Source organism: Gymnodraco acuticeps, unplaced genomic scaffold, assembly GCF_902827175.1.
Source record: "Gymnodraco acuticeps unplaced genomic scaffold, fGymAcu1.1, whole genome shotgun sequence".
NCBI lineage: Eukaryota > Metazoa > Chordata > Actinopteri > Perciformes > Bathydraconidae > Gymnodraco > Gymnodraco acuticeps.
In genome coordinates this window covers 3,029,376-3,137,655 of record NW_022990042.1, presented here as the reverse complement: position 1 = coordinate 3,137,655, position 108,280 = coordinate 3,029,376, and the positions used below count along the sequence as shown (strand labels likewise).

General features: G+C 40.8%; 4 protein-coding genes and 1 long non-coding RNA gene across 7 annotated transcripts; 3 read left to right on the top strand and 2 right to left on the bottom strand.

The window, feature by feature from the left end:
• Positions 1-1,117: 1,117 nt before the first annotated feature.
• LOC117545580 (TSC22 domain family protein 2-like) lies at positions 1,118-43,889 on the top strand. The gene is made up of 3 exons (XM_034215417.1): positions 1,118-3,445; positions 41,396-41,447; positions 41,703-43,889. Exons 1-3 carry the CDS (start codon positions 1,800-1,802, stop codon positions 42,042-42,044), a joined length of 2,040 nt encoding a protein of 679 aa, XP_034071308.1. The 5' UTR covers positions 1,118-1,799; the 3' UTR covers positions 42,045-43,889.
• A 983-nt stretch (positions 43,890-44,872) lies between these two features.
• Positions 44,873-52,996, bottom strand: LOC117545583 (UAP56-interacting factor-like). Of its 2 annotated transcripts, none has more exons than XM_034215421.1 (9): positions 52,791-52,996; positions 52,524-52,664; positions 51,950-52,113; positions 49,115-49,266; positions 47,973-48,048; positions 47,758-47,876; positions 47,543-47,617; positions 47,261-47,387; positions 44,873-45,490 (listed from the first exon to the last, which is right to left on the bottom strand). In XM_034215421.1, exons 1-9 carry the CDS (start codon positions 52,858-52,860, stop codon positions 45,389-45,391), a joined length of 1,026 nt encoding a protein of 341 aa, XP_034071312.1. In that variant the 5' UTR covers positions 52,861-52,996; the 3' UTR covers positions 44,873-45,388. The 2 variants fall into 2 exon arrangements, with proteins under 2 accessions (XP_034071312.1, XP_034071313.1); XM_034215422.1 differs by having other exon boundaries at positions 49,115-49,263.
• Positions 52,997-53,002: 6 nt separating this feature from the next.
• On the top strand, positions 53,003-63,020 carry LOC117545581 (deoxyribodipyrimidine photo-lyase-like). The gene is made up of 10 exons (XM_034215418.1): positions 53,003-53,247; positions 53,432-53,784; positions 53,863-54,011; positions 54,922-55,104; positions 55,324-55,482; positions 58,097-58,295; positions 59,107-59,259; positions 62,152-62,273; positions 62,358-62,517; positions 62,606-63,020. Exons 1-10 carry the CDS (start codon positions 53,225-53,227, stop codon positions 62,752-62,754), a joined length of 1,650 nt encoding a protein of 549 aa, XP_034071309.1. The 5' UTR covers positions 53,003-53,224; the 3' UTR covers positions 62,755-63,020.
• Positions 63,021-66,118: 3,098 nt separating this feature from the next.
• On the top strand, positions 66,119-75,400 carry LOC117545582 (deoxyribodipyrimidine photo-lyase-like). Of its 2 annotated transcripts, none has more exons than XM_034215420.1 (10): positions 66,119-66,424; positions 66,638-66,963; positions 67,055-67,203; positions 67,879-68,061; positions 68,304-68,462; positions 70,629-70,827; positions 71,800-71,952; positions 74,557-74,678; positions 74,764-74,923; positions 75,008-75,400. In XM_034215420.1, exons 1-10 carry the CDS (start codon positions 66,402-66,404, stop codon positions 75,154-75,156), a joined length of 1,623 nt encoding a protein of 540 aa, XP_034071311.1. In that variant the 5' UTR covers positions 66,119-66,401; the 3' UTR covers positions 75,157-75,400. The 2 variants fall into 2 exon arrangements, with proteins under 2 accessions (XP_034071311.1, XP_034071310.1); XM_034215419.1 differs by having other exon boundaries at positions 66,623-66,963.
• Positions 75,401-85,196: 9,796 nt separating this feature from the next.
• LOC117545453 lies at positions 85,197-86,836 on the bottom strand. The gene is made up of 3 exons (XR_004568839.1): positions 86,531-86,836; positions 86,276-86,394; positions 85,197-85,405 (listed from the first exon to the last, which is right to left on the bottom strand). It is a non-coding gene; the product is annotated as an uncharacterized LOC117545453 (long non-coding RNA).
• Between the last annotated feature and the right edge of the window lie 21,444 nt (positions 86,837-108,280).

Genomic DNA, 108,280 nt, shown 5'->3' with positions numbered 1-108,280 from the left:
TGGCACATTCACTGCAGTACAAATACCTAGAGAGAAGGTGATGCCTTCAAGCGCATTACCATAAAGTCAGATATTTATAGTTTCAAGGAAACTATTGATCACAGAAACAAGAGACGTGTGAAATGAAATGTGTTTTATCCAGTAGTATTCTGACGACTATGTGTCTTAAGAAAATATACCACAGCTCAGTGTTTTGCATTGGTGTTTATATAAATACATGCTTGATAAATCATTTTTAAAAGACAAGGGAAAGTTCTCAATATTATCAATTATTCACACGATTGCTCAGTCTTAATAAAAAATGAATTCCATTGCTCTTGTTATCACTTATTGCTATGACTAGCACATGGATTGAGCCATTCAATTGAAATGTAGTTCTCAAATATGATCAATTGAGGACAAAATTACCAGACTTTGTGAGCACCTTAAGGTAAATTATTGAATAAAAAAATAAATAATCTAAATTTGAGACCTTCATATCAGTCTATGGTTCTGCATATTTAAGATATCATTTCGAGTCAATTGATTGATTGATTGATTGAAAAGTTTATTAACAGCTTGTATATTGGGTACAGTACAGTACAGCTCAAAACATACAATTGTTAAAGGGATGCAGACCAGAGAAAGACTTTCGTCTTGTTTACATCAGGGTCCCCCATTTCCAATTCATCATGAGAATGACAATAAGATTGAAATAAAAGCGAGATTATTATCAGACAATTTGCCAACTTCTTCTTCTTTTTTATTTGAGAATGAAAAAAACTGCAAATACTTACATTAGAAGGCTATACAGACAGTATTTGGCGTTTTTCTTAAACAATATAATCAGTTAAGATATGAATGTCCCCGCTGTGGGACTAATAAAGGAATTTGGAATTCTGATTCATAATTGTTGGTGCGAACTGTTGCTGTGGGCCTGTCAATATGAGTAAAGACTACATAGGGGTTTGATGGGATAAAAACTTGCATCCTCTAACTTAGAAAATGTCACTTTCTCAATTGCCCTTCCTGAGTTATAGTATTTCGGACGGTTCATGAAGGCAGCATGAGGAGGGGATTCTCTAACGCCTCGTACGTCAACACCCTTACGTACACTACGTACCCACGATGCAGCGCGGCTGCCTACAACATAGCCATCTTGTCAGTGACTACGTGAGGGAGGTAACTGCAGACGCTGTTTGGACTCTCGTTTGTTTTAAAGCGTGAAACTGGAGGACGGTTTCTTCTCTCTAACGCCGCCAGCTTCACAGTAAGTGTCGCCACTGAATGACCTGAGGCTCGTGAGGTGAGTGGACTCAAAGGACTGCTTTCGGGAAGATGTCTCACAGACTTGTTCCGACGTAGGGGGAGTGTGCAGCAGCCAGTTGCTTGACTTGCTAGCTAGCTCAGTGAGTGGAGGGCTGCGGGCCCTCCTCAGCCTAAAGTAGGTCCTGCAGCTGGGCAACACACTCTGCGACAACGGCCGTCTCACAACGGGACCACCGGGACATTAGCAGGCCGGTCAGGACCGACAGGGAGCTGAGGAGCAATCATCCAACAGGCGGCTGGTATCACTGTCTAAAGACGCATTGCCTGACAACCCGACACGATAAGCGTTATGAGCCCATGAAACGCAACAGGAGACCGAGAGAGGAAGAGGGATGGCGTAAATTCATCTTGATTACAGTTAGCTAGGCTAAGTATTACACATGCAAGTGTGCTGTGGAATATGATCTAAGCTTTAAGAAGCTGCAACCAGCTCGTCCCTTTTTGACTAAGGATACACACAGCCATACGGCACTTGGAATCAGGCTGTCAATATGTCGAACATGCCGGCCAAGAAGAAGAGCTGCTTTCAGATAACCAGTGTGACTCAGGCCCAGGTTGCGGCTATAGGTGCCGCGGACGACACGGAGAGTCTGGACGACCCGGACGAGTCCCGGACGGAAGATGTGTCGTCAGAGATTTACGACATGTCACGGGCTGAGTACGAACCTGTTTGTGACAGGAGCTCATCTGAAGAAGCCTTGAATAATGTCGGAGAGCCAGAGGCAATCAGTGTTATTGCGCCATCACACATACCTCAAGCCGGTCAGTTGCCTGCGCTGTCAGGCAATGTAGCGGGGGAGTTTCGAAAGGTGGGAGTGTCGGCCTCCACTCAAGGTGGTCAGCAGCCCGCGGGGATCGGCGCTGCAGCTGGTGGAGCCCCCATCCCTCAGCCCGGGGCCTTGCAGCAACAGCCTGCCCCGGCAGCCAGTGTGTCGGTAAACACATCCCAACCTGCTGCAGTGACCAGTCCAGCCCCTCCTCCTACCACCTCCACCGTGAGCTGCACTTCTCGCTTTAGGGTCATTAAACTCGATCATGGTACTGGAGAACCTTTCAGAAGAGGCAGGTGGACATGTACAGAGTTTTATGAGAAGGACTCCGAGAGCTCTGCTGTTGGTAGGACTGCAGATAGCATTAGGCATGTCAACAACAGTGCAACAACACTGGACCCTGCTGCTGACAGAGACAGTGGGCTCGGGCATACAGGAGGATCTGTGGTTCCCCCCGCATCGCACTCAGGTCAGGGCTTGGGCTCGGTGGCGGATGCTTCTCTCTCATCCCGCATGCATTCAGTGGAGACGCAGCAGCAGCAACAACAACAAATCCAACATCAAAACTACAACGACGGGATGCATCCTTCAGCCCATCCCGTCGTTTACCCTGCCCAGCAGCATCCCATGGGCCACCACCTGACCGGCCAGTCTTCTGGACTGCCGCAGAACCCGACAGAGTTCTATCAGCAGCAACAGCCCCCTTCCATGCAGCCAGGGCCTCTGACTGGCCAGCCCGTCCCAGTGTCCAGCCTCTCTGGCGGGCCACAGCCCATGGGACAAGACTCGGTCCTACCTGCATCCTCCGCGGGGGCTTCTGTGCCAAGTCATGTGGGAGATGTAACAGGAGGGGGGTCTATAGCGAGCGGACAGCCAGGCCTCTTGCAGCAGCAGACTGGGGGAATTGGAGGCGTTGTACTGGTCAGTGGATCCACTCTGCAGCAGCAAGCTGTGAGTCAGTACACAGCCGCCGGACAGCCTCAACCCCACGGCCTCCACCCTGTCTCCTCCGGTGTACAAAACGTGCCTGCCATCGCAGCGAGCTCCAGTGTGCCCACCGCTGTGCCCAGTGCCCCCAGTGCAGCCATGCCAAATGTGACAAGCTCAAGTATGCCTCAAGGCCAGGTAGCCTACAGCAGGACTCAAGGAGCTCTAGGGATGCAGGGCCTCGGAGCAACTGGATTTGGACTTGTTGAGGGGGCTGGTGGGGTTCGAGGGAGGTTCGAGGGTCTTTTCAACACACAGTCTCCTGTTGTCTTTGGAAGGGAAGCGGCAAGGCCCCTCAATCCTGAGAGCCTGCAGCTCGCCACCCCGACTGTCAACAGCCTGTTTGGAATCCACATACCTGTCGACGGGGATGTGGACAGGTAATAGTCTCTACATCTAATATATTTAACAATATTACTAATTATAATTTCACCCTTTCTAGCACATCACCATTTCTGTGCAACATTATCCACATCAATGGATCAAATACAGTTATTTTAAGGCCTTACTGGCACTTTTCTTTGTGTACATTAGGAGAGAAGCATGCTGTAAGGGCATTAGCCACGATAAATACATTATATACTGATCGTACGTTATATAGAGACATGACCTTTATTCATTTTAGATCATCGACTATCGTACAGTATATGAACTATCAACTTATCATATGACATTTGGACTGACCTTGATCACTTTAGTGTAATGACTTATCGTATGATATTTATATGGACGCGTACACGGGTGTGTGTGTTGAAATAACAATACCACTAACATCAAAGGCCAACCGATATCAGAATAGAGCCCAAAAGTCATTTATTGTGTTGTAATTTATTTATTGGAATATTTTGATTCCAATGTCAGATAAGAAGTGAATTGCTCTTTTTAAAAGGTTATACCTATATCATTATAGCAGTGTTTAATGTCACCATTTCCAAATTGTTTAACAACATTATTCTGGCTATATGCTGGGATCACAAGGAGGTAGTGTTTGTCATGTAGTTTTTCAGATGAACAGGGTTTCGAAAATGCACACTAAATCTACATACAGATTAGAGCAGACATGATAGAGGTGTTAAATCCACATCTTTTATTACTCTAGGGATAATTAAGTTTGTATGTCGGATTGTAAGGGACAAACTACACGAGTTCACAGGAGCCTTTCTTTTTCTTAACGTCCATGGCATCCCCCTTTTTCCCTGCGTTTTAGCGCTTGTTAAAGATGGCACACATGAGCGGAAATGATACAGTGCTTGACAACTTTGTGGTTTCCATTTACAGTCTAACAGATATTATAGAGCCAGACAGGGTTACATAACTGTAGCCTTACATATTTTCTTCCCGTGGGTGGACAGTTTGTTGAACGGTGTTTTGAAGCGTATGCCTTGCACTTAAAGGACGTTTTATCCAAACTTTGACACCAACTTCAACACTTTATACCACAGGCTTTCAAAGTTTCAACCCTGCGCTACAAAATTCAAACAACTGTGCCCCTCTGCCATACAGATATGATATATGTTATGATATGGATTTCCTTCCCATTGTTATTCTTTGCCTGTCGTCGGGAGGTAATCGTACTCCAACTCAAGCTTTACAGCTGCAGTTTGCATTATACAGGGTTCGTACGGGTGCTTGAAATCCTTGAAAATGCTTGAAATTTGACGTGGTGGTTTCAAGGTTGGGAAAGTGCTTGAATTTTGGGAATGGTGCTTGAAATTGAGATAAAGTGCTTGAAAATGTAAATGCTTTACTTTTACAATAAGTTCGCTTTTTAGATTAAAAGAAAAGAATTGCTTCGCTTCTACATAAAACAGCTCCGCTGCACCTTCCCGCGCTATGCGCGCGACCTGCAAGTGTTTGTGTTACGTGTGACCTGGGCATTCTGATGAGAGTGATAGATGACTGTGTGCCAGGAGGTTGCCGTTTCAACGAGCGTTGGCTAGCAGAAGACAAATACAAGCCATGGCTAAGACGAGGGTCAAGCCCACGAGTAGCCTCCTGCAAAGTTTGCAAAAATAATGATGCGAGAGTCTGCGCTGACGAGCCACATGAAAGGTACGCCGTAGTAGAGCATTTTAGATTAGGCTAACGTTGCATGTTACGTTTGTTTAAGCTAACGTTAGCTAGCTGAATAGCAAACTCGATTGAGGGATGATAATAATAATTGCAGCGGACAATCATTTCAGAGGAGCGTACCTATGTTAATATGTGCGTTACAGTCGCCATCGTGTGGTGTTCAGAGGATGAAGCACTCACGGCATTTTGTGTTATAGTCACGAAATATAATCTATTGATTCGACACAGAGCGATTTTGAAAGCAATGTATTTCTACTGGTAGTATGTTTCGTGCCTAAACCAAATGTGACTTGCTCTATCGAAATCAGTTACATTGACCCGAAGACACATTTTCGTTTGTATTACTGGTCTGGGGGAAGCTCGCGAGTGTGTTTGTATTTTTGCGTTTGTGTACCGGGGAAACACTCACAAGAAACACCGGCTGTTGTTATGCCTGCTGTGACGTTAAGTTACTCAGTTCTCTGCTTGTAATTATGCCGAAGCTTCAAAGTTGTATTTATCATCTGAATTTGCCGAAACAAGTTTAATATTCTGAAAGCCAAGACTTTGTTTATTTGAAAACAGATGAAAACAAACTGTCTTTTATATAAAATTGAAGTATTATACAAGTAAAACTACATTTTGCTTTAATCCCATGTAATTGTAGAATGAACACAGTCTTCCTTTGAAGATGTATAAGTCAGGTGTCTTGAGTAGCATTACCTACAAATCATTGTACACATTTGTAAATATTATTTCCCACTTGTTTCCATTGTGAGGCTATTTTTATGCAGCTCTGCGTGATTTTGTGGCTACAATTCAGGCTAATACGCTACCAGAGGTGGAATAAGTACTCAGGTATTGTACTTGAGTAAAAGTACAAGTACTCAGATCTTGTAGTGAAATTATAAGTACTCAGATCTTGTACTTGAGTAAAAGTAGAAGTACCAGAGTGTAATACTCTGCCACAGTAAAAGTCCTGCATTCAAAATGTTCCTCAAGTAAAAGTAGAAAAGTATTCTCATCAAAATATAGTTAAAGACAGTAAAAGTAGTCGTTGTGCAGATGGGTCCATTTCAGAATAATATATATGATATGTTTTATAATGATTGATCATGAAAGTGTTCTTAAAGCTGGTAAAGGTGCAGCTAGTTTGAATGACTTTGTATACTGCAGGGTAGCTTGTGGATTTACTCCAGGTGGAACTAAAGTCTGATTCAACACTTGATAATATTTCCCATCATTCATCCACATCTGTGAAATAACTAAAGGGATTAAATTAGGGATGCACGATATTGGTTTTTTGAAACCGATACCGATAACTTCCTGCTTCTCAAGACCGATACCGATAACCGATAATAGCCGACTGAATCCTTTATCTTCGACGAGGGAGAAGGGCTGGTCGTCAAGCGCCATAATTTCTATGATGAAGTTGGAGATCGTTTTAGCCCTGGGGTCGTCTCTGGCAAACTTCTTGCCTTTTTCAAAAGCCTCGTCGATAGGTAAAAGCCCCGGTGCCTTTGCAGCTGGCTTTGGATTCGCCGCTAGTTTAGCAGCGCAGGCGTCTTCGTACGCTTTTAACACACCATCGTAGCGATGGCGATGTTTCAGGTGACTAATCAGGTTGGAAGTATTATAGCTCGTTGCCTTTTTCCCTCCTCGTGGAACTTCTGCATTGCATTTGTTAATACAAATAGCAAGCGAACTATCTAACTCTGAAACTTTGAAATAGTCCCATACTACCGGCGACATGTTTGTTTACTGTCCTGGCTTCACGGCCGCACACCATTTACGTCACAGCCAGGCATGAGTTAGGGAGCGCTGGATTTGTGAAAAACTCCCCTCTTCCTAAACCACTAATACCACAGTACTGGCAAAACGGGAGGAGCCGAGTGAAAAACAAGCGCCCCTCATCCCAATCCACCCACACCGCAGTATTTTTGTCTTTTTTTTTTACCCAAAAAATATATTGTATATTATCGGGGCTATTAATACTTTTATCGGGTTTATCGGGATGACGTCATAATTCCTAATATCGGACCGCAGTGCACCACTAGATTAAATACATGTAGTGGAGTAAAAGTACACCATTTACCTCTGACTTATGTTTACTGCCAACCTAAAAGTACCTCAAAAATAGCAATCAATAATGTATTGAAAATGTATTTGGCTGATTGTTTTATATTGGCTCAGACAGGTTATATAGGAGGCCTAGTCTACGTACAGATCACTAATTTTGAAATATTAAACTTAGTTTTCTTTAGGGATGCTCCGATCGATCGGTCACCGATCAAGATCGGCCGATACCCACTCTCTACCGATCAATCGGTGCTCTCTAAACATGCCGATCGCGAGAGCCGATCGCATGACGTAAAATACATGATACTTTTCTCTGTGTGCGGCAAAACAAGCTCGCCAAAATGGCTTCACCGGTCTGGCATTATTTTAAGGTGTCCGAAAAAGACAGTAAAATAGCGGAATGCAACGTGTGTGAAGCAGAAATCCTGCAGCTCCGCCCGCTGTGACGGACCGGTGAGCGGAGCAACACACACAAGAGTTAGATACTTAGCTATTGTATCTACCTCTGGAACAAGCTAAACTAGTCATTATAAATATATGTATTCTTCACTGTCGGGTCACTCATTACTGGATCAGTGAGCTGCATGAGATACTGACAGGCTGTCAGGAGAGGGAGAGAGAGAGGGAGAGGGAGAGAGGAAAAGAGAGCGCTTCCGCTCATTTCTCCCGTGTTATTATCCAAAGTGAATGTAAACTTGAATAATGTACATCATTTGAATGTAATAATTAAGTTGTTTGTGGAAGCTCCAGTGAATGAGCCCCATTAACTGAGTTTTAATAAACATCACTTTAAATGGAAGATTTAAAGTGATGTTTAAATCTTCCATTTAGGCCCAGCCCACTTGATCCGATCGGTATCGGCCGATACTGATTCGGGCGATCGGCCCCGAAATTGGCGATCGGAGCATCCCTAGTTTTCTTTTCTTTAATTTTTCATCCACGTGTAGAAGGCTATCACGAAAACACACATTTGGTTGTTTATGGCATAAAGAACATCTGATTTAATGTGAGGCAGGGAAATAATCATTTGAGTATGTGTATATAAATATGTAATTTACAACAGCTGTAAGATGCTTGAAAAGCTGGAAAATGCACCTTGAAAATGCTTGAAAAGTGTTTGAATTTGACTTTGGAAAAGGTGTAAGAACCCTGTACTTTGGCGTATTTAAACGGGCAGTAATGTTGCAGATGATTCATTCACAGTGTAACTACAAGTCGAGCCCTGTTTTTCTACCCTGTGTTTGTTTACATAATCGTAAATTGGCACTAAAAATAAGCAGCATTAACCATTGGCAGTTAATGTGTGCAATGCACCCATTGATTTATTGACATCTATCACTACACTTTATGGCAGGGGTGTCAAACTCAAGGCCCGGGGGCCACGTCCGGCACGTGACTTTATTTTCTGTGGCCCCACAAGAGCTTGCAAAGAATATAATAGGTTTATTATATGGTTCAATGCCGATTTACAGGAGCACGTTGCCCATAAACTACATGTCCCACAATGCATCTCAAATTGTACTTTTTCCCCCGAATTTGACTTTTATAAATTCAAAATATGCATTTTTTTCTCAAAATGTCACTTCCTTTTTTTCCCAGAATTTGGCTCTTCTTTTTAAATCAATTTGTGACATTCTCACTGAAAAGACTTGCAATTATTTACCCTAAACTTCTTCTTTCACATGTAGTTAATTATGAAGTTATTACCCTATCCGAAAATAATCCAATGCAGAGGCAATAATGTAATATATAATACATAATTTTATATATATTAAATATTTATATATGTATTTTTATATAGTCTTAAAGTTACAACCGGCCCTTTGAATGCAACCATAATTAGAGATGTCCCGATCCGATCACGTGATCGGGGATCGGAGCCGATCACGTGATTTAAAAAAGATCGGAATCGGGAGAAAAAAATCGGGGATCGGGAATTTTTGTTTTTTTTGTTTTGTTTTATAAAATATTTTTATTTTATTTAATGTTACAAAACAAAAATGACCATGTTCACGTCTTAAAGTCATCCTGAGGACTTAGTTTAAAATTACACAACATCATGTATGTGTTGCTTTCTTTGGGCTTGTTTTCATAGACCTGGTTGCTTATTTCTCTCAAATCTGGCAACAGAGTGGGAGCAGTGTCTAATAGTAGCAGGAGGCTACGTTCAGCTGGTGAGTCGGGACAGAGCAAATGTCAGGAGTTTGGAAGTATTATAAAATTGAAAGCGAAGGCCAGATGCAATGTTTGCAAGGCGGAGGTTCCGCGTGGTGGAAAGAACAGAGCTACGTTCAACACGACCAATCTAATACGCCACCTGAGAAACAAACACCAACAACTACACGACGAGTACACAGCGGCCACTCAGGTAACGGCACTGAAACAACCGACACTTTCAGAGACTTTTAAAAGGAAAGAGAAACTGCCCCAGAACAGTGAAAAGGCCAAAAAAAATAACAGCCAAGATACAGTAGCTGAATTCATCGCGTTGGATGACCAGCCGTTATCTGTTACCTTTTTTCTCTCTTAATGCATTGCATAAAGATCGGATCGGGAAAAATCGGTATCGGCAGATTGTCAAAATCAAATGATCGGAATCGGATCAGAAGCAAAAAAAGGTGATCGGGACATCCCTAACCATAATGTTAATGTGGCCCGCGATGAAATTGAGATTGACACCCCTGCTTTATGGGAAATTTAAATGAAAAAAAAAAAAGTGACTGAGTTTTCCTAGCCTGTATTATACAGCACATTGGCACCATTATAAGCAGGGGTGCACATAACTTGTTTGCCCTGGTTCTCAAAGGAGCACCTGGAGATGTTGCTTGGTGCTCATCCTTAAAATGAAATAAACCGTAACTTTTGAGGGGGTCTTGACTTTATTTGCCAGACACACGGCACTGAACACACATGCAGAGGTGAACACAGAACACACATGCAGAGGTGAACACAGAACACACATGCAGAGGTGAACACAAGACAACATTAGCACGACCAGTAATCCTACAAGCTGTCATCACTACCCTCCTGACTGTTCTCCTCACTGTCTTCCTCTCTGTCAGACATGGTAGCTGATGATGTAGGCCTACTTCTTTCTCTCTGGTTGAGTCTGCGATTAGCTGCTTGCATCCACAAGTCAACAGCTGGTTTTGGGTCGAAAGTCTCTGTTGTCATCTTAGACAAGTGGATGTAATCAAATAAGTATGTGAACATAACCAATAACCTACCATAGCCAATAACAAATGCAACTTATTTTATTTGTGTTGTTCATTCATATTTACCTTAACATTTATTTATTTATGCATTTTTTTTATCTCTAGTTTTAAAGGATATTTTTGGTTACTGTCCTATAGTATACATTGGAATGATTTCAAACCTGTTCATCCCAATAATTACAAAGGAGTGCCTTGGAAATATGTGTTTACATAAATTGTGACCAAATCGTTTGAACTTAGACTAAAGTGAACTATCTAAACACTCAGTGAGTCCTTACCTCACTGAGCTGTAGTATCAGCCTCTCAGTCTGACTGGAGAGAGCTCTCCCTCCACATTATTGTAGAAACATCTTCTTCTTATATCCGTTAGAGCAGCTAGCACCAGATTCTAATAACAGCGCCGGTACCGGGCAGTGCACCCTCCCTCGCTCACTCGCACTTTGGCTGTGAGCTGCGGGCGCCAGATAAGCCAACATCCCCCATTTTCATCACTTACAGCGCCCATCGTACAGGGCAAATGAAACGTGTAACCGGGGTGAAAAGCGTGTTACATTTAATTAATTATGAATATTGTTACATCAAGGCCGAAAATTAGGATGAGCCCCAACGGTCAAAAAAATGTTTTTCCCTCCCAGAGCTGCCAGCGCAGCGCCTCCACAGATCTGGCGCCCTAGGCGAACATCTATAACGCCAGTGCTACGGGCCGGCCCTGAGTTCATATGCAACTCGCAAATATCTTTCTCTCTTCTCTCTCCTCTCTCCTCTCTTTTCCCTTCTCTCTCTCCCTCTCTCTCTCTCTCTCAATGTTGGTGCGCAAATGCGCCTTTTTTCAAATGACCCGGTGCTCTTTATTTGGCGCGCAGGTGCGCATGCGCACCAGTTATGTGCAGCCCTGATTATAAGTATGCTGAATTAGCTGTTAGCAAATAATGTTTGCAATGCAACCAACCATAGATTTACAGATACCCATCACCAAATTTCTTTGGCACTTAAGACAACTTAAACATAATGATTTTAAGGCAAGTTTGGAGTCACGAGGCATCTTTCTCTTAAATGTCTCATAAGCTGATTTTTGTGCCATGGCGAGATAATCATATCATATTAAGTGTAAGTCATACTAAATGGAAAGTATGTTTGTCATGGCTGTGTCAAATCAAATCGAAACATTTTCTTTTTATATTTTTTTAGAAGACATGCACCTTGCTTGTCGTTTAGAAAGTAAGAGAGTTATGTTATGCATTAAAAGTCAAGTTATTCTTCTAAAATATTACAAATGAAAGATTGAAGCACTTCAGATCATTTAAACAATTACGAACTTTCAATATCTCTGTCTAATATCTTTGAAAATATACTTTGATGCCAGTGGTGCCATAAATAAATACATCGTTTAACTTTGTGACAATGCAGCTGTCTTCTGGCGGTGTGTTTTCGGAGCACCTATGTATTGGTTGTGAGGGGACCCAGCTCCCAGGCTGATAAGAGCGGGAGCCTCTTATGACAGCTAAGCCCTATCAGACAGGGAGCAGTAGTCTTTCCACTGTGCCCCTATTCTGCGGATAAGAGACCCGACAGTGGGGTGTGTCGACTAACTGTGGTCGTTGCGTCGTGGCCCTTTTTTCATTTTGCAACACATTGTGGCCTGAAGCACTGTATGTAATGTATAGGGCCTTTGGACTCCCCCTGTAACAGGCTGTGGGCATGTTGAACCAGTCACTCAGAGCCATAGCTGCTGTGTTTGTGTTCGGCCAGCAATGATGCGATATACCTCTCCACTGGGTGACTGACAGAAACCGGGCGACAGTTGCTCATGTACAGTTAAAGTGCTGAATGACATTCCTTTGCAGCAGCAACTGCGGTATGTTCAAAAGAAGTGGAGGAAGTTGCAGAGTGAAACGTGTTGTGCCTCACTTCACCAAGCATTTTAGATATGCTTGGTAGTCCACCACCATCCTTGAGCTCCTCCCCCAGATGGTTCTTTGTCTCTTGCTTAATTTCCAAAATGCCACTGCACCGAAAGATACATGTTGCATACTTCCCGCAGCTCCAACAGCCTGGAAAACCTCTTCTTCCACAATCAGGAAGATTATTGTCCCCATTTTCCCCGACCCTTTTTTGACTCTTTTAAAAAATGTGAATTTCTACTGTGCCGAAAGATATATGAATATTAGGGCTGCTCGATTATGGCAAATCATAATCTCGATTATTTGGGTCAATAATTGATATCACGATTATTAAAAACCATTATCCATTTACTTTGAAAGCATCCATTTATTGAAAAAAAATATGTGAACAGTATGTTTTGAACAGTTGATTACCCTGAACTTTAAGTATAATTCAACTGAAAAACCAATAAAAAAAAAAAAAACCTTTGATTTAGATTATGTTTTCATAATCGTTGCAAGCCAAAATCGTAATTGCGATTTAAAGTACGATTGAATTGAGCAGCCCTAATGAATATGCACAAAGCATGTTTTTAGCTATTCGCACAGCACCTCTTTTCTTCCACATTTAGGAGCACATTATTGTCCCCATTTTCCCTCTTGCTTGATTCTTTATATTTGTATTGCGCTGAAAGATACGTGTACAAGCACACAGTTTGGACTGCATGTTGCACAATTTTCACAACTAGCACAGCCTAGAAAACTTCTCATCTTCCACATTTAGTAGCAATGTTTTCTCCACTTTTCCTCCACCTTCCTTGCTTAAGTTTAAATGTTGTAATGGGCTGAAAGATACCGTTTTCACACTTTCCGCATCTCGACAAGCCTGGAAAACCTCTCTTCTTCTGCATTTAGGTGCACATTTTTGTCCCTAATTGCCTCCACCCTTTTTGTCTCTTGCTTATTTTTTTAATTTCCACTGCGCCTAAAGATATTTGTGCAGGCACACAGTTTTGACTGCATTTTGTACAATTTCTGCAGTTTGCACAGCCTGGAAAAGCTCCTTTCTTCCACATTTAGGAACAAATGTTTGTCCCTATCTTCCTCCACCCTGTAGTTTTCCCTGCATGTAATTAAAGCAGAATAGTGGAGATGTGTTCTACTTAATAAAGATGTTATTCTCATACTTAGAAAAGGAATGGCTCAGCTTTAATGTTGCCCAGATGGTTTCTACAACTGAAGGCGTAAAACAACACTCATGCACTGTCATATTGTCTTTGTTGCCCTCAGAGGAGTTGCTTCTATATTGCGGTATCATTTGCATATGCATCTGTAGTCTGTGTGGAATTGAACCCATGCTGGGGAGCTATGGTTTATTGTCCTCGCGTAATGGGGAGCTTATGTAAAAATGGAGTAAGGAGGTAGGAGAGGGGAGGGATGTAGGAGAGCCAAGATGAATTGAGAGACTGTGTCCGTGTGGCTGGATGAGGGGTGGGTCTGAAAAAGGGGATGGGTTGACTTGAGCTTGTGCATGGATCCATGTTGGGGGTCGGGGGCCTCTCACTAAGGAATTAGGGGGCATGAGTTTTTGGAAAATTCTCCGCAGGCCAACTCATTTTAGTTTCTGGTAGATGTAGAGCTGCAACGATTAGTCAACTATTCACCACTTATTTTGTTAATCCACTAATTATTCAAGTATTTTTCATGCAAGAATGTAACAAGATTCTAATTTGAGCCTCTTAAATATAGAGACTTCCTGCTTTTCCCTATTATATCAAATGAAAGTGCCATAAACCTGTCTTTCTTCTAATGAACAGTAGGGATTACTCCTGATTGCTGATTCTTGATGAATCTAAAGTGTTAATCTTTGTTTAAAGTCTTCTTTGATTGCGCAATGTTTATTTATTTTGTCCAATTTAGAGTAAAGAAAATGATAAAAACTGGGGTTGCGGTCGAATTGTCAGTTTAGCTTTGGAAGGTTCCTCAGTGGCAGCCATGATAAGAGCTGTTCGAATTCTCTAGATCAGGGGTTCCCAAACTTTGCCATGCCGAGGACCCCATATAGCAGGGATAGGCAAGTACGTTTGGCCTTGGGCCAATTTTTTGCTGAGTCGCAAGATGGTGGGCCAGAACATAATCAAAGCCTAATTCAAGGAATTGATTTTGGTAAGAGGGCGCAGCGCCCCTGTTCCCCGGTTCAGAAAAAACTCTGATATCGCTGATAAGCCTCCCCATCAACACTCTGATGCGCAGTCAGATCCGCTGATTGGTTCACTGATGATATAGGCGCCCAATCCAGAGCCTCTGGCTAGACCCGCCCAAAGGGAGGCTCGTCCTCTCCAGCCCCATTTCAGTCCCAAAGCCAGGGCTATTATCTGTATTTTAACAGACTTATCTTTTAAATTGAGGTGTAGCCTATTTATTGTTCTCTTCAAAGTTTATTTTTCTCTGAAATTGTAGGGAGGATGGTCCTCCCTTTCCTCAATGGACGAGCCTCCACTGAGTAAAGTAGAGTTATTAACTAGCAGTGTTATTTAACATACTTTTATTCTGATAAGTATTGTCAAGTTCTCTGGGTTTTTGGCATTTATTTGAGTGTTTGCCCACATTTGAGAGGCTTGAGGGACATCTGGAATCCTTTTTCCTTTTCTTTATTTCAACTTTTCAAGGACACATTAGGATTCTTTCAGGTTGAAAACCTTTAAAAAATACCAAAGGACAAAATAAATCAATTACAGCAGTTTTGCTTTGCAATTTCATATATTATAACCTAAATTAATCAGTAACCAAGTATTTTACTCAAACTCAATGTATTTAATAGTTAAATAAGTACTTTAATTGACCTGGTTCCCCACAACCACACATTTGCCATATGTGACCCGCTCTATCGAAATCAATCGGAAGTCGCAACGGCTCATTTCAAAATAAACGTGGATTTGCGTAAAAAAATAGTTTTTCGGGGTTCGGGTGTTTTGTTTGATTTTAAATAAACAAAGTCTTGGCTTTCAGAATATGACATTTTTATTTCCAAAATCACACGATAAATACATGTTTGAAGCTTGTAAAGGGAAGATGACAGCTCTCCCTCCACTCTGCTCTTCCACAGCGCCGCTTCCCCTCCCTCCGCTGACATTATGAATGTAAGCGGATATGTCGGGACTAGGGGTGCACCGAATGGGAAATTCTAGGCCGAAACCGATACCGAAAACAGTTGGCCGAAAACCGAATGCCGAAAGGCTGAAAATGATTAATAGAAATATATATATATATATATATATATATATATATATATATATTGTATACATTTTTTACCAATGTTGTTCAGCTACCTGATTATGGAAATAGACATGATTATGGCAAAACTTAACTTAAATAATAATCACTATTATGGGTCCATAAAACATTTATTCAGCACTTTTGAATGCATACAGTACATTTATATATGTCATGTATTATTGCTAAAAAACATTATATCGCAGTCTTAGTGTCGCCAACTCGTTTCTAATATGCAAAGACAACAAATGCGTCTATGATATATTTTCGATCAGACCAGATCTCTCCCCCGTCTGTGTGCGAGGGGGCGGGGCAGTTTACACACACGCAGCTGCTACATGCAGCGGAGCACACTGCGGAGATGGCGGAGAGAACGCGCTTCGAGGTGTGGTTAAACTTTACCCGTCTCGATGTGGAGAATACTTGTTACCATAAGTGCAATAAGAGTTTAGCATGTAAGCACGAGCAATTTGTCTAAACATTTAGCAAAAGTGCACCACATCCAGACGGAGGAATGTACCGGGTTCGACCGTCTTTCTAGCAGCTCTGTAGCCCCATCCACGAGTAACGTTTCCACGTCAGGTGTTATGTATGCTAGCAGCAACACACGGAGTTAACTACATTATACAAACATGGGTTAATGATTAAAGGAAACTGAGTTATTTAGTTTGTTAAAATTTCAGCTATTCTGTTTACAGTCTGTCATCAGATTATTTAATACGATTTGTTAAAGGCTCAGGGCAATCTCGATGACAAAGGTCAATGTTCCCCCCCCCTGTGAGCCAGCCGCGAGCATGGTCGCCGCGTCTTTATTACGTCATCACAACAACACGTTAGATTACCAACGTAAGCCTGTTCTGACATTCGGTGATATTTTTTCGGTGCATCAAAGGACACATAGATTGATAGATATGCAGTTATTAATAACATCTAAAAAAAAAAATTGTAACTTTAAAAAAAAAAAAAAATCCCCCTTTCCCTCAAACTTTGCGTGACCCCCCCTGGCGGCCCCCCGGGGGGTCGGGCCTCCACTTTGAAAAACACTGCTCTAGATCAGTGGTTCCCAAACAGTGTGCCGAGGCACACTGGTGTGCCATGAGGCAAGTCCGGGTGTGCCGTGGGATTTTGTGACAACCATACGTTATTATTGCAATATACAACTACACAAAAATAATTACTTTTTAATTTACTATATCAGTACTTTGTAGGTTTATATGTACGTAATCTGCGCGACTTGTACGTCCACATCTCCACGTGCAGTGCTGCATAAACATGGCTGAGTCAGCGATAACTTTCGAGGGGTGGAGGTATGCCCATTATTTTGAGTTCGTCCGAAGAATAGACAGGAATGTGACGGTGAGCTGCAAACTGTGTCCAGGCCAGAAGCTGTTATCCACTGCTGTAAACACCACGTGGTCAAACCTCAACAAACACCTGCAAAGAACACATGCTAAGGTGAAGCTAACGCACAGCTATTTGTTGTTTGTTTATATCACGTCGTCTGTTCTTCTTCTCTGTCTTCCGGTTGTTGCCTGTTTTGAATGACAAATACACACTACCGCCGCCTGCTGGTAAGGAAAGTTATTGCCACTCACGCATGTGCAGTTCGTACGTGCTCGGCGAGTAAAGTAACGAGTTACTTTATGTAGATATTAACGAAGTAGTGTAATATATTACTTTTTTTAAAGTAATATGTAATATATTACATTTTAGTAACGACCCCATCTCTGGAGTTGGCGTTCTCTACTCTGATTTACATGAAGAACAACAGGAGGTCACGGCTCTCTGTTGAACAGGACTTGCGAGTGGCCCTCTCCTCAGTGCCACCAAGGATTAAAAAATTCTGCGCGCCTCGACAGGCACATGTATCTCACTAATTTGTAAGTCGGCAAAAATATTTACAATAGCACATGTTTCAATGCTGATTGCTGAAATGTTACATTTATAATTTGTAGTTCAGGACCATGGACAATGCAGCTTCCTTACATTGACAGTTCTCTGTGCTGAATTTCTGCTGAGTTTCCTTTGCCTCATTTTCAATGTTGTGACCTGTCTGGTTTAAATGAGTGTGTTGCTGCTTTGATGAAGCCTAATTTGATAAAGTTTCAAATTAATTTCTGAAATATTTCGTTAATAAATATTTCATGAGTAATATAGTTGTCTTTGTCACATTTTATTTGGCATTAGTAAATAATTATGCACATTTACAGATATTTTACATGATATGAGTGATAACACGTGTTATAAGGGCTATTTTGTACAATAGGTGTGCCTTGAGATTTTTACTTGTCCTTTGGTGTGCCTTGGGCACAAAAAGTTTGGGAACCACTGCATTAGATGATAGGAAAGGAGCTTTTGAAACTTCCTTTATAACCTCTTTTAGCTTAGGAAACACTGGGCCTTCCTTTACGAAAGGACAGGAGAAAATGCTGCCCCACAATGCCTTGTGGCCACAACATTCAGCCGTTCACGGAAACAACCGATCATGACCGAGAAATGTGTATCATGAAAGTTACGGTGCCTATTAAGCTAATTTGAATTCTCCTATCCACTATTCCTTAACCCTGTGAGGTTTCACACAGAGTTCAAGGTATAGTGGATAGGGAAAGACAATAGGAGCGGATTTTTGGACAATTCGACTGCAACCTGGGTATGCTTTAGGGTGGCCAACCTTTAGATTGACAAGTTGCTACAAAGATGTTGCTTGCATTGATGTCTTACCACTTTTGCCCTTTCTCAGTGTTTTTTTTTAAGCTCATTGTAGTAAATTAGGACGTTTTGGTCCAACATTTGGTTTTACGTCAGCCTCTCATGCCGTTTCTTGTTTCAAAAGACAAAGACAGCCAAACTCGAGGCTACAAAACTGTAGTCCACAAACCTATGGGGGACTTTACAGTGACTACGTCCACTTCTTCATATTCCCTCTATGGTTGCTGCCCTAGGTGGGAGCATGGGTGTACGTGTGAGAGTGACACAGATAGACGACATGTACCACAGGGTCTTTCCCTCCCCTCTGTGACCTCTGCTTAACTGCTGTATCCTGTTTTCAGTCAAAGTCCCTCCACTGCTCTCCACCTTCCATTCATTTAATATTCCTCAGCTCTCTCCCACTTCCGCTCACAGGGGCTCTCTGGACCTATCATATGACATTTAGTGGGCACATTTTATCCTGAGTGCCTCAAAGAGGAAGAGGTACACTTTTTTATTTTTGTGTGTTTGACATCTTTGGCCTCAATAGATCTAACCACAGGTCTAGTGTACTTTTCTTTACAGCTTTGCATGTACTATCTGTAAAGGAGGCGTATAGTTACCTGTAACTGAACACTGGTGTTTACAAGCCACGACACTGGTATTGTTTTCACTCTGTGAGTCTGTGTGCTTGTCATCAGGTCAAAATGTGATACTGGAGACTCCTACTGTAGCAGGAACTAACAAAAGCGGAAGTGGTGGAGTACATTATTATAGATAATTCGCTTTGTTTCTTAATTTTTAAATCTCCAGATGTGTTGATTTTTGCAGCAGATTAAACAGCCTAACAATATATATACAAAAATATAATTTACACTTTCCATTCAAAGGTAAAGTACATTAAAATGTGGTACATTGATCATGTATCTTGTAGTCCGACCTGGAAGTTTGCATTGCAAGGGGTTCCCTGGACTAAAAGCAATGGGATTTCCCATATTGTAGTAAATAAACTATATGGCAAACGCACAGTGTAATTGCAATCGGCAGATGTAAAAAGCTAACATGATGCTATAATAAACAATATTATGGTCGCATGGCTGCGCATCAACACCGCTAAACTAAAGGCGGTCTCATGCCGGTGTGATGGCATTTTGTAACTTTAAGTCACTTGTTAGCAACCACTTTTTATGACACACACATAGAACAGTGGTTCCCAACCGGTGTGAGCACTGTCCAGGTGTGCCGTAGGATCTTTTTACGTTCCACATTTTTTTCTCACTTATTAAACTTCACTTCATATAAACTTTATTGTTTTACATGTACAATGGAGCTGATAAGCTAATAAAACATTGCTCCGATTTAGAAATATTAAATGCCGACTGCTTAAATTCTCATGACTTACATCAGCCGTCATTGTTTACGGCATGCAGAGCAGCTTTTTATCCTGTGAGAGTGCTGGAGGAGAGATTTGAGTCATATTTCCCTCCTATGAATGAAGACTTTGATTGGCTGCGGGATCCGTTTAATCCTCATTAATATCAGCCACTAGTTTAAACAGCAGAGCTCAGGATGAACTCGCAGAGCTATAGGACTGCTCCCTGAAACTGAAGCACGGTGAACTACTTCTGGATATCTTTTGGCTGCTTGTGGGACACCAGTATCCATCCCTCTCAGAGTGCTATCAATGTGCTTTTACCGTTTCCAACCTCCTACTTGTGCAAGCTGGCGGTTTACTCACTCGCATATGTCAAAAACAAGACCCGCCCCCGGCTGTCAGTGGAGCAGGACCTCCGCGTTGTGCTCTCCACTATCCCCCCACGCATAAAGAGACTCTGCTCCCAAAAGCGGGCACATGTGTCGCACTAACATGTGACTATCATAGTTTTATTTTAGTTTTGCTGTTTAAACTGATTAGTCTGTTCTAATTATTATTAATTTTAAGTTATCATAGGCCTACCTCTTTTGAAATCCAAATGTAAAATAATAACTCAGAAGGAGAGTCGTTTTTAGTCTGGTTCTTGTCATTATATGATGGATTATATGGTTTTTAGGATGACTTATATTTGATTATTTGTTCTATAAAATGTTCTATTAAATTAGATACACATTTGAAAACCAATTTTATGGTGTATTTATTGTTTGTAGTTTTCAGCTCTGAAGTGGTTTTTAAATCTACGAGAAGTTGGTGTGCCTTGGGGTCGAGAAATATTTTCAGGTGTGCCTTGGTAAAAGAAAGGTTGGGAACCACTGACATAGAAGCTTCAGACTGTAGAGTTGACTAATTACTGCATAATATACTTAACGTAGTTCAAATTGCAACAATTTCAAACATCAACTTCATTGTTTTTTCGGCTATGGAGTGACACAAATGTACTAGCCACTAGCATATTTAATGGTGCTAATGTTTATACCCTGTCTGCAGCAGTAATAAACCACACCACCTACAACAAATTAAATAAACATCACTCAAACTGTTTCAACAGTACCTGAACATCATCATCTTTTGTAAATAAGGCTTTGTTGAAGGAGACAATGTGGCAATAGTCATAATTAATCTTCTGTGTGTATTGATAGATGTTTCCATTGATCTCTGCCTTAGAGCCTTTTTCAAAAAGAAAGATGTATTGTTCTCGGGCCAACACTACTAGCCTGTCTGTCTGTAGGCTTTGCTTCAGTCATCACCTCCAACCCACCCCACCCCAGGTGTGGAGGCCCTCCATTGTTTATAATGGCTTGTTAAACTGGGGATGTGCTGTACTTTTCTGCAGATAAACACCACTGAGAATATGCTTATCTTGTTTTTGAGAAGGATAAGGCTACTTTAGAATATGGAGAATATCAAGACTCTGTCTGGTTTTTTACTAGCTGGGCAAAATCAATTTTAGTGGATTATAATCATTATTATACATAGTTATACATTATAACTTTTTTTCTTAAGAGATGAGCAGGAATGAGTTCCTAACCTTGAATTATAGTTAGCATTTCAGAACTTCCAGCCTCCCTCAAAGTCTATGGTTTTTGGAATGAGTTTTGGTTAGGTTCCAAAAGGTTATGTTGTTACTTCAAGATTTACACGTTTGGTTCAACATCATAAACAAATCTCATAAATACCCGACTGGTGAATATCTGAAGCTGTTATGTTTCTTAAAAGCGGTGATCAGTGTTTCCGCCAGACCAGGGCTGAGAGGGCGTCCACCCCGAGAGGGGGGGTGGGGTGCTTGAATTGTGACTTGGGGTGTCCCTTATACTATCTTTTTACGTTAGTGAGCCGGATCATTTGGCTTGGCTCTCATAAAGCGCCGGCTCCCAAACGGCTCTTCATGTTACCACAGTTTACCACGGAGCCTCAGTTTCACCGCTGCGAGGCTCTGGTGCTCGCAGCTCACGCGTGTGCTCCACTAGCACCGCTCATCGCGTCCAAATCGCGCCCAAATCGCAGAGGGATGTCCTTGTCCTTTTTCGTCATTTCAAGCGATTAAAAACTCTCGATCTTCTCTCGAATTATTAATATTTTTGGACACCCTCGGCTCGCGTTCAGGGCGTCCCGAGCTGAATAAGGGCGTCCCGAGCTGAATAAGGGCGTCCCGAGCTGAATAAGGGCGTCAAATGACGGAAAGACGCCCCCCTGGCGGAAACGCTGGCGGTGATTACTAACAAGTACCTAAATGAGACATCTACATTTCATCTTGTCTAACTTTAGCTTAGCGGTGTTGACCTGAGGTCATGCAAATGTCATGTAGTCCGTTTGTAAGCTTTTAAAGCGTCAGCCTTTTTTTTTTCTGGCGATTGCATTTACACTGGTCAAAATTATTTTAATACAAGGAGATTATCCTGCTGAACAAAACGTTGAAGTATTCCAAAATCAATCGAGAAATCCCATTGGCCTTTGGGACGCTGACTTCTGGGTCAGCCTGCAAACTAGGTAATAACTGCACTACTCTATATGCACAATATATTGTTGTTTTTTTCAACTCAAACACAGCGGGATAGACACGTACATGTGTTTAAATTAAATAGTCCAAATCTAACTGTCTTTTTATTGGTACCATTATTTTTAACTTAACTACACATTTTCTTCACATCCTCTAGCAATTTCTTTCTAGAATAATACAATTCTGTTTCCATTTCTCTTATTCGTCAACTTTTTCTGAATCAACAACTTCATATATATATATACTTTACAAATATGCAGTAGATGCATGCATGTAAATTGGTGAGTTCCCTTTAACCTGTTAAGCTCGAGCCTGTTTTTCAGGCCTCAGGCTCGAAAATGACATTCCCAGAACAATTGACTATCTTCCCTTCTAAAAGGGTTAAATTAATAATCTTTTTTCTCAAAGCAATGATAAACCTGTGAGTTGGATGTAGAAAAGTCAGAATCAATATAGATTTTTTTTTTTTATTTAAGGTAAATTCAGATTGAACATAGTAAAACATTTTAAATTATAGTGTCCGTCCAAAAAAAAAAACATTACTTATAGAGAAAACCACCCTTGAATGATGGTGACTAGATGAAAGACTAAAAGGAATCCAAACTATAACATATGAGTACCCTGTTACAAGATTGATGCAAAACAAGTGACATTTGACCTTTTTAGAGAGGTTTAGCACAAAAAACCCCACTTCTGGGGTCATTTGGGTGCATTTTCCATATCTTGGTCGATTTTGATGATTGACACCTCTTTTTAACCGTTAGAGCCAATGGAATCGAGGGGAAGTTCCTAAAATCCATCTAAAAATTACCCATTGGTGAATGAGTGATGCGTAGCCAGAATGCCCAAAACCGGAAGCTGTCATACACTCTCGTAGCAGCTAATATGACATTTCTGTTATTTACATAAATATGAGGATGGATTATCATTAATCATTTCAAGTGACACAGACATATTGGATTAACGCAGTAGTTCTCAAACTTTTTCTGCCATTCCCCACTTTGAACAGGTCGGCCTTTTCAAGCCCCACCTGTTCCTCATCGCTCCAATAAAATGGTAGGCCAAGCTTAAAATTGTCAAATGTATCGTTCTACAACCTTTTTTAGGATGAGAGCTACTTTAAAAAAATAAAACAAGTCGTGAGCTACTTTTACTCTTTTTTGTTTTTTTGCAGTGTATATATTTAGCACATTTAACATTATAGAGAACCACAGCGACGCGTCCTAAAACCCGGAAGTAAGTTAGCATTTTTACCACGTCCGGTTCCTTCGATAAAAAGCAATGCAATTTCTCCATAGGATTTAGGAAAATAGCTCCAGATAAGGTCTGTGGTTGAGACACATTGAAGAGACAGATCACGTTTTGTTCTACGACATTAAATACATCAGCAGTGACCCCGCTGGTGATTTTTGAAGAGTTTACGTGTCTGAAAAACGTTGGTTGTTAACAAGTGGCTGAATAGGACTATTCAGGCCGTTTGACTTCATTACACCGAACACGTAAAACACTCCTCTAAGTTTGTTTGCCCTGTTCTGCTTGAAAGCAAGTACATGTCTCCTGCAAACTGTTCAAACAAACACATCAACTTGTACCATTTACAATCTGTATGTTTGAATATGGATCTTAAGTTGGCGTGACGTTGAAGCAGCGACCCTGCTGTAGTTCCTTTATAGCATAACGTTAGCATTTTGCTTCTTGCGACTAGATTTATGCTTCGAAAATTATAACAGTAGGATAGACATGTGGATATTATCCGGCTGAACAAAACGTGATCCGTCTCTTAAATGTGTGTCAACTACAGACCTTATTTCCAGCTATTTTCCAAAATCCTATGGAGAAAATAAATTGCATTGCGTTTTTGACGAAGGAACCGGAAGGAGTTTACATCCGGGTTTTAGGACGCGTCACTGCGGTTCTCTATTATATGCTTACCTTTAACCTTTGTGTGCTGTTTGAGTCTGTGGGACCCGTTTTCAGTGTTTACTCAAATAAAATGTATTCAATTTAATTATTTTAACCTGCTTTATTTGGGGGTGGACCTCACATCCTCTAGGGGGGTCCGGGGGCATGCACCCCCGGGAAGATTTTTTAAATGTTGACGTTAAATGCACTTTGAGCCCACAATGAATTTATGGATACAGCTCTCAACACTCAGATGAAAGGGAGCTGTATACTTTTCAATAATCCAAACATCTTTAGAATATGATCACAACCAATAACAAATCATTTGAACTTGTTTATTCATATCTTATGTTACCTAGTTAGCATTCTTTATTTCTATTTATGCATATTTTACTAATCACTCTCCTTTTAAAATGTTTTTTTTTTACTCTCCTATAGTACACATTGGAATGATTTCTTACATTATTTTTTACATCTATATTAAATAGATAAAGGTGTGCTCTCCCTAGCTCTCTCTCTCTTTACTCTCCCTCTCTCTCACAGAGGCTGTGTGCTCCTCCGTGGTGATGACAGCTTGCGTTAAAAAATAATAATAAACATAGGCCTATTTGTAAAGTGGGGGGGACACAAATGGGATTTCGAAAAGCCTCACGGTTAAACTCCTTATGAAGTGGTGAGGTGCCGCTCCACATTGCTTTTCCTGTGTGTGTGTGTGTGTGTGTGTGTGTGTGTGTGTGTGTGTGTGTGGTGTGTGTGTGTGTGTGTGTGGTGTGTGTGTGTGTGTGTGTGTAGTGTGTGTGAATGTGGTGTGTGTGTGGGTGTGTGTGTGTGTGTGTGTGTGGGTGTGTGTGTGTTGTGTGTGTGTGTGTTGTGTTGTGTGTGTGTGTGTGTGTGTGTGTGTGTGTGTGTGTGTGTGGTGTGTGTGTGTGTGTGTGTGTGTGTGTGTGTGGTGTGTGTGTGTGTGTGTTGTGTGTGTGTGTGGTGTGTGTGTGTGTTGAGTGTGTGTGTGTGTGTGTGGTGTGTGTGTGTGTGTGTGTGTGTGTGTGTGTGTGTGTGTGTGTGTGGTGTGTGTGTGTGTGTGTGTGTGTGTGTGTGTGTGTGTGATCGGGCGCTTCGGGACTTTTCCCGGTGGGCCGCTGGCTCTCCCGTTCATCGCGTCCATTCGATATAACATCTCTGCGCCCCACCATTGGGACGCGCCCCACACTTTGAGAAACGCTGGATTAACCTATGGATTATATACCTATATCTTCAGCAGCGTTTTTATCGTTTTAATGCCATTGAACACAACTTTTGATCAAAACAACAGCTTCGGTAAGAATTTCTCCCGTGTTTGCTCCGTAATGCTAAGTGGTGTGATGTCTGGTTTTGCTTCCCATGTCACGAGTTCTGATCACTCAGTGATGATACTTATATGTCTGGAATCTGTGGAATCCCAGTTTGCTAATCGATATCTTGTTGGTGCAGATACGATATGATAAGGGTATTTTACCTTGAGTTCTGTGCTAATTGCGCTCAGGGCAAATTCAGAGCCTTTGTTATCACCCTTTTGTTTTGTTTAGCTAAACATGGTTAATATTGTCTGAAAGCTGAGTTTCTTCCCGTTATGTGAGTATGACACATTCATAGTTTATTAAATGTTAAGAAGCCCTCAGACGCTGTTTCTTGCAAGATGTTGCGTTTTGCCCCCGCCGGGCCATCGGGTTTAACTGGTTAATACATTTTGGTAATTCAATTATTCATTTTGGTGTAGTTTCTTTCACTTCCTTTCCTGGTTACCCATTTTCTATCTAGTGTTCTATTTAGGGGACTTATCAGCATCACGGTTTGCTTTTCAGTAAAAAGAAAGAAGAAAATCCTGCTTTTGACATTTTGTCTCTAGGAATAGTCCTGCTTGTAGCTTGACTGCATTCTGTACTAAATAAAAAGATGGTGTTTGACAGTTTCCATACTGATACTTCTCAGAAATACCTTGTTGGTTCCCAGTAAGAAGGGGATGTTTTTGGGGAGCTAAGGTTCCCTATCAAACAGTTGAACTAGGTTCCTGCATTGGTCATGGGGATAACATTCCTTGGTGTTCTGACACTTACCCATGCAAGTGGTATGTGAGCATCCCAACTCCTACCGTCCTTCGGTTGCCGTGCTGTAATTACACCGATGGTTCTGGGGCCTCCCTGCTCTCCATCTCCCTCGTCTACAACCCAAAACCTGTTGAAAGAAACTCCCATAGGGCAGATTGAATCTAAATAGGTTTGACCTACTTTTGCTCTGTGGCAGGAGGATGGATGGTGCTTAGAACCTGAAGCTCCATGAGCACCAACCATGACAACTCAATCGCCAAAAGAGCTGAGACTGAGTTTATTAGTCAAATGACAGAAGATTGATCTCTAACTATTTTTGATAATGGAGTCATGAAAATGTCCGACAATGATTTAAAATATGAAGATTTTGTGCCTCTCCTTCATTTTCTAAAATATTAAAACCAACATCTTTTGGGATTTGGACTGACAAGATATTTAAAGGCATCCCCAGACTTTTAGAAACTAAAAAATGTTTTCACTATTTTCGGACATTTTATAGAACCGACGGTGATTGATCAATCTGCAAATCAATCGACGATGAGTTTTAGTTGCAACCCTATTCCACCCTCCTTCTTTGCACCCCCTTACTGTTACTCTCTACCTGTCCGTCTTCTGCTCCCCCCGCCTTGACAGCCCTCTATCCTGTGCCCCAAAACACTAAAGCAACCATTTTGTGGAATTTGGTTAAATGGGACTCTGGAAGTAGCCCCAATACCAGCTACCCCACTGGCATTGCACCTTGATATATTTGTTTTCTGTATGCTTTATCTCACTCTTTGCGCTCTCTACATTTACACATGTATCTTCCTGACCTTTTACTTGCCCTTCCTTTTACAACAGACAAATCAATCAACCCCCCCCCCTTCACCATCTGCTCCTCACTTAAATGAACACTTTTAACCATTTATATATCCATTACTCACCATATATTATCTTGAACTAAAGGAATAATATATTTTTCCCACATTCCTCTAACATGAAATAATATTCAAAAAAGTGATGGGATGAAACCCTCTTTAATGGTCATACATGCAGAGCACACAGCACACACAGTGAAATGTGTGCTCTGCTTTTAACCCATCTAGTGCAGCTATTGCACAGTGCCCAGGGAGCAATTGGAGTGGTGGGGGGGGGGGTAGTCTGGTGCCTTGCTCAAGGGCACCACGGCAGGGCCCAGGAGGTGAACTGGGACCTCTTCAAGCACACTCCATATTTAGGTTTGTTCGGTGACTTGAACCGGCGACCCTATGGCTCCCAGTCCCTACCCCTAATGACTGAGCCACTGAAATTCGGCATAAATGCAGGTACATTGGGGGCCATGTTACACAACAAATGTGCTGTATAACCGAAGTCTTTTGTATGCTCAGCACTACCCAGACAATCCGTTTAAATGGTCGCACACTATCGGAGACGTGCAACTCATCCGTGACATTCCAACATATTTTTAAATAGTTGATTTTGGCAAAAAACAAGGATCTTTCTGAATTTGTGAGCAATCAACTGGATAACTGAGGCCTGGATTATACTGCACAGGTTGTGTGAGAGTTTGTAAATAGACCCTACAATGAATTCAAAGCATTAAGACTTTTTTTCTCTGATTTCTGAGGCATGCGCGAAAACAAAGTTATCTTCAAAAATTCAAGGTAACACAGGGTGAGTTATTGATTGGTGAAGTATCGCTTTAAGTCTACCGTGAGCTTTCTCATGCTGTAGGAGTTGGCAGGGGTATTAAAAGATCCAACATCGTGAAACGTAACCTTAACCTTAACCTGTAACGTAACTGCCCTGCAGTCGAGGCACATTGAAGGAAAAACCATGTGTCGGGCTCCAGCTAGATGTGACATCAACCAGCAAGAATGCACCCAAAAGGTTATTTTAGTCTGTTGCCAGTTCATACAATTTTTTATTATTTTTGTCTTCCTGTACTCTTCATTTACTCTGGGTTTAAGGGGAGACGGCACTTTCACCACTCCTTAACACTTCGACAAAGAGGGGCTTTCATAAATGGATATTGACATGTTAGATTTACAAAAGAGCCATTGAGAGATGAGTGTTTGCTACTTGAAAACAAGGAGTGATGACTCCTCCATTTCTCCTTACATCATTCATATAGATGTGGCTGGAGTCATCTGACCTCGAGGAATTCAGCCGATAACTGGCTTGCAAGGAGCTCTGATTTTGAGCTCTAAAAAAAAAATGGGAGTTTGTTTGCAGAGGTGCATGCTCGCCACACGCGTGTGTCCATGACGGTTTTTCTACAGCCGCTGCCCACAAAGTAAAATTAAGCAGAGGCATAGGGGGAGGATTGTGAGAGTGTTTAGTCATGAGGTAATGTGACAAAGCGAGTTTGTGCCAGGGATTTCTAGGAAAAGAGCCTTGGCTTCTACAATATTCACACACATGCTGTAAATCAACTCCTCATTCCCTCGTGTGTGTGGGTCTGCCTGCGCTGACTTGCTCCTCTGTTTGCGTAATTGCACATGTGTCCATATGATCATGTCAGTGTGCATTTATATTTGTGTGAATGTGGGAGAGAAGCAGTAACTTTTGAAAGGCACAAGCCTGGAGTAGATTAAATGAGGTGTGTGTGTGTGTGTTGGGGGATTTCCTTTCCCTTTCCTGCATATACATCCCCTAGCATGGAACACAGTGTACTTTTTTGCTAATCACCAGGAACATAGGGGGTAATGGTAAAGCTAAAATCAATACAAGAAGTCAATACATGTCAACACTACTGAGTAAGGATTTCAGATTTGCAGCTGAAATTGTAATGGCAGAATTTGTTGTTGTAGTTATGAAAAAGACTACCTAAGCATGAGTAATGGCCAACCCACTGTAGAAGATGGCCTGAGGGAGGCTCTTTTAAGTTTATTAAGATGTGCCCACCTTTGAACATACATTCCTGCGTTGAGGTCAAGACTCCCTTTTGCTTTGCTCTGTTCAGATGTCCATTATTAGTTTCATTAGCCACGTTTTTCCCACTTTAATTCCGACTATAGTTCCGAAATGTCGCGTTCACACCAAAAAGAGCCCGAACTAAAATGAGTTTTTTTTAGAACCTTTTTACCCCCTTTTCTGTCCCTGCTAGAGAGCAGGCACTTTCGTAGGAGAAAAAGATTCCTATGTCTGATTGGTTGGGCGAAATGCAAACCACGCCCCATCTGACAGGAGGGAGCCTCGTTGAGCTGCGAGTGTGGCTACAGACGGAGTTCACTCCGTCATGGAGGGGTAGGGTCGAGGGAGTGGTTTGGGATTGGGCCTAATTTATGGCAACACAAAATAAAACATGGGAGCGGTCGAGTGATGAGGAGGTGTCGGCGTTCTGGCGATTTACTCGGAAGTCCCCAACTCCAGGGACTTACGGCCGGGGACTTCAGGTGGCAGTATACGCCGTGAAGTTGTTTGCGGCCTGCCAGTAAACCCAAAGCAGAAGAAGAAGTGACGTCAGTGGCTTCATTTGCCTACTCCTCTCCCAGGAACTTATTCCAGTGTGAACGCGATATGTACTTAGTTCATGAGAACTAAAGAGTTCTCATGAACTAAGTTCTCATGAACCTTTGTGGGAAAAGTACTGTGGTGTAAAGCGCCTCATGAAAGCCTTTCCTGCAGCCAAGTTAACTGCAGCGTTAGCCAAGCCAAGTTTACTGCTCAGAGTTTTCTGAGGGGGGGGGGGGGAAATGAAGTCACGTGAGGAGATATTTCTAGGAATCAGTCTGTTTTCACTGTCTCAACTCTTCCCTATATCTTTCTCTTCTCTCTTTTTTTTCCCTGAATGTGGTTGACACAGGAACCCCTACAAGGCTTTCTACCAGGCCTTCCAGTCTGACAGCAGATTAAGGGACTTAAAGGCCCACAATGATAGGTACGGTACTCTGCTGAGTTTTGGACTGGACGGTCCTGCAGAAGTGAAGCAACATGTTCAGTAGCAGCAAGCTTTGCTTTCTCCACGTGTATGGATTGAGTTTGGAAACAAAGCCTGGCAGGATTGGCCAATAGACTTTTCAACAACATCTCTGTAATTTAGCTTTCAACGTCTGTCTCTGATGCTTTCTTTGGCACTAACTGTTCTGGTTTGCTTACTGTTTGAGTGTTATTGCCACAAGTTTCATCTCCATTGTTTTTTGTACTATCAAAATTGCTGAGATCCTTGGCCATGAACCCAATAGAGCTAAACTGTTGAGTAGGGGTGCAACAACTAATCGACTTAATCGATTAAAATCGATGACCAAATTAGTTGCCAACTAATTCAGTCGTCGATTCGTTGGTGACGCCATCACGTGTGTTTTACACGCCGTTAAGCTCCAACGTTATCGGTCTTTTTATCGGTACTGTAGACATTTAAAAAATATTTCATATGTATTATTGCTACAAAAACTCCAACGTTATCGGTAAGGGCGGTAACATGAGCAATTTGTCTAAACATTTAGCAAAAGTGCACCACATCCAGACAGAGAAATGCACCGGGTTCGACTGTCTTTCTAGTAGCTCTGTAGCCCCATCCACTAATAACTTTTCCACGTCAGCAACACACGGAGTTAACAAAATTATACAAACATGGGTTAATGATTAGAGGTAACTGAGTTATTTATTTAGTTAAAGTTTCAGCTATTCTGTTTACAGTTCTGTTATCACATTATTTAATATGATTTGTTAAAACATTGTTTCTTTTGATGTGAAATACTATTTATTTAATTTAAATAAAAAGCAATGTTCATTTTGTTCACAATTTGTTTAGTTAATTTAATAATATTTCTATATTTGAATCAAGTATTGATCTTTATTGTCTTCATTGTTAGTTTCCACATGCCTCAAGCAAAATCTAAAAGTTGATGGCTAAATAAGAGCGTTTGAGAAATTGTGCAAGGCATAATAGTCTGAATAGTCGATTAATCGTTTCATTAATCGATTATCAAATTAGTCGTTTGTTGCAGCCCTACTGTTGAGTTGAGTAGATTAATTACAAGTTAAACCAAATGCAACGATTGCTTTTTGGTCATCGAGAATCTATTTTCTGATGAATCTATTTCCCTAATCTGATATCTGCTGATATGAGCTAATTGAAAGTATGGTTGCAGATGTTGGCCAATGAACGCAACGGGACAATATTTTGGTGTTGGAAGAATTGTGGTTTCCTTTTGTAGTCTGTATAGTATTTACCAACTAGATAATGCAATTCCTGAAGAAATTGCTAGTGGAAATGCTTTATGCTGAAAATCTGACGCAAAACTGCTATGCTGAAATGTAATGTGTGAGAAGAAAGTGAAGAATTTAGATGTCCTGATTTAGATTTAGATGTGTTGATGGCTGCATCGTTAACAAACCTGTGAAGTTTTGGGCCGTTTGGAGTATTTTCACTAAAGTTATGTGAACCGTGTTTCATGGCGAGCATTGTGTTGCCATGGCAACGGCATTTGAAGACATTTCAAAACTGTCTCGTAGATGTCTTCACGGCTGGATTGTTAGCACACATGTAAAGTTTGAGAACTTTTTGACCATTTTCATAGGAGTTATAGCAGTATCGTGTTTTACGGCGAGGGATGCGTTGCCATGGCAACAGCTTTTGAGGAAAACTCACTAAAGACACGCATAGACATGTTGAGGGCTGGACCATTAACTGTCATCTGAAGTCTGGTGGTGTTTTGACCATTTTCATATGAGTTACGACAACATCGTGTTTTTTTGGCGAGGGATGTTTCCATAGAAACATCCTATGGTGAGATCTCAGATTTGGCGTAGAGCTGTTGAGGCATGGACCGGTGATACACAAGAGAAGTTTGGGGGGTGATCGGACCGTGTCCTTTGGAGGAGTTACAGCGACATTGTGTTTTATGGCGAGGGATGCGTTTCCATGGAAACGGCATATGATGACACCCCATAATTGACATAGAGCTGTTGAGGGCCGAACCATTAACCATTATCTGAAAAAAAATATGAAGGCGAATTTCAAGCTCTCCTCCACTCTAGCTGTGACATCACGCACTCTACCCTTAACGAGCTGCGCAATGCAATACACACCAATGTTAAAATCTGAAGAAGGCCTCTTTACCAAGGTCTGAACAATGTTTAATATCAATGTCAACATTGTCTCATCTTCAAATCCATTCTCGAGTTGATAATGTTTGAGTGACAGATATGTTACCGGATATTTGGAACCCTGAAATAACTTCATCAGTATTGGCTTCAAAAACGATGTAATATAGTTAGTATTGTACAAAGCAGAAAGCAGCACCAGATACTGGGCACATTTTTTTGTATTGGTTCACTCGAGCTCAAAACAATTAATGATCAAATATTTGCCAATGAATTTCTGTTGATCATTTTAGTTCTAAACCAATCATCTAAGCAAGGTTATTCGAACATACCTAACCCTAACCCAAAATATCCCTCCTAATTGTCCATTGTGAAAACTGATTTTGACTGACAATAAATGATACAATTTTAAGCAGGAAGTGACATTTTGAACCTTTTTCATTTATTCAACTTCCCAGTTAGTAATTTAGTAAAACTATCTGATCATCAGACTGCTCATGTTGCGTGCTGTACTGAATAACTTCCCAATATCTCAGAAGGTAGTTTGTTTAGTAATGTTTTGATCTTTTATAGAAATGGCCAAACTATAATTATTGAACTAAATTAAAAATGCTAACATACTACATTTGCTTTTGCTTTTAAGTCGATGAGACTAGTCTAAATGTGTGTGCATGCCATCTGTAACACTTACACAAAGTAAGAACAGCCTGCTTTATACTGCAACACTCTCCACTGTGTCACCATGTCTTTCAAATACATTTTAATCAGTTACATTATAAATGCATCAACGAGCTGTTTAAATCATAAAGGATACTGTAGTATGAGGACTCTGCCCTTGTGTTTTAACAGCTACCCTGACACAAAATAGTGAGTGCCTTCAACATTTGTACCATGCCTTTCACAAAAATGAAAAGGGAAGGACATGAAACCATAACTGTGGACAGGAAATGAAACTGTTTTTAGAGAAATATAGAGCTGACACACCATCACTAGCCTCTGAGGAACAACACACACACACACACACACACACACACACACACACACACACACACACACACACACACACACACACACTAGGGCTGTCCCGAATACAATTTTTCGGGCTCCGGATATTCGGTAGTAATCAGCAGCGAATATTCGAATATTCGGTGCGGAGAGATTATTATTATTTTTTTAATACATTTTTTTTTCTTTCAAAAAAATGTCATAACACGCTCCGAGACACCTGACAACACGCTGTTAAGCAGAAGCGCAGAAAGAGCATACTATTACGATTTATATGTATTTATTGTCTCAGTACTCGCATAGCCTACATTAAAACCACAGTCTATGATTACAACTAAATGTGTCCTCTGCATGTAACCCAGCCGCAGTGCAGCGCTCTGGGACCAAATCTGGTTCCAAATTCCGTCTATATCGTTTTACAACCTGAAGATACAAAACACATATTTCTGTTATAACAACAATACTTTTAATAACAGTAGGCCTAACAGTGTAATACTTGTTACCAATACAGTAAACAGTATTTAAATAAATGAATAACGAAAAATAAATGAACAAACTGTATGCCAATAATTGCCTTAGCCCCAGATGTTCCCACATTGCTCCTATTATTTTCACTATTCGGATACAATTGAAAAACTAATATAAAAAAACTATTCGGTTGCTTGCAACGATTTTCCAAGCAAAGTAAGTGCACGATTTTACCATGTGTAACGTTACTGTTTAAACGGCGGATAAAGCAGCTTCATCATGGCAACTTGACAACAGCTAAGCTAAGCTAGGCTACTACTTACAGCATCCGGTGACTTTTCAGAGTTGTTGTGCCACCGTGGTAGGCCAGTTTCTTGTCGCATATTTGGCACACTGCCTTCTTTTTACCGTCGTCCAATTTAAAATGGTCCCACACAGCTGAAGTCTTCGGCATTTTGTGTTCAGGTGTGTGAAGCGCGCCGTTCGTGACTGTGAGTGAACGCGATGTCAGGAGCACAGGCTGAGATTGTATATATTTCCGCATTTTAACAGTGCAATTCAAAAGTATAAATATAGTATAAGAATATGGCAATTCGCCTTTATTGATAGCATACATTTAGGAAACAAATAAAAATAAATTGAAAAAAAACGAATATCCGAATAATGAAATTGAAACCCGAATAGTTGGCCAACGAACGAATATTCGAATAATCGGGTACAGCCCTAACATACACACACACACACACACACACACACACACACACACACACACACACACACACACACACACACACACACACACACTCACACACACTCACACGATGTGCATTATGATGGCATTATCTAAACTCCATTGTTGTGTTATTCCTTGAAGACTCAATATCTGTTTTACTACTGCTAGCTCAATTTTCCTGATTTTAGGTGATTTCCCCTCTTGTAACTCTGCAAAATTATAAAATTGTTATGGGCCCCATGCTTCACTTTTTTTTTATATTTCTGTTGTGGATACGCTGTTCTGCCAAGGGCTGTTTTTGTTTCCGTGGAAAAGATAACCAGGGCTTTGTTTGAGACAGTTTGGTAGCTCATGGTGATGGCCTTTGGTACTGACCCTAAATCAGTCTATTTTATTGGTATTATATGGGATCAGGTCCGAAGCAACCAGATGAAGTCATTGTGTTGGGCTAGTGTGAAAAATGTTCAAACCTGTTTGATATTAAAGAATCAGTGTGAAGGATTTATTGGCAGAAACGGACTATAATATTCTCAACTATGATTTCATTGGCGTGTAATCACCTGATACTAAGAAACCGTTGTTTGCTTACAATGAGCCTTTCATATCTACATAGGAACACGTTTATTTTACGGAGTCCATCATGTTGCACTGCCATGTTCTATGGTAGCCCAGGGCAGACAAATACAACTCTGATTGTTGAAAGAGCGTTCCTTTATTGCATTACCCAGAGGCATTGATTCTGCATGATCCTATACATACAAGTAGTTTTAGTTTTTCCTTTTTTTGATTTACTTTACTGTCTATATTTAGCACAGCTGAAGATAAACAGGAAATGGGGAGAGAGAGTACAAGGGGTGTGGGTGGGACAACATGCAACATACAGATCCTATTTACCATAAAGTTCTCCATATAGGAAAACTGATCTGGATGACACCTTTTCTTGATGGAATATACTATTCAAATGCAAAGTGTGCACAATGCATTGCAAAAAAAACGGGGCTGTCAAAATGTCCCGCAACGAAAACATTTCCTAATTTAGGATAAATAACATATATCTTATCTTTATCTTGTGTTCATCCATATGGCTTACCTGGCACATCTTCCTGGCAGAGTATAAAATAAAGATAATACACATGGTCACGAAATACATACTAAACACATCTGTTTTGGCATTGGCATTAGTAGTATGCTAGCAACTAGCATTACTGTAGATATTTTTAAAGTCGATATTTCGCCCACGGCTTGAGAACTACTTTTGCAGAGGTGCACCAAAAGTTTTTCTCACAAGACAATCAGGACAGACTGGGCTGTTTTTGGAAGGGTGCTTAAACGGGGCCTTTCAGGCAGAGGATGTGTATTCAGATAGGCAGTACAACAAAAATAATCTGTCTTTTGAACATAAAAGCATGTCAAAATGAATAAACCTGAAAAAAAGAATAACATGTCCCCTTTAAATGATTACGAAATTGAACCCAGAGCCATTCTAGTATAGCATTTAAGGATACAAAACCTATCCATTCAACTTTTTTTCTATTTATTTTTCCTTAATAATTTAAGGAATATATAATAATAATAATACAATAATAATAATTTATTTTTCCAATCTTATCATTTTTGTCACTGTTATGTTATGCAAAATGTAAACTTAAAAAAGACAGCCTCCATAACCATCTCCTATCATCGCTCACTTTGTTATTACACCGGAGTCATACTTCTTGAATAGTTTGGATGCTTGCTTGATTGTAGCTTTTTCGCACTTCCTTATTAATTCTCTGCTGGCAGAATACCAACACCCTGCTACATACACAGCTGTGCAATGAAAGGTGTCACAAATGGCGGAAGTTGTTTGAATAAAACGAAAGTGAATACATTCACATGTGATACGAGTGTGAACAAAAACATGCTCTGATTATTGAAGGTGTTTATGTCAGCTTGTGTTAGAAATGTAAAATCTAGATTAATTACAACTACAATTTAAAGCTAAGAAACACAGGCATTTAGGTAAGATTGTGCACCTGTTATCCTTGTGCACATAAATCCGGCCTCACCTCCTTCACTCTGAACTTGTCTTGGCATGTCTCAGTGCGAGTAAAATACTTGTCTTTGTTGTTACTGGTTTGCTGAAGAAAAGCCTTGTTGCTCTTCAATATACCAGCAGTTCTGCCACAGGCAACAGGCAACAGCTATTCAAAGTCCACATGAGTTATTCACCCTCAGAACTGGCCCCTGTGTGGTGCAAACTTTTCTGCGGCTAATGGACTTTTTTATTGACATTCCTACTTTACAGCATTGTAAGGGAAACGCCAAACTCTACCCGTGGCTTATTATAAATGTCTGTCCCGTGACGTTCACAGTAGCGTTTGTTGCATAATCAGTGTCGGGGTAAGCTGAAACCCTCATGAGTGTTCTGTTTTAGCCCCGCCCATAGTCCTCTGGAGTTTGACCATACTCACCATTGTTATATACGGTTTGCTTTGTAACGCTGGAAAAAACTGGAGGAGGATTTACTGTGCATTCAACACGTTGTGTTTTGAAGTAAGCAGCTTAAGCAAGTTCTCTGCTCTGACTTGACATCTAGAGGTTCAAACAAGTTCATGTGTGGTAACCTCACTCATGTTGGTTTCCAAAAACTCCCCTAGTGCCAGTTGTTCTTGGAAGTTCTACTTGGAGCGCCAGATGGTGTTCTTATACGGTTTCATTCAGTTCGTTGTTATTCTGGTCTGATTCGATTTAACGAGAAATGTGACGATTAGCCGCCCAAAACCATCGAGACTCAACAAACTCGTCTTTACCAACTTTCACTCAGATTGACTTCACTGTGGTAATCCGTCCCACACATTTAGAAGTATTATTGTGTTGATGTTTTCCAGTCTCCGTAGCTACAAACTCATCACTAGCCCGTCACATGGGTGTTCTGAGTTTCCTCTCTTTGTATTCCCTGGTTTGATCCAAGTGGTGTCATTCCATCTCACTATTGCCTCCACTGAAGCCAGCTGGAGAAAAAAGGAGCCAAAACAAAGAATCACTGTCAAGCGGGATGACGACGCTGAAACTATAAGTTGAGTAGTCAATTGGCAGAAAATAAATCGGTAACAATTGCCTCCGCCAAGGAGTTAATGTTGTATTTTGTCCTCTTCTGTCGGAAGGATTACGAAAAAAGAGCAGAGTTTTTGTCCGTATCACGACTTGAACCCACCTTGTCGGAAGAACTTCCAAACTTGGTGAACTGGAGCATTCTGAAAAGCATGTGAATACAACATTGTCTTCGGTGTAAGACCGCCTTGTTTGTTGCAGTAAACTCAATGATATTGTGTTTTGGTTGGACAAAATAAGCAATTTGAATACATTATTTTAATGGGAATTTCTACTATTTTCTGACAGACCAGACGTCTAGAACGTAATAAAAAAACATGCTGCAGATTAGACAATAGTGCAAAGCTCTAGATGGTTGCGTAATATGCCTCTCAGCACTTACTGTTGTTTGGATGCAAGTTGTCACATGACGATACGCCAACATTTCCCTCCCCAGATGTACTGTTTCTCCCAAAATTTCAACTTTGGTCTGTTTCTTCTGTAATCCAGGGAGCGTCCTCCCTTTGTTGTCAGGAAACACTTTGGTGACTTTCTGTCTGCAGACCGGCCGCATTCACTCATTCTAAAAGGCTACCATCAGTTTCATTCTTGTTCTCGTTCACTGCATCTTTCCATCATTAGTCGAATCATGAAAATAGAATGTGCATCATAAAGCAAATATTCAGTTCACATCTGAATCCAGAATTCTCCGGACAGTTATGACCACAAATAAAAAAATGTAAGCGTTTCCTTAATAATGTAGCAATTGTTGAGGTTCTCGCACTTTTTATAACGATAGTGCTTCGTCGTTCTCCTTTCTTAATTTGTTGTGAACTTGCAACAGCTTACACATTTAATTCACATCTTTCATTGATTGTGCTTGGCTTGATTTCAAATAAGGAAGCAATAACATTTTGATAACACTTTTTTTTTTAGATAAGTTATGCAAATTGATTGAATTATTTTCAGATGTTTGAACAATTCCTGAAGGTTTATATTTGGCCATTTCTGATAAGTTACTCTACATGGACTCAACACTAACTTTTACAAATGTGTTTCTAGGATGGCAACCAGGTATCTTCTTTTTGGGGACAAAACTGAAAATCCCTATATTTTAAATAATTTAAAAAATATGCAGTTACACGTTAGCTATACAATAACATATGAAATGTATACATGTATGCAGTACAATCTCAGCTGTCAGTTCAGACGCCAGACTACTCTCCCTCCCGAACGTAACCATTTTTATTTTAGCTGGTTCTTAGTCAGTTGAACTCTTCACCCCATTCTGACAACCTAATTTGCTTTAGTCACTGAAACAGATTCATGTACCGCACGCGTGTACCGTGTTTAGAAGTGGTTGTAACAGCAATACTTACTAATCCAACACATACTGAAAGTTTTGAGTCCACGTTTTGCTGTACATTTTGCTTTAAATATTAACAATTGGTAAAGTCCATAAATGTTTGCCAATGTCAACCTGGCAACCGTTACGTCTTGCCCTGTGTACTGAATATACAGTGTGTTGAATTGAATATGTTCTACAGCTACAGTATGATTCTGTTAATGGTTATGTATGTTTTTGTCTGCACTATGTGAAGCAACAAGGGGTGTAGCCCATTCATGGTCTGTACTTGACAGAGTGACAGACTCCCCTGGGTACAGGCCTATTGAAAACCCCTGTTTGGGAGCCAACTATAGAAGGGCCACATGTTATTTTTTTTCATTTGGTTATGTAACCGCTCCTGGGGTCACATAATACTGATGAGTGAGCCCTGGCTGCTGAGAAGTACATTCCTGTTTGTAATTTACATCTTCAGGAGATGGGTGTGTGTCTGTTGATATAGGCTAGAGACAATATGTATCTTATTCAACACATGTCTGCATTGTATGATGTTCTCTCAGGTAACGTGTGTTAGACATGGTCAAAGGCATGTAGGACAGGAGATTGACAGTGTTTCATAGCAGCAGACGTATGGGGAACATTCCTTCCTTGGTACAGTCCACTGATGGCAATCTACTGAGTGCTTCCGCTGGCCTAACACTCACACACTGGATGGTGTGTGGAGGAACGGAACATTTTGTCCTCGGGGGGGGGGGGTCTATTCTCTAATTAACCTGCTGTTTTCTTGCATTGGTCTTCAACGTCTTCCCATCGTCCTCCCATCGTCCTTTGTTGCAGACGTCAACCCAAGTTTAGGAATCTTCAACAGATACTAGATTCCCGAGGTCCATCCACCAATGGGCCGAGAAATATTTCCGTTAATAAGCCCAAATCTTAGTTTACAGGCTCATGTTGATTTACTTGACGTCAAACCTTCTGAATTATATTGGTTTGTTCAAGAGTTTTGCACAAATAGTCCCTGAGTGCCACACTCCCAGTTAAGATAAAAGCTTGTCGGTGCCCTCTGGTGGAGGTACTATTTTATGGTGACACAGTTTCTAAAATATACCTTAAGCTTTTTTGCATTGGTGTTTTTTTTTTTACCTGACCTTGTAAATACCAAAATGGGTTATAAGCAATTCTAAGTTAATAATAGCTGATGGAGATGTTGTTGACCCGGAAGTGTTGTGTCATTCTGGTCTGGTCACATCGCTCTGATTTCGAACATTTTAACTGATCTGATACCGCCATTTGTTTTTGATTTAAGTAGTTCTGGGAATGTTACTGAGCAGTCACAATATAAGTAAGTTGTGATTTGTAAATATACTTATAAAGATTAATTGGACAGAAGAAAATGTGTAGTTTCACTAGGTTTGTTTATTTTTAAACTTTCTAATTCTAAGGTTCATTTTTACACGTTTGTATTGGCCCTTTTTAAATAGCTTAATTAACAGAGTTGAATGTATTAATAGTTGGCACTTGTGGGCCTCCGTACGTCCTGCAGTTACTGTCCTCAGCAGACAGGCTCTGTAAGCAGGCGGAGTTGACGTGTCTCCCCGCCTCCTCTCAGCTCCTCTGACATCTCACCCGTCGGTTCATGTTACATTATTCTAAAAGTGGTCACAGTCACCCACTAAAGCCCCCTCGAGTGCACTCCGGTGGCCCTTTCCTCTCTCGCTGCTCTCGATGTAGCTTCAGCCGCAGGCAGCACCATGCCGTGCACTTTTTCTTACAAACCCCCGTGCTGCCCCGAGGACCCCGGCCGGCATGCAACCTGTGGCCCGCTGCTCTCCTACCGGACCCGCCGCAGGTAACGGGGGGGTTAGGGGTAGGGTTAATTGTTGTCACTGGAGACTAATTTGGTTAAGATTCACAGGTCTTGACACGCAACTTGCGTCATCATATATACTTTAATAGATGGTGGGAGAATGTGTGTGTCATACTCAGGCAGCAGCGCTTTGTTGTCGGGTCTTGGCTTGGGAACCGTAAGGTCACTGATTCAAGTCCCTGAGCGGACTTTGAAAATGAAATGTATACATTGTATATCGGAGAGGTGACAGTTCACTTCATGGGAGCTTTCGAGATGTCCTTGAGGGCACTGAAACATGGCAGACCCTTCGCTCTGACACCTCCATCAGTGCATCTTCTTACTATATCCTGTTATTGTTGCCAGCAGCCTTTTGAGACATGAGCACACCTAATACAGCAGTTCCACATTTGCACCTACCTTGTGCTGCTTGCAGCCACGCTTCCTTCATTTCTCCTGCCGTGACCTATAAACAGAGCTATACAGTACGACCAAGAGTGGTGACGAGTCATTTCATATAGTCTGCATTCCTGTGGGCATTCCACAGCGGTTGCTTTGATAAATTGAGCACCAATGTCTTGTCTAATCCTTTTTCTTTTATTTATTAATGTGGTGTTTCTGATTTTATTTGTTTATGCTGAGAGTTAAAGATGACTATCCTCTGGAGGTTTTGAATCCTGAAAGCTTTGGGATCAATTCTAAAAGGACCATATCTTTTCTTTTTCACAGGGCCTCGGGAACCAATGTTGCTGCCATTGACAATAAAATTGAACAGGCAATGGTGAGTACTCTAGTATTTACCATGCATCGTACACTTCTCTAGAGCTGCAATGGACCAAACGCATATTTTAATAATCCAGCCATTTTTGGAAGACATTTCATGCAAAAATATCAGAGGATAGTTTTTTCTGTTCACATCATAAACATTTAAATACAATTTGTAGAACTGGGATGGACACGTTTTTTTAGTATTTTCTGACCTATTTATCTGGTCAGGTCCTATTTATTAATTTCTTTATGTCACGTGTTCCCGCAGGACCTGGTGAAAAGCCATCTGATGTACGCGGTGCGGGAAGAGGTGGAGGTGTTGAAGGAGCAGATCAAGGAGCTGTTTGAGAGGAACTCTTTGCTGGAGAAGGAGAACGCTGTGTTGAAATCTCTGGCCAACAGCGAGCAGCTGTCTCAGCTGCCCGCACAGCCGGCCCCCAACTCCAGCACCACCCCCCCCCAGCAAGGACTCAGCCAGCCTCAGCAGCAGCCTCCGCTTCAAGTTCAGCCTCAGCAGCCCCACCCCCAGCCGCAGCTCCACCCCAAACCCCAGCCGCTCCAGACTCCGCTCGACCCCAGCCAACCGCAGCCCAACGTTACCTCTGCTTGAAGTGCATCCGAAAAGAAAAAAATCTATTACATCTAGTTTGTGAAATTAAAAAAGAAGATAAAAAAAAAAAAAACATTGTCTTCTTAGCTACCAGCTTGACCACAAAGTGCAGTGTGTGAGTGTGTGTGTGTGTGTGAGAGAGAATGTAAGTGTGTGCGAATGTAAGTGTGTGTATGCATCTGTACTGTGGGCCTTTTCCAGTGTTAATGCAATCATCGAGAGACAGAGAAAGTGTGTGTAGAGAGAGGGGGGGGGGGTGAGGGTGTTTGGTTTCATCTTGGCTGTGTTCCCGGAGCCTGCTGCGGAGCTCGTGGACAGGATGTCTTCTCCAGACTGGCCCGTGACCTCAGCTGGGGTGTCGGACAAAGAGGGGGGGCTTCACCTCACATAAGGGACAAACGGGAGTGATTGTCAAAAAGAGCGATTATTTTTTTAAATGACATATGAGTGGGTGACGGGGGTATTTGTAGCCTTGCTGTTTCATGTTGTACAGTAAGAAATGGGAAAGAAAGTTTCTCGGAGCGCACCACCGCTGCCGCCATCTTTACATCAACCTTTGCATCTTTCATGTCTTTATTTATTACAGGGCTGCTGTTCTCACGCCTAAACAATATCACGAACCTGTCCAACAGCAGCCCGGTGACTCGTTTCCACTTTCTTCTTCAGTGTTTCAACAGATCGGCCATACTTTGAAAATAGTGATGCTTTACGTTTGTTGAAAACGTAAGCTTAAAACAAATCTGACAAATGTTTAACACTAACTCAAATCAGCAGATCCAGTATGTACGGAAGAGGATTAGGGCCACATTTGATATTTGTTTGCGATCTGACCAAAAAGTTCCAAAATAATGTAGTTTTGGGAAGTCAGGATTCTGAGATTTTTTGGGCGAATTCTCTGAAAAAAAGTAGGAATTCTGACTTTAGTTTCATGATTCTAAGAAAAAAGTCATTTCTGAATTCTGAGAAACATTCGGAATCTTGAGGAAAAGTGAGAATTCTGGAAAAATAAATGTTAATCTGAGAAAAAAAAAGAAGGTAGAATTCTCATGAATCGGATAAGTTGGAATTCTGACTTTAATTATAGAGTTCTGAGGAAAAATAGTAATTGTTCTGATTTTTATTTCAAATTCTGAGAAAAAGTCTTACATTTTTTTCTCAGAATTAAAAAAATAAATCACTTGGTCGAATCTCAAACACATTCACGGTGGCCATAACCCTTTTCCGCAACTATGAATGTACATTTTTGTCAAATATAAAGTATTAAGAGCCTGACGGGTGTCTCTTCACCGTCAACATCAAATCGTAACGTGAGCGTGCAGAAAGGTATTTGAAGATATCATTCTGTTATCTAAAAAGGAATTAGTATTGCCATCACCCCCACTTTCATGATTTATTTTTTCCTCCCAATGTTTATCTTGAGGGGGGGGGGGGGGGAAGCTGTGAAAATCATTCAACCTACTTTGTAACCAAAGATGCAAAGCTGTGTAAAGAAATTGATTATTTTTAAATGCACACATGTATTTCTTTTTTTGTTACTTCCTCCTTCACACGATATGTTGTTGGTCAGCATGTTCTGCATGATCTGTAATCTTCAAACCACTTTCTTACCTCATTTTTATTCAGCACTCTTATTGTAAGATAGTCTGTGAACAGTGTAAATGGGAGAAGGGGGGGGGGTGATGCGGAGCAGAGAAAAATAACCTAGTGTTACTGACACTAGTCACAGAAAAATGAAGTGAGCCATGTTTTGTTCATTTAAATGGTGTTTGAGATTCATATGCCAATAGTTTTGTTACATTGCAAATTTTAATGTATTTAAATAAAAGCAATATTCAGATTCCATAATACGGGTTTCTTTGGTCTCATTTTAACTAGTTTAATACAATATTTTATTTTTAAAGGGACAAGTATATTGTCCCTCTAGCCTGGAGTGCTATTTATCAATCTAGATTGTTTGGGTGTGCGTTATCTCCAATAACATGTCTCTAAATGGCACTCTATATTAAAAACCAGCAGTTATGTCTCTTTCCAGATATGACCCAGTGACAAATGTATTTATTTGGCGCTTGGAGCATCACAAACCAATTAGTTGCATATGAAGCGGATATCTCCAACACAACATCGAGAATGATCAATAAAATAAAATGGTTTTATTTAGCTGTGAACTCCCCTAACTCAATAGTGCTGGCTACAGTCTGACTCATAAGGTGAAGCAGAGGAGGCTATATTCTCCCTTTAGGATGAGCGTCAGGACCAGTGGATGCACATTGTTTTCTGGGTCATACAGTTATTGTATTATAGTGTTGATTTTGGTGAAACTGTCCTGTTGGAGCCAGTTTTAGTTTTTATGTCAAAGGTCAAATACTATTGCCACCTGGTGGTCAAATCTGTAATATTTAGTTTAAGATAAAAGACTACATTTCCCACAACGGCAGCCTATGAGGAGACGGATATTGGCAACCTGAGTGGGAGAAGCCAACAAGACGCAGTTCTCAACCGTTTCATTCCTTAACGTTTATTTTTTGAAGAAAACAGGACAATCTAAGTTTGCTAATTATATTTGAGTTGTACATCTTTTGTTTTTAACTTTGAATACATTTTATTTTGGACTTACCACACGAGCTGCATATCAAGCCAGCCTTCCAAGTTAGTCAAAACAGACTGTTTTCAAAAGGTGTTTGAAGGCTAATAGAAAGATAGGAGGCTGCAACGTCTCCCTTTAACAACATTTAAACCCATTAACGTGGGTTCCTCAAACTGTGAAGAGGGGGTTATGTTGATTACAAGAGCAGATGGAACTTTACAGTGATTTGAACCTGTACAAATCGTTAGAGAAAACTCATTTATTTGAAGAAACATTACAAAACAATTCTCACAAAAAGAGTTTAGAGATCATACCAGTTGAGTAGCACTTGAAATGTTTGGCTCTATGAAACCTGATGTACTTTATGATTCTGTTTTCTTCAAGGTTGTGTCTTCCTGGTCGAATGTACTTATTGTAAGTCGCTTTGGACAAAAGCGTCAGCTAAATGTAATGTAATACGTGCCACCCTTGCAAACACATAGCGGTTCTCTGTGAAGAGAGATGCGTCCGAACAGTCGTCATGATAGTGTCGACAGTTTCAAGGCCATGGGAGAGAAAGAGTTCCTTCCTCCCCGGTGTGGGACATCCACAACACAGACAGTGGAGGACAATGAATGGGAACATATTTTTAACACTCCTCCGTTGACACGCGTTGTTATCCTCCCTTTCTTTAGTAAAGTCAGTGGTTGAGTCTGTTCCCTCCATCAGGAAGGTTGGGTTCACTGTGTAGGACAGGACTTCTGGGTAATTTGCCTCACAACTAACCAACGGTAACAAATCTGCTGCCCTTGCCGCTCTGTGCTGTGGAGGAGCGCTGATCCTTCAGGATGCGGAACCGCTCGTTCAGGGTGAGCGCTGTTTGCTGCACGGACAAAAAAGACAACTTTACTGAGAGAAATGATTTCAGTGGTCCTACAGACATTACACAATTACATTAAAAGACATTTGCGTCGTTTTCTGGACTTCTAAATAATAATTGTCAAAAGTATATCGTTTTTTTTTTACAAATAAATGATGTGATTAATGTTTTGTTTTTTTATTATCTAATGTACATATTCAAGTCACCAATTTAAACGTATCAGTGAAGCTGGAAACTGATGTGTATTTTACTTTGAGCAATTATTTATAAGCTCTTTGTAATGGTTTTTTCCTGCTAACTGTGTGATTCTTTAGGCTTGCATATTACATAGATGTAATATGTATTTATAATACAGGGCAGTATATGTATTTGATGAGACTTCATATGTAATGCTTTGAGCATACAGTCATAAATGCACACATGCAGTGTTACACACACACAGGACCAAACTCATGAACATAACCTGATAGACAACGCTGAGGGCTCAAACCCCCATCACAACACTTCTCAAGCTGTCACAGTGACACCCGTCAGAGCGTCCGTCCTCACAGACTTTACAGTGAGACAGTGGGCCCTTCTTACTTCTCTTATTTTTCATTTCCTCGCTCCTCGGTCTCGTCTCACCGGAAGTTGATTTGTCTGCGCCATCTTGAGTAGCGTCCCAATGGCCTTATTTTTGCCCGAGGAGCTATAACCGAGGAACCACCAGACCATCCTCCGATGAAATCCTCAGACACTCGCCCCGCCCCCTTACTGTGTATCGCTCACTGATTGGACGAGGCAGCGCATGCACTGATCTGATGCTTCTTGACATGAGAGCAGTTTCCCAGCGGAGTGAAGAAAATACATGAACCTCACGGGAGTCACTCCTCAGTTTATACTGTGTTTTGTTTCAATTCATGTTTCATTTAGTTACAAATATGTGATATATCTGAACAACAAAGTGGTCAAATTAATTGTATTCATTTTTTGGAAACATTTTCATGATCGCTTTTTTCGTTTATACATTTTAAGAATGGCGTTTATCTTTTTTGAGAATGAGTTCTTATTTTATTTAATGTATTTGGATCTACAACAGATGATACTAATGTTTATGTCAGTAAATGTGTGCTAACAGAGGCGGGGGGGTGTGTGGAAATAACGGGGACAGGGCTGCTGTCATACGAACAGCTGTGTGGCGTCATCACAAGACATCGCTTCACGTGGCGCTCCGGAGGAAAGGACGTCCCATTGCTCTTAAAACTCATTTCCCTGCTTCTCGTGGTTTCCTTGCGTCCCTCCATGCTTCCCTGGTGGGAGGGACTAAACGCAGGGAAACGACGCAAGTGAGGGAAGCAAGGAATCCATTTAACCGAAGTGAGAAGGGCCCAGAGTCTTACTAACTGTAGTTCCAGCAATGATGCTTTATTTTGAAAAGACAAATAGTTCCAAGATTAAGTGCTTGTAAAACATAGAGATCTTTCCCTTTACCAGCCGGCATTAGTAATAATATTCAGACCAAGTATGAAGACAACGTGTACAGACTTAAACGTTGAGGAAAATCCTATCACATAAGACTTTTTAAAATATTTTTTTATTTTAATTCGGAGGACTTTCTAAGCACTTGTTTAAGAAAATGGGACGTGTTTCATGGTGTTCAAATACTTGATTTTCATTCCTCAAAATTCATTTCCCCTGTTTTTCTTTTTAGACAATATGGGTTTACAAACAATTGAAATCAAAACAGTCCAATGCTTGCGTATCTAAGCACACTGATAAGTACTGCGCTCTCACCGGTTTCCCAACACTGTTGATGTCAAACTCCAGAGGCACTCCTTTGGGGATCTTCTTCTCCACCGTTTCTACCTTCGGAGGGGCTGCAATGGCTGCTGGGGGATGCAGGGTCCAAGCAGAGGGGGGCCTGGGAAGAAGTCACTTTGATCACGAGGTGTGTAGGGGGTGAATATTTCTGTATTTATTTGTGTGTAATATAATAAAATACTATACAGCAGTAATAAATAATACATGCTTATTCGAATGATGTCACTGTGTAAAAATTAAATTAAAGATATATACTCAGGCTGAGTCCTGGCTGTGGGGTTGTCAATTGAAACAGTCAAGATCCCATTGTTGGTTGATGATGTGCGCCACCTGGTGGAAAAACAGAGACACTGCGCTTTAGCACACAAACACTGGCAAACAGAACTTCCTTTCCTCATAGTTAATACTGAGACATACAGACATTCAACCACTAGAGACAATTAGACTCTGTGTCAGCCTATAATACTCACTGGCGAGTTCTGGCTGGAGGACTCTGAGGACTGTGAGGACTGTGAGGACTCTGAGGACTGTGAGGACTGTGAGGACTGTGAGGACTCTGAGGACTTGGCTTTATCACCTGGGCCTGCACCTGTACAATTGGAGATGAAAATAGAAAACACTTTCAGTTTCATTTACGGATACACTGCATTTCAACACTCTGGATGTCATGTAACCCATCCCGTACCTTGAGTCCTCTGTGGAACAGGAAGGTGGCCTGGCGGGTGTCTCTCTGAGTCTGCTGCTGGACAGGGGGCAGTGGTCTGCAGGAGTAAAAGGGCAGCAGTGTTAAGTACAGCTGCATGTGAACTGTGTGTGATGCTGTATGTAATTTGCTACAGGAATTAGCTCATGTAGATTACAGTGTTGTGTGTGTTGACATAGCTGAACACACCTTGATAATTGAATTATGCCTCTGTTTGGAAAAAAATACCTATGTGGTAAGAATCTAATAATTTAAAGAAATATGAGAAGATTTTACGCTATTTCTGGAAGTGATCAGAAAATCATATACAAATAATAAAACCCTATAAGAAAATATCATATCTCATTGAAGTATAGAATAGTATTAAAATAATAATAATAATACATCATTATTAGTGTTATGACCATAATTATAGCAAATATATATAGTTATATAAGTATAATCATTATTATTAATTTTATAATATTACATTTATATAAATGCTTGAGTAAGTTTGAGAAACCGGCTCGAGATACACTTTTTGTTATATTCCATGGAATGCTCTTAACATCCCGATAGCAATGAATATCTGAAGTGCTTTGACAAAAAATACATAAAAAAATGTCATCTGTGGAAGCTGTAGTACTGTAAAAAGCACGACCAATCATCTGAGCCGGCCGGGCTAAAATAACTGGATGGCCTACCTGCCTGTCAGCCTTCCATCTGTGCACAAACTTATCTCGTGCCCTCATTGGTCATGTGCGCGTTCGTGTGTGTTGGAGGAGGGGCTCTGTGAGGAAGTGGCAGATTTCTTCCGGCTGTGTATTTTCAAATTCTATCGCACTCCAGCTGGTTTCTCCAAAATGACCTACCCCACCTTTAAAGACACTTTACAAAGAAACATTTCACACATGCATAAAAAAAACCGCAAAAAACCCAAGATGAAATTAAACAAATTATGAATTTAACTTTTTGTCATTTTTCCCAGAATATTTGACGCAAGGGGTGTTGCAAATGTCTATGTGTGTATGACTGTTAAAAACATTACATTAAATATAATGCTAAAAGGTATGTACAAATCTGAGTTCCCCTTGTGTTCACAGAGATCCACACATTGCACAGGTGGTTCCTGAAGCTGTTCTCACCGGCGTCTCAGCTGGAAGGGTTTCCGGACCCCCGCTGCGCTCTGTCCCCTGCGGGGGTCCGGCTGCCGGTATGGCCGCCTCGGAGCCTCTGGCTTCCTGTACGGGGCCTCGGGGCGCTGGATGAAGGGCTTCGCTTTCGGCCTGGTTTTCTGCTGCGAATGAGACACAGTATAACCGTAAGGCAAGATTTTGAAAACGTACTGCCTGAAATAAAGCATAATTCAGATTAATACTCAAAATGTGAGTAACGGGAGACAGAAGAGAGCAGCAGCTTCACCATTAGACTCAGTGAGTAACGTTAGCCAATCAGCTTTTGCATATGTCTCTACAATGTCAGTGTGTATAAGATCAAACTTGAACTTTTATTTATAAGATTAAGAATTGAAAGATAAGAATTGAAAGATTTGTTTTAAGTCTATTAAAAGGAATTTTATCCCCAGGTGGGATGACATAACTGAATATAAAGTCAGTAAAATACTGCTTTAACGATTATAACTGAAGTGAAATCGAAAAAAAGAAAGTGGTCTGGGGTCGGCTGCCGTAATTCATGAGGCAATTTAGATTCTTATTAAGCCATTACAGCGCTTAATAGATAATTATGGGGTAATTTTTAAAGTGTTTAAGGTCTGAAGCAGACAGAGTTTGCTGCTCCTGGATACCAGATGATGATGTGTGTTGCCAGGCAACCATGGCGTAATGAAGGTGGGTAAGATCCAGGTCATGAAGCAGCAGGAGTACAGTCTGCAGGTCTGATGCTACTAGACCAGAGGCCTGTACTACGAAGCCGGATTTTCATTTAGCGAGCTAACTTCAGGGAAAACTCTGGGTATCCGGTCCTACGACGCTTTTTCACTTCTTAGCGGGCTAGATCTCCATGGTAACTTGTGCTGAACGGCTAGCCTGGTGCGGAGCAGGTTAGGTTCCAGGATAAGAGATCAACACAGTGAAAGCACCGCCTGCTGACCAATCAGAGCTCAGTGTGCGGAGTTTAAAGCGATCAAGTCATATTACAGGAGAATGGAAATACAGTTTAGACTGCCGTTGCAGGAAAGACGGCCGGCAAAAATCAACCGACTGTGTGAACGTGAAAATGAATAGAATATCACCTCCATCTTCAGAGCAATCTGACTATTATAACATTAGCGTTAAGAAAGCTTAATTAAATATCTGCCACAACATAAGTAACCGGATCAAAGTAACATTACGTAGGCCTACAGTCCGCGGCACTGTGAGTGCAGACGTCGATGTGTCCCATTATCACATCATATCACATCACAATGTATCATATATTTCCTTATCTGAGTCAGCTGAGCCGTATCTGGCCATGCAACAGTCAGTGTCACATACTGTATGCAGAAGTATTATTTTGAGCAACACATTAAGTTGACGAAACACTCGAGTCAAATGTAATTAAAGTCAGATCGTGTCTTAGACGGGGCAGTGATATCATGAACCTGTTAATGAATGCATTCAAACACTTTTTCTTTTACCAACTGTATTCACCTTGCAACTATGTCTCAAGATTGATGCAAAACAAGTGACATTTGACCTTTTTAGAGAGGTTTAGCAAAAAAAACTCCACCTCTGAGGTGATTTGGGTGGAAATGGGGGTTTTACCGTTTCTCTGGAACCCACTCACACACACAGTCTAAAACAAAAAGGTGTGGGCTTCGTGCACAGAGTTTTTGCACCAGAGTGAAGCTATCTCTAGGTCTGACTTCTAGAAACGGAAATGCAGGTTTATTGCTTATGGATTATCAGAAATCATTTCAAAAGTGACACAGACACATTGGATTAACCTATGGATTAACCTTCAGCAGCATTTTTATTGTTTTAATGCCATTGAAGACCACTTTTGACCAGACTACGACACAGGTGAGCCATGTTAGCGTTTTTAGCGACCTAGCGCCATATGTTTTGATGTCTGTTCTTGTTATTATCTCCGCGAGTTCGTATAATTGAGAGATAATGAGGGTACCCTTCGATTCTGTGTCACCTCACGATGTGAAACGATGGGTTGGATGTGCATAAATAATAAGGTTTTGTGAGTGAATTTCGGTGTAGTCATCTGTTAGCATTTTTCGCTCGTTGCTAATTCAGAGGCTCAGCGTTAGCATTGTGGGGTTTTTTTTGAAAAAAAAATTAAAATGATCATGAGGTGAGTTGCTTCCTGTTACATGGATATAAAACATTCATAGTTTATTAAATGAACATGCCCTCAGACACTGGCCGTTTCTCAATCGCGAGGATGCTTGCTTGGTAGCACATGTCTTCCGAGTCACTTCCTTCAGAAGCTAGGTAAGAATCCTTCCTGGCATTCGGAAAACGAAGAGTGGAACAGGCTAGCAAGTGTGCAGGTGTGCGTCATATGAGAGGCCCCGCCTTACATTTTCCGCCACAGATTTGGGGAAATTGGTCCGTGCGCAAAGCATTGTGGGGATTTGAAGGACACGAAGTCTACCCATGTGCAATATTGGCTTGGAAGCCAGTTTCCTCGCGATTGAGAAACGGCCACTGTTTCCTGCAAGAAGTTGCGGCAGTGCCCCGGTACCGGTGTCTCTCGGGCTTAACAGGTTTCAAGTCTATGTTTTATTGTTTTGAACCCTTCTACTCCTGGATGCCAAAACACGGCAGCTCCTTTGCTCTGAAACCTCTCCATCAATGCAGATGTGTATTTGAACTATATCTGAATAACAAAAACAGTGTGAAACCTGAATTTCCCCTAGGGGATAAATAAAGGCTGCCTTCTTGATGTTGTGATTTGCCTGGGGACTGTCACATCTGATCTGACAACAATGCATCCCACATGTCTCCACTCCAGTATGTCTCCATTACCTGGGTGACTGCGGCTCTGTTCAGGGTACCGACCCTCTTCAGCAGGGCCCCGGGCCGCCGTGCTGCCAGCCCGGTGATAACCCCCTGACCCCGCCGTCGACCAGGTGGGGGAGGGACCCTTCTGTTTCTTAATTTAGCTGCTCCTCCTCTGGGCACACCTCCTCCTGGTAAAGATAATATTAGCAACACATGTATGGAGAAAGTAATAACATGCAATAGGTCCATGTTACCAGCAACACACACACACACACACACACACACACACACACACACACACACACACACACACACACACACACACACACACACACACACACACACACACACACACACACACACACACACACACACACACACACACACACACAACACACACACACACACACACACACACACACACACACACACACACACACACACACACACACACACACACACACACACACACACACACACACACACACACACACACACACACACACACACACACACACACACACACACACACACACACACACACACACACACACACACACACACACACACACACACACACACACACACACACACACACTTCTCTGCACAGGTCCAGCTGTCCGGGTTGTGAAGCCCTTTCCCTGGGTCAGACGGCCTTTCTTTTTCACTGGTCTGCGGGTCACTGTGGCCTGTCTCCTCTGCAACTGTTGCTCTTTCTTGTTTAACCGAATGATGTCATCTGTGCAATGTAACACAAGAGCAATGTGAGCGTCTGAATACTCAAATTAGGTATATTTAGCTACCTACCATTTGTCAGTGGCTAGCATTAGCTAGTACTTTATAGTGTTTCTATCGAGGACCTTACCTAATGACATGTCGACTTTGTCCGTAACCGCAGGTGTTCTCCCTCTAGCTGCTGCATTATCACCGTTCATACTGTCAAATCACGATAAATCTTGAGTGCAAAGGAAATTATAGTAGTAGTAGTAGTCAGCAGCCGTGCTAACTGTTCGTCCCTTTTGAGGCTACGCTACAAAAATACACGACCCTCCTCCAAACTGCATTGCGCATGCGCTTTCAAGACATTAAATCACGTTGCATTGTTGGAAATGTAGTTAAATCCAATCAAAACAGTGTGTTACAAAACCGTAACATTGAATTGCTCACGTAACTAGTTGTATAAAGGAAATGCAACGCCCGCTAACGCGTTTTTCATTGTTCGACTGTTAAAAGGACGTTTCTGTCGTGTATTTATTTTTTAGCCGGCTTTAAATTAGCTCCGACATTACTATTAATTGTATGCTGCACAGCATTTGCAGGAGGTAAGTTACATGTTCCACGCGCGGGTAGTTTGAATAACAAGTTAACTTCGTCGTGTTGATGGCATTGTTTCTATAATAGGCTCATAGGCTTGTGTTCGTACTTCTGTTATGTTTTTCTTATGTTTGGCTAACGTTCACGTGGTATCTTTAGTATTTGACTATGTTCAATGTGGTTTATCTGCAGCTCATCTTTCTTGAGGCAATACTTGAAAGTTGTCGCCCAAAGTGATCAGGGACCCACTTCATTATTCTCAACAAAGGCCAAGGCATTCACCTGTCAAGCCATCATGTCTGGGAAAAAACGAAAGTCTACATCTGCTGCTGCTGCTGCTGTTAAAGAGCCCGGTGCTAAGCAGCAGAAGCTGGATCCCACGAAGGAGAAGGGCTGGCTGCAGGACAGTCTGAAGCAGCAGAGGACAAAGAACAAGCAGATGAAATTCAACAGAAAACGCCTCCGCTACATATCCAACACTGAGAGGATAAAGCAGGGCTCAGAGGGTGTCCTGTACTGGATGTCACGAGACCACAGAGTACAAGGTAAACACTAACACAGCAACAAGGGCATTTTTATTGACTTGTGTCCTCTCAGTGGTCAACATGTTTTGTTTGTTTCAGATAATTGGGCTCTGATCCATGCCCAGCAGCTTGCTCTGAAGGAGAAGCTTCCTCTGCACGTCTGTTTCTGCCTGTTTGTCCCAAAATCATTGCTGTCCACTCTGAGACATTACAGCTTCATGCTGAAAGGTCTGAAAGAAGTCGAAAAGGTATTCATGTCATGACTTTTAAATGCACGAGTACTGTACATTCAGTAGACACATACAAGGCCTTTGGTTTAGGGTATTTATGTACACGATAAAAAATAAAAAAGATGTGCTGCAAAACCAAGAATATAAATATAAAAAATACAATCAATCAAATCAAAATGCATGATTTAGTTTGTCTATTTTTCGGTTGGCACATCAACCAGTTCAAGCAATAACACCAAATATTTGCAGTCCCAAATAATGCATCGCTTTCTGTTTAATATAATACTATTGTATAATGAAAACTTAAAGCTAGCTTGACTATATTTTTATTGGATGTATGCCTAAAACAATTATTTGGATAGGCAGAGAATAAATCAATTACAATGGTGATTAAAACATGCAGACCTTCTCTTAATGATGCTTCTTGATTGCAGGGATTTGTTGTTATAGGGCTGTCCTTTACGAAAGAAACAATGTTGTCGACTGATTGATTTGTTTATTTAATTAACAGATCTGTAAAACGGAGTTCCTCCGAAAAGATTTTCTAAAGAACCATCTTACAAGAGTTTTGCTTGGAAGATTCTCAAAGTATGGAACAATTATGTATTGACTAAAGAAATCTTAGATTGGTTTAGACCAATTATAACCAACTAGTCAATTAATTGAAGGGGCATTTTTTTGTGCTGTTTTACATTAGATTATATCAACCTGAAACAAGCAGATTAGAGACATACGCCTTAGGGATCTGATGCAGGTATTGTGGATTATTCACAGGTGTCCCACAAGGATCAATTATTGGGCCTCTGTTATTCATTTAAAGCGTGCTGTGAGTTACATAAAGACAATACAAATACATTTTACACATGACATTCAATTTCTTTGCACCTTTACTCATATTCATTGTTGTTGTTTTGCCCTCACTAAACAGGAGTGCAAAGCCTTAGACATCCAGTTCCACCTGCTCCGTGGTTCAGCTGGAGACGTTCTCCCCGGCTTTGTGTCTGATCGAGAACTGGGCGCAGTGGTAACAGACTTCTCTCCCCTCAGAGAGCCACTGCAGTGGTTGGAGGACGTTAAAAAGACTCTTCCAAAAGATATTCCCCTCATACAGGTAGACACTTTCACTCAGAGAGGAAGTTAGCATTGATGCGTTTCCCCCCGTCTTTCACTGATATCTTGTCCTCATCATGTTTGTTAAAAATAAAATGGCTTTGAGAAACACTGTAATAGCACTCTCATTGTACATGTATTTCCCTTTTTGTATTTGCAAATGTGTGCTGTCAGTATTCCTTTATTATCTGTTATAAATACCTATATTTCTCTTTTATAGGTTGATGCCCACAATGTTGTTCCCTGCTGGGTAGCCTCACCTAAACTTGAGTACGCAGCCAGAACAATCCGTGGAAAAATCACAAAGCTTCTTCCAGATTTCCTCACAGACCTTCCTCTTGTAGAGAAACACCCCTACACAGCTGCAAGAACCGCCAAAGTAAGTGCTGCAGTAACCACGAGAGTACCTTTGAACAGTGATTAACCAGCACAGTCAGAGAGTTGTGAATAAAAGTGAATTCAATATTATAAAGAGAATAACAGAAGTATGGCATTTGTAGGACTTTTTGATTGGTTTAGACCAGGGGTTCTCAAACTTTTTGTTTATGCGGACCACTATTTATTATCAAGGATTTTCGCGGACCACCTCATATGCAAACCGTAAAAATAAGTACATATATAAACGTAGTGTTAAAACGCCGATATATTTTTATAGTTAATTATAGACAATCAAAAGTAAATTGAAGCCTATCTGATACTTTTGTCGCATGTGTGACCGGTGTCTGTCTGCATTGTGTATGTTTCTCAAAGAGGACGGCGGACACTATTTTAACTAGGTCATCCCAAACAATGCCACAAGTGCTCACGCACGCAGTGAACTCACAAAACGGGCAGAAACAAAAACTACCGCTATGCTTAGTCCTACTTTAGTTACTGTACTGCAAAAAGCAGACGGCGCTGCGCTCAACACACACAGACTCAAACCCATGGACACAACGGCACATAAGTAACATAAACAATGTATAGGCCTAAGTTGCATAAATGGTTGAGCTACAGTATTGCAACTAAGCAGACAGTGCTGCTTCTCTCTCTCTCTCTCTCTCTCTCTCTCTCTCTCTCTCTCTCTCTCTCTCTCTCTCTCTCTCTCTCTCTCTCTCTCTCTCTCTCTATCTCCACTTTCAAAATCTATTTAAATCTCATAACAAACAAAATTCCCAAAGTTGTCCTGAAATTAACTTATTAAATAAACAAAACGAAAAATATAACCTACTCTGGGGCGGATCTAGAAACATATTCATGTGGTGGCAAGAGGGTGGCAGGAGATTTTGAGGGGTGGCATCCCCTGGCAGAAGTATATGCTGATTTAATCGCAGTCATATCAATCAATGTTAACTTGGAAAGCCACACTATTGATATTTTAACTCAATAACATTAGGTGATATTATTGTGGCACATCAGTAAAGCCTTAAATATAAATATAGCCTATAAGATGGCAGACATAATTGAATGAATTTTAACTGAACAATAACTGAATGAGTTGGTTTCACTCTTAAAACAGGGGTACCAAATGTATGCAGTCTGCTGCGATAAGTACATTAATTAACTGTCTCATCGATGTTTGTCTGAATTAATATGATCATATTAACAATCATATTATTCCTATCAGCTGTCAATCACTGTCACGGCCCGTCCACACAGCAGCGTTAAAAAAATCTTCCAACGCTTCTGCCCATTGACTTTGAATGGGGTGACGTCACTTTGCCTCGCTTTTCGCCGACCTGCATTGTGGGGAAGCGAAGCGAAGATTTCCAGGATTTTCAGGATTCAAAAGTTGAGCAATGTTCAACTTTTGAAGCTGAGGTGGAAGCGTCAGCCAATCAAATCCTGTTTATGCAAATCTGACAGTACAAGCGCTAGCCAATCAAACCGCGTGCAAACTGGGAGAGCCAGACCGCAGTTCATTTTCTATATTCCTGAAAATGGAGGAGAAATGAGTTATTGCGGTAGCAAATCACCCGGTTCTTTATGACCAGTCGCTAATAACGTAACGGGATACAAACCGGAGGAACCAGGCATGGAGGGAGGTGGCAGAGACAGTGGGTGAAACTGGTAGGTTTTCGCCGGTTTGGGGATTTTATATCCAGTTTACTTCGTTTTAACATTGCTATTGCTTTGTATGTCGGGGGCGGGAGATTCATGTGATTGGTTGTTGGTCGCGTTGCTCGCAAAAAATCACCAAGCTTTCAGACACGCCCACCTCCAAGATTTTCAAGTTTTAGCGCTGCTGTGTGGACGGGCCGTTATGATGCGGCGATTACCATTTTGTTCAGCAAAACGCCTCACAAACCTATTAAGATCCAAAGCTTTAGTGCGTTTTGATTCAATGCTGAGTACAGCCAAACTTGACAGTCTCTTCTCTGTCATTGTAGACCGCAAATACCTCATTCCTTCCGTCTACTTGGGTCCGGTCCGGATGCTTCTCGTTTTGCACCGTTCCGTTCAAATGAAATCGCCGCCAATCATATTTCCACGCTCGCGCCAGGGCCGGGGGAGGGGTTACAAGGCTCAAGTCTTGTGCTGCATTCACATTAGAAATGTTCTCTCATAAATGTCCGATGAGCCCAACGACCACTACCCCACTGCCTGATATCATTAGAAAGCTAGGAATCTCCTCTTTCCAATAGTGTATACAACTCAAAATGTGTCTTCGGGTCAATGCGACTGATTTCGTTATAGCAAGTCACATATGAGGTGGTCCCCGAAAATCCTTGACGAAAAAAAGTGGATTTTATTTAGCTTTTGTTCACGGACCACCTGCAGTACCGATCCGTGGACCACAGTTTGAGAACCGCTGGTTTAGACGGTCATAATTGAAAACCTAAAAACACAATATTCATTGCTTGGAAACTAGTTTGATCCTCCCGAATTATAAAAGAATAGTGAACTTCTTTCACTTTTGTAGTTGGTCATTACAAAACCATATTTAGATTTTTGGCTCTTCACTGTCAGTTATGACCTCTGCTGATTTTCTTCTTCTTTCCTTGACGTTGCAGAAGGTAGACTGGGAAAAAAACCTGGCCTCTCTGCAGGTAGACCGAACAATAGAGGAACCGGAGTGGGCTAAACCCGGCACCAAGGGAGGAGTCGCCATGTTGGAGTCCTTCATTGATGAACGCCTTAAACTATTTGCAACCCAACGCAACGACCCAAACGCTGCGGCCCTCAGCCAGCTGTCCCCCTGGATCCGCTTTGGTAGGTTGAACGATGATGCTCTTATTCATTCTTTTAATTGCCACATTTTCTTACAAGATTAAACAACCATTTGCTCATATGTAAGTAAAAGGACCCGAGCTAGCATACTATCACAGACTGCTGACCTGTATGATTGCGAGTGCTTCACAGAATGGTAAACGTTCATTATTTTAGCCGCTGTTACCTTTATGTGTTTGGTTATCTTCTTTTTTTTAAAATGTTGAGCCTGGCATTTCTTGTGAGTCTTGCATGTAGTGTCGTTTCAAATCATATTCACCTCCATGCCTGATTGAACTCTCTGGGAATCGCCCTCCACCGACCCAAAAGTAAATTTTGTTTCCAGACTTTGTAGGTTGATTGACATCTGACACAGCTAATGACAAAAGCCTTCTCTTGCTTTCTAAACAGCCATTGGATAAAAGCCAAGTTTTAGAAGGTGCAACTGTCAATCAAATGCAGAACATGTCTCAATTCATGGGACGCGGGACAAATTATGAAATTGCTGTGCAATCTAGCAAAAAGCAGGACACCTGGTCACCCTTTCAGATACAGTACAGCATTAACAATTTAGTAATTTAGTGAAATTGAAGATTGTCCTACATAACAGTAACACAACTCTCTCCAAAATGATATAGTCAAATAGGAATCTTATACCAGAACAGAGGTACTTCCTTGCTTCTCTTTCTTTGTTACCAAACATCTTTAGTTGAGTTAAACGTGAACGACCATGACAATAGATCAGAGAATGTTAACTCCAGAAGACTTCTGCTCTTTTCTTATCCTCCTCAACCATCATTTTTCCTCCCATCAGGCCAGCTGTCAGCCCAGCGTGTGGCGCTGCAGGTTCAGCAGTGTGGAAGCTCTGCAGGTCCAGCTGTTGCCTCCTTCATCGAGGAGCTGGTGGTGCGCAGGGAGCTGACGGACAACTTCTGTTTCTACAACGAAAAATACGACCGCGTTGAGGGTTAGTTTAGATCTCATTCAGTTGCATCCTGTTCAATCCGTTATGATTAATGCCCCATTATCGATGTCATTAACATCAAACGCTGGCTGAATTTACGAGATGGGTTGATTTATTTCTTGTCTGGGTTTTTTATTTCCTACTTCATCTATGTTGGTCTTTAAATGTGAAAAGCTGGACCTGCTTGACCTCCTTGATACCGTTGCTAAAGGTTGTGAGCCCCACACGTAGCGTTTCTTCATTATCCGGTAGCTTAATTTTCCCTTTTAGCTCTTCCTCATGGTCACTAGCTTTTGGAGATTTCTTCCATTTCAGGTTGTTCCTAAACTTTTGTCTTGCTTTTTGTTTTTCTTTCCGGCTATTTTGATGAATTCCCCCACTCTTATCTCAGCTTTTTTTGTCGACTGGTTGAATGTTGTGTGTTTATTTGAATCAACCTGAGAGAGTTTGTTAAGTTCCACCTACTCACTCCGCGGGGGGAGGTTGAATTTTTGTAATGTCTGTGTAGATGGCATTTAGAATGCTGCAGTTTGAAGAACCAGACAGGAGTTACCAAACAGATAAGAACTGTACAGTTGAAACATTTATCAATGTAGTCTAACGCCAAAGCCACCGGACTCCAAAGGAAAAACAAGTAGTGCATTAGGTTAGCATTTATTTTAGTTTGCTAAAATGTTTTCCTGCTGACCCTGTACACAGCAGTACATTGCTTTACTTTCGTGCAAGGTATAGTGTCTGCTTCTTCATCTGGGGGCGTAAGGTACTGTAGCTAACAAACTGTCTGGATAGGAACCTCGTACAACCCCAGTTCAAAACATCAAGATTACACTTTTAATGTGTCTATAGTGATAACTTGTATAGCATGTTTATAATGATTCAGCTCTTGAAGCAGTGGCGTAGCCAGGAATTATTGTGTGGGTGGGCCTGGAGAAATGTAGGTGGGCCAGGGGGAGACATATTAAGCGTGGGGTCTGAGCTGAAACTTCATTAATGATTTTAATGATTTTTGAATGCACTAATGGAACATAAGCATAAATTAGCAGTGAAAACAAAAAACATAGGCACGGCGGCCTCATCGTGCTGACCAGCGGCATCTCCATCTGGTCGAGAGACTGCAACGCCAAAGACTGGAAGTCTCTGCAGAGAGTGGTTAGGACAGCAGAGAAGATAATCGGAGTTTCTCTCCCTCCCATCAGAGACACCGCTCAGAAACGCTCCCTGACAAAAGCCCAGAACATGTTGAAAGACCCCACTCATCCTCACCATGCTCTGTTCTCCCTGCTGCACTCCAGCAAGAGGTTCCGCAGCATTAAGAGCAGAACAGCCAGATTCTGCAATAGCTTTTTCCCCCATGCCATCAGACTGCTGAACAGCAAGTAGACCAGTAACATAAAGATTACATTACGCTGTGTAAAGAGCACATATTTGTTATATAGTATGTCTATTTTATTTATATGTATAGTAAATCTTTATATTTTAAACGCACGCTTTATCTTTAATTTTATCAGCACCACGTCACTATTATTTATGTACAATTTTAGCAAGTTTTTATATTGTCCTGTTCCTGTAAGCCAGTACAACGACATTTCGTTTTAATAGTACACTCTGTGTCTTGTTGAAATGACAAAGTATTTCTATGTCTATGTCTTATCGATCCGGTCCTTTAACATTACTTTTATCGGTTCTTTTGGAGAAAGAAATAAGGTAAACTAACTAAACAAATTGTGAACAAAACTAACATTGCTTTTTATTTCAATGAAATACATAATATTTCACATCAAAAGAAACAACAATGTTTTAACAAATCGTATTAAATCATCTGATGACAGAACTGTAAACAGAATAGCTGAAACTTTAACAAAATAAATAACTGTTACCTCTAATCATTAACCCATGTTTGTATCATGGAGTTAACTCTGTGTGTTGCTGCTAGCATACATAACACCTGACGTGGAAACGTTACTCGTGGATGGGGCTACAGAGCTACTAGAAACACAGTGGAACCCGGTGCATTCCTCCGTCTGAATGTGGAGCACTTTTGCTAAATGTTTAGACAAATTGCTCGTGTTACCGCCCTTACATGCTAAATCCTTATTGCACTTTTGGTAACGAGTATTGTCCACATCGACACGGCTATAGTTTAACCACACCTCGGAGCGCGTTCTCTCTGCCATCTCCTCCGTGTGTGTGTGTGTGTTGCTGCATGTAGCAGCTGCGCGTGTGTAAACTGCCCCGCCCCCTCGCACACAGACGGGGGAGAGAGATCTCTCGACTGGATTGGAAAGATCTAAAATACTAAAAATAATCAGACGCATTTTGCAGTCTTTTTGCGTATTAGAAACGGAGTTGGCGACACTTAAACTGCAATGTAATGTTTGTGTAGCAATAATACATACGACATATATCGGGGGCCACAGGTTGTTTATCCTTGACAGTCGCACGGTGGGCACACACTGAGTGTTTTCATATTCAGCAAATGTGTACACGCTAAACTGCAGACCTCAAGAAGAAATAATACTTTCATTCACTCACGGCAAAAGTTACTTTACTTACTATAAAAACTCACGGTAAAAAAATGCACTCCCTATTCCATTGTCATGAAGGTGGAATCTAACTATATCCAGAATAAGTTTTATTGGATCCAGGCTAGACACATGTTTATTTCTGCTGTAAAGTTGGGCATTTTAACATGGGGGTCTATGGGAATAGCTCATTTTTGCATCCATCCCCTGTCGGCCACTAGATGAACTGCAGTTTGTGGCACTTCCTTCTGGGCTTCCCGGCTCTGCGCTATGAAGCGCTGATTGGCTGTGGGTGGGCCAGACGTGCATGTGCACAGCTACGCCACTGTCTTGAAGTTGTCTTTGTTTTAAATGTTGTCTGTGTGTTCCTCAGGGGCGTATGAATGGGCTCAGAAGACTTTAAAGGATCATGCCGAAGACAAGAGGGAGTATCTCTACACACGGGAGCAGCTGGAGAAAGCAAAGACACATGACAAACTCTGGAATGCCTCTCAGGTACCTTCTCATTCCAGTTTTGATCACCAGTCTGTGTTAAGATATGTTTTCTTACTGCTGTGTATTTCAAATGATCTCCATTAGTACCAGATGATCACTGAGGGGAAGATGCATGGTTTCCTGAGGATGTACTGGGCCAAAAAGATTCTGGAGTGGACTTCTTCACCAGAGGAGGCGCTCTCCATAGCGCTCTACCTAAACGACCGCTACAGTCTGGATGGCCAGGACCCCAATGGCTTTGTCGGTGAGGACATGGATTACATTTTCAGTGTAACTGACTAACTCAATGAACTTTTCTCACATATTCATGCCCTTCTTTGTCCCTCCTGTAGGTTGTATGTGGTCTATCTGTGGCACCCATGACCAAGGCTGGAAAGAGAGAGAGGTTTTTGGAAAGATCCGCTACATGAACTACAAAGGCTGCCAGCGGAAGTTTGATGTAGCTAAGTTTGAGAGAAAGTACTGTTCCAAAAACCTCTAAAAGCATCAAAAGTATACAGTATACATCTCCTACACCTTAAGTTCCAGGGAGCGTCTGTATATCCTTTTTTTGACTCACTGCCTATTTTTGTCATGAACTTTAAATTGTGTATGACTTGGGCTGTTTCCTTTACTTAATATTCAGGAATGTGGTTTTTGCTTATCAAGCTGGTTTACTGTACAGTATGCAGCAAGCTACGCATACAGGGCTATCAACTTTGTTTTATGCTGCTTTTTTGTTTTTCATAAACATTATTTTACACTTAAGATGCCTTGTCCTTGATCCAAACTATTTTCTATTTACTTATCAGTTTTTTTGTTCATTTTCAGCTTTACACAGCTGTCATTTATCTGTAAGATCGGAAATACAGCATTTATAATTAAAATAATAATTAGTAAGACTTGTTTGATTATTGTTTACAAATATAGACACACCAACTCTCCATCACTTGAACTGATTTCATAAACATTATATACCAATGATATAGCCAGACTTAGAAGTGTAATCAAATCTGAACTTAGATGAACTGTCAACAAATGAATGTAAACATGGATGCATTCTGGAATCAATAATGGAAATGAAAAATATGAATATTGATTTACATCATGTTTGTACATTTGGTTTTGCCAAGTGCTGATAGCATAAGCATAAAAACAAAATCTCCCCTCTATTATGGGCCTTTTTTGTGTTCTTTTAAGGAAGTCTCCAATGGACAGAGTTAACCTGTTAAGCACTGAGCCTGTTTTTCAGGTTTCAGGCTCAAAAATGACATTTCCAGAACAAATGACCATACACTCTTAAAACTACTGGGTTAAAAAATAACCCAATCATAACCCAGCTGCTGAGTCACTATAGGACAGAACACACGCTGGGTTGTCTTAACCCATATGCTGGGCTGGATCATTTTAACCCATGTGCGGGGTTGTTTATTTGACCCAAGCTTGTGATTGAAATTAACTATATTGTTGGGCTAAATAGAATATAATAATAATGTATAATAGTGTAATGAATTATCTCCAAACACATATATATATATATAAAATGCATTTATTGATAATTTGAACAGCTTTGGCAAATCGCCAACATTCCATGTCCACTATAAAAGAACAATGCATTTTAGCACAATACAAATTCAATATATTTAACTCTTTTAAATAATACAAAAAACACCTTAAACAGTGCTAGGGCCTTGAGAAATATCTGTGTGTATAACCATCACTTATGAGTGAACACAATTTTCAGGAACAGTTCTGCGTTAACACAGACCATAAAGACCCAATACATATAAAAGTATAAAACAACATCTACGAACAGTCCTTCAACTTGAAGCAGTTAACACATCTGTCAATGAACACAACAGAACACAGATGTAAAGCAGCAGGATGTAAACAGAGGAGAACAGTGTGTGTGTGTGATTGTTAAAGTGCAACTTTGTTGGTAGGATTAAACTGCCAAAAGCTTTTTCAGGCTCAACACCCTGGGCTTCAAGTTCCCCTCATCCAGGACCATCAACACTTTCTGGGTGAAGTCGAAAGTGTAGCTCAGATGCAGGGCAAAGGTCAGTGCAAAAAGCAGGATGAATGCGTCAGCCAGTGTGGGTTTTTTGAATTGTGGGGAGTTGGATAACTCCGTTACCCTCAATGACAACAGCGATCCTCTCTGGGCAGAAGAGCGTGGCGTCTGTTGACCTGGCACTGATCATGAGAAGTCCGACCGCGATGCCCTCTGTGTCTGGATCATCAGAATGCTCCACCTGATGACAAGAACAGATAAACGTTATCCAAATTGCCTTGCCTCTCTCAGAAATGTGTTTTCTGAAGAATACATCAGTGACATATCACATCAAATAACCTTGTGTTTTGTGCATAATGTGGGTTTAAGGAAACGCCTATTAGCATTGCACAACATAATGTTACAGCACCAGAAACGTCAGCCTCCAAAATAACCAATCAGTTGACATAAATGCTTTCAACAAAAAAACATGTATAACCTTCATAAGGGTAGGATTTATTTTATCACTGTATTAGACTGTTACTATTAGCTAGTTGTACCTAATAAACTGGCAACTGAATATATATTTACAGTATAATCTCTCCCTACTACACATACAAAAAAATATGGGGAACACTAGAGATTATTTTGTATTGAACACTGATGCTGCAGGAAAGAAAGCCCTCTCTTGATTGTGTATTTTATTAAATCACGTGAGCCCATTTTTTACACTGAAACCTAAAGAGCTTAATTTCAAATAAATCCTAAAGTAGAAATCATATTCAACACCTCTGAAGTGTTGAAGTAAAGGGAGATTATGTTCAACATGTCCATTGTGTACCTTACAATAATTACAATTCTTATGTCAATATTCAAATCTTGGAACTGGAACCTGAATGGGATGTGAGCAACATAATGTTAAAGAGTAAGAATAATGTTTGATTAACAACACCTCAGTGACAGAATCAAGCTTTGATGACACCATGCAGGACAGTTCATACTTTTTCAAACTAAATCTATCATTTATTATAATTTTTTCACTATAAAAATTAAAATAATTGTCTACCTGTGATAGAGCTCCTGAAACAATGTAACAAGATAAACTATATTTTTTGATGATCTGTCACATACATTCAAAACAGTTTATGAAATCCTCAGACACTCGCCCCGCCCCCTTACTGTGCATCGCTCACTGATTGGACGATGCAGTGCTTGCACTGATATGATGCTTCTTGACATGAGAGCAGTTTCCCAGCGGAGTGAAGAAAACACATGAACCTCACGGGACTCACTCCTCAGTTTATACCGTGTTTTGTTTCAATTAATGTATAATTTAGTTACAAATATGTGATATATCTGAACAACAAAGTGGTCAAAAATCATTTTATTCATTTTTTGGAAACATTTTCATGATCGCTTTTTCCGTTAACTTACATTTTCATTTATTGTCATTTCCATTCAGTCAGTCATTAAGTGCTATTTAAAATGTTAATGTGCTACATATCCACACAAACAAACAAAGTGTGCAGTCCAATGAATGTTAATCTAACTGGGTTTTGATAGATAATATATCTCTTTTTCTTCTCAATTATTTTATTTCTATTGTGCACTCTAATCAATATTAATCCAACTAATGTTCGTTTATACATTTTAAGAATGGCGTTTATCTTTTTTGAGAATGAGTTCTTATTTAATTTTTATTTAATTGGGTCTACAACAGCTGATACAAATGTTTGTGTTTGTGCTATATATATCTATGATTGGGACGCTACTCAAGATGGCGCAGACAAATCAACTTCTGGTAAGACCGAGACCGAGGAGCGAGGAAATGAAAAATAAGAGAAGTGAGAAGGGCCCTAAGTCTCGATGATAGGAGTCGAGGAGGGGAAATGTAAGACTTGAGAAAGTCCTACGGTCCTCCTCCGAGCCTAAACGGCATGCCCTGTGGGAAATGTAGATGCATCCAAAAACAACTTTTTTTAGGAAACCTAAACATCATCGGCGTGTTCATGTTTGTGGTTGTTTAAAGGAAAGGCAATGACGGCTAAATAATTTCTTACAGTTTGACTGCTAAAATGACGTCGTCTGCCATTAGCTTCAGTAAGCTAGCTTAAAGTAGCATACCTCTATCAGATTCAGAACGTTTCTTTCATTGTATGCTGCACAGCATTTGCAGGAGGTACGTTCATTCCCAACGAGCCTGTGTTTTGATTGAGAAGCTTCTCTAATGGTGTCGTGCTTTGTTTTCTATCATTTAATATGTGGTTATTGTGTCTTAGTTCATGGCAAGAACTTGTTTTGGTTTGTTATGTTTTGCTAACGTTTACGTGGTATCTTCAGCTTTTCACCATTTTGACTCTGTTTTATCTGACTGCAGCTCATCTGTCTTTAGAGTTGTTACCCACAGTTATCTGGATACCACTTCAGTACTTTCTTCCAAGAACAAGGCATTCACCTGTCAAGCCATCATGTCTGAGAAAAAACGAAAGTCTACATCTGCTGCTGCTGCTGCTGTTAAAGAGCCCGGTGCTAAGCAGCAGAAGCTGGATCCCACGAAGGAGAAGGGCTGGCTGCAGGACAGTCTGAAGCAGCAGAGGACAAAGAACAAGCAGATGAAATTCAACAAAGAACGCCTCCGCTTCATATCCAACACTGAGAGGATAAAGCAGGGCTCAGAGGGTGTCCTGTACTGGATGACACGAGACCACAGAGTACAAGGTAAACGCTTAAAGCAACTATCAGTAAAGTAACAATATGTTTTGTATTGGTTTGTGTCCTCTCAGTGGTCAACATGTTTTGTTTGTTTCAGATAATTGGGCTCTGATCCATGCCCAGCAGCTTGCTCTGAAGGAGAAGCTTCCTCTGCACGTCTGTTTCTGCCTGTTTGTCCCAAAATCAGAGCTGTCCACTCTGAGACATTACAGCTTCATGCTGAAAGGTCTGAAAGAAGTCGAAAAGGTATTCACTACAAGAATCAGTTTATTGCAAAGTAGGTTTCACATACAAGGAGTAAGCAATAGAGTATTGGTGCATACCATTTAAATAAAAGCACGTTTTGCAAAATCTGAAAAACATGTACTTAATTCCATTAGTACATCAACCAGGTAAAGAACCACCAAGTTCTTTCTTTTTAAGTTATTTTAAAGTAAACCCTTTAAAGGCTCTAGCTTTTCGTTGAATGTTGTATAGCTGAAACAATTGGATGATTATTGGATTGACAGCAAATTAATCAATTACAATTCTGATTTATTCATTGTAAAGGTGGAAATTAAAGTAAAAATGTCAACATAAACAAGTAGATTACAGATATACGCTTCTGTATCTGATTATACAGGTATTTTTTGACAATTGCATGTGATTTTAATGACCAAAAGATAAAGTTAAGGAAAAAAAACTAAATTTGATATATAAAATAAAACACATTTCAAAATTAGAAACATCAATAATACAATTAATCATTATTAGCAGCCTTAGTGTGAGAATTAAAAATAATAACTCAAATAAGTATACCTCTAGTTAAATGTGTATTTTGTGATGATTGAGAGGCACTTAGAAGACTCATAGGTTACATTGATGCTATGACATTTGCACTTTTACCCTCAAATTAATCTTTATTCTGCTCCCACCAAACAGAAGTGCAGATCCTTAGACATCCAGTTCCACCTGCTCCATGGTTCAGCTGGAGATGTTCTCCCCGGCTTTGTCTCTGATCGAGAACTGGGCGCAGTGGTAACAGACTTCTCTCCCCTCAGAGAGCCACTGCAGTGGTTGGAGGATGTTAAAAAGACTCTTCCAAAAGATATTCCCCTCATACAGGTACACACACTCACTCAGTGTCGATAGGATGCTCTGAATTTTGGTTAATCGACTTCTCCCCACATTTTTTACTGATTATGTCCTTGCTTTATTTCTTGTACTCGTCACAAAGAAATAGATTTAAGACAGTGTAATCACACTGTCTTATTGTATGCGGATTGCTTTGATTTGTGTGTATGTGTACTGTCACTATTACTACTGTTCTTTATCTGTCACAAAATATATGATTTTAATTTCTGTAGGTAGATGCCCACAATATTGTCCCCTGCTGGGTAGCCTCACCTAAACTTGAGTACGCCGCCAGGACAATCAGAGGAAAACTCACAAAGCTTCTCCCGCAGTTCCTCACAGACTTTCCTCTGGTAGAAAAACACCCCTACACAACGGCAAGAACCGCCAAAGTAAGTGCTGCAGTAAGAGTGAAGGAATTTTTTTTGCTATTGAGTACAAAATAAGTCGTGTATTTATGTTTTTGTGTCACATTCAATGGCGTTTGAATTGGTTAGGATGACATGATCATCATTTATCTTATCAAAAGTGTTTTCAGATATCACTATAAGCAACAGTAAGATATTGAGTCTGCAATAAAAAACGTATGTACTCCCCGGAAGAGTTCCTCTCTGCACATTAATTATTGACGTATAGATATTAATAGTAATGTGCTGTCCAAAAGTTAAAATGTCCTTATAAGCAATATATGTTAATAGCAGAGATGTTCACAAGTCTTTTTTTGCAAGTCCAAGTCAAGTCTTTGGTCACGAGTCCAAGTCAAGTCTCAAGTCTTTGTGGGGTGAGACTTGATCAAGTCTCAAGTCTTTGGTCACGAGTCCAAGTCAAGTCTCAAGTCTCTAAAAAATAAAAGTCTCATGTCTCTTCTGGTTGTAATAAGCCTTCTATTGTCTGCTGCTATCCAGTCTGTTAAGAATACTGCACAGCTATATCTAAGAAATTCAAAGCATTTACTGTATCTGAAATATACTGAACTGGTGATATTAAAACATGACCTGTTCCAAAAGAGATATCTACCATTAACACCATTTACCAGCCAAATGCTGGTAAATCATGCAAGTGGCTGGTACTGTATGTTGCACGCACCAGCCAAAAATAACAACGGCAATCTATTGAGTGGCTGGTAACATTTCAACATTCACTAGGCTAGCCATTTGGCCAGTGGACACAAATGTTAAAATTTGACCTCTGCAACCGTATTGTTTAATTACACTGGGTCTCTAATGACATCTTTTAAGTCTACTATAAATAAACATATTCCTATATCCTCTCACTCAACCCCAGTGTAATGGTAACCTGATAAACCTGTAACATTAACGTTACGTGGTCAACAATAAACCTGTAACCTGCCTATAAACCGACAGATGTATTTATGTATGTAACTATGTATTTTTCTACGTTTAACGTTAGCCAGTAGATGGTGACAGCGGAACGTAATGATTAACGTTACCGACCTTTTTTATGTCATGTCAAGAGTTGGATGTCAACGCCACTCAACGCAAACAAGTGTGACAAGCAAACATTCACTCATCTTTTCAAATATTCAGTTACAAAGCTAGTAGCAAGCTAAGTTAACATTACATAGCTGATGCTGAGCTAAACATGTTTGCTAACCGTCCATATGCGTTAATGTGACTGACCTCTCCGGGTGAGTTTTCAAGTGCCTGATGACATTTGACGTTGTTGCACAAGCATCCTTGATTTTAATATTGCAGACTTTGCAGTGTGCGCTCCTTTTGTTGGTGCCGCCGGGGGTTTTGTTCGAAGTTTTTATAGTTGAACCTAATTACAAGCGGTACAGCTGCAGGTGTGCGGCCTGTCGCCATAGTGTTACCATGATGTTAATGTTAATGTTAAAGGTGGGGTAGGTACGTTTGAGAAACCGGCTCGAGATACACTTTTTGTTATATTCCATGGAATGCTCTTAACATCCCGATAGCCGGCCCGGCTAAAATAACTGGATGGCCTACCTGCCTGTCAGCCTCCCATCGGGGCACAAACTTATCTCGTGCCCTCATTGGTCATGTGCGCGTTCGTGTGTGTTGGAGGAGGGGCTCTGTGAGGAAGTGGCAGATTTTCTCCGGTTGTGTATTTTCAAATTCTAGCGATCTCGAGCCGGTTTCTCAAACTTACCTACCCCACCTTTAATACGCCAAAAATAGAAAACACAATGATTGTTCACGAGTCCCAAAACACGAGTCCAAGTCGAGTCCGAAGTCTTTTGAGCAAGAGTCCAAGTCAAGTCTGAAGTGTCTGTGTGTGCGTCTCGAGTCCGAGTCACAAACTCGAGTCCCCATCTCTGGTTAATAGGGCCCAATTCTGCTAATTTTCAGGTTCATATTTGTATTTTGTACCCCCACTGTTACATGTGAACATGCTTTAATGTTCAAAAAGTTCTCATGCTGCCTATGCTGCAGCACCTCTTTTCACTCTGTCTGAAAACCAGAGCCAGGTCTGCTCTGATTGGTTACTTTGCCGGCTCTGTTATGAATGTTCGACAGCTTAGAGATAACCCACCCAATGGGGTCAATTGTTTAAAATGTTGTTTTATCTTACAGCTCATAGACTGGGAAAAAACCCTAGCCTCCCTGCAGCTGGACCGAGATGTAGGAGAGCCGGAGTGGGCTATGCCGGGCACCAAGGGAGGAGTGGCCATGTTGGAGTCCTTCATTGATGAACGCCTCAAACTATTCGCTACTCAACGCAACGACCCAAACATTGCAGGCCTTAGCCAGCTGTCCCCCTGGATCCGCTTTGGTAAGTAGCATGAAATAAATTGTATATGGGTACATGTATGGAACATCTGTATCAACTATAGCTCTAATTAAACATTTTATAAACCCTTTCTCATCCATCTAAGCTTCACTGCCTTTCTAAATATCTAGAATAATTGGTTAGCAGGTCTTTGGTATTTTTTTAACCTGCAACTTATATCCCCACGTTTTTGTTTCTGTGACTAATGGGACAGCACATTTTAATTAGTTCAATATTGACTATTAAGCCAAAACGCTGCACCTGGCTGACAGGCTTGAATTAATAATATAAGTGTTTTGACCATTGTATGTAACCCTACAGAGAAATTAAACATTTTGCTTGATTGTTTTATTTTTGGGTCATGTTACTTGTTTTGCGAGAGGACAACATTGCGAACATGAGTGAGAGTTTGAGTAGTGGTGTCATAGTTCGATGTGTACAGTAAGTCCAACTTATTGTTGTTGAAAAGAAGAACCCAGAAAATCCCCAACAAATCCTATGTAGGCTCCCTCCCATCATGTGGGTTAGACACTTTGAATAACAATCTGAGACTGTCGGTGGCAAAAAACAAGCACTTTAGTAGATGTACATTGAAAGTGCAGAATTTTCTTTCTGGGAGAAAATATAGTCCTTCCAAAATAGTGACAGGAGTCCCACAAGGCTCAATACTCGGACATCTGTTATTCAATTTAGAACGCTCTCTAATGTGTACTTAGATTGCAGATTGTCTTACAAAACACCTTGCTCAAAAAACAGAATATTCTAATTGATTTAATGTAAACCGAGATTGTTCCCACTTTTGCAGAGATCATTAACAACATATATTGAGCTCAAAGTGAAAAACCATAACACATAACAAAGTAGGTTAGCTTTAAATGTCACTCATACCAATTTAGACCCTTTTTAACGTTGCCTCCTCATTCTGTCCATTACTCTTTCTTATCTTCGTCCATCATCTTTTTTCCCGACCATCAGGTCACCTTTCAGCCCAGCGTGTGGCGCTGCAGGTTCAGAGCAGTGGGAAATGTGCAGGTCCATCTGTCGCTACCTTCATCGAGGAGTTGGTTGTGCGCAGGGAGCTGACGGACAACTTCTGCTTCTACAACGAGAAATACGACAGCGTAGAGGGTTAGTTTAGATCTCATTAAGTTTCATCCTGTTCGTCCTATTGCTGACATCATTCAGTTTCAGATGATTTGAAGTCTAGTTGTGTGAGGTTCTAACCCTTAGTCAGTGTGTCAGTAAATGTTTGTTTGCACAACTCTAATTTAGGAAATCAAACCAGGAGTTACCCAATGGGAGTCAAGTAATTGATTGCTGCAGACGGGGGCAACATATATTTTAGCCACCTAATAACTGTTTGCTTCTGCTATATTTAGAGTATTTTCACATATTTACATTGAGAGACACCTATGCAGTCTGTTTCTGATGCGAAACTGAAGCCGTTATATCTATCCATGCTCTTGTCAAAGCCTCCAGGCTCTACTCAGAATTATTTTTATTTTAACTGGCAGAACACCAGGGTTGCAGGTCTAATGCTGACCTGTTTGTTTCTGTTATTGTGTGACTTTATGAATCCGAACTTTGCATAGGCACACAATAATACATTCAAAATAAACAATATAGATATAGTTAGTCCACCAACCTTTGTTTTTGGGTAGGCTTCTTTTACATGTCTAAAATGCTTTTTGCTGCTCCCCCTGTCGACAGAAGTATATTGCTCTGCTTTATTCTGGCACTCCTGTCTGCTTGTCCGAACTGGGAGCCCACCGCAATTTAATTGGCAATATGGAAAGCTTGTAAAGGAATGATTCAAACCATGTTTATGTTTGATGTTTTATGTCTGGTCCTTATATGTTTCTTTGTAAAGCGACCTTGAGGTTAGGGCTGGGCGATTTTTTCGGTTTTCACGATTAATCGCATTTTTACTTTCCTACGGTTTGTGAAATGGCTAAACCGAAAAACCGCGATTTTTTTTTTTGGATCTGTAATCAAAAAGCTCCTCAAAAACACTATCGAAGCAGTTCCTGCCGTTGCTACGTTAGTTCAAACAGTAACAACGCACTATTTTTCTTAGCGGATGCATGTCAATTTAAATCAATACAAAACTATTTTTTAAATCAATAAAATCATTTTCTAAATCCATAAAAGCATTTCAATTAATATTGGGAGTCATGTCGTTACTTTGCTGAGAATTTGGCCATGTAATAAGCGGGATAATGTGCACATTGCACATTGCATAATGTGCCTTCATGCCGATCCCTCCGCAAAAAAACGGCTCGTTCGCGGGCGAGAGCCGGCTCCCGTCGTTCACTTAAATAGTTCGCGACCGACACATCACTATGACAGACGTAGCATAAAAATGTCCACGAACACAGATGAAGAAGAACTCATTCCTAAAAAAGGTACCACTTCAGTAAGTTCAGTTGTATGGAAGTGGTTCGGGTACAAGCAGTCAGACATAGAACAAACAACTGTTCTGTGTAAGGTCTGTAGAAAGACGATCGCTGCAAAACATGGGAACTCAACCAACTTATTCCAGCACCTGCGACAGAGACATGCAGTGGTGGAAGCTACATGAAGCTAACTTCCCAAGACTGAGTTATCTGGCCAAGAAATATCTCTCCATTCCTGCCACAAGTGCCCCTTCGGAGAGGGTTTTCAGTACGGGGGGTAATATTGTAACATGCCAAAGAGCATGCCTCAAGCCAGAGGCAGTAGACAGGCTTGTCTTCCTCGCGAAAAACCTGTAGAAAACTTCCTAGAAAGTTAAAGGGATGTTATTTTGTTTGAGGGTATTTTTTTATTATCATTATTTGTTGTATTTGTATCATTCAACATGATGATATTTTTAAATGATGAAACCAGTCTGAAGTGATTTTTTTGTTTGATGCCAACAGCAAGACTAACCTGGAATTCATGCGTTGCAATTATTCTAATGGTTAACTTCCTGCAAGCTATAACAAACCCCAATATTACCTTTCCTGAAATCAACATCCTGTAACCTGATTTATTTTGGACATGTTTTTCTATTTCACTATTATATTAAAAACATATAACAATATATATTTTATTTTTTTAAATGTTTAACTGATGACCTATAGCCTTTATATTTTGTATTGGAACATAACAAAAACATATTTCATAAAACAGTTTTACATTTTCAAAGATATATGAGGCTTTATACTTTCTTTTAATTTTCTTTGAGATATGATTTGTTGAAATGATTGACAAAAGTGTATAATGTATATTTTTCTCACATAACTAAATATGCAACCCAAATTATTCTGGACAGTGATATTTAATAGGTTTTCTTTCCATGCAGGTGCATTTGGAAATAATAGAAATGTTGAAATTGAAATGAAACCAGATGCAGTCAACATTTCTAACATCAGATTCAGTATTGGCATTTTTTTCATCCATGAACCTTTGTTGGAAATGTGGATGATCCCAAAATAAAATGTCAAGTCCTCGCATCTTTACTCCAACCATCTGTTTTATTCTTCTTTTTACTCGCCATACTTAACTCACCACATCCAGGAGGATCCATATCATTTCAGAAAAAAATCGAGGTTTAAATCGAAAATCGTCCATTAGTTAGAAAAAATCGAGGTTTTATTTTTAGGCCAAATCGCCCAGCCCTACTTGAGGTTATGAAAGGCGCTATATAAAATCAAGTTATTATCATTATGATGCTCGTTCTCTTTACATTTTATAAATGGTGTTCCTCAGGTACGCATGACTGGGCTCAGAAGAGTTTAAAGGCTCATGCCAAAGACAAGAGGGAGTATCTCTACACACGGGAGCAGCTGGAGAAAGCAAAGACACATGACAAACTCTGGAATGCCTCTCAGGTACCTTCTTATTCCAGTGTTTGATCACCAGTCTGTGTTAAGATATGTTTTCTTACTGCTGTTTATTTCAAATGATCTCCATTAGTACCAGATGATCACTGAGGGGAAGATGCATGGTTTCCTGAGGATGTACTGGGCCAAAAAGATTCTGGAGTGGACTTCTTCACCAGAGGAGGCGCTCTCCATCGCGCTCTACCTAAACGACCGCTACAGTCTGGATGGCCAGGACCCCAATGGCTTTGTCGGTGAGGACATGGATTAAAGTGTTAATGTTACAGATTTAGAAAATCTCACATTTATTCACTCTGCCCCTCGTGTCCCTCCTGTAGGTTGTATGTGGTCTATTGGTGGCATCCACGACCGAGCCTGGGGAGAGAGAAAGGTTTTCGGAAAGGTCCGCTACATGAACTACAAAGGCTGCCAGCGGAAGTTTGACGTTGCTCGGTTTGAGAAAAAGTACTGTCCCAAAAACCTTTGAAGCCTAACTCTTTTTTGAGGATATGGATAAAATGCCTGACATACATCTCCTGCACCATTAGCCTCAGGGAATGTCCGTACAGCATTTCTTATAGAATATATTTTGTCTATTGTCAAACTGTTTATCCTTTTAAATTCTGATCTGATCTTCCTACCTGGCTAGTGTTATATGCCATTACATTTTATGTATGCTACTTTTATTTTTGTCTGTATGTTTTAATAAAAATATTATTTCATTGGAAAGGCATTTTCGCTTGAATATTTTTCTTTATATATATATACACTGAACAAAAATATAAACGCAACACTTTTGTTTTTGCTCGCATTTTTCATGAGATGAACTCAAAGATCTAAAACATTTTCTATATACACAAAATAACCATTTCTCTCAAATATTGTTCACAAATCTAAAAAAATCTGTGATAGTGAGCACTTCTCCTTTGCCGAGATAATCCATCCCACCTCACAGGTGTGGCATATCAAGATGCTGATTAGACAGCATGATTATTGCACCGGTGTGCCTTAGGCTGGCCACAATAATGAAACGTGCAGTTTTGCTTTATTGGGGGGGTCTGGGGGGGTCCGAAAACCAGTCAGTATCTGGTGTGAGGGTTAGGGTAATGTTGTGAATTGAGTGGCCCATGGTGGTGGTGGGGTTATGGTATGGGCAGGCGTATGTTATGGACGACGAACACAGGCCACTCGATTCACAACATTACCCTAACCCTAGTCCAGTAACAAAGTCCATGGATATGTCAGACCAGGGCCGTTGAGGAATGGGCAACGGCTGCAGCAACCCGGCCCGAGACCTGGAAGAAGTTTTGCTGCGAGCACAAACAGGACAGGCATTCACATATTCACCAACATCTTTAGCCATGGACGGCCACCAGAAACGCTGCTTAAGGGCGAACATGGTTCCTCTACCCCCAGGATGACAAGTGAGCAAGGACGTGTGAGCCCAGTGAATGATCTTGGAGCGTAAGGGCACTGTAACAAACAGCCTATTAGGCAGACACTCACTAGGTGCTGGGCTCTCAACATTTGCTTGCTGCACCTCTTTTTCTATCTGCCAAGTTACCGCTCCTACCACACGGTTCAGTGGTAGGATGGGTTCTGGTTCCTTGGCAGCAGGCTCAGGGTCAAACAGACGGGACAAGGCATCTGGCTTGGTGTTCTGGGAGCCAGGTCTAAATGACAAGGTAAAATGAAAACGACTGAAAAAAAGTGTCCATCTAGCCTGGCGTGAATTCAGTCTCTTAGCCTTTTTTATGTATTCGAGGTTCTTATGGTCTGTCCATACCAGAAACGGCTGAGCGGCCCCCTCTAGCCAATGTCTCCACTCCTCCAAGGCTTGTTTCACTGCCAGTAGTTCACGATTGCCCACATCGTAGTTCCTTTCCGCTGGGGACAACTTACGGGAGAGATAAGCACAGGGATGGAGCTTATTATCCTTTGCAGCCCGCTGAGAGAGAACTGCCCCCACACCGAGGTTAGAGGCATCCACCTCTACCACGAACTGTCGAAGTGGATCTGGGATGGTGAGGATGGGAGCAGAGGTGAACATCTCCTTTAGGCCTTGAAAAGCGTTAGCAGCTTTGGAGTTCCATTCAAAAGGGACATGAGGAGAGGTAAGGACATGTAGCGGGGAAGCAATAGAACTGACATTTCTGATGAAACGTCTATAAAAATTTGCAAACCCCAGGAACTGCTGTAGTTTTTTCCTGTTGACAGGTCACGGCACTGACCTTGGCAGGGTCCATCTTTATTTGACCGGGGGCAATGATGAAACCCAGGAACGATGTGGTTTGGACATGGAACTCGCACTTCTCTGCTTTAACATAAAGTTGGTTCTGTAGCAGGCGGTCGAGGACTTGACGGACATGCTGCTGGTGGGTTATATTGTCAGGAGAAAAAATCTAAATGTCATCAAGATATACAAACACAAACGTATTCAGGAAGTCCCCCAACACCTCATTTATGAGGGCCTGAAACACTGCCGGTGCGTTTGTCAAGCCAAAAGGCATCACTAGGTACTCATAGTGTCCACTAGGTGTGTTAAATCCAGTCTTCCATTCGTCCCCCTCCCTGATTCTCACCAAATGATAAGCATTCCTTAAATCCAGTTTGGTGAAAATGTTGGCGTCTTGCAAAAGTTCAAAGGCGGAGGAGATGAGTGGGAGAGGGTACCTGTTTTTGATGGTGATTTCGTTCAGAGGGCTGTAGTCTATACAGGGACGGAGTGATCCATCCTTTTTGTCTACGAAAAAGAAGCCCGCTCCCGCCGGTGACGAGGAAGGGCGAATGAGTCCGACCTGCAAGGAGGTCTCAATATAATTGTTCATGGCCTCCCTTTCAGGTCCGGAAAGAGAGTAGAGGCGACCCTTGGGAATGGGGGAGCCAGGTACCAAGTTAATAGCACAGTCATTAGGCCTATGTGGTGGCAGGGCAGTGGCTCGGGCTTTACTAAAAACCTCCTTTAGGTCCCAATAGCAACTGGGCACCTTGGACTTGTCAGGGAAATCTTGCTCCTGTACTTGGATAGCCTCAGTCATTTCTGTACATGCAATCTGAACAACAGCTTGGGTCTCAATCCTTCTAGCATGGGGAGTGTTGTCACCAGTCTTATTGTCTCTCAGACAGAAATGCTTGCAGTCCTCTCCCCATCCCTTAACTCTCCCAGATCTCCAGTCTATGTGTGGGTTGTGCTTGACTAACCATGGGTAACCAAGAATAAGTGGATGCTGAGCAGAGTCAAATAAATGGAAAGTCATGTGTTCAGTATGTGTTGCATTTACGGTTATTTCAATGGGTAACGGTAAACAATAACCGACCATCCAGAGCAGAGGCCTTTAACGGTTGCTTCAAAGGAATTACCCCACAGTTCCACTTCTTGGCTAACCCCCAATCCATTAAACTTTCATCTGCACCAGAGTCTATGAGAACCCCCTGAGTTAAAACATGTCTGTCTACTTTTACTTGTACCTGTGTCAACGTACGAGGAGGGAATCCAGATGACAGCCGGCTCACCAGGGTCCTCCTCGTCCCTGATGAGCCCGATCTTTTGCTGTACAAGAAGCCAGGAGGTGCCCCTGCTCCCCACAGTAAAAACACCTGCCCTCCTGAATGCGCCGAAGACGTTCCTCCGGAGTCAACTTTGCCCGACCCAACTGCATGGGCTCCTCTGAGACACTAGGGAGCACTCTTCTCTCAGGAGGAGTATCGGCAGGAGGTCTCCAGGCGGGACGATCAATCAATCAATCAATCAATGTTTATTTATATAGCCCAATATCACAAATGTTACATTTGTCTCAGTGGACTTTACAGTTTGTACAAAATATCAGTATGACAATACGACACCCTCTGTCCTTAGACCCTCACATCGTACAAGGAAAAACTTCCGAAGAAAACCCACAGTTTAAAGGGAAAAATGGGAGAAACCTCAGGGAGAGCAACAGAGGAGGGATCCCTCTCCCAGGACGGACAGACGTGCAATAGATGCCGTGTGTAAATTGAAAAGATAATACATTTGCAACATAGGTAGTCCAAATGTTTGGAAATGCATGTGTGTATAATAGGAAGATGAATCCACAAGGATATCCATCCAGGACCTATGATCCAGGACCACAGCCACGACTCAAGATCCAGGACAGAGGAGCGCAGGATCATCCATGACTCCGGATCCCGGCGTATACAGACACCAAAAAGAAAGACATTTGGGGAAGCTGGGTTAATCGGAACATGAGTACACAGGTATAGACAGAGAGAAGGAAGAAGTAAGATGTCCCCCGACAAACTAAGCCTATATCAGCAAAACTAGGGGCTGAATCTAATCAGCCCTAACTATAAGCTTTATCAAAAAGGAAGGTCTTAAGCGCACTCTTAAAAACGGATAGGGTGTCTGCCGCCCGAACACAAACTGGAAGCTGATTCCACAAATGTGGAGCTTGATAAGAAAAGGCTCTGGCTCCCATTGTACTTTTAGAGACTCTAGGAACAACCAACAACCCTGCATTCTTGGAACGCAATGCCCTAGTAGGACAGTAGGGTATAATGAGTTCTTTAAGGTAAGATGGCGCCTGCCCATTAAGGGCTTTGTAGGCGAGAAGAAGAATTTTAAATTCTATCCTGTGTTCTATAGGGAGCCAGTGTAAGGCAGCCAGAACAGGAGTAATGTGGTCCCTTTTCCTAACTCTGGTTAGTACACGAGCTGCAGCATTTTGAATCAGCTGAAGCGACTTGACTGACTTCTTGGTACACCCTGATAATAAAGAGTTACAATAATCCAGCCTTGAAGTAACAAATGCATGGACTAGTTTCTCTGCATCGTTTTGAGGCAAGATATGCCTGATTTTTGCAATGTTACGTAGATGGAAGTAGGCGGTCCTTGAAATTGATTTTATGTGGGCGTTAAAGGATAAATCCTGATCAAATATAACACCAAGATTCCTTACAGTCTCACTGGAGGCCAAATTAATGCCATCCATGGTTAATATATCCTTAGATAATTTGTTTCGTAGATTCTTCGGGCCAAGTACAATAACTTCAGTTTTGGTCGTGTTTAACATCAAAAAGTTTAAGGTCATCCACGTTTTTAAGTCCTTAAGGCAGTCTTGAATTTTATTTAGATGATTAATTTCATCAGGCTTGATTGATAAATATAGTTGAGTATCATCCGCATAACAATGAAAATGTACAGAATGATTCCTTATAATATTGCCTAACGGAAGCATATATAATGTGAACAAAATAGGTCCGAGCACTGAGCCCTGTGGCACTCCATGGCTAACTTTGGTTTGCGTGGAAGATTCATCATTGACACGTACAAACTGAGAGCGTTCAGATAGATAGGACCTAAACCAGTCTAAAGCAGTTCCCTGTATGCCAACTAAGTGCTCTAGTCTTTGCAATAGGATATCATGGTCGATAGTATCAAATGCAGCACTGAGATCGAGCAAAACAAGAATAGAGACACGTCCCTTGTCAGAGGCTATTAGAATGTCATTTGTGACTTTAACCAGAGCTGTCTCTGTGCTATGATGTGTTCTAAAGCCAGACTGAAAATCTTCAAATAAATCATTGTTTTTTAAGTAATCACACAGCTGTTTTGCGACCGCTTTCTCAAGAATTTTTGAGAGGAACGGAAGATTGGAAATAGGTCTATAATTGGCTAAAACCTCTGGATCGAGGTTGTGCTTTTTAAGAAGCGGTTTTATCACTGCTACTTTGAATGATTGTGGAACATAGCCTGATAATAAAGACATATTCATAATATTTAATAAATAAGTGCTAATTAATGGAAAAACTTCCTTCAACAGCTTAGTTGGAATTGGGTCTAACATACACGTTGATGGTTTAGAAGAGAGAATCATTGAATTTAATTGTTCAAGGTTTATGGCTGAAAAGCATTCTAGTTTACTATCTAGTGTAATATTAGAACTTACGTTTCCGGGAGCTGTTGATAACACTATACTGGTCAAAGGCAAGAGGTCATTAATTTTGTTTCTAAGAGTAACAATTTTATCATTAAAAAAGCACATAAAATCATTACTACTGAGTGCTATGGGAATAGAAGGCTCAATCGAGCTGTGGCTCTCTGTCAGCCTGGCTACAGTGCTGAAAAGAAATCTTGCATTATTCTTATTCTCATCTATTAATGAAGAGTAGTAGGCTGCTCTCGCTTTACGCAGTGCTTTCTTATATTCATTGAGAGTAATATGCCAAATTAAACGAGATTCTTCAAGTTTAGTGGAACGCCATATCCTTTCAAGTTGTCTCGACTTTTGCTTTATTTTGCGGGTTTGGGCATTATGCCATGGAGCTAATCTATGTTGTTTTATTTTCTTCTTTTTCAAAGGAGCAACAGAGTCTAATTTTATTCGCAGCGCATCTGTAGCACTATCAACAACATGATCAATTTGGGGTGGTGTAGATTTTGTATAAGTTTCCTCCCTTACATGCAGACATGCTATCGAGTTAAGTATTGGTGGAATCTCTTCCTTAAATGTGGCTATAGCACTAACAGATAGGTTTCTGCTGCAGGAGCTTTTGACTAATGCTTTGTAGTCTCGTAACAGTACTTCAAAAGTTACTAAGAAATGGTCGGATAAAGCAGGATTATGCGGTTCGACTAATAGTTGCTCAATTTCAATACCATAAGTCAGAACAAGGTCGAGAGTGTGATGGCTTGGTGTGTCCCCTTGGTGTCGAGGCAGACATGCCACATTCTTGAACCTTTCTTTGTGTCTTTCGGCCAGTCTATTGTCAATTCGAACTGCCAGTGCAATGACAGAATCCAAGTCTTCTGGGAGGTCCAAAGGTATTAGCTGGTCTTTAATGGAATCCGAAAGACCAGACAAAAAGGTGTCGAGCAGTGCTGAAGAATTCCAGCCACTATCTGCTGCAAGGGTCCTGAACTCAATGGCATAGTCCGATACTCTGCGCTGGCTCTGCTTAATCTGCATCAGTGCTCTGGCTGCCTCCCTTCCAGGAGCCGTGCGATTAAACACCTTGGTGAGAGTGTCTGTAAATACATCCAGAGAATTACAGGTAGGTGAATCTCTCGCCCATTCGGACGTAGCCCAGGCCGCTGCTCTCCCCGTTAAGTGGCTCACCATGAAGGCCACTTTAGAGTGATCAGTGGGGAATGCAGCAGGGTTATATTTATAATGGAGATCACAATGAACAATGAAAGGGCGACAGTCACCGGAATCTCCGGAGAATCGCTCTGGAGATGCCAGGCGAGGCGATGGAGCATGGAGTGACACATGATCAGCTGGAGCAATTGGTGTGTGAGCAACAGCAGGAGGCTGAGGGGATGAACCAGCTTCCAGGTGAACGAGGACACGGTGCAGCTGTTCGGCAAGGTGATTCACCTGAGTATTGACGGAGGCTTGAACATTTTCCTGACGGCCGGTCAGGTCCCTCACCCCCAGGTTGATGGCGCCCAGCTGCTCCTCATGCTGGTGTAGTCTCGTTCCTTGAGCTCGCAGAGCTATCTTCACTGTCTCTGAATCCGCTGGGTCCATATTTTGGTCAGTTCGTACTGTTATGAACCGAGACACAGGACGCAGGACCCAAAAGCAGGACTCGGAGACAGTTGTCCAAAAATAGAATGTTCTTTAATAACAAAAACTAAATCGTACTTTCAAAAAATAGAAAGTAGTTAAACTAGCAAAACTAACTTGTACAGCAACACAAAAACTCACTTGGCAAAAGGTCTAAATCTCAAGGTAGGTATCAGGAGTCAAAAGGCCTAGGTGCTCACGACATGAAACATAACGAACTGACAAAGGAACAAAAAAACACCAGGGCTATATATAGGTGAGGGGGATGGGCACAGGTGAAAACAATCAGGGCAGGGCCCAAGCAATCTCACGGGCGGGAAACACACAAAGCAGAAAATGTGGGATCTGGAATTACAGGAAAGATTACTTTCAAAATAAAAACAGGAAGTGACAAGATCAAAACACAAAACTATAGTAAAAACATAACTAAACCTAACATATCTGTCGAGTCACAACACTTCTTTCTTGTGCTAATTAGCCAAAACCAGTTTTATGGTTCCAGGGAAGAAGAATATGACAGTGTGATATTATAACATTGTTTTATGTATATTGTAATTCACTGGTTTAAGGTCTGCTACACTTTATACTTTTTTTTGGAAGTTACTAACATACTGGCTATTTGCCTTCACATAGAATGGAAGATTTCTTAAAACGAATTGATTCGATTGTAATATGTGTTTTATTTTAAAGCTTTTATTTACAATACGCATCTAATTCAGAATGCTTTTCCTACCAGTCCATCTATATTGTCATGCCTATATAGAAGAGTTAAGGGTTTCTAATCTTTGATGATTTGTCATGCTCTGAAACAATAAGCTCCATGGAATACCAAGAGATCATAGTTTTGTAAAAATACACAGAAGTCTAGTTGCTGGTATGATTTGCTGCTAATATTTGTTTCCCAACACAAGGTATTAGTTCAGTTTGTCCCATGCTCACATTATCACAGTTAGATGTCAAGTTATATGGGGGTGCTAGTGACTTATCCGACCGGCCCTGGGACAAACTCCCCTCTCTCCGGCAGAAACAGGAAATGCCATAACTCTATGTAACAACGGTGTAACAAACATCTTTAATTTTGTTTTTTTGGAAAGCTCTTTTAGTTTTAAACCTGATTTTTATAAGCTTCTTAGTTTTTGCAACAGTCTGTATACACAACTTTATAATAAAATGCACACATTGACCTTTTTCTAGACTAGTTAGTCTAGAAAAAGGTCAATGTGTGATGCTGAAAAAACCAGCTTAGACCAACAAGGCTGGTCTGGCTGGTCAGACAATATTAGGCTGGATTAGTTAGCTGGTTCGAGGGGTTTTGGACACTTTAGCTGGTCAGGATAGCTGGTTTGGTCACAGTGTTCTAGCTGGTCACCATTAGCTGGTCGGGATAGCTGGTTTAGCTGGTAAAAGCTGGTGGTCACAGTGGTCTAGTAGCTGGTCACCATTAGCTGGTCGGGATAGCTGGTTTAGCTGGTAAAAGCTGGTGGTCACAGTGGTCTAGCTGGTCACCATTAGCTGGTCAGGATAGCTGGTTTAGCTGGTAAAAGCTGGTGGTCACAGTGGTCTAGTAGCTGGTCACCATTAGCTGGTCGGGATAGCTGGTTTAGCTGGTAAAAGCTGGTGGTCACAGTGGTCTAGTAGCTGGTCACCATTAGCTGGTCGGGATAGCTGGTTTAGCTGGTAAAAGCTGGTGGTCACAGTGGTCTAGCTGGTCACCATTAGCTAGTCAGACTGGTATGATCTTGAGTAGAACTTTAACTGGGATTACTTGATGGTTAAGCTGGTCATATATGATGATGAAACACTCTCACCCAATTGCAGTAGCTCAATGAACATCTATCATTTCAGATCAGAGCACCTACCTTACCAGAAAGGTATACCAGAATGTAAAGAATGCAGTGACGTGCGGTGAGGTTCATGGCTGGTGAGGCACTGACTCTTTCAGAGTCAGATTTACAAATATTATATTTTGACCTTAATCGAAATATTCGGTTATTTTCAAAAGCTTTTTTAGTCTGATGCTTCGATTCATTTTAAACAGACCGTTCAACAAAAGGATACCCAAAATCTAAATATTGGATTGTTCTTTCTTAGTAAGATCCCATTTTCATTACAATTGTGGTCTTACCTTGACTTGAAGATGAAGTCCATGCTATCCTTCTGGACAACAATCTCTATTACTTTTTTGTGAAAGTCCTCCCTATCTTCCTCTAGTTTCAAAAGTCTAGTTTGTTGTTTGCGTCTACCGTCTCTGCGTAGAATAACAGTAGCAACAAGAACCTGTGGGCTCACGTGCGCCCCCTTCAGTGCGGCAGAGGTTATGGCTGCCTCCCCTGGTGCTTTTTTCATTGCCGTTGTATGATGAGACCAGCGAGCCTAAATATCATATATACGTGAAATAAGTTATTTAGAGACTATGGATGGCGAGGATAAATGTAATAAATGGATCTACAAACATTACATTGGTGACATACAGTGAGATGGTGCAGGCATGCGCTTAGGGCCCGCTTAGGGCCCGCTTTCCAGCCCGTTTCTGTGGGGTGACCATAGACTGGGGGTGACGCATTCTGAGGTGAGGCAGATCTCATCTGTGCCTCACCTCACCCCACAGTAACTGGCTTGAGCGCGCTCACAAAATAACTGTCCGCGTTAAATTAGTGCCCACGCTCCAGCCAGTTACTGTGGGTTTACGAGAGGCAGAGCTCGTCCCTGCCTCACTTCTCATCGCTACCCGTAGTTGTAGCGGAGCTCGGCAAATTTGCTGATTTTGACTATAAAAAGCGATTGGAATCATACATAAATCACATTTACAACACAGATCAGTGGAGAAATGTTATTATTATTACTATTTAGTTTTTCTTTAGTTGTTTTTCCGTTACATTGGAGTATGACAGGTGAGGCTCTGCCTCCCCTGCCTCCCCTGACTGCACATCGCTGATAGAATGTATTGTCTGTAAATAAATACTCATACATCAAATGATTAGAAGCAGGAACATCATTTATAACACACAACATGAACATTAATACAAATTGGAAAACATCTAACACCCATTCCTTCAGATTTTTACTTCGACTGTTTCTTCCCCTTTTTCACGAGGTCCTGTATCTTTTGCGAAATGAAGTAACCGGCCAACTTCTCCCTCTCGGTCTTCTCCACGTTTTGTTTGATCAGCCATCCTCTGAAGCACTCTTGAAAAGAGAAAGGAAACGTTTAGCTTTGTGTTATGATTACTTAAATATGTGCACTGTGAGATGAAAAAGAAAAATGTATCAAATTTAGTTTTGAACATTGCATCAGTCAAGCCAATGTTATGTTATTGCCTCTAGCTGTATGACAATTGCGGAGCCTCTAAAGGCCGGGTCATCTCGTGTGCACGATCAAGTCAACGGTTCGCCAAGTAGGAAGTGAAGCACACAGGACACAACCGTTTCATTGCAGACTATTATGTTTACGTGGGGAAATGGCAGTGCATAGGGGTGTAGACAGGGGCGGACTGGGACTACCGGCCCATTTCGGTACCACCGGCCCACATCAGTACCGGCCCATCGGGATTTGTCCTAAACGTCCCGATGGCCAGTCCGCCCCTGGGTGTAGACAGGGTTCGAGTTTTGTGGGAGCCATGGGAGCTGAGCTCCCATAAGGACATAGTGAAATCATAGATCTGTGGGGGTCGCAAATAAATTAGACCTACCAACAACCATTATTTTAATCACAAATAATGCATGTGTCAATGTAATGAGTATTATTTACGTTAACGAGGTAAATAGGCTAAAAGAAAAACATGTTTTCCAAAACAACTATGCATCTCTTGAATGACAATATGCCTGCACTGCACCTCCATGGTGCGCAATGCATTATTGCGCAATCTATGTCTGTGAGCGTGCTGCGCGTTAGTTTTAAAGACCCCCATAGAGCTCAGTTTATAACTTGTCTGTTAGTCCAATAACTTGCCAAAATGGTCACAAATGTATGCCATGCCTAAGAACTAACACACAAGTGTTGACATGCACACCAATTTGGGATCGAGCAGAACAAGAACCTATGGAAAAAAGGTGTACCTTCCCATCCTTTTTTTCCATATGCCTTGGGCAATGGATCGGCTGATCTGAAGTGGTGTTTTGCCCTGGTGGTGTCAGTGGTGGAATGGCTGGCTCACAGGTTCGAGAGGTCACAGATCCTTCTCCACAGAATGTTGATGGTAACAAAGAAGGGGTAGCAGAAAAGGTTCAAAAATAGTATTAATTAATATTACACTGGATACCTACAGTATGATTAACACAAGTAAAAAGTGTTGCAATGATAGCAGCATGTACCTCATCAATTGTGCTCAGAAGAGGGCGCATCCTGGAGCCAGCATCTCCTCCTTTGGCACGCATCAGCTGGAGCGACGTGGTGTTAGTGTACCCATCCAGTTTCAGCATCAAAGTCTCTTCCAGTGAAAGAGTTGTTATGTGTCGGAACTCCTTGATCTAATAAAAAGCATAGGGGACAACACTCACAACAGTGAGTTGAAATGGAAAAAAAATAAACGTAATGTTCTCACCTGAGCCTCATTGAATAACCCAGGCCATCTCTCCTTGAAGACACTGACACGTGGGCTGACAACCCAGTCTCATGGCATTTCGTGTTCACCAACACGATTTTTAATCTATTGATTCGTGTTCACCAACACGATTTTCCCCTTTTTTTTTCGTGTTGCACAGCACGATTTTAAAAGCAATGTATTTCTACTGGTAATGTGTTTCGTGCCTGCAGCACGTATTTTTCTCCGGTCGGGTCGTGGAAGACCGGAAGCTGTGTGGTTCATAAAAAACATGCTTGAATCGCAACGCGATTTTTACAGTGAGAACAGCTGTGAGGTCCGTGCAGAAAGCAGAGCAGTGTGTATGATATCACTCAGTACAGGGCCGAATTCACCATATACATTGGGGGGGGGACATCCCCCCCAATATTCAGATACGCTCAAAATGTGTTCCGCCTTTGTTTGTTTATGTATACCTTTATTTTGTACCCGGGGGGTGCATTTCGCTGTCGCACATCCGAGTCCAGCTTCAGTTAGCGTTGATGCTCCAAGCAGGTCAGTCATGTTTTAATTTGCCCTCCATCAGTTCTGGTATCTTTATCTAGTTAGCCCTAAACTATATTATTTTATTTCGTAATGGTAATGTTAATGAACCCTCCAGTTTAGCTTCTTTGTGTAAATAACTTAGTGCTGATGTTAAAACCGAACTTTTCAGGAATAGTAGCTAGGGGAGTGATTTGTAAAATATGCATAAAGAAAAAGTAAATCTGTTTACAGTTCTGTTTCATATGGATGTTGAGAGATGTATCCATAGATTTAGGGTGCATTCACACCTAATAGTCCGCTTCTCTGGTGCGCACCAGACGACAGTGGGTTACATTGTTTCATTTTTCAGAAGGTTCGGTTTGCGTTCACACAGGCAAAACTCAAACGGACTATAAACTTTAAACACAAGTCATGTGCACGGAAATGCTGTTCAACCATTGGTCAGAAATGAAGGGGGTAAAAAACGCAAATCCCGGCAATTTCTACTGGAGCCTCCGCCATGGAGCATCGGCACTTTCGGCAAGTTATTCTCATGCTGCTTTTAATCTGGAGATCAACAGACTCTAGCGGCCCGTGCATATGATTACATAATCAGACAACGTCCGTTAAAAAGCATTATAACACATATAATGATAGACGTTCTGCAGTCAGGAGGGGCGTTTCACCAACGACAGGTGTTCTTAATTTTATGTAGTTGACGGAGCATTTTTACTTTACACGACACTGTTCAACACTTCATTCACTTCACTCTTTAACCAAACAACCGCGGATGTCTTGTGACACGCAAATACTACGCTTCCTATGTTTTGGTGCGGACTGTGTTCACACCAGCAATGAACTGCTCCAGAGTTCGCAAGCAAGCGTTCCGAGACCACCTCTTTTAGCGGACCAGAGTCCGGTTGTTTAGTTCACTTAAGAGGTCTCGGACTGTGTTTACACCGACCCAAATGAACCGCAGCAAGCGGCTAAACGCACCAGGGTTAGATTCAACCGGACTATAAAAGGCTGGTGTGAATGCACAATGTCCCTAATTTTGCTCTCAAAGTGCACCAGATTGATGCTTTTAACTTCAACATTTAAAAAAAATCTGGATCCCCGGACCCCCCTATACCTCATTCACACCAAAGCAACTCCGGTTCAAGCTCCGTGCTAGCTACGTCGAAGCTTGAAAAGTTGAACTTTTCTCAACTTTTGAAGCGAGCAACGGAGGCAAAGCGACGCGAATGAACCACAATGCAGTTCGGCAAAGCCTGACATCACCCCATTCAAAGTGAATGGGAAGCGTCTCCGTTGAAGCAATGCACGCTGCCGTGTGGACAACGCTGTGCATGCAGTAGGCGTTGGACTGGAAGTACCGGAGACCATAAACGGTTTTGAAAACTTCTGTCACGTAGTGATCATCTTCTCAATAAACATCTTTGCTGAGGTTTTTTCAAGTCTTCTGGCCAATCAGAATCAAGATTGTTGCCGGAAGTTCCCACGGAGAATAACTTTGCGGTATAACTATTCTTTATATATCCATGGATACAACTTCAGATAAAAATGAACACATAATGAAATATGACCCCGGTTTGATGATTGACAGGTCACAGAACAATGGGAGGTATCTACCCTTACCCACAACAGACTATCTCCTCTTTGCTTTTCTCTCTGTGTGGAGCATCAAGTTCATCTGTGAGAACAAAATGAAAAACAAACAATGGCATAAAATATTATTAATATGTCGGGTAGTAATAGATTTATTTATTTTCTTCTCAGAGTGTACCAGAATGCGTAGTTTATGTTAGTATTTCTAAAAATCTCCGGGGGGATAATCCCCCCAGACCCCCTTCTGGGGTTGGGTTTTCAGCATGTGTGCCTTTTTATATTATACAGTTCAGCTTTGATTCCATCATCTCATTAAACCTTTTTTAAAACCATAATTTAGTTCTGTGAAGGGATATAAGGGATATATGCACTGTACTTCACTTTAATTAATAATGTATGCTGAAAAGCGTATATATTACAGTGGATGGACAGGACACTGAAACGGAGTTACTCACTCCAGTGTTGCAGTGTCCCTCCTCCATTAAAGGCATAAGAGAGGTGAAGCTATCTTCCCAGGAGGAGGTAGGTTTCCTCTCGGCAGAGATTCGGGCCTTGGTGCAAAAACAGGCGGCATCTGTTGTGCACCCTCGGCACAGAGAACAGGGTCTTTATTCCGCGTACTTCCTGGGTCCCAGGAAGACGGGAGAATTCAGACCCATTCTAGAGCTCCGCAGCCTGAATCAGCACATTGCCTGCAAAAAATTCCATATGTTAACTGTAAAACAGTTATTTGACCTAGTGCAGCCGGGCGATTGGTTCACAACCATCGACCTGAAGGACGGTTACTTTCATGTCAAAATTGCTCCAGAGCACAGAAAGTATTTGCGTTTTGCCTTCCAGGGGATAGCCTACGAGTACAACAGATTACCATTCGGCTACTCCCTATCCCCACGCACGTTCAGCAAATGTGTGGCTACAGCGCTTCAGCCGCTTCGCGACCATGGCATGAGGGTTTTCTTTTATCTGGATGACCTCATAGTCATCGCCAGGTCCAGGGAATGGGCAATCATTCATACAGCCCAATTGATCCTACACGCTACACCTAACCAAGTTGGGTTTTGCGGTCAATTGGAAGAAGAGCAATCCCATACCTCACCAACAGGTGCAGTATCTGGGGATGGTGCTCGATGCAGGCAGACTGCGACAGGGGGCAACGGTGACGGCTTTGACCATCGTGCAGACTCTGGGTCTCATGGCGGCTGCTCACGTTGTGGTGCCGCTGGGGTTGCTGCATATGCGCCGCCTGCAGAGGTGGTTTACCGGCCTTCGTTTATATCCCAAGAGGCACAAACGACGTCTGGTGACCATCCCCCCCAACCTCCAATACTGGGGGTCCCCGGAGAATCTCCGGAGGGGAACTCCACTGGGGCGAGTGACCTCCTACGTCATGGTCTTCACAGACGCATCCGTGACAGGATGGGGGGGGGACCTGCCTAGAGAGAACTATAGGTGGTTGCTGGTCTCTGACAGAGACGCGGGCACAGCAACTTTCAAGAGCTACAGGCAGTAGTGTTGGTCCTCCAGCATTTCAAACCCTTTATATAGGGCAAACATGTGCTGGTGAGGAGCGACAACCGCACCACAGTGGCGTACATCAACAGGCAGAGCGGAGTCCGCCGCCTTGTTGACCACAGCGGAGAAACTGTGGTTGTGGGCTTCAGAGATTGTGTTGTCTCTGAGAGCCCTCCACATCCCGGGATTGGAGAACAGGAGGGCCGACCTCATGTCAAGAGGCGGGCCCCTGCCAGGCGAGTGGGTGCTTCACCCGGAGGTGGTGAAGCAGATCTGGGCCCAGTTCGGGAGAGAGGAGGTGGACCTGTTTGCCAGCCGGCGCAACAGCCAATGTACCCTGTGGTTTTCCATGGCTGGGAACACGAGCCATGGCCAAGAAAGCTGCTCTACGCCTTTCCACCGCTGCGCCTCATTCTCCCCCTCCTGGAGAGGGTGAGACGAGAGCATCTGTCAGTCATCTTACTGGCCCCAGATCGCCGTGGAGCGCCGTGGTTCGCAGAGATGACACAGATGGTGGTGGGCCAGCCCTGGGCAATTCCTCAGTTCTGGGGGGCGATGTCTCAAGAAGCAGGTGCAATAGGGGCGTTACCCTCTCTGGGCCAACCTCTCCAGGCTTGGCTCCTGAGAGGGACAGGCTGAGACAGGGGGGATTGTCTGATCAAGTTATTCAGACTATCTAGGCAGCAAGAGCAGGATCCACCACGGCCTGTTACAGGCCAAAGTGGTTGGGATTCCAGCGATGGTGTGAGGAGCGGAGTCTAGAGCCTCTATCTTGTACGTTGGGCTCTATTCTGTCCTACTTACAATGCAAAACTGGAGTGAGTAACCCCGTTTCAGTGTCCTGTCCATCCACTTTGTTAATACACAGCTGAGTTTCCATTCCCCATAACACTGCGTTAGGGGACAAGCCATCAGCTGTGGAGCAATAGCAATTGCTATTTTAAATCAAAATTGCTCTGCACACTTGCTAAAGAACATTTGTGTGGAAATCTCAGTTCATTTGTAGGGCTGCGCGATTATGGCCAAAAAGTATGCTGTATATTTCACTCTAAACGATTGAATAATCAGCAAATTCTGTGTTATTATGACCGATCATAACTCAGCTTTATGCACACACACATACATTTAGCATGGTTTAGGAAACGGGCTCCGTGTTACAGAACGGGTCGGGTGGTTTCGCGGCTCCGCTGCAGACTCTCTGCACGGAGGAGCATGCTCGACAGTGGCTCCAGAGGCAGTGTTTGCCTCAAGAGGTGAAGAAGATGAGTGGGGAGAACATGAAGCCACAGGAGCAGCTCACACTGGAGCCCTATGAGAGAGACCACGCTGTGGTAGTCGGCATTTACAGGTAAGCCCAAATAAGACTTCTCTCACACAATTAATTGGATAACCTGTGTGTGGACACATGTCTTGTGTGTTGCTTCTTTTTTTACTTCCCATCCAATTTGACCCAGTCGCAAAGGTGTTAAGATTTTCAGATACTCACATTATTTCGATTAGGAAAAGTTTGGGATGGGCATCAGGAAACGTATTGCCTAACTTCATATTTCAAGTTATGAAAAAGTGTACTATTTTATCTATAAAGCATCTTTTCGTTCAGCTATCAATTGAATCTGGTGCTTCTCCGAGGTCAGCTGCACATATACTGTACATGGCCTGCTCTTGATATACTGTGGTAACGTGCTCTATTCTTTCTCTCCACAGAGCTCCACCAAAAGACAATAGATTAAGTGTGAAGGAAGGCGGGAACGACTATTTTCAACCATCTACTTTTTCTACAAATCATGTCAGTTGTTTGTAGAGTTTGCTACCGTAACCATACCAAAGCAGATTGATGTTTCTATTACTGAATTATTTCTTTTGAAATGCATACTGTAGTCTCTGGTGGTGACTAAAATGTTTTCAGACACACAATGCTTATATTCAGTTACACTATTATGATGTTGGTACCTTGTAGGTACAACTGTTTAGCAGTGCAGCAATCTCCCTCACATTTAACAGTCTGTGAGAGCCACATCCTAAAGTGACTAAATGTTCTCTTATGCAATTTGTAACAATGTTACAACTGGTCAGGGAAAAGAAAAAATCTTGCATTTCTCTGCTTGAATCCTGGAGTAAAGCATTTTCTTTTCTTACAACTTTCTGATATGAAAAAAATCTGTGGTGAAACTGATTGCTTGCCAGAGTGCAGCTGCAAGAGTTTGCCATTCATGTCTTTAAGCACAAATACTGAATTGGCCCATAAAAGACACCAGTCCCTGGCACAATGTTCAGGTTCATAAAGATCTGGTACCTTTGCTACAAATTGAACTAAACATACACTCTAAAAACGAATTCAGGCGACCTTTCACCTCCACTTAATTAAATGCATGGTTGCAAGATAAAAATGTGAGTTAATTTATTTAGATAAACATTTTAAGTTGCAAACATTAATTTATAAGTTGTGTTGACGTAATAATGTTGGTAATTACATCAACTTAATATTGTGTGTCATTTGAACTCTGATTTCTGCGTTAATTGACTTAAAACAAAATTCAAGTTGTAGTAAGTAATGCAATTGGCTTGATAACTTAATTGTTCTACACCTTGAGTTAAGGATTTCAAGTCCACTCCCACTTAACATGCCTGGACAAGTTCCCACAGTTAAGACAAATAGAAATATACAAAGGACATTTTAAGGTGAGTGTCATCTTTTGTCATTCAAATACAGTAGATAGCCTTGTAGTTGCACTGTATAGGCAAATTGCTGTTTGACCAAAATTAGTAGCCTTTGAACTGTGAATAGTTCTGTGAGAGGATACAAAGTAGTAGAGGCTACTGTGAGAGTAAAAATACTTTGGTTACTATTGTGATATCGCTTTTGATTCAAAATGAATCTCGGTGATGTTGGCCGTGGGGCTGGCAGTGATGATTTGTGGGACGGTGCTTCTCTGCATGGCAACAATTGGCAGCCAAATCTCGGACATGCTTCTTGAGGTAGGATCGTTATTTAGAGTTGTCATTGAAATGCAAGTTGTTGGCAGTCTCCCATTCAGAATATATTCATTTAGGTCATTTCTCTTTTTTTCCTTTTTCAAAAATAGCACAATACAATTGAAGTACGCAGAGAACTATAGCCATCCGCTGCCTTGTCGTGTACCTTGGAGAAAAGGAAGAGGACCTTTTCAAGGATTTTAGCGACGTAATTAAAAATCTTGAAATAAAATAAAATCCATGGGCACAGGACAAAAGCACTGCTCTCTGTCAGTTACATTTTGAAGCATATTGCACTTTTGGCCACACCCCTATCAATGATATCTTAGCAACGTTCAGCATGGATAGGTGTTGACAGCAATGGCATGGGAAAAGGATTGTGTACAATTTGAAAAGTGGCTTCTGCTCTTCTGCTCCAGTTCAAGTATTGTATGGAACCTGCAAAAAAGATGAGAAGATACACTAAAACTTGCTCGGTTGTGATTGACAAAATCTGTCCACATGCATTCAAACACTAGGCAAAGTACTCAAAAGCACCTCTGTGTGTCTTCAGGACCACATTGCCATGACGACACACACATGCAGACTCAATAGGTGAAAACAATACCAGCGTTGCTTTAGCAGCTGGTAATAATGGCTCTGAATTCGCTAAGAGTGACAGTTTGAAAAGTATGCAGTTACCTAATTCATTATCTCTTATGCGCTAACCTATAATTGAATGTGCTTCAAAAGGACATGAATATCGCCTTCATCAGTGACCGGTCCATCTGACCATACGATGGCAACCATCGTGGTCGAGGGAAACAAATGAATAAGCATTCTGCGTTAAATGTGTTCATACTGTTTGAAATAATGACTGACGGCAGTGTTAACATCTTTGTTACATCTTTTGTCAAATGGATGTGTGTGATCTGCAGACTGGTGGCCATTGAGAGTTTGTTTCTGTAGTTTTACAAAGACTTTACAGATGTTACATATTTGGCACTGGTTTTAAATATGCAAAGGCCTCTAACTTCGATGTGATGGCAGCATGTATTTGCTGTGTCCCCATGTCCCATGGTAATATGGCTAATGTGTTTATTTATTATTTGTGGGGCAATTTAAATTTGTGTTATTTATCTTTTTTTTCAAGATTTAAATGAAGCTCAGCGCAAGTTCTTTCAGGAAGACTGGGTGTATATACATTCACTCCGCAGCTGCATATAATCAGCTCATCACAGGCGTTCTCTTTAACCTATTACATTTCACCTCATTCTCCAGCAGCCAATCAACGTGCTGCAGCCAAACTATAAAATGGTTCTCCTCTCTCCTGCAGTCAGCTGTGATTTCAGGTGTTCATGCACCTTATCATATGGCATGTGTCAATAAATGTTCAAACTAAATGAAGTCTCTCCTGATTGAGACATCATGTGTTTAAATAAACAACTGCAGTTCAAAATAAAAAGTGAATTGCCTAACATTTTTGTTGTGGAATCAATTAATTTCTTTCTTTAAAGGCAAAAACATGAAAAAGCTAAGAAAAAAAACTATTGAATACAATATATTTGTAGCAACTTAATTTATAAATGGTTGTCAACTTAAAAACGTGTGTTCACAATGATGGTAATTAAGTACATACAACTTAAAATCCTTTTAAGTCATGCGGTAAAACAAGTTGGAACAACTTAATTTTTGGAGTAATCAACTTAAAAAGTTGTATCCAGAATGAGGGTAATTAAGTACATACAACTTAAATTATTTTAAGTCATGCGGTAAAACTAGTCGGAACAACTTAATCTTTTGAGTAATCAACTTCAAAACTTGTGTTTATGCTACCAATTATTAGGTAAGTGGTAATTAAAAACACCTCTGACTGTAGAGGAAAAGCCTTCTCCCCTAACTCAAATAACTTTGTTGCTTCAAGACAATTTCATTAGAAGTTGTCTTAACTCAATGAACATCGATGCAAACTGTTGCGTTGATTTTCTTTGTTGAGCCAAGGCATTTGTTTTTAGAGTGTAACTCTGCACAATTGAGCTCATCATGAGTGGCAAACTGGGATAGGAGGATGTGAACCGCACATGCAAGAAGCATCCAATGTTTGTAGTAAAGTCCTGGTAAAACAGTGACAGTGGCAAGGATATTTCTCAGTTGCGTTAACAGCCAGTGCCACATTTTGTGTCTTTATCTTGTTGAGACATTTTCATTTTCATCTGAAGTGTTTGTGCCTCGGTCAGAATTCTGTAATAGAAGAGCAGCAGAAGTCGTAGTTAAGCCAAACACCAGTTTGTCTTTCTGGAACAAAGTGGAACTGCAAAAATTATACCATTTCATGGTTTGGATCTTCCCCTCCGTCCTCTGATGACCCTCCAGACAGGTGGCCAGCCTGAGAGACAGCAAAAGGCTATAAGATAAGATGGATCTTTATTGATGCCCATAGGGAATGCAGGTGTTATAGCATGCAGCAACACAATATATACATATATTTAAATGGGCAGGTAGCAGTGCGGGTGAAAGTCGTATGTGCATACAGTGAAAATAATATTAAAGTTAACTATAAGTTATAAAATAACTCTCCTGATAAACATTTTTTTAAATCTTGGATCCTCTATCCCGAGTTCTGGATTAAGTCGTGGACGTTCGGGTCGTGGCTGAACCTGTCTCTGCGGTCCTGCCTTGGGTCTCGTCATGCTGCTTCCCTGATGGCTTCCTCAGGATTGTAGCTGACATCCTCGTGGATTCATCTTCTTATTACAGACACATGCATTTCCTAACATTCGGTCTATATGCTGTAAAATGTATTATCTCTTCGATTTACACACGGCATCTATTGCACGTCTGTCCGTCCTGGGAGAGGGATCCCTCCTCTGTTGCTCTCCCTGAGGTTTCTCACATGTTCCCTTTAAACTGTGGGTTTTCTCTGGAAGTTTTTCCTTGTACGATGTGAGGGTCTAAGGATAGAGGGTGTCGTTTTTCTCATACTGATATTCTGTACAATCTGTGCTGTTGTATTTGCTGTAAAGTGTCTCTACTGTAGGCTATTTTTATTTTATGTACAGCACTTTGGCTCGACCAAAAATCATTTATAAATGTGCTGTATAAATAAAACTTGATTTGATTTGATTTAAATATTTGTAACCCAACTTTTTGTGTGTCAGATGAATCTGTATTCTTATCATCATAGAAAACTGTGTTGTCTCTTACTGCTACCTGTAATGTAGCAAAGGTCATGGATTTGAACAGAATACATTTCTTTGTTTAATAAGAAGTAAAACAATCCCTGCATGTTTATGTTGTACCATTTCATGTTGTTGATCTGTTCCTTCGTCGTCTGCAGCCATCTCTAGTTCACCGTCACTCTGAGAGACAGAAAAGTAGAAATCTAATTAATTCAATAACAAAAAACAGGGGCTATTCCTGAGGCAGGCATCATAAAAAGGGCATTCAAGCAGGATACAAAGACAGTACATGACGGACGAACGATGACCATGTGGCAGTGACAGTAGAATCCACAACAGTGGCAATGCATTAAAAAAAAGATCAGTGACCAAGTGGCAGAGTCATAGTCATAGTTAAGTCCACCAGTGAGTCCAATTTCTTAAGTCTGTGGAACAGTCACTGCAAAAAACTATACCATTTCATGATGTGGACCCTCCCCTCTGTCATCTGATGTCCCGCCAGAATGGGGATCAGCCTGAGAGAAAGCAAAAGGCTACACAATAACTATCCTGATAATATGATTTTAATGAATCTAACACAACCTTTTGTCTCTGTAATACATTATACTCTCACCCACCATTGGATCTTCATTTGAGGCTTCGTCACTGGATGAGTCAGAGTCTGTAAGTTGATAAGTTGATTTGCAGGTTTCCCTTGAAAAAGAGATCTATGGGACAAGGGACAATCTGGATAAATAAAGGTTTGAAATTAAATGAAAATAAAATCACACAGCTGTTACACAGACATTTATAAACACATTGATTGTGGGCATGTTAATTTGACATCTCAGCAAAAAGCTAGGTTTGGTTTATATATGTTTCAGCTTTTTTAGAGTCGATTTTATATGTTTTTTAACACAATTTACATATTGCCCTACTGCTATCAAAATAGGAATAATAGCAGTATACACAAAGCGAATCTATACATCTAAAAAACGTTTTTTTTCAACATTTTGTATTATACTCTGCTATAATTAGTTGAATACAGTAATTTGAGACAAAAACCACCAAATGAAATATGTCTTAAATTGGCAGTTCATCCCGTTCGTCCAATATGAAGGTAAAACCCGTCCTTACCTGTCACAAGTTGTGTCTCCTTATGGGTCCTCCGGTACCGTTTTGTAGTCCTGGGAATATCTATACCTAAGTCTGACAAATATCTTTTGTGCATGGTTCTCAGGTTTTCTCTCTTTTTGCGAATGATAATCAACTACAGAACTTTTTCCAGGCACGGATTATTCTACCGCTGAGGGTAGCTGGTGCTTTCACTTTAGGTACCACAAGATGGCGTTGGCAAAAAGGCCAAACTTGAAGATTTTAAAACGTGTTCTACATTGGGGATGTCACATGTGTTTACCATGTTTAGTAAAAATAGTTTTGCATGTTAGCATGCTAATAGGTAGGCTTACAAAGCTAGTTGAAATATTTCATTAGTTTGCAGGTATTACTTAATAAATAAATGCATTGAAAATAATAAAAACTTCACCTTACAATGCTGGTAAAAGAAAATTAAAAGAATGAAAAAGGTATACCAAATGTAATAGCAATCCATCTAGTTGTGGGCATATTATGCTTAAAACAATAAAAAGGATTTAACCTATTGGGAGCTTGACCATTAGTACAAAATACATAGCAAATATATCTGAAAGCTGTTAAGATATGTCTCTTGACTCTTGGCCTTAGAGCCTTGCCACTATAGGTGGGTAAAAACACTGAACATTGGCATATTACATTATGTGACTCTTGACTTTGCAGATTTTACGAGTCATTTCAGCACAAGAAGCAGAATGCAATCACAGCAGAACTCCTCTGTCCTGGGCTTTACCTGTCCTTAATAAAAAAGCATGCTTATATACTTAAGTGCTAATCTCGCCCATCAAGACTGGTATAACAAATGAAAACAGTAATGCGGTGCCTTGGTTTAATCAATGTGCTGTTGATCCATTTCTTCTTTTATCCACCAATATTTACAATATCAAAATTACAATTTTTTCACACTGATGTTCGCTGTGCACATTGTTCTGCAAGTATGTGACCTTGTTGCACCATGTACCCAGCCGAAAAATCCTGTGGCTCCACCTTAACGCATTTCAACACTTTTTTTAACAAGCGATTTGTAGAAAGGAGGGAGAGAAAATGGCAATATTCACGTTATCATTCACTGGCCAAAGTTCTTTATGGGAAAATTCATTCGTCACAGCCAAGGCCAAGGTTGCCCTACAATCTGTTGTCATGCTGCGGTCATTAGTATCCCATGCAGGCTTTGTTTCCATAACAATTGCCAATCCGTTCATTCTCCATCCTCCATTACGAGGTGGTAGCATGCCCTATTGAATGGGTAATTGCATGTTGAATGTCCTATGTCCTATGTTGAATTTTCTAATTAACCTTCCTGGCATGTCTTTTGGACTGTGCGATCAAATACACATACTGTACACACACACACAAAATGATTTGCTCTATAATAAACCAAAAGGAACGCTCACCATTGTGAGTTATATGAAAAGGTTAAAGAGGGCATAAGCATTATTCCAGAAAAACGTTTTCCTCTACAATGCACCTTATTACTGGAATAAATCAAACTCTCATTCCTCTGAGAAAATGTAAGCTTTAGTAGCTTTTATTTTTGTACTCAGGTCCGTCTTGCAAAAGAGATCTTGATTTCAATGGTATTTCCCGAATTGATATTCATTTAGTACTGGAAGAATGACTTGTACTCAAGAATTTCTATTTATAAAATTGGTTATTTTTAATTGATGATTATTGTAAGCATTTGAGAGTTAATGCGTTCAATAGTGTGTGTGCTTGTTGGATCCCTCTATCTTTTTGTCCGCAGCTTCTCTCACAAGGTTTGTGTACAACCATAAAGCCATTATCTACCCATGTGGAAATAGCATGTGTTCTGCGATGATGGAAGCCTAAATATGAGTACTACAAATCTTGAAAACCTATCTTATGTGTGCACAAATCTTTAACATGGTATGAATTAAAATGTTGGTTATTTGTACGGTGGCCGACAGGTGCAATCAGCCCAAAACATTTCCATTGGGAGAAACACCTATTTGCACCTTCACAATAATGCAAATATAATAACACAAATGTGCCAAAACACATGCAAATGAAGAAACTTCTTCACCAACATAACAAGCATTTAGAAAACATTTACCAACTTGAAGAAACATGCACAGAATTTATTAAAAGTGCTGCAAATACAAAAAGGTGAAGCATGTCACCATCACTGGAAATTAACCTAAAATTAATTTTGGATTGGTTTACTTTTACGATGTGATCTGATTTTATTGCAGATCCGCTAGCTAACATAGTTATTTTTAAATAAACTGACAAAACACTTGAAACAGACTAACTTACCAAAGTCAGTATGGGACACAGTTTGGGAATAATGGATATCTTATAAAACTTCACGGCAATCCATGAAAAAGTTGTTGTGATTATTAAGTCTGGACTAAAGTTATCCCTCCACAATGTAAGGATAACTAAAACATAGATATGTTTACCTTATGAAATTATAACCAGATTCCACCTTTAAACTTCAAGGTGTTGTATTTTTCATTCACTACTGATGGGGGTATTGGGTGTACAGCACATGCTGCTGGTACTGATTACTAAACCATGCATATCAGTCTGACAGTCTTTTCTTTTTTTACTTTTTCATTATTGTATCATTTCATGCATACATATACATTAGTTCTCCAAGATACAAACTTATTTGGCCGCACATTATAAAAAAACAAAAAGGAAAAACAAATACCATAACGTTAGTAAATAAAAAAAATGTAAAAAAAAAATACAACAAAAAAATACTGAATCATATTACACTATATTATAATTTTTTTTACAATAATAGTTATTACAAGTATTATTATTATAAAGATGGAAGCTTATGGCAGAACATGAATAGAAAAAGGTTTATGTCTTCATAATGGTTCCCTTTAATCCACTACATAATTTCAAAAAGCACACAGAAAATAAAAGTACATTGGCAATACTTGAGCATGGACAATACATATAAAAATCACATTCCATCGTGTTCCTCAACTTCTACAGCAGCGATTCCCAACCTGTGAGTCGCGGCCCCCTAGTGGTCCGCGAAGGCATTGCAAGTGGGCCGCCAAATTAATGTATTTTTTAAATTATTATAATTTGTTTATTATTATTATTATTTTCTACAGGCTAAAGACACAAACATGGACATAACAATAACATATAGGAGATGACATTCCCATCTCAGACAAAAACAAAACAAAAACAGAAGAAATAAAGATACAGTCAGTAGGATCACTTCAACATTTCACAAACAAAAATAGGTTGACAACCAAATACCACCAAAAACCCAACATGGCAAGCATATTTATTGTTCCTTTGATCCCACTCTTCGTTAGAGCTAATTATTTCCCATTTCATGGTGTGATGATGAGCCTTTAATTTTTTTGTAGCAATAATTTTTTTCAAAATAAATTGTATTTTTAATCTACTCTTCAAACACCTTAAATTAAGATGACTCCTTGATTGACTTTTTTAGCCAGAAGAATAGTTGTATTTATTAACTGTGTGCGGTCTCCCAGCTAGCGGAGAACGTTCTCACAACTTTGGCTAACATTACCTACAGGTTCTAATAATGTTTTTAAACTTTTTAATCTGATGTTCAAATAACCTTTTTAGGATTTTTATTATTTCAAATAATTTTCCTATAAGGTTTAAGGTTAACTAAGACATCATTTTTAACTGCAACATTCTGAAAATATTTTCAGGATGTTATTGAGGCCTGAGATGACAGAAAGTGTTTTATAAAATGTTCCTTTAATGTGATATGTTAACAAAGGTGAAACGTTTTGCCTGCAACATTCTAAGGATGTGTTTTGGACGTTGTTGGGTAACACATTACAGATGTTCTTTATAAAGCGTTCCCTCAATGTTACATGATAACAAATGAAGAACATTCTCCAAGAAACATTCTGAAAATGTTTTCAGGATGTTATTATTTTTTTATAAAACGTTCCTGTGATGGCAAATATTAACACGGTCATGGTCAACGTCAGATTTATTTCTAGAGCGCTTTAAAAAACAAACTTGTTGCATTTGTTTGAAAAGGATGTTTTAAAAAATCTGATGTCACCATATTTTCCTTTTGAAAAAAAATAACAAGCACGTAATTCACGATAAGCTGTAAACTGATATTGCATTTTTGCGGTGCCATGTGTGAGTTCCCAGCTAGACATTTTGGGTTCTCAAAAAATTCTGAGAATGTTACCATTCATTGTTCTAGGAATGATTTCAGCGGGAAGTTTTAGTTTGGTTCCCAGAATGTTCTTCTGAAAGGTAGGATAACGTTCTCTAAAAACATTCTTGAAATGTTTAGTGACAACCTTCTTAAGATGTTTTTGATAACCTTCTTAAGATGTTTTTGATAACCTTCTTAAGATGTTTTTGATAACATTGTTAGAACATTATGCCCTACTGTTCTTAAAACGTTTTCAGCGGGACGTTTTGGTTCCCAGAATGTTCTTCTGAAAGGTAGGATAACGTTCTATAAAAACATGTTTGGTGATAACTTTCTTAAGATGTATGAGCGCATTGAGACAATGAATAGGACGTATAAAAACGAATTTGCATTTCAATATTATGGGCATAGATTTGTCTCATATAATTATTTGTGTGAACATAAAAATAATGTGTGTAAATATGTGATTTGTAAATGTAAAACACCATCCACAAATGCATTTAAAAGATTTGCAAACTCACAAATAAATTTGCAAATGTAAAACGGATCTGCAAATATGCTAAATATTTTCACAAATAAAAAAAAATGCGCTTGTGGATCTCAAATCTCTGTTTATGGATCGTCTTTTTCAACCCAGTCTCACAAAAAAACGTGTAATAACTACGTTGGTCCACAACTTGGGACGTAGTATTTCTACAAAAACGCCTCTGAAATTGTAAGATCCCCAGAATGGAACAGGCTAACAAGTGTGTCACTCTCTCTAACGGTTTCAACATACACTGTACCGAAAATAAATACCTCACGATGTCTATCTAATTATGAACTTGCTTTACTTTCACGGAACACATTTTTGGTGATAACAAACAAATGTAACAAAGTAACATATTTACCAACACATGTTATACGCCACTACATACTTACATTTAAATGTGTGCTGCGTCGCTTCAGCAATTCTCCGCAAGGGTTTTTGAAATTGGTCCGTGCGCAAAGCATTGTGGGGATTTTAAGGACTACCCATGTGCAGCCTCGAAATTTCCCCCAAACCAAGGACGCGGCCTCGGTGGAATTCCAAGTATGCTGGAGATTGGAACAGTCCTTTGGCGGCACTCGATGACGTAGCATCCTTGAAATATTGGCTTGGAAGCCAGTATCCTCGAGATTGAGAAACGGCAACTCAGTTATTTTCGGAAACCACGTGATGGCCTGCTGATGACGACATTTCCGCATGATTTCAAAGTAAGAGCATGATGGTTTGTTTAATGCACCATTTTGTATTATTATTATGAACAGCGGAATGTTAGATGCATTCTTTATCACCATCATCATCATCATCATCATCATCATCATCATCATCATCATCATCATCATCATCATCATCATCATCATCATCATCATCATCATCATCATCATCATCATCATCATTACCATGTTATAGTCATACAGTTAGTTTGTATTAGTTTATTTGTTCAATGCAGCATATATCGAGCACTATCGTATGCATTGATGTTGAAATAGGCTACGCCACTTTTGGGTCCCGGGGAGCTACAGCAGCGAAGCAGCCCAGAGATAACTCTTTCTTCATTGTTTTTTTGTGTATTCAGTCAAGCGTGTCAAAGTTACAAAGCACTTCACATCTTATTAATTGGCCTAGTTTTACCTTACCAGTGCAGTAATAAAGTAATCTGTAGAAAAACACCGTATTTAGGTTAGCCTTCATAGTAAGGCTACATTAAATGTTATAATATTCATTGTGTCCTTTCTACTGTATATTCATATATTCCTGTCTATTGCTTTTATTTGTATTTGTATTGGATATGGATGGATAGATAGATAGATAGATAGATAGATAGATAGATAGATAGATAGATAGATAGATAGATAGATAGATAGATAGATAGATAGATAGATAGATAGATATATAGATAGATAGATAGATAGATAGATAGATAGATAGATAGATAGATAGATGGATAGATGGATGGATGGATGGATGGATGGATAGATAGATAGATAGATAGATAGATAGATAGATAGATAGATAGATAGATAGATAGATAGATAGATAGATAGATGGATAGATGGATAGATAGATTTCTAGTATTCTGGACCAAACTGTTTTTCGAGCTACAATAACCCTATTAGCCTCCATCCTCACTTTAACTCGCCTCATTATCAAATATCATCTTCCTCTCTGCAGTGAATCATATCTCCTCCTCCTCCTCCTTCTCCATATCCGTGTTATCCCTGATATGCTATTGTGCTTCTACCTAAGCTCCTGTCGTAGGGACAGGGATAACCTGTCCAATTTGATGTTTATGAAGGATGAAAATTGTAATAAAGTGTTAACTTATCGCTTATATTTCCTTCCCCTATCATGTGCAGCTTGACCAGATTTGCTTTAATTGGTTTACCATTGTGATTCTAAATTCAATTTGGATCTCTCTTCTTACATTACACCGTGAGTCAAAACATGTCAGGATGATGCATGTAAAATAAATGACAAGTTTCCATGAGTTTTAACAGATATAAGCCAGTGATGTGAGTCAGAACTCTTTGCATTGCATCTCCACAGCGCATCATATTGACATCAATGTTTTTTTGAACAAGTCGTTTCTCTAAATAAAAGTCAAAGTGGAACGCATCATCTGTCTCATTTGGTTTGATTTGTGCTTTAATTAATTCAGCAGTGCCCACATTCCAAGAGTTCTATAACATTTATTATACAAATGTCCTTTTCGTCATTAAATATTAACCACGCTTTTGATTGCATACAATTACTCGGGTGATACTGTGATGCATCGTCTTCAACAATTATATTTCAGTGTTTTCTGTTATTGCGATGGAAGTTCTGGGCTCGTTGTGTTTCATTAGTGTAAAGATCAGGCTTGGGCAGTAACGGATCTCGAAACAAAGAAAGGTTACTGTATTCCCTTATAGTTACATACATTCAAAAAATAATTAAATCAGATTACTGTTACATTTCTAAAACTAGGATTATTAGCAGTATTACTGCTTTATGGTTTTCACTTTCTTTGTTCTGTTTTTAATTCAGTAAGTGAACCCATATGTTCATAAAATGGTGTGTGTGAGCTTAACTGTGTGTATTAAACTAAAACTGAGCATTTTATGTAAGCTCATATTTTATTGTTGCTTTTTAAGCTATAGTATGTGCTCATGTGTTTCATTGTTGATGTATACGTATAGGATACTGCCTGAATATGCTTCATGAAAGGCAGGCTTTCCTATTACGGCCCGTCCACACAGCGGCGTGCGTTGAAGCTTTCAACGCTTCTGCTCATTCACTTTGAATGGGGTGACGTCACTTTTAGCCGAACTGCATTGTGGGAAGCGACGTGGAGCGTCGCTGGCGTTGCTCGCTTCAAAAGTTGAGCAATGTTCAACTTTTGGCGCCTCGGCAGAAGCGTCAGCCAATGAAATCCCGTTTATGCAAATCTGCCAGTACAAGCGCTAGCCAATCAAACCGCGTGTATGCTGGGAGAGACTACGCAGGTCATTTCCTCATATTCCAAAAAATGGAGGGAAAATTCATTATAGCGGTAGTGAATCACCCGGTGCTGTATGATCAGTCTCTGTTCATCTACCGGGATACAAACCGGAGGAGCGAGGCATGGAGGGAGGAGGCAGAGACAGTGGGTGAAACTGGTAGGTTTTCGCCTGTTTGGGGATTTTATATCCAGTTTACTTCGTTTTAACATTGCTATTGCTTTGTATGTCGGGGGGCGGGAGATTCATGTGATTGGTTGTTGGTCGCGTTGCTCGCAAAAAATCCCCAAGCTTCAGATACGCCCACCGCCAAGCGTCAACGCACGCTGCTGTGTGGACGCTCCGTTAAAGGGGCCCTAATATTCTTTATGTGATGTTACTTTCCTGTAGTGTGTTATTTAGTTTTTTCTACGTGATAGGCTCATAAGCGGCACATCTAAGTTGTTGACCAATCACAACAGATCCGCCCAGCTAACCAATCAGAGCAGACTGGGCTCTGGTTTCAGACACAGGGTGAAAAGAGGTGCTGCAGCACAGGCAGTATGAGAAAAATAAAGAGCTTTTTGAACATTAAAGCATGGAGACATGTCCCAGTAGAGACACTAAATACTATGAAACCTGAAAATCAGCAGAATAGGGCCCCTTTAATAAAATCTCTGAGCAGAGGACACATTTTTTATACTAAATATCTTGGGTTCTTCTTTTCTAAGGTTCCATTGTTCCTACATAATACACATAAGAAAAAAAACATCTCATTGATATTTATTTTCTATATATTTGCATTGCATTTGATATTGATGTGTTCCAAAAGTAACGGAAAGTTATCGGGTTACATTACTTTTATTTTGTGATACTCAGATTACATTACTGATTACATTTGTTTTTTACAGGTAAATAGTAATTGTGACAGAATACACTTTTTAGATAACCCTCCCCACCCCAGGGCTGATGTATCATGACACCATTTGTCAGTGTCCTTCAGTTAGCTCATCTCTGACCTGCTATTAACCCAGTGACTTTCCCCTCTACCCTCTTAATCATCATTTCCATTTGTATAATGAGTTTTTACTGTGTCACCCAGAGTTTGAGATGAGACAGCCAAGGGGAAAAAGTTATTGTGGCTTTTGGCAGATGTTGCTTCTCATAAATAACTTTTCACTTTTCACTAAGATGTTTACACAGAAGCCCTGGAGCTGCTCTATAGGAGCTTGAAAACAAGACTCATTATAAACACATTTGTCCCCAACACTAAACCAGTAATAAGAACAGCATACATTACCTTCAGCACTAATTTTCAAAACAAGGTCCTTTAATCATATATAGTATTTCAAGGGTACAGAAACATGTTTTCATTAAATATTAAAGAATACTGCACCAGGCCTGAGCATTAACTAAATAGATTAATATGTACATGCCTTTATTACAATTTGCAATAATTCAACACAAGAAACAACAACCTACACTTACACTTACATGTTTTTCTTATCGGAAAGCAATACAGGTGATCTGCTAAACCTGACAGTTTCTAAAGCAAAAACGTTATACATGTAGAATTACTATCGTACAATGTAGATGTTTGAATACATTTATGTTTAAAATGTAATGCTTGCAAGGCACATGAGTACTCAGCTGCGCCACTGGTTATAAATACCATATACAAACCATTACCTCATGTTATAACACGGCTTGATTGAATACTTGATTCTGATTGGTCAATTTGGACATTCCAGAGGTTGGCTAAGGAGGATCAAGGGACTTTGTGCAGTCATATCAATCCACAGAAAGAAGTCCGGTCAATTACATGTCAGCTGTGGACAAAAAACATGGAATACTTTTTTAATATTGTGGAGAGCACGAAACTTTGGACTCATGATGGCTAAACTGTCCCCAGTAGAGAAAAGAAAAACAGAGCAAGAGAAGGAAAGAGGTTAAAAGACAGAGTGCACCAGAGAAATCCAAATGCCATAAAAGATTGCATACATTTCCAGTTTCTTATTTTTCCAGTGTGATAGCTGTCAAACAGAAGTTAAATCCATTTCTCACTTATTCTAACAATATACTTAACCCACTAAAAGGATTTATTCTCAAATAATCTGGAAATTACGTTGTTAAAACAATAATCATCTCTCTCGTTCAGATTAATGCGGTCGTTTTTTTTTCTTCTTTGCGAAACGCCGCTTTGTCAAATGTCCTGTTTGGATTGCCGTACATAGCTGTCCAATATGGCGGACCAACTCGCGCTTGCGCAGTGCAAATCGGGCAGACATGCAAATCGGGTAGTCACACGATCAATGGAAAATAAATGTGAACAGACTTGGACAGTTACCCCTAGATTCCACCGGGTCCGTCAGCGGCACGTTACGGCAGCGCCACGGTTTTGGTCCGTCCTCCTCCGGCGTCATACCTTACCGGGCGCGTTTCAGAAGCATTTCAGAAGCGGAGCGTCTTGCCTGTCAGCTCGCAGTTTTTGTTGATTTGGGCATATTTCCTGGACAGGCTACTTTGTACAGACAAAGTTAATATAATTGTAATATCCCAGTTATAAACGACATGAATCAAAGATGTGTTGCTGTATTTCAGTGGTAAAAAAATGCATTCATCCTCATAATTATTCTCTGTAAACCGGAGGAGAACGCTGGCATTTCACAAATTTTGCAGACCCTATCTCTCCTACTTAGATACTATAGATACAAATCGTATCTATCTTTCTTACAGTGCAGACGCTTTTCTGCTTGCTCCTACCTCTGCTTACTTTTTATGCTGATTTTCCTATTCTCTGAAAACTTCGAGCAGCGGCTCCTGGACATTAACTTATCACTGGGACAGTTAATCTTCGTAAATAGACGGAGGGTTTCAGCCATATTTCAACATTTTTACGACGACCTCAGTCTTACAGTAGCGTGGCCTAGCAACAGCTAAAGCCTGGTAGGCTACTGCATGCTATTTAGCTTAAGCTAGTTGGTAGCAAAATGCCTCCGTTCTC

Bases quoted from the DNA above. Each gene is read 5' to 3' on its own strand.
- LOC117545580 (XM_034215417.1), top strand. From the start codon at position 1,800: ATGTCGAACATGCCGGCCAAGAAGAAGAGCTGCTTTCAGATAACCAGT. The intron at 3,446-41,395 runs GTAATAGTCTCT...TCTTTTTCACAG, and splicing joins GTCGACGGGGATGTGGACAG to GGCCTCGGGAACCAATGTTG. The intron at 41,448-41,702 runs GTGAGTACTCTA...GTGTTCCCGCAG, and splicing joins ATAAAATTGAACAGGCAATG to GACCTGGTGAAAAGCCATCT.
- LOC117545583 (XM_034215421.1), bottom strand. From the start codon at position 52,860: ATGAACGGTGATAATGCAGCAGCTAGAGGGAGAACACCTGCGGTTACG. The intron at 52,665-52,790 runs GTAAGGTCCTCG...TACATTGCACAG, and splicing joins CAAAGTCGACATGTCATTAG to ATGACATCATTCGGTTAAAC. The intron at 47,618-47,757 runs GTGAGTATTATA...TTTTTCCACCAG, and splicing joins CCTCCAGCCAGAACTCGCCA to GTGGCGCACATCATCAACCA.
- LOC117545581 (XM_034215418.1), top strand. From the start codon at position 53,225: ATGCTGCACAGCATTTGCAGGAG. The intron at 54,012-54,921 runs GTATTCATGTCA...CTCACTAAACAG, and splicing joins GTCTGAAAGAAGTCGAAAAG to GAGTGCAAAGCCTTAGACAT. The intron at 55,483-58,096 runs GTAAGTGCTGCA...TTGACGTTGCAG, and splicing joins CAGCTGCAAGAACCGCCAAA to AAGGTAGACTGGGAAAAAAA.
- LOC117545582 (XM_034215419.1), top strand. From the start codon at position 66,402: ATGCTGCACAGCATTTGCAGGAG. The intron at 68,463-70,628 runs GTAAGTGCTGCA...TTTATCTTACAG, and splicing joins CAACGGCAAGAACCGCCAAA to CTCATAGACTGGGAAAAAAC. The intron at 71,953-74,556 runs GTTAGTTTAGAT...GGTGTTCCTCAG, and splicing joins GAAATACGACAGCGTAGAGG to GTACGCATGACTGGGCTCAG.